This window comes from Artibeus jamaicensis, unplaced genomic scaffold (assembly GCF_021234435.1).
Source record: "Artibeus jamaicensis isolate MK-2021 breed Jamaican fruit bat unplaced genomic scaffold, CSHL_Jam_final contig_519, whole genome shotgun sequence".
NCBI lineage: Eukaryota > Metazoa > Chordata > Mammalia > Chiroptera > Phyllostomidae > Artibeus > Artibeus jamaicensis.
This window is the reverse complement of record NW_026521871.1, coordinates 43,000,250-43,122,145: the sequence shown is the minus strand read 5'-3', so window position 1 is coordinate 43,122,145 and position 121,896 is coordinate 43,000,250. Positions and strand designations below refer to the sequence as shown.

Genomic DNA, 121,896 nt, shown 5'->3' with positions numbered 1-121,896 from the left:
TGACACTGCCGGCTGGAGAGGCCATGTGTAGAGGTTCTAAGTAACAGTCCCAACTGAGCTCCCAACCACCACCAACATTAACTGCCAGAGTGAGGCGTCTTGCATGTCCAGCCCAGCTGAACATGAGGTGATTCTAAACCCAGTAAGCATTTAATTTCAACAGCAAAAGAGATCATAGTGAGAACTGTCCAGCCCAAGCTCTTCTTAAATTCCTGACCTACAAAATTTGAGCTGGGTGCATTGGTTGCTTTAAGCCACAAAATTTTATAGTAATTTGTGATAATAACTAGAATACCCACAGTCATGAAGTAAAGGGACTTGGTGATAGGACTTAGACTGGAACCTAACTGCCCATTCTCACCCAAGTATTCCTGTGTTCCAAGGGAATGAGGCAGGCATTGGAACAAGACATATATACATATTCACACTCATAGTTTATATCTGAGTTTGGCACTGGTGTGAAATTCCATGATATTGTTTTAGAGACATGAATTGCTCCCTACCTTGTGTCAGGGACTGTTAAACACAGGATGGCATCAAAGGAGGATTTAGTGGATGGGAAAAGAGTTTTTAACTTTGACTCAATCTCATATTCATGGAGGAAAAAATGGAATTGTTGGAGAAACAATTGGTGTGCAAAAATATGTGAAGTCATTGATCCTTCACATGATCCTTACATGATGTTTACATGATTTGTGCATGATGTTTTCATGACTATATAGTATAAACATCACATTTTTGTTGTCATGGAAATATGAACTGAAACCAACTAAAATCTGTGAATCTGTCACGGTCATTTTGGGGAATGCCTCAAATGGACGAGGGAGAGAGTCTTGGGCTCATGGTCTTTTTATCTTGGAAGAATTCCTATCAGAAGAATTGGCTAAAGCTCTGTTAGTGGGTTGGATGATGGTCCTTAAAAAGATCTTTCCAAGTCCTAATCTCCAGAACTTGTGTTGTGACCTTGTTTGGAGAAAAGATCTTCGTGGATGTAATTGAGTTAAGGATCTCAACACGAGATCTTTGGGATTATCCAGGTGAGACCTAGACCCAATGACCTGTGTTTTTATAAGAGACAGAGAGAAAAAGAGAAGAAGGCAGTGTGGACATGGGGGCAGACAGTGGAGTGGTGTGGCTACAAGCCAAGAAACGCCAATGAACACCTGGATCCAAAACAGCTGGATGTGTTGAGCCCTGGACAACCCCATCCTGATTATTCTCTAGACATGTCAGACAGAACAGGGCCTTGCCTTGACAGTGAAAACCTTGATTTTGGACTTCCAGATGCCTGAACTGCGAGGGAATAAATTTTCGTTGGTATAACCACCAACGTTGCGGCCATTGGTCACAGCAGCCCTAGGAAATGAATATGAATGCCTTGAGGGAAATTTGTAAGAGACCTGGAGGAGCAGGGCCACCCTGTTGGGTCGGCTGAGAGGACCGAGCACCACGTCCATACGGGCAGATGGGGGACAGCTGTCGGGCTGTTGCTAGGAATTTCTCTGCAAAACCCACACATTTCTGGCTTCAGGCTGTTTTACTCTAACAGGGGTCACTGACTAGGACATCCTGACCACAAACTGTTTGCTTATATGTATCTGTCTCCTCTGCTAGATTTTGGACTTCCGAAGGCCAAGAGGCTTCATTTCTCCTTTCCATAAAAATTTCTTCAACACCTGTTGTTCTCTGTGCTGTGCTAGACTCTAGGACAAGGTGCTGAGTCACACATGGTCCTTGCCTTCAAGATGCAAGCAGACCTTGGTGGCTTTGCATTCAGCTAGTGTATGTTGGATGAAGGAAATAAATATGGATAAAATGAGTGGGGAGGAGTGAACAGTTTTGTACTGAGGGAGACCTGGGTTCAAACTGCATAAACTTGCATAAGACTTAATCTTGATTTCATACCTGCAAAATGGAGAAAATAATACCTGGCTACAGAGTTGTTAGAATGATTATCGTGCATATAAATAATGACACTAATCACTGAGGGTCTAGCGTTCCAGCCAAGTTTCAGTGTACACATCCACAAAAAAAGCTAAGAAATTATATCTTGCATTAATAGTAATTAGTACTTTTTCTATGTGGTTTTACAAATGAGATATTTGATTTTTCTCCAGCTTTCTAATGTAGGCAGGACAAAGTAGAGTCTCGGATGGGTTAAAAGAGCAAGAGGCCAGCATCACAGAAGAACAGGGGGGTGGACAGACAAGCCACAGGCTAACACCCCCCCGGGTCCCCGCACTTCCCACCCCAGCCCGGCCACCACCAGCAGGTGAAACAGCCCCCAGGGGCGAGGCATGGTCTGCTCACAGCCACAGGTGAACATGGCTCCTCTTCCTCCAGTATCCACTTCCCCCAAGATTTTGGGAACAATGTTAAACTATTATAAGAGCCTCATTTCAGAGTAGAGTATAAAAACTTGGTAATAATAACTAATGTTTATGTGCACAATTCTCTCTTCTTTTAACCACTTTTAAAACAGGACACTCTATTCTTTCCTTCCTTTATTCCTTCCTCCTTCCTTCTATCACCTTCCCTCTAATAATGATTAATAGTTTGCCATTCTATTCCCTTCTACTTTTTTTAGCAAGACTCTATTTAAAAAAATTAATTATAATCAACCTATAGTATTATATTACTTTCAGGCATACAACATAGTCACTAGACATTTCTATAACTTACAAAATGAACCCCCAGAAGCCTAGTACCCATCTGACCCCATGTATCGTTGTTACAATACTATTGACTATATTCCCTGTGTTGTACTTCACATCCTTGTGACTGTGATTGTAACTGGCAATTTGTTCTTCTTAATCCCCTTCCACTTTTTTTACCCAGATCTCCACCCCACCTCTCCTCTGGCAACCGTCAGTCTGTTCTCTGTATCTATGAGACTATTTCTGTTTTGTGTCTTTGCTTTCTTGGATTCCATGTAGAAATGAAATCATACGTATTTCTCTTTCCCTGGTACCTCTTTCTTAATGGCGATTCTTATTCCTTTCCTTGGTTGGTCCCCATTCTACACCTTGAAAAACCAAAACAAAGTCCTATCACTCGTCAGTGGCAGAGGTTGGGTGTGAACCAAAGTGCCTGGCTTTAGAGGTCCCAGGTTTAACCATGTTGATATGACTATTCAGACAAACATGAATTTCAAAGGCAATTTTTCTGACGACCCTAGGGCACCAGGGCTGTGCTTATTCTGTTGCCCACCACCTCGGGCTTGGACGGAGAGAGGACTTTGAGGACAGTCGCAGAAGCACTGTGCTGCGTGGGCTGCATGCACAAGTGATTTTTAAGGATCAAATGTGTGCGTGTGTGCGTGTGTGTGCAGAAAGAGAGCATTTCACAGTGTAGGTGATTTTGGCTTAATTAGACTAGGACGACTATTAACAAGTTACTCTTAAATGCCCCCGAGATCAGGAGGTGTATCAGAGTTGAATTACAGCGTCTGAGGCTGATTGGCAGGCCATGTAATGTGCGAAAGCAAGTTCATGATCTTGCCTTTATGGGCACAGTTTGCAAAGTAGGCCTGAAAGCCGTGTCCCCAGACCCATGGTCTGGAGCTATAATTATTGAAGTAAAAAAAACCCCACCCCAAACTGAAAGCTTAATTGGAAATGTGATAAGCAACAATTAGGCAGCCTGTTTCAGGAAGAAAATGAACTAAATGAGCAGATGCCAACTCTAGTGACTTGTGAAAAAGGATGGACACTCGTTGAAAAGAAAAGTTTTCTGTCAGTCACCTAGGAAAGGGATTTCCCTCGGGACTGCGCTGCTGGGACATCATTTGCAGAGAGAACTTAAAACAAAACCCACCACTGAGTGGAGACTCCTGGGCACAAAGAGCCCGCATTCAAACCTTGCCGACCGGTGCAGGGGACCACATCCCTGTAGAGGGCACTTGGAGACTGACTGCCCACTGGGAATGCCTCTGACCTTGAAGTAGCAAGAACTGAAATAACCCTGGCAAAACGGAGCCGGCAGAAGTTAGACGACCTTGGCTCCTGTTTTGGCCGAGGCTGTTGGGCTGGAGCCCAGAGTCTGTGCGCCTTTGAGGAATGACTTTCCTGGGCTCCCTGAGGGCCAGGCCCTCCCGTCCAGGGCAAACTGCATCTTCCTCCTGTTTCAGAGGCTAAGGAATTGGACCCTGGGACCCTGGAGCCTTCCGGAGGCTTCCTCTTGCCCTCTAACTACAGCTTCATCTCCTCTGCAGGAGGGAGTGTGGGCTCTGGTGCCTGCCTGACTGCCTCAGTTTGAGTCCCGGCCCAAACTGCAGGACTGTTAGCAAGGCCTCGCCAGCTGCCTCAGTTTCCTCATCTCTAATATGGAGGTAGGAGTACCTCCTAAGTCTGTGGTGAAGATTAAAGCCAATAAAGAAAATAAAAACAGTTTGGCACTTATGGAGTGCTCAATATATGTTAGCAATGAACATGGATTTGCTCCCTTGTGCGGGGCTAACTTCAATCACTGATATTCACATCCCCTGTAGTTGCCAAAAATAAGCACCATTATGTACTTACTGCAGTTAAAAAATCAATGTGAGTTTTGTAACTCGGCGATAGATCAGGTAATGATATTTGTGGAGGCCTAGGCTTAATGTGTTTATTTTTTTTAATCCATTAAAATAAAAAAAACAGACCCATCAAACTAATGTTTTTAAAGGTTGGCATACTCTGAAATCAACTGAAATACCAGTGCACATTTCACACGCTAGGCAAAGGCAGTGCCATTCACCTTCCAGTGGTTCTCTCAGCAAGAATCTACACGACACTGATCAGGTGGGTGAAGAGCAAGTTGGGCAACAGAAATGAGAAGGTATCTTCCCTGCCCTCCCTGAGCAAAGAGATGAGTCCTGGAGCATTTCGACATGGCGAGGAGGACGGGGCGGTTGCTCTCATCCCACTGGGCAGGCCAGTTCCCCCAGGAGACAGCATTGAGTAGAGAGAAGAACCAAGCATTACTCCAAATTACTACTCCAAGTGATTCCAGAGTCTCATCTCGAGACAACTTGGCTTTCTCATGCTGATTCTACCTCTGTGAGACCACAGGCTTCTTGCTTGAGTTCTCCAAGCACGATTTCTCCCCTGGAAAATGGGCATTCTGCCTGGCTCACGGAGCGGGTGGAGGCTTAACCCTGCTGCCTCCACACCTACTCGGTGAAGGTGAGTCTGCCTCCGGTTCTTGATCCTCACTTGGGACAGAAACCTTCCTGTTCTCCAGGCTTGTAGTGCATCCCTTGTCCTTCTGCAGGTGGTTAATGCTCTCTAGGATTTATCTCAAAATCTGCTTCTTTGGGAAAGCAGGTCTTGGCATACTAAACCAACCTATACTATAATAGTGGCCAATAGGTATGAAGGCTTTCCAAGGTTGGGACACAACTCCAAGAGCCTTGCATTTATTTCTTGTCACAACAGTATCTTGTGTAGGTGGAGGCCTGTTAAAATCCCATTTGAAACTGAGGCACGAAGAAGTTATATAATTTGCCCAGGTCACAGAGCTGGTACCTAGAGGAGCAGGTAACTCCTAAAGTTAGGACCCAGTAACATTGCCAAGCCATTAGCTAAGATAGGTGTATCACTAATACCCACCATAGTACAGGACCACATCATCTAGCTCAGTGATTTCCAATGTGACATTGGCAATTCCAATTTGGTGAAATTTTTGGTTGTCACGGCTGTGGGTGTGGGTGCTACTGGTATCTACTGGGGAGGTCAGGGATGCTGTTATACAACCTACTATGCAGGGGACAGGCCCCTCCCCAAACAATTGTCTAACACAAAAATGTCAGTGGTGCTGAGGTTTCGAAGCTCAGAGATAGGCACTATTATCTTAACTATTCATCACTGTAACTATTAAGAACCCAGCTGAGAATTCAGAAGCCACAATATCTTCGATTCCAAATCAGACAGCTAAAAGTTGGAGCAAAAACCCCACACATACCTTGTCACCAGAAAGTCTGTAAGCAATGACCTGGAGCCAGCTGTCCCAGGCACGTCTGCCTGGTGATGCAGATAGGCTAATTACAAGGCTCAGGTGGGATACCTGCCTCTCTAGAGAGGAAGAGGGAGGAAGCAGGACACCTGGCAGAAGTCAAAAGATAGTCAGGAGCCAGCTGGCAGCCCAAGGAAAGGAGAAAATAGGAGAAAGAGGCATGTGCTCTTAGTAGTGTCCCTGGCTGTGTCAAGGCCTGGGAGAAGCAGTCATATGGATGCAGACAGCTTCCTGAATGGAGGGGAGAAGGGAACAGACTTGGATGGCTGCTGAGAGATGCGGAGTGACCCGCCAGGGCCTCAGGATAAAGGGCATGCCACCAGTAGCATCTGCAGCATTTCATTATTGAGCTTCCATGAATGCTTTTTTTTTTTTTAAAGGGATCTAAGACTGTCAGTTGAAGAAGATGATGACAATAGAAAAGTTAAAGAGGATTTGTTTTGTGATATATTTCTACATAAACTGCAAAATAACTGAGTGGGGGCTAAGGGGTTGTTACTATAAACAGGAACAGGGGCTAAAGGGCTTAGCTGTTAAGAGGAGACACAGGAGGCAAGAAGCTGACCTGAGTATTTTTGCTTTATTCAATCTATTAAACATTTTATTTATATAAAAGACAAATGATGCACAGTATGAAAATAAGTGCTTGAGACATTTGATATAAAAAGAGTATATAGCATTCACATTCCTATTTTAATACATGAGTACGGTTGAAGTGTTCCATAAAAGAATAAAACTTTCCCTTTATGTATAGTAGTAAAAAAAGTCAGTATTTTTAGGAACTACAGGTTATTCCTTGGTCTTTTTCTTGAATAAGAAAACAAACAAACAAAACAAGCCACAGTATCATCTGATACTACATTCCAGTTTATGCTGACCATCACCCAGAAGTGATAAAGCTCGTATGAATCATCAGTGGACCAGTATTCTAGAAATTCACCACTAGAGGTCAATGAGCAACAGCTGTTGGGATGGTGGCAACAGCCTCAAAGTGCATGAAATTTCTGGGCACTTCATGGTATTGCCGCCAACGGGTCCTTCATGGTCTCAGCCCACCCCACAGGGCAGGGTGCCTAGAAGTCCCACCTGATCCCAAACTTCAGCACGTCTGATAAAACCCCCATGAGATGAGATCTTCCAAAATCCAAATAGAACTGATTTGACACTGCTAGTCCCTCTCTAATATTCCTATTTGGCTGAAAAATAAGTAGCTTCAAAAACTTTTTTTTTAAAGAGATTATTTGCAGCATTAACACTTGTTTGTGGATAAACAAGCTTCCTGTGCTGTATTAAAGCTCATTCTTTGTTCTTGTCCCACACGTAAGGAACCGTATTGCAAAAGCGAGTGCAAAGTGGCCGTGGCAGGCTCTGACACACGGAGCCGTTCTCCTAATGCAAAGCGCCTCCTCGCGTAGTCAGAGAACCATCCGTCCGTGTGTGATTGTCAAGTGCTAATGTTGTCATGGATCCTTTCTTCTGCACACAGCTCTGGAACTCTCCAATCAAACCAATTTCCTGGGAATATCTGATCTTTTTCTTTGTCTCTTTCCAGAGTATGGCTATATATAGATATAGATATATATATATAACATAGCTATTCCATATTTATATACAGGCATTAATAAAGTGCAAATGTTATTAGCTATTGTAAAGATCAATCTCATTTCCTGAGGAACTGCTAACACAGCTTATCCTATGACAACGTCAAAGGCATAGAATGCTTCATGTCACCCACTCCCTGTCACTGTTGTTGCTGCTCAGTCCCACAGCCTACAGGGAGGGGAGTGGGTCCTGCTATTCCAGGAAGCATCCATTGGTTTAGGGGCAGCTTCCTGCTGCCTCCGTTCTTTGGCAACAGGGGTGACCTCTTTGGACTTGGGCCAGCCTGCCCTGGAAGAGCTATTTGGTAGTGCCCAGCGAGCCATCTTCGGGAATCTTCTCCTCGGAGCAGCTCCTCCCCGAGAGTCTGTCCAGGTGCTCCAGTTCGCTGAAGCGCTCTGCCACACACTGGGCCGTGAGACGGGCCTCTGGGTCATGATCCCAGCACTCGGTCAGAGTCTCACACACCATCTGGATGCCCTGCAGAGGAAGAGAAGTCCACAGGCAACATGAGTTGGTGGGTTGGTGGGCTCCGCGGAGGGCAAGGTGGTCTGCTGACCTTGTTTGCACAGTACAAGCCAGGTGCTCTGAGCACATGCCGACAGAGCGCCCACAGCATGAGGCCGGCCAGTGGCATGTTGGCTGAGGACACTGTGCAGGTGGCTGTGCACTGTCCTGGGTACAGCCTGCCGTGCCTAGTTGCTCTGGTACCTTTAGGTCACAATAAGTTGTGAAATGGAGAGATAGCGCAAGGGCCCGCCAGTAGGCCTCTGGGAGACAGCAGCATCTCCAGTGCCTGAAAAGTTCCATTTCATGCCTTTCCCCATTTTAGCTGCAGTTTCAGCCTTTCTTGCTTAGAGCAGTTTTGGTTCACAGCAAAACCGAGTGCGAAGTACAGAGTTCCCACATCCCCCTTGCCACCGCCCAGTCTCCTTCACATCAACAACTTGCATCTCTGTGGTACATTTGTTAAAACCAATGAACCAACGTTGACGCATCAACTGAAGTCCATAGTTTACATTAGAATACACACTGCATGTTTGACACATATATAATGACATGTATCTACCACTATAGTATCCCATAGAGTAAGTGCACTACCCTGCAAATCCCCTCTGCTCCACCTGGTCGCCCTCCTTCCTCCCCTTCCCCCAAGTCCCTGGCAACCACTGATTTTTGTACTGTCTCTGTGGTGTTGCCTTTTCCACAGTGTCTTGTGGTCAGAACCATGTACACATTTATGTTTTAACAGAACCAAATACCCCAGGCAGTGGGACGTCGAGGCATGAGTCTGGTTTTGTTTTGTAAAGTCCACAGGTTTTTGCAGGGTGATCTGGAAGCAACTGCCAAGGACGCCCTCTGTTCTGCCCCACACCACTCCGACATCAGGCCGGACCCTGGGATGCAGCTGTCTGTACATCAGACCTGCCTTTTCCCAGGGTCACAAAGCCTGTTTAGGAAATGCTGCCCAGTACTGCTGCCTGGGTCTTCTTTTAGGGCCCTCGGGTTCATGTAGTGTTGCAAATGTTTTTACTATCGCCCGAGTCCTTTTGGGAAATAGAGCAGGCGGGGCTTAAATAGATAGCCTGTAGGCAGAAACAGAGTGTGCCTCTGACCTGCCAGGCAGGTGGGCCTGGGGGTGTGGGTGCGTCCGAACTCTGCCCTGAGGACCTGCCCTCTCCTTGTGCTTGTAACTTTCCTAACACACCTGGGAGCCTCTCTCCCTCCCTTCCTGCCCTGTGAGTGATCACGTTCATGATGTTGAATTAATTGTATAATTCACCTAATTGACAGTATTGATTGATGGCCCTGTTAAGAGTGGAGTGTTATTGTTGGTACACAAGTAACATTTATTTTATTCTGACACTGTAATTACAGGCAGTAAATTAAATTAAATATTAAGCATTAACTTGAAATCAATAGGGCAACAAATCTCATTAAGAGAAAAAATGTATTATGCAAATTCTTTCCAGAATTTTATCATCATGAATAATGGCTTCATTATAAGAACTGTACAGCTTAGGAGGCAACTGCGTTTGAAAGAAACTACACTGGTGGCTTTTGATTTCAGAGTTAACACAAAGCACTCTTGCATTGTCAGAGTCCAAGAGGCCTTGCTCAAAAGCCTGGGAAGCCCTGGGCTGCTGCCACATCATTAGGTTTTGTCCTTGGAAATGGCTCCAGGCCAGGCTTCCTGCTCTATCGGTCTTCCCGGTCATGCCTGACTTCTTATTTCTGTTTCTTATCTGGATTTGCCTCACCCTCAGGAAAACCTACGATTTAGCCCCAGCCTTCACTGGATAAGGGAATTCATCCAAAGCAGGCAACCGAAAGTTTTCTGTAGTGGAAAGTTCAGTTCTGTCACTGACACAGGGATCACTGTCCCTCTCGTGCTCTTTCCTGGCTGTGTCACAGGCCCCTTGTTTTCACATCCTGTCACTTTGTTCTTTTTCCCCTGCCCACTGCCCTCATCCAGGTGCCCCCAGAGAATCTGGATAGGTCTCCTTGTAAGTCTGAACTACTGCCCAGCAATGGACGGCTTTACCTACTATTTCTGGAAAAGAAGTAAAAAAGGAGCCGTAAAGATGTTCCCAACACATAGAGTTTCTGTTTGTTCATTTGCATCTTGCTCCTCTTTGGCCCTCTTCATTCCTGACTGAGGAGCTGGGCTCCTCTTTCTCGGCTCGGTGCACCCAGCCTACACAACACGCCCGCCCAGCCTGCACAACACGCCCGTGCACGGCCCCAAGCACATGGCAGTCGCCTCTCAGTCCAGCCGGCTGACACCCTCTGCTCATTTCTCTCTGCTAAGTATTTCCTCCTACAGCTGAAAATTTCCAGAAGAAAACATGTGGAACCAGAAAGGAACCCAACATAAGGTCCCTGTGGAAAGATCTGGCACTGAGTAGCAGAGGCCACAAACAAAATATTTTAGCTGGAACCAGGGGGCTTGGACAACATGACAAATGCCCTTCAAACAATTATTTGTGGGCTCTCTTTGAACATAGTTTCTACCTGCCAGTTGGAACTTAAAATAACAGGGTCAGCCCCACTTTGTTGAAATTTGTTTAGAAACAAAACCTAATTGGATCACAGAACACAGTGGAACCCACCCTCAGACTGAAGCCCGGTAGCCCAAGATTCTCTCCTACCTAAGAGGTCACCTCAGATGCTTCCCTCACCAAAGTCACCCCTTACCTGGTGGTTGAGCCAGGAGCTGGGGATTTCTGGTCGTCCCCGATCTCTTAACACATTGTCCTTCATGCTTTCAACACAGGGGTGCTCCCGCACCTTGGAACCAAAGGGAGGCTCATACTCTTTCACTTCTGTCAAGAAAGCAGACAAACAAAGGGCCATCAAGGAGGGTGTGTATAGCTGGTGGACAGGAGCATGTTGGGAGGTCTGGTTGGAAGGCATGAGGCACTGCGGGTCAAAGTGTATCCATGATCACTCTGAGCACAGTTGTTAATAATCGTGGATTAAAGCAGGAAGGAAGGGTGGTTGTGGAGGGAGCTTGAGAAGTATTCCACAGATGACCACTGAGTGTCTGCTATGTGCCAGGTGTTGGGCTGACCAATGGGGACAGAGAGGAGAGCAAAAGCAACAAGGTCACCAAGCTTACATTTTAACACAGACATTCTCAATGGGGCGATGTTGCCCCCATGGAGCAAAACTGGTTCCTGGGAAGTAAAGACAGGCTCACATATTATAATGCTTTGTAGCCCTACAAGGGTCCGTAGTACATCAACAGATTGCATATGTGGTGTTAGAGTTCATGGCGATATTCAGCCCAGAAAGGAATGAAATTCTGATACATGCTACAACACGGATGGGCCTTGGAAATGTTATGCTAAGTGAAATAAGCCAGTCAGGAAAAACTAAATATTGTATGATTCCACTTATATGAGGTACTTAGAATAAATTAATTTATAGAGACAGGACACAGAACAATGGTTGCCAGGGTGAAGAGATTGAGTGTGAGTATTTAGTGGGCTATACAGTTTCAGCTGGAGAAGGTAAAAAAGTTCTGGAAATAAATAATGGCAATGGTTGCATAACATTGTGAATATACTTAATGCTAGCAAGTGGTACATTTAAAAATGGCTAAAATTATTTATATTGTGTATACTTTCATGGGAATTAGTGATTAAGAAAAAAATGTCTACAAAGGCTCCTTAGGATAGCAATGATGGGGGGGGGAGTTTGCAAAATGCTGTTAAGATGACAGAGGGGAGAGATTTTCATAGCATTAACAGACAAAATTTTAAAAAGTACTTTTCCTTCAATGAGACACACTCTAAAGAAAATAATAGAAAATGATGCCCTTTGCTAGGGCTTCGGGTTGCAGCCAAGGTCAATTTCTTTATAGAAACTTCCTTGAATAGCCCCCCTGCTATTCCTGATCAGATGTCCCGGGCAGAGCTCTGGTGTAGCATCTGTTATATTTAAATATAATCACCTGCTTATTTGTGTCACCCAACTAGACTGTGAGCACTTGAGGACAGATTCAGAGTTCCTCGCTCATTCTTACACTCTTGGCACCTGTGAGAGGGCCCCCCATACAATAGGCTCTCAATATATATTTTCTGAGTGAATGAAGGAATCAGTAAGAGAATGAATGAACTGCAGATCTTCTCCAAAGTAGCAGTGCATGAACTCTGGTTGGATATTAATGCACTAGTTCAAGTGGGTGGACTAATATACCTGTCAGGGAGGCACAGGACAATTTCAAAGAAAATACTCCATTACAAAAACATGTTTGAGCTAAAAGGGGAGAGTGGGCTAGATTGAACATTTTTTCTCTCAAGGTACTAGGACCTTTGACTTACAGCTTTAAAGTAATCCTACTTAATGAGTAAAACTTTTCACTCATTTGCCCTCCCAGGCTAAGAATCGAAGAAGCTTTCAAAGCAAAATGACCTGTTGAAAAGTGATAGCTTGTTCATGTTTGTTTGTTTGGGTTTTCCCCCTTTTCCCAGAACCCTACTTGCGTACTTATATTCTTCAGCCTCAGCCAAGAAGGGCAGGATGTTTTCTTTTTACATCATTTGAAATACAGAGCAATTTGGAATAAAGGCCATCCATTAGAATGAGATGAGCACAAACCACCCTTCTGTGTGTCCACGGCATTTAACCCACACTGCTCCTGGGCTGAGATCTGAATTTTGATTTGCATGCTATTCTTATTTCTTTCTTCCATTCTCTTTCCTTCTCCCAAACCGTAAAGTCCCAAGGGAGAGGCTGTTTTGTGTTTTGCGATTGCCCACACAGTGCCTAAAGTTGTGCCTTATACATAGTAGGCTTTCAACAAATATGGGTTGGGTTGAATTTAAGCAAAAGCAAAAGACTGAGAATCAGAGCTGGTTTCCAGGAAGGGTTTATTCTGAACTAATTCTCATCGTTTATAAGATGAAGGGACTGAATCGAACCATGTCCATGTCCCCTCCAGAGTTACTTTGTAACCCAATCTATTCAAAGAACATGGTACCCTCAAAGTGCCATGCTTTGAGTTAGGTGTACTATATTATACTATACTATACTATAGTATACTATACTATACTATACTATACTAAACTATACTAAACTATACTCTGATAGGATTTGTATATCATCTCAATCCTTCTTAGATAATGTATCAGTCCACCGATTCCTCATTTCCAACTCTTTTAGCTGTTGTAGTTGGTGTGGTTGGTGCCCTGCTCAGACCCCTTTACCCAGCTGAGAGCACCAGACTCCAGCTGCCTGCTGCAGGCCTTCAGTCCTAAGGGCTCACATCTTTACCATCTCTCGATGATTGCCCTCAGCTGATGTGAGCTGCCTACCTTAGAGATTTCCAGAACATAACAGCTTTACCCCCAGGGGCAGCCTATAGCGAAAGGCAAGTTAATCTGTAAGTTTTAAGAGTCTAACCCTCATGCCAAGAGCTCCTCACAAGATCAGCTGAGGCTGGACCTCTCTCGAAACTACAGGTTTGTGAGCTCCTTCCTCTTCCTGCTTCTCTCACCCACACTCTAGTGAGAACTTATTCTCACTGGGTCATTGCACAAATATCTTTGTTAGACTCTACTTCTGGTAAAGATGGCCTGAGACAGCTGTCAAGGAAGTACTTTCTCCTTTCTCCCAAAGTCAGTCTCTGACCATCTGAAGATTTGCAAAGTCACCCGAGGAAGCCTTGCTGTGGCCTCTTCTGGAGAAAAGGAAAGTAACTAGCCCATCCACAGTTCCCAGAGCACAAGGCTCAGAATAGGGAGGGGAAAGACCATAATCAGGGGAGAAAAATGCTGGGATCAGAATCAATCCCAGGTTTTGATGTCATGGCTGAGATTCCTTGAGAACAAAGAAAAAGTCTCCATCATTGAGATTATAACCAAGGGAGAGTTTATTTCATTTGAAGCCCCAATCTTCAAAGTCACAAAAACCACAGCAGCTACTTTGATGGCAAATTCTATGGGGTCCGTGGTGTATGGGTGAGCGTTGGGAGAAGATGGGACTGGGCAGCAGGTATGGAAATGTTTTTTTCTTAACAAAAAGAAGTCATGAATGCCTCTGTGGGAAAGGAGATAAAGGCAGTAATCCTTTCCCAGAGCAAAGAGAATTTTAACCGCATTACTTCCTACTTTTCCTTAAACCTTGGCAAGTTGTGAGATCCCCTAGCATTCTTGAGGGGTACAAGGCTTGCTCCATCATTGATTGTGGGAGATTGTCTAGGGAAGGAAGGTCAAGGGTAGCCAGAAAGGGGCTGGCAAAGAGACTGACTCCCTGAGCCACACTGGGAGAGTATGAATAGCTGAATCTCCTGCCTCCTACTAAGGTTAGAATAGGCAAGTCTGGGGCAATCATCATTTGACCCAAATGGGCAAATTCCCTTGCCAATACATACTGAAGTAGTCTTTCAGATTATAAATGGGGATGAAGATTTAAAGTATGTTTCTTCAACTTTGAGAAAAGGTCTTATTTATATAATATATATTTTCTCACACATTTAAGTTTGCTCTTTGTCTTATTAGGAATTCTGCAGTTCCTTTCTTTGCTCTTCTCCCTCATTTTGAACATCCTGCTCCCACCAATTTTCTTACCATGCCCTCTCGTGGGTATAAAGATGACCTAATGCTTGTGTGTGTCCATTCGCCTCTCAGTCACTAGCTTATAACACTCAGTGGTGGGGGTCATGAAAACACCCCCAGGTAGTGCCACCTTGCCTTTTTTTCCTTCTGTGGCTACAAAGGCAGTGCTGTCCTTGGGCCTCCATCAGGATGTGGAGGGTGACCATTGACAGACACAGGCCATCTCCTGACGGCTCCTCAGTTCTTCTCCGAGTCCCTCAGAAAACTGCAGACACGTACTTCAACTCAGCGGGAAAAGGTGGCCACAGACACCTGGGTGGAAGCCTGAATCCTCATAGAGGTGGCAGAGAGCCTCTGCCAGCCAGGCGGGCACCAAGGTCCTTCCTAGGACAGAACCTCATCCACTGAAACCCAGACAGTCCTGGGGAATCGAGCGGAGCTGGCGACTGGCAAAAGGTTGGTTTTCAACTGCAACGTTCTCCCCTTGGCTCCAGTCATCCAGAGGCCGAGATGTTAATCCACTTCGGCAAAATTACTGGGGCCAAATTATGTATCTTTTATCCCTATTTTTCATATTGCTTCTCAAAGTATGTATATTTCAGAAATTGTAGGCCATGAAAAACTACAAACTCACTAAACAGACAGATAGAGACAAAAGCAAATCTCTCTCAACTTCTAACCCCTGGTTCACAAAACTGGCTTAGTTTGAATGGTGGGGTTAAAAGCAATTTAAATTTTTTTCCTTATTTACAGATCAGCACTTCCCCATCTATTCTTTTTTAATTAAAAAAAAAAGAAAAGAAAAAGCGGGCGTTTTGCCCCCAGTTCACTGGAGACTGAGGCTTTGGTGAAACAGGTTAGAAATGAATTACAAGAAGAATGAATCCCACTTGGGTGTCAAGGCAACAGCAAATTGTATTGTTACCAAACACCTACTCTCGGTTTCTGTCCTTATCATATTGCAAACCTGAGGCAACCAGTTTGAGGACTATGAACCTTCCACAGCATTGCTCTGCATGTTTTGCAAGGAATAGGAGTTGCAACTTGACGGAGGAAATGAAGACAAATTAGTAAAGATGTTTTACGGGTTTCAAATGAGTCAGACAGAGAATAGCGAAGAAGTGTCTTCAGAGATGCGATCCAACACCTCGTGTTACAGTTGAGAAAACTGAGGCCAAAGAGCGCGCTGGATTCCGGGAAGAACACTCAGAACTGCCGACTGTATTACTGTTATTCTGATGAAATGGCTTTGCCTTTTTAGGAAGCTTGCAGGCTTTCCCCTCTCAACCAAGCATTTCAGTGAGTCCTTTCTTCCCCAACTGGAACAAGCATAGCTGGGAATATGCCTGTCACAAATGTGACAAATGTGTCCCTCGTTGCTTTGGCTAGTGCCTTCCCACCCTGTGACCCTGAGAAGGGAAACTTCTGGGACCTGTTGGATGTTATGGTTTATAATTTCTAAACAAGCTATGCAAAAAGCCACTGATGACAAAGGGCACCCCTCTTCTTACTGTTCTTATTTACTGACCTTAAACCATTTTGGGGTCAGGGAAGTCCATGAATGGGCGGTGGTGGAGGTGGGGGAAAAGGGGACTGTGGCACTTCACGCCATAGGCACCAGATCAGGGCATGACTGGCAACAGAGTTAGTGCAGTACTTTCTAGAGTTCCTCTTTGTGCCTCTGATCAAACAATGCCTAGGCCGAGGCCTCCCTTCTGGGATGCCCCGCAGAGGAAGCAAGTTAAGGGGTGAGTGGGATTAGTTCAGAGAGTGCTAGACTTGGCTAACCTATTATGAGAACCACCCTTTAAAAAAATTGGAAATGCCTCTAAGAAAAGAAGCAAAGAGCTTAGAGAAGAAGACTGAACTTAGCATGTTAAAAAAAAAAAGAGGGCTGACAATGTGCATCACAAGTAGGGGGGTGGGTTATCAGATCTCTTTGCCTGGCTCCGTCATCAAGTAGACGTGAGGACTTGGAAAAGGGATGTTTACACTTTCTGCTTCAGTTTCCACATCCCCAAAAATCTACAAAATAAGAAATCACAGTGTCCTTTAGGTCTTCCATCATTACTTAGTATGGTGGTCCCCCTTACTGGCAGGAGAGATGTTCCAAGATCTCAGCAGATGCCGGAAACCTTGGATAGTGTCACCCGCTCCTAACATGTGTGTGTGTGTGTGTGTATAAAATTCATTTTTATTAAGAACTTTTGGCTTTTCATTTAAAAAAGGCAATTTTGGGCTTCTCTTTGGCATATCCGAATTGCCAGCATCATGACTCTGGTGCTTTGGAGCTGTTATCAACCAAAACAAGGTAAACTTGAACACAAGCACTGAGACACCAGGAGAGCCAATGTGATCATTGAGAAGGCCCCAAAAGGACCAGCAGTAGAGGGAACGTGAACAGCACGGATATACTAGAAGGAGGGATGATTCATATCCCGAGTAGGACAATGCAAGATTTCATGTTATCCAGAACACTGTGCAATTTAACGCCTGCAAATTATTTCTGGAATTTTCCATTTAATATTCTTGAATGACTGTAGATAACTGAAACTGCAGAAAGTGAACTGAGCGCGGGTGAGGGGGGACTACAGGATGCTGCCGGAGGACCGCCGGCCACACAAACTGCTGCACTGATCCTCTTCATGCAGGATGGGCAAGCTGGGAGTTCACTGCCCCAACTTGCCCCAGGCTCAGCCCTTAACCAAAGATAAACACCCGGCTTCCTCCTGGGTTGGGGGACTTGGGGTGTGATGCTGAGGATCGTGTTCAACACTGCACCCAGAGTTCCCAGCAGGGTTAAGCTCCAGCTGTCCACCGTGGAGACCTGCTTGACAACACGCCACTCGTTGGCTTCCTTCCCCTTCGTGACTCACTTCCCCGTTCCCTTACTGGCATTTCCTGAGAGCTATTCCCAAATAAACGACATACGCTCAAATTCTTGTTCTAGGGTCTAGGACACCCACCCTGAGGCGGACGCCCATATAGTAGAATGATTTACTCAGAACAAGCCCAGGTTCCCATCTCACCCCCAGACTGTTTTGCACACCAGGTGAGTGAGGCTCAACACCTCAGGGTCTCCCGGAGAGCCTCAAACAACATCTGTCCTAAGGATCTTCTTTATTTCACTGCTGGAGAACAACTTGTTCCTCTTTCCACCTTCTTTCCCTTCCCCTGCCTTTCCTGGCAGTCTTGTCACAGACAGAAGCTCCCTCCCCAACCCCCCTCAAGTTCCAGGCCCTTGCAGCTTTTACTTTAACTTCTCTCAGAAGGCTCTTAAGAGAAACCCTGCTTATGTCTCTTCCCAGTTCCGCAGCACTCGGAGGGCACGTCTCTGGGACAGCAAAGATATTCTTCTGAAAGTCAGCATCTGGGTCCCAGCTGTTGCTTTGATTGTAGTTCCAACTTCACAGTGAGCAAAGTTGTTGACAGTTTTCCCCGGAGCAGGGCCCCAGAGTTTTTATATCTGCCTTCCAAATTAGACTCCCCCAAAATCCAGGAAAATGAAGTGCTTCCATCCTGGTCCTTGAAGTCTTCAGACCATCTCTCCCACCCTCTTTTTTACCCCCCTTTTCTTTCTTTTTGATGCATTTGTACTTTTGGTCTGTCTCACAAGACTGCAGGGAGCTGACAATACACACAGGAGCCATTCTCCAGGTTGTGTTTTTCCTCTTTGTTAAATCCTCGCTCAGCTGGTTGCTGTGTGTCAGCTTCTATTCAGGGCCTATTCAGGGCCATAAAGGCCTAAATGGCTAGGGGTTTAGGGGTTGGCCAGGCTTGTGGGCTGGTTTTGGCTGGGCCATCAATATTGGGCCTGTCGGGCCAATGGGGGCCCTGAGAGGCACCTTGCCTTCACCCACCTCCCACACATCTTGCAAACACTTGCATGAACACCAAACAAACTGAAAGCCACGGACGGACAGAGATTTCTCTGAAAAAGAGAACCTATCATCGCTGAATGGAGATTTTAACACTTTTTTCTTTATCAAACAGTAACACACTAATCACCCCTTTCTCTCTTGTCCCCTTTTCAAACAACAACAAAGCCCTGTGTTCTTGGTGTTTCTCTTGTATTCTTTCAGATGATCAAAGTAGCTAAAATGACCCCCTTTATCAGTATCCACTCCCTAACTGCTTTACTTTTCTTTCTAAAATCATCATACCCACCCTCGATGTTGGACAGAGACTGGTTTCATTCACTGTGGCATCCTTAGTATTTTGAAAAATGCCTGCCACATAATAGGTACTCTATATCTGTTGAGTGGATGAACAAATGAATGAATGTATCTTCAAAGAAATTTAAGAATAAGGAAGGCTATCTCAGACTTTAAGACACCGAGTCCACAACATGCCGCCAAATTTGGTGGCTTCGGTATTCTGTTAACAGAGATTTGCCTGGAGGAGACAGGAAAGTCAGTCATTGGAATCTTTCAGAAGCGAGGCTGTCCTTGGGTGTCCTCAACATGTGATTGTCTTGCCAGGTATTTCCAGAAAGGCTCGGTGTCAACACCAGGATGTACAAAATAGTACTGACTACCCCGTGCATAATAAAAATAATGTGATTGTACCTGCCACTTACTAAACACGTACTTAGCGTTTCAGGCCAGCGTGGACTAGGGCTTGTGGCCTACAGTCAGACAACAGGGCTTTGGTTCCTGGCTCCACAATTTTCCCCACTTCCAGAAACCTCTGTTTTCTCCTCTGTAAAGTGGCGCTAATAACAGTGCATGCTTCAAAGAATGCGTGCTAGGTTAAATGAGCTGACCCTTGAAGCATGTGCTTATGTCACGGTAGCTATCGCCCCTTTGTGTTTTATTACGTGAGCAAACCTACCTCCACCAGAAAGCCTTTCCCTTTTGACCATCATCTGCAATAATGACAACATATCTCTTGAGCTCCTGGATAGAAATCTATGCTAATGAAGTTGTACAAATTGGGTTCAGAATGGTGCTATTATCACCTGTGTGCATCTTCTCACCTGGTAAGAGTGAGGATTCCCCAGGATAGCGCTCTATCAGAGCTGCTCCGCACAGAGGAGAGGCTGGCTGAAAAAGAGGCAACTCCAAGGACATCCCTGGGTCTTATCGTTCCTTCCAGAGCTGACCTGGTTCTCCTTGCCTGATCCCACTGCCACACTCCCTTTAGCCGGCCTGGGCGTTCAGTCTCCTGTGTCCCCTGCAGCCCTAACCACTCTGAAATGTACTTGCCTGCTGTTTACAAGTTGATTTCAGGGTTCCAGTCCCAGTCAACATGAGACAAAGGCTGGAAGTGAGACCTAAAAAACCGCCCATAAAGATGACTGCAGAAGGAAAAGAGTGCTCTGTGCAGGGAAGCCAGAGAGGCAAGCAAGGGCCGGCTCACATCCATGCGAAGAGTTTGGGCTCAACCCTAAGAACAGAATGGACTTGTTCAGAGGCAAAAAAACTGGGCGTTCACATTCTCCTGCAAGACTGTCCCTCACTGCTTTGTATCCTTCTTCATTCAGTTAGCTCTTCTCCCGCTCAGAGCAAACTAAATAGAATGTTACTTGCCTCATGGTGTGAAATAAAATATTGACCTATAATCCCTCATACTGATGTAAGCATATTCTACATTTCCTTTCCAGAAATGAGACTGGCAATAAAAAATTGCAATTGCATATGCTGTATTTCAAGGGACAGAACAGAAGTGTAAGCTTAAGGAAAGCCCATGCCCATCCTGCCCTCTTAGACGTGATAAATTAAAGCCCTACATCAACTGGAGGGCACTATTATTGATTTTCTTTGTAAGGTAAGAACTGTGTCTGCATGTGTAAATTTTTAAGAAGTAAAGGAGAAAAAAAAGTCTGATTAATCAGTAAATTACATGCTTCTTGAGAGCAAGACCTGCCTTTACATGTGTGTTTCTACAAGAGCCGGGAGGGAACACATTTGTCTTCAGGCTTTTCTATACCTTCCAGGAGATTCTTGAAATGTAAAAGGAAAGTCTGAAATTAAGATGGGGCTAAAAACATCTGTCTTTAAGGTTTTTAAGACATACCAAAAAATGCTCTTAAAAGAATTTTTAAAGAGTAAAACTTAATACCCGATTCAAAAATAAAAAGGACTGAATATAGGAGTTCACACATTTAATCAAGTGAAGAGCTTTCTGTTAGACCAAAATGACGATAGAGAAATAACTTTGGTTTTTCACAGACTGAGCAGAGATGAAAGAAACAGGGCTGTGGGCTGGAGATCAAACAGCATGAGAACTGGGATGGCCTCTTTCCGGTTCCCCCAAAGCCATCTGTCAGTTCTTACCTTGAAGGTTATGAAAGGCTTTCTGAGAAAAGCTGAACAAATGCGATCCTGTTCCTTCCTTGGGAAAACTTGTTTACCCTGCATCTGTTTTTAGAGCTCATCAAAGTCGGTGAACTCTGTGCTTCCCCATTAGCCCGAGTTCTTCCACACTCAGCAAATATTAACAGGAAAGGGCTCCATCATTGATAACAACGAAGGCAGGGAGCTCCCACTCGGCCCTAACAAGCTGGCTGTCCTAACAGCAAAAGACAGAGAGACACCATCTCCAGCTCATGTTTATGGAATAACGGGTTTGAAAGGATAGGAAAGATGCTGAAATTTAGGTAAATTTATTCTGACAGTGACAACAGCATCATCTCTTCCATAGCTCATACGGGTCTAAGGATTCATTCTGGAACTGTCAAAGCTTTCAAACAGAAAATTATTCTCAGCAGCTGAAACTTGGTTAAACAAATTTCACTGTGCAAGGGAAAAACAAGTTACTTCTGAAAGTGCTGTGGGGGAAGAAATCTCAGGCGGCAAACCAGAAAACGACGGCGTCAGGTGGCTAGGAAGTACCATCTCCATGCAGGCACCGATGGAAATGGGATGGTGCAGTGAGGTGCTCAGGGGGAGGGATGACTGGGACCCATCCTGGAAAACTGGCTAAGCATGTTCTAAACGAGACGAAAAATCAGATCCAGAAAGTGTGTCAATCAAGTCCACGCTGGGCAGAATGTTGGGCAGATGGACCCAGTGACCAAAGCTGTGGCAATTGAAGCAACAAAATAAATAATGATAATGTTGGATTTCCACAGATTAAAATGAATATCCACAACCCCATACTGATATCAATACATAATTAAATAGGTAAATGACAAGGGGTGGTGAAAAGAAGTATAGGTATTCCTTGTAATGGAATATCTATAAACATAGATAATTTATGTTTATCATTCCTCCTATAATAAACATAGGAGGAATAAGAAGAATAGAAAGTCACTATTAGAAAAACATTATGGTAATAATTGTTGTGGGCAAGAACTACTCATGGATCCTAAAACTAGTAGGTAAAATTATGATAAGAAACAGGTCTAGAATCCCAACTATGCATGTGTTTAGTGTCTTTAGAAACAGATCACAGTACCTTCCCATAAGATATGCATTATTTACAAATGGAAAACAACAATTACAGGGAAGGAAACCTGGTAGACACCACCTACACCAAGTGGTCAAGTTGAACAGGCCCTGATAGGAGGCACTGAGAAAGGCACGGTGTCACTTCTGTGGTCTTCTTGCCCAAAATATACTATCTCAATCTGATCATGAGAAAACGTCAGAGAAACCCAAAGGGAGAGACCATCTATAAAATAACTGGTCTAAATTCTTCACAAGTGCCAAGGTCATGAAAGACAAAGAAAGGCTGATACCTGCCACAAGTCTAAGGAGACTAAGGAGGCATGAGCGTAAGATGTTAACGGGGGATCCTGGATTAGATTCTGTTCCAGAAAAACCATGGCCGGGGACTTGGAACTTTGAATAAGTTCTGTAGCTTAATTAAGAGTATTGTACCGCTGTTAACTTCCTGTCCTTGCTATTTCTGCAATTGTTTTTCAAGTCTAAAATTATTACAAAACAAAGAGTTAAAAATAAAATTGGAGTCAGTGTGACTTAATAGTCAGCCAGGTCCACGTTGAGATGCATAAACTGATGAAAACTGCTGAGAAGAGACTCAGGGAAGCAGAAAGTAAAGGGGGCCTCAGCCATTCTCATGTCCAGAAAAATTAGGTGACAATATTCTCTAAAACAATGACATCCCCTTGCACCCCTGATAAGTGCTGCATTCTTTAAGAACCTCGTTATTGAAGTTTTTCAAAACTTAAAAAAAAAACTTAAATCACTCTGCTTGTTTTGTCCAACAAAGGAAAGTCACATCCATAAAAGTAAATTTTTAGTCAAATCCATCTCCCAGATCTTATAATTCTGAAAAAAGCTTAAAACACACACACACACACACACACACACACACACACAATCAAATATTTTTCTAAATATTATCCATTTGATAAGTAAAAATAATTCTTACATTGCTAGTGTCCATCACCTGCCAGATATTTAAAAAAGCTGTGGAGAGGTATGTTAAGAACAAGAAGTAATTATACTCTAAGAAAGGAGATAGAAAGGTTTATACTCCAAATATAGCTTTCCAGTTAAAGACCTAGGTTTTAGGCTTTTTAGCACAATTTCAAATTGTACAGTGATGGCTATACACTACCAGATACCAACTAGCTCTCACTGTGGGGCTAGCTCTTTGGTACCCCTAGAGTCATGTGTGAAGCAAATAACATGACTCTAGGCATCATTTTGAAGGCACATCCACCACAGCACCAGCATGGGGGTCCATACATACCTCCCACTGCATTGCAGCGAGACGTCATTTCCCAGAGCACCAGAGCCATGGAGTAGACGTCTGTCTGCTTGAAGGACTCGACATTCTCCAAGTTCATCCTGGACTCTAGGACTTCTGGGGCCATATATCTCGCAGTTCCCACCTAAGGCAAAAACAACCATGGAGGCCCATTATTTAATTCCAACTGCATTTTTATTTTCAAAATATAGCCGATGTTTGTCCCTTGTATGGGCAGATCATCTTTAAAAAAGCACAAGGCTTTTAAAAATAATGAGACCTGCACAGACAGGGAGAGCTTATGTAATTATTTTTTAAAAATAGGTGTTCTCTTCCTGAACACCCTTTAAATAATATAAACAAAGCATGCCAAAATAAGGAAATGCCAAACCCCAGAGCGGCCTTGTTGAGATCCGTGATATATGTCACCGTCTTATACAATAACATCCTTGCAGATAACCTGGGACAACATCTGTGATACTTTACATGTTTATTTTTGCTTCTGCAAATTAAATATTTTTTCATTCCTGAAATTCCAAGATTTAGGGTGGAAATAATTATACTTGCCCATCATTCTGGTCACTTAAAGCCTGTCCTACTCCTTTTTGTTTGCTCCATAGCACATTCTAGTGTGCCGAGAATGTGGTATAATTTCATAAATTTTTCCTAAATTGTATGAAAATATTTCCACAGTAAAAGGCCAAATCTGGATCTTTATGGAGTTTTATTTAGACTATGACTGATAATATGAAAACACTGAGACTCAAAGGGGGGAAAAAAGGCGTTTCTAGGGAAGGAATCACTTAAATGTTGGCTAATGCAGCATATAGAGCTTTACTGAATAACATTAAAGTTCTACTTTCCCAAGAATCTAAGGAAGGTCAAGCACACTGATGTTATCATCCCAAAGAATGTTGGGTTTTTTTGCATGCAGTAGAAGAAATTCTTCTTTTTAATAGGTCATTGCATGAGTCATTCTCTTGGCACGTAATCTGTTCGTATTTCGATATGTTTACGTCAAGACAGCCTGGGCAGCCCTGGACCCAGCGGGCTGACTGAGCAGTAACTAAAGGCTTCAGCAGCACGTTCCTGCACCTGGTTAGAGAAAACGGTGGTGCTCTGGAGACTCCGTTCTAATCCACAGTTAAGCTTCCAGTATGTGAAAACATGGGGCCCCGTCATTCAAAAAGGATGTCTTGGTAATTTCTAGTCACTTTCCTGAGCTAAACAGGTTTCGGTTTTACCCTGTGGGATGCTTCAAAAGTGGAATGGTTCATTCACTCACTCCATCACTCACACAACCAGTACGCGCTGGTCACGTTCACCGTTCAAGGCATTGTGCTGGTTGTGACCACATGGATGCGGATTTGGACTTCAAGGAGAGTGCCTTCTAGAACAGCGTAAAACAAAATGCAGCAGAACAATATAACCACTAACAGTACTAACAGCAGTAAGACTAGAAAGGGCTGAGTATGACCACAGGAGAGGAAAAGAGTGAGATGAACTGCTGACAGCATTTGAAGCACACACACACAAAAAGCAGTTTTCAAATGGAAGAGAAATGAAGGTCAATGCAAGGAGAAAACTGTCTGTCCTGAATTGGGGAGGATTTAAAGAAACAGGAGGAGATGTGCTTTTCATACACAAAGGCCCCCTGTCAGGAGAGGGTGGGGTATGGATAAGTGTCAAGAGTGTAGGGCTATTTAGGGGTTCAGAAGTGGGGGTGGGTGATCCAGGTTTAACTTACCTGCCCACTGTTGGCCAAGTCATCCACAGACAGAGTGGGGTCCAGACGCAGGGAGAGCCCAAAGTCACACAGGCAGCAGGTCAGGTCGTTCTTCACCAGGATATTGGAACTCTTGAGGTCCCTGTGCACGATGGGCATCTTGGGCCTCCCACACAGGGTGTGGTCACTGTGCAGGTGAGCTATGCCCCTGGCGAGGGAGCTGCCCAGCTTGCACAGGTCCTCCCAGCTGATGACATGTCTCGTGAGGTACTCCTGTAGGTTGCCCTTGGCATGGAAAGCAGTGATCAGCCAGTACTGCTTCCCCAACTCTGTCTTCCGCTCCTCGGCCGTCAGGAACTGGAGGATGTTCTCATGCTTTAGGTTGATGTCTGAGAAAATGTCCTTCTCCATCTTCCAAGAAGCATACTCCTCGTAAGGAAAGATCTTGACCGCCACGGTCTCGAACTGCTCTGAGGTGTTCTGCTTCAGCTTGGCCTTGTAGACCTCGGCAAAGCGACCTTTCCCCACCAGGGTGTCCAGCTCAATGGGCAGCAGCTCCGTGTTGTGGTTGATGTTGTTGGCACACGTGGAGCTGATGTCGGAGCGGTCGTCTTCCAGAATGATGGCGAGGTGCTCGCTGAGGTCCATGAGCTTCCGTGGCTTGCTGGTGTCCCAGGATGGCGTCAGCTTCTGCTTTCGGTGAACACGGTAGCAGTAAAAGGCAATGATGACAGCGATGGCAATGCCCAGCGGTGGCAGGAGGCTGACGCCTGTCACTTGGAATATGACTAACCACAAGTCAGGGTTGTTGGTGGAATATTCTGATGTGGAAACAAAACAGGAGAGAGGAGTTGGGTTGAGCAGGTGTGCTCTGGGAAAAAGCGAGCGTACACTTCAAGTGTCTGGACACTTCAACATCAGTAGAGTTTTCATAAATAATATGCTGTGAATTTTTATTCCAGGATAAATGCTAGTGTGCACCTGTCTGGTCTTCCCTGCCTCTGGCCATTCATTCAGTGCCTCCTATTTTCCCCTCAAATTTTAGCTTAAATGCCACTGCCTAGAAGAAATCTAGAAAAACTTGGAAAATATTTTATATAATCCTATACATTTTAATTTATATGAACTCATACGTTTTTCCTATGTAACAATTTAGAACAACTTAAATAACTCTGACTCTACCTAGTGGTCTTATATCTGTCTTTCCCTCCTTTCCCCACTCGTCCCAGACTGAGTACTCCACGCTGGCAGGGAACCTCTCTTTCTTCTTCATGACTATAAACAACATCTAGCACACATCAGGTCCTCAGTAAGCGTTGAATAAATGGAACATGCTTTTACGGAGTGTTAGCTATACTCAGGGCATGGCAGGAGGCTTTGGGAATGGAGGAAGAATGACAACTCTTTGGTAAAAACAAAGAGATTGCCATAATGCTCCCGGAGTCTTTGCTCTTTTCTAAACGTTACCTTGTCCTGTTCTGATCAACACCCAGGCTACCCAGAGCTGAAGCATCAGCTGTCTCTGAAGGAGAGCAACCCTCCCACACTGACTGCTCTGCACAAGGGAGCAGAAAGGACGATGATGAGTAGGTGGTTTGGAACCAGGCGTTGTATCGGAGAAGGGATCTGTAGTTATTCAATTAACAGTCTTCACCTACTGCAGGTGTTCGAGGTTGTGGGGGAGCAGTGACGGGAATACAGTCCGGGTGAAATGGAGGTAACTATAGCTCCTGAAGGGGACCCATTACCTAATTGCACTTGATACCATCACTTAATAAACCATAGTGAGAAATGAAGGTAGTACCACATCCATTTCAAGTTTTTAGGCTAAATAGGATTCACAAACTATTCGGTAAATTCTAAGTGGAAATACCAACTTCCACTACCCATACACTCCAGATGAAAACCTGAGGTCTTAAGTCTATCTGATGCCACTAAAAACTGGAAAAGTAACCCCCAAACATCCTATTTTCAACAACCAAGAGAAAGAAATCAGTATTTTGAGGAATGATATACTAACACATTACAAGAAATAGGAGAAGAGATACAATTTGACTCTTAAAAACCTGAATTCTTACTCACACTAGGAAGCTTAAACAGGACAAAGGGCAGGTGGGACTTGGGGTAGGCGTGGCAGTGGGACAAAGCGATACCAGAAAGGACTAGAACTGTGGGAACATGTGGACTGTCCCCAGTGTCAGGCAAAGCATGAGCCGGGAGAGCACACTTTAGGGGACAGGTGATGTACTAACCAGGTGCAACAGCTGGAAACAACACTCCCTGCCTGTGAGTCCATCTCTCTTATCTGAAGTATCCAGTCAATGTCTTTGTTTCGAGTAAGCCACTTGTTTGTAACTACAGAGGCATCCTACCATCATAAATCGGTCTGATTCTCCGATTGCTTGTCTCTCCCATAAGAAAGTATGCTCTCCTTGGGTGAAGCCGGGTCTGTTTTGATCATCATAATGCACCCAGAGCCAGCCTCAGGATGGGGCACTTTATGCTACTCAGAGAATGTTTGTTGTAGAAGATGAATGAGTGATTATTTATTCAGAAGGGACAAAATCCCTCACATTTTTTATGTTCTACAGCAGGAGACAACGAACTACAGCCCCAGAACCCATGGCTGTTTTCGTACAGCCCTCTGAGCAAAGAATGTCTTTTCCCCCACATTTAAAGAGTCATTTTAAAAAATTCACTGCTATGGAAATGCAAATCAAAACCACAATCAGATATCATTTCACATCTGTCAGAATGACTATTAAAGAAGACAAGAAATAACCAGTGCTAGAGCCGATATGGAGAAAAGGGAGCCATCGTGCACTATTGGCAGGAATATAAACTGGAAAGAATACAGCTGCCAGATGCCATATGACCCAGCAATTTCTCTTCTGGGTATTTATCTGAAGATATGAAAATGCTAAATTGAAAAGATATATATATCTGTGTGTGTGTGTTCATTGCAGCGTTATTGACAATAGCCAAGACATGGAAACAACCTAAGTGTTCATCAGTGGATGGTTCGATAAAGAAATGTGGTACATACATACAATGGAATACTCCTCAGCCCCAAAAAAGATGAATTATGGCTGTTTGTGACAACACAGAAGGACCCCAAGGGTATAATGATAAGTGAAATAAATCAGATGGAAAAGGACAAAAACTGTATGATTTCACTCATATGTAGAATATAAAGCAAAGAAGATACAAAGAAACTCTCAGATACAGACAACAGAATAGTAGTTCCCAGAAGGGAGAGCAAAATGGGTCATGGGGGTCAAATGTATGAGGACAGATGGAAAGAAGACTTTTGGTGGTGAACATATGGTATAATACATAGATATCAAATTATAATGTTGTACACCTAAAATTTATACAATGTTACTAACCAGTGTTACCTCAAGTAAAAAAATACATTTAAAAAAAAGAAGAAACTAAGAAGTTCATGCAACAGGGATCATATCTGGTTCAGAGAGCCTAAAATATTCACTAGCTGCCCCTTTGCAAAGCAACTTTGCCTACTACTCTCCTATCAGTATCACTTTAATAACCTGTAATATACTGGCAAGGTTTGAAAAGACTTCATTTCAATCCATTGTGAATATTCTCTTTCACGTATAAGAAACCAACACAATTAGAAAATTTTAAATATTAATTGCGTAATTACTTAGTTGTGTCTCCAATTCATTAAGCAGCGTAAAACATCCAAATGAAATGTTCATCTATCACTCCTAATTAAATTTTCTAACTCCTGGCCATATAGTCTTTTTCAAGCTAAGAAAAACACAAAAACAGAAATCCCTGGCATGTACATGGTCACTGACTGAAGAAGTCTCTAGAAACGCCCCCACCTTCAATGCCAGAAACTGAAGTTTTATTTTCCCCTCCAATTTCCTGTGTTTTCTTTTTGAAAATCTACAGGTAAGTGTCTTTGTAGGGAGGGAATGATTGAATAACATTTGTCAATTTTGAAGCTTCAAAGAGGTGGTGAAAAACCCGCACCGTAGCAAAAGGGCTGAGAGGAAGCTTTGGGATGTGGCTTTATCTAAACAGGAGCTGCCCACGCCCCGCCACAGTATTAACCCTTACACCACGACTAGAAAAACCCACAGCTGAAGGTGTAGGTACAAGCCAGCATCATCTTTACTCAGAGACCAGCAGGAAGCATTTCTTTTCACCAGCCCCCAATCACGCAGAAACTAATAAACCGAATTCTTAGTATGAGCCTGGCTGTGTCCTAAGAATTTTGTATAATATTTATATTTAATCAGAAAAACCCTATGAGGTGATGCTGCTGTTATTATAAACCCTATTTTACACCCGGGGAACCTAAAAGGGTCAAATGGTTTAAACAATTTCCCAAAGTCATAAACATAGGCAGTGGCAAAGCTGACATTTGAAAAGAGCTCCTTCGGATTGGTGAGACCCCCGCTCTTAACCCTGTGCCATGAGCTAAAACTTCACATTGGAGAGAAACAACTCACAGTGACTTCATACAGCCTCTCAGTTTAATGAAGTGTCTTTCTTTATTGGGGGCTGGACTAAGCAAGTTTATAGCCATCTGTCAAGTGATATCAGCAATTCTTGGATAATGCGTCTTAAGAAGCATATTCTGGGTGTATAGACTATTTCCCTTGTTCTTAACTAGCAACCACAGTTGAGTGGCGTCCCTCAAATAGACCCAAATATTGGGTCTTTTCTCTGAGTGTGAAGAAAGTCTTACGTGAGGAAGAACTCTAAAATCTTTTTCTTTCTTTCTCAGAACCTGTCCCAGGGCCTAGATAGAACATAGGTGGGAGAATCAGGAATGGTTTTTAAACTATTCGAACCTTCCATGAATTGTTTCCTGGATGCACAGGTAACTTAATGCTCAAGACCTGACATTCACTTTACACTTCCTTGTTCTGTAACATTGAGCTGGATATAGTTCTGGAGGGCATAACAAATAAGGGAAAGTTCCCAAGGTTATAAACGATGAGTCTCTTTATTATAATAGTAGAAGCTTTGAGGCTAGGCTTCATGGATAGAATTCAGTACCTCTGTGAATTTAAACGAGCAAAATTTGCATCTTTTAATTTTCTCTAACCTTTAGCTAAAATGTAACATTTCCTAGTATTAGCTATACTTATGACTTTGTTGCTGATAGAAACCAAAGATATTTTCATGCCATATTACATTTATTGCAGATATCTTGGCATATCATTTATACTCATCGCTTAGACATTTCGAGTTTGATGGTTAGATTTTGTTATTTAAAGCATTACCACAGAAGCAGATATTATTACAACAAAAATGTATATTTAAGATATTTGATCATTGCAATTTAATCTCATAGATTTCCTTTGGAATCCTGTGTTTTATATTTTATGCATTTAAGAAACATCACTCTGAGGAGGGGTCCACAGCTTTCTCTAGACTTCGAAGAAGTACATGGAACACACATGCAGAAAGCCCTTGGCAGAGAGAAGGCACTTGACTCTCATCTCTTGGCCAGGATTTCCTAGAGCAGAGTTTGAGATACTTCTGTTTCTTGGGGAAGTTGGTAAGGGGGGAAACTGGTGCCCAGGATGAAGCCTCCTGGCCTGATACTGTGTCTCCCATGGCAACCGTGGATTCTGTCCCAGCTATAGTCACATGTCCAGGAAGCTCTGCAGTGGAACATGATGGGACCCCCTCCCTTGAACTCTCTTAATAATAAAGAACTACCATAATGTACTTTATTGAGCTAGGCACTGAGCCATTTGCATCATCTCATTTTAGAGAGAGAAGAAGAAAAAAAAGAAAGAGAAGAGAGAGGTAGAAGAAAAGGGGATGTTGAGGTTTCTGGTGATTCACACATGGGCAAGCAGGCAAGCCCATTCCCCCAGGTCCGAGTGGCTCCTTCATTACGTGCCACCAGACTGTTTCCCTAGCAGCGAATCCAGAGGTCCGTTCAATAACTGGAAATTTCCAACAAAATGTGTCCCACATAGAGAGCGTGGATTTAGTTGCAAATAAGGAGCCATCTGCAAATGTCAGTCTTGATTGATAAATATTTTTAAAAGACAAATGTCAGATAAATGTTAGTATGCCATAAAAAACACAAACTGGCAGAAAACCTCAAGAGGAAATTCCATGGTATACATTCCTCTGGTGTGATGTAAAAGTAAACAAGTTGCTGAATCACACACACACACACACACACACAGAGGACAATGAGAACAGGTGGTTTCCAGCCTCTTTCACGTCCTTTGTTCTGCTCAAATCCAACACTGGTGGCTAAAAGGAACTCAAAGCTGAACCTCTATTAGTCACAATTTTTTAAAAACCGCACAGTAAAAAAGACACTAAATTAAGAACAACACAGCAAAAAAGCCTACGTGGATCAGTTGTATGTGTTGATGAAAACCAAATCAAAATAGATGAATTGGGGAAATGGGCTCCACCACTCAAAGAAGGAGTTAGGAGCAAAAATTTACCAAGATACTATTTTATTTGAGCAACAAGAGATGGGTATGGATGGTCGTCTTCCGCATACCTTGCTGCGTGGGTACACTCATGAACATCCCATGACAGCTACAGAGATTCTTTTGAAGTTGGCAGTGACCGTCTAACCACAAAGATGTTCACAAGCCAACATGTTCACCTAAAGCAACAGGATATATATGCAACTGGCAGAGGTCCAAAGAAGGAAACTGTGCTGAAGAGAGATAGGCTGGGGGGAAGGGAGTGTTTCCTGCCTCGAGCCATTATGTTCATTATAACATTAAAAAGTCCAGTAGTCACTTACTGAGCACCTACTAACTACTTTACCTGGCTTATTTTGACTCCTCTGAGCCGCACTGCTAGATATGTATTATTATTCCCATTTCATAGAAATGGATGCAGGGGAAAGAGACATAAAGGAAGCTGGGGTAGATGCAGAGATGCCTTGCAGTGTAGTTCATGGCGCATCTGGAGGGGTTGGGTTTCACTGATGAGGGATGGTTATGGCAGTTCTCAGGATAAGTGAGCCAACCCAGGGGTCACCGTGAAAATTGCAAAAAAAATTCCTTTGATTACGGAAACAAAGGAGAAAGGAAGAGACGGTACAGATGGTTGCAGTTGGTGAAAACAAAGACATAAGAGGAAGAATAAACAGACCCCAAGTTGGCACATCAGAGAGAGCTCGGTGGGGCTGATAATGGAGCAGAAGCACCCAGGGGACAGAGAGTGACAGGCCCAGCAAAGACTCAAAGGATGAGGCAAATCCACAAACAGCATTTTGTTAATAAATGGGACACCATAGAGCAGAATTGACCTTCCCAGATAAAGAACGTTTTTAGAAATCCACAGCCTCACCTAGCCTGCTCCTGTCTTACCCAGTCTCAAACACCATGGTGGTAGCTCATCTACTATACAAACAGATTCACCAACATCCAGCTTTTCTTTCTGACAGAACCATTTATAATGATGGAATGATCTAGGTGTCAGGAAGAATAAAAGATTTCACAATATTCAAAGTACTCTTATTTTCAGTCAAAAGAAAAACAAAAACCAAACCTGTTTATTTCCAAACAGACTAACACAAAGTACATTCTGTTAAAACAGTGTATTTGAGGGTTTTTTTTTAAATCCCAGGTCTCCCATATATTCTGGAATTAGCTTTCTCTGCCATGCTGGTTGGCTGCCTGACATTTAAGCTCATTTGATTTCCCTTTAACAGTTCAGCAGAATATCCTGCACCAGCGACTGTATTTAAAATCCTGAAGTCCCTGCTACTCTTGGAAGAGAATTCTCTTCATTGTTCTACGATCTAAGGGTTGTGGTCGCATCTTTCCTGTTACTCCACTTGCAAAGCACGATGTTTCTGGGACCCCACTAAGTTGAGATCCGATGCCATGATTTTCTCAATGCACACCAAGAAGTTGCCTTGTTTGACAATTTGAAGGGCAACGAAGTACTTCTAGACTGAAACTAGTAATATTTCATCAGGCAATAGTAAGCTCCAAGAGTAATCAAAGTAGATCTTGAGATTTAAAATTTATGATACCAATCTGTATATTTAGAGATAATGTAACTTGGTTTTTAAGAACTTGGGACTCTGATTTTAGACCTGGATTTGCTGTTTCCCAATTATGTGACCCAGGGTCTCAGTTTTGTCTGCACAATGAAGACAACCCAGAACCAAGCCCCTTGGGTTGGAGTCTGACAAGAAATAATGTTCGTTAAGCTCTTAGGCATGACACATTTAAGATAGAAAGCATTCCATGAATATATTTTATTATTTTATGATAGACCTTAATAAGCTGGTTTTAATTACTAACATATTTCACAAATTTCTAACCAGAAAAAAAAAGTCTGAGTCTGGCAAAGAAGCATTAAGATATCACAAGGCATGTAACCTGACTAGTTAGCTTTGCCTCTTCTTACAACACGTCAAGTAATAAATGCTCTTTATAGAGGAATCATTTGCCCCATGAGTATCTGAGCTTCAGAATTCTTTCTTGAAAAAGCGAAGCAAGATAACCTTGTCAGAAATAAGTTTAGGAACGCCATCGCTGAAGAGTCTGGCACGAAAAACCAAAAATAAGGCAGAAGACTATGGAGGTATTCAGTCTGGCTGTGCTAAAGGGGACGCGTGCTTTTCGGTTTGAATGCTGTTGCCTTCCCAGAGACATAGCCCCACTGAACCATAAGGCTGGTAAAGTTGCACCCAGTTATAATACAGAAAATGATGAACGTGAGCAAATGGCACTGACCTCTCCTAAATGTTTAGTGGATATGTTCCGAGTGTGTTCACCAATCAGGCAAAGGAAGCACTGCTGAGTCTTGGCACTGAGCAAGTGGATGTGCGGTGCTGGGAGCCCCACGGAGAAAAATAAGGAGCAAAACAAGCTGCTTCTTTATTTTGTTACATTCCATATCCTTATCATCTGGTCTTGCTCCATCACTTAGGCACACACATGCACACACACCAGGCCATTAGACTATATAAATATCGAACTTGGGGATTCCAAGTACAAGCGCATTTTAAAAAATGTTGGTGGTATGGTACAGAAAGAATCTTTTGGCATCTTCCTGTTCAAAGTGTGTTTTTCCAGGCCAGCAGCAGGCATTACCTGGGAACTTACTGCATCAGAAATGCAGAATCTCAGCTCTGTCCTAAACTGCCAAAACAGAAGCTGCATTTTACAAAGTTCTCTAGGCGATTCAATGACACAAAGTTTGAGAAACACAGCTTTAGCAAACATGGAAGAAGCCCCTTGGTACTCTGCCATGGAGATGTTTCCCTCTTACAAAGAACATGTGTAGCGGACTTGTCTGCAGAGCCTTCATACAGTTGCATTCAGTGCTGGCCGATGAGAAAAATCCATGAGAATTTTCTAGTCAAATGAACCTTGGTGGAATGTGATACAATTCCCCATCCATCATTTCAATAAAAGGCAAACAGTTAAATTCAGGCAAACAATGTTAAAAAATCGCTGAAGTTAAACAACAGAAGGACAGTGAGCTCACTGGGCACGCAGGACTTAATTTAACTTCCAGCATACTGACAGGACTGTTTGTCTTTCTGGACAGACTTTGAGAATATTTTCTTTTCCCCCAAATGATGGAAGATGCCTTCTCTCCAGTCCCTGTGGTTGTTTTATGCCAATTATACGTATTTTAAAACTAAGCTATTCCCCAACTCTCGCAGCCCGCCCCACAGACTCCCTGACGTTATTTCCTTCCTACCTCTCTCCCCAACAAAAGGATCTTATATGAAGTCTAATCTGGTATGGCAACCTCTTCTGGAATATTCCTGAGAGATAGAGATAAAATCTCTCATTGAAAGATTTCAATAGAGTGACCCCACTCCTCTGTAAATCATCCCAGTATCTAATCCCAACAGATCTAGCTGCAGATCTATTAGACAGAATAAACTAACTCTAAACACTGGGGCATATAAAAAATTCATTCTTTATGATGTCATATACAGCCTTCCTGTTATGTCCACTTAGTGGTTTTCATGCTGCTCTCTAAAGCGAGAGACGATAAAATGATTCTTTCTTCTATGGGATGAGAGCTCCTAAACTCCTGGTGGGCTTTTAACTCATTTCTCTAAATCATCCCCCGTGTCCTTCGATCACTAATCAAAAGACATGTGTATCAGACTCTAAAGTCTCGTGTATTTGTCAGACCCTAAAATCTGCCTGCCCAGTGTACGGCTGGTGCCCAGTCAATGCCAGGTCCTGTTCTAAGTATAAAGTGATCTGTTCTCTGAAATCATTCTTGCTACTCAACAGTCTCCATGACATGTTTCGCTAGGCCCAGCGACAATGCTTGGAATGTCATCTCTGCAGCAAAGATGACAGCGGGACTCTCACTGCCCCTTTCTCTGAGTGCAGTTTAAGATGCCTACTGGTTTGTTTGTTCTGTTGTTTCATTTTGATTCTCTTGGCCAGATCACCCTGATTTCACAGTGGCCTTGACGTACCTGTAAGCCCCTGGGTCCCTATCATGGACAGATGCCCACCCAGCTTTCTGACCAGCCGTCCCTCTGCAATTGATCGTTTGAACCTGTGCGCCTCACTTTGCATTTCTCTGTTGTTTCCTATTACTGGTCATTCCAGGCAATTAAAACCCTGATTATGTCCCTGCTGTGTTAGACATTCCTTCCACATACCAACCTTCATGGGCCTCCTTGGAATATGGATTCTGGTGATTTCTGTGGCTTTAGTTTAGAAGGAGGGCAACTCACATTACCAGAGAACCTACCACGAGCCAGGTTTTGCTACGCCTTATGAACGTCTATTCCATCATGGATAGTACCTCAGCCTGATGTATGTTCTTTGAGTCTGGATTTATTTATTTTTTCATTTTCTCCTCCACGATATGGTCCGCTGACCCTTACAAGTAGGTTTTGTCAGGACCCCCCACCTGCCCTGACTCCTCAATTCCTTTTCTGGATTATATCTTCTACTCTGCCTAGAGGTCCTTCCTGTTTTCTGGAAACCAGAAAGCAGAGATAGCGTTCTTAACTGACCTCAGTATCTTCTCCAGTAGGGAAACCAGACCACTCTAGAACAGCCCGCTGATGACTCACAGTATCAATACGTGTCAGGGCACCAGAACACAGCCTTGCTTCTCTGCTGGCTTTCCACGTGAGCCATGGCTTTGCCATGATTCCCTCCCACCAGAGAGTCTCACCCCCTGCAGCTATGCACACTGCCCCCCCACCTCACCTCTGCCAAGACGGGAGCAGCCAACCCTTGCCATCCAACCTTTCAGTCATGACGTCAGGTTGAAAATGTGCCCACCCTTCGTGTATCATTTCATCACTTCTAAAACCTCAGATACCTGTGCTCGGGGGCCCCTTGGCCTCATCCTGAAGTAAGTGTTTGTCAGTTGTGAAAAGCAGAGTCACATCCTACAGTAAAGAATCTTATTATTCCTTGGGGGTGAGGCAATACAGGTATTTTATTTGCTCGTTTTCCTCTAACGCAGAAGGCGAGATTTCAGCTGTTGATACTTCTGGTGGTGGTTGCCGTTCTCTAATTGCTACCATCCTTTTCCAGGTTATATGGGGAACATGGTGAAAAATATAAAAAGATTTGGCAGAACAAACTGTCTTGAGTTCAGTGTCTCTCAACACTGGCTGCATGTTAAAATATCTTGGGGAGTATTTGTGTTTGTTTGTTTTTTAATTCTGATTCAAGGCCCCAGACCAATTAAGGGTAAAACTGCAGGGCTAAGACCCATTAATGAGTGGTTTTTAAAGTAGATAAGGTGTTTCCAATGTGCTGCCGAGGTTGGGAATGACTACTCCAACCCGACAGGAGAAATGTTAAATAAGACGGGACCTGGACGGTGGAATGGAGAGAATTTTAACAACCAAATGTAGGATCAATTGTTCCCGACACTGGAACTAGCTCTATCCTCATGAGGTAACACAAGGTGTATATATATTTTTTCAAAAGTAGAAAAGCAAATATTAATGGTTTCTTTAGAAGTTAATATTATATATTTAAAGCATAATTATTGCTGATAAAATTGATATTTTACCTAATGAGCAACATGCAGGAGTGATATGAGCATCAGAAAAGATTTTCCAAAAGCAAGTCAGCCAGATGTCCAACTGGCAGTAAACACAGGCTCTGAAGTTTAGCATGGGCGGAAATGAAAGTCAATTTCATGGTGGTTAGCTTGCTCCCTGATGTTTTTCCACTGGTGGGTCATGGCGATACTTGTAAAATAGCAAAAAGAGTCCCTCTGGACCCTTTTCACCATCACCCATTGTGTGTTGTTTACAGAACCCAAGGAGGGGTGGTGGGAAAGATGAGAAGCTGCCAACGTATCACCACAGCTTCATGGCAATGCCAGACACATCAGTCCAACCATTATACTGGTCACTCACAACTAGTGGTACTGGTCACTCCTGTCCAGTGGATGAGACTTGAGACAGACTATTATGTCCTTAGTGGATTCCACTCTGCGGTGATTCATGTCAGAATGAGGTTCCAGAGTGGAAATAATCATAACCAGCTACCACGTCTGGCCTCAGAGCATCTCGTTTACTTTGCCGCTTGGGAAATCGACAAAAGTCACTTATTTGACTAAAGTCACTCCAAATACATTCTCTAAGCTTCACTTGACTGCGTCACAATAGCCTCTGGCATGCACAATCTTCATTACTTTCTTGGCCAGACACTGGGCCAAATGCAGATTCAGAGGATGCTTTCTAACCTAACTCATTCACAACCAGAGGACTCTTTGCTGTGAGTCATCTCCTCAAATAACTTACTTCTCTTCCCAGGAATGAAACTAGCAACTTTAATCCATAATTTTCTTCCTCTGCTAACAACTTCTTGCAACCATATTTCCATGCCTATTTTTTCTCTTCTGCATTTAGACCAGAAAGTAAACCTGGTCTGTTTCTCTCGAAACAAAAATGCACAGCTGGCGAGACAGCTATTTTGAGTAGCAAGTGCACGGCTCAAAGGCAGCACACCCAGAAGCCCCGGACCTGCCAAAGCACCATTCATGCTTCTCATTTCTTACAGGCAAGAACCAGGAGTCACTCGAGAAGCCAGCTCCCTGCTCCTGGAATGGAACAAACACAAAATGAGATTTGGGAGAAAGGAGGCAGCACCTTCAACTCTTCCCTGACTCCAAAACCAATGTGAGCCAATCAAGTGCACCGGGCAGGGGATCAATACACAGAGTGGGCCCGCTGGATGGCAGGAGGCAATGTTATTGAGGTCACAGAAGGTCCAGGGGGAACCAGCTGGCTGAGATGTTCTGCTAGCAAGTTAAACACAGACAGGAAACCGCGTGTCTGATACTGTAAAAGAAAAAAAATCATTTGTCTTCCTGCCAGAGTTAGGCTTGCAAACCAAAGAGGCTGTTTTCATTTTAAAAGAAATTCTTCAACAATGGGAGAGGAAGGAATGAAACTCAGTGGCTACTAGAAGTCCTCATCTGCCCCAATTGGAGAGCAGGCTGACTGCAGACAGCTGAAGGTCAGCCATGAACACCCACCAGTAACGGCCGACATCTGATGGTCTGCTTCTCTACCGAACCACACTGGTTGAACTTTGAGTCAGTGTGGTTTCCAGAGTCCTGGTTTCTAAGTTAAACAGATATCATTGATGTATTTACTGATAGCTCCATCCTGTAAAAGAGAAAACGCTCCTACAACCTATAGGTAGACATAATAGTAAAGGAAGACAGAAGGAGCTGGAATCAAGACAAAGGAAAGATAAATACAAGAAAACAGGCAAGCAGGGGTGATAACAATATACGAAATGTGTGCACACAAACTGGACAGCAGCATGACTTAGATTGGATTCTATGCTTTTCTGGTAGTTGGTATCGAAGAGGGAAATTTTTAAAAAATGAAAAAAATATGACCATATGACCATCTGCATGAGGGGCTGGCCTGAAGCCTAGTTTTGTAAAAGAAGATTTATTGGAATACAGCTGTGTCCAATCGTTTACATACGGTCTATGGCTGCTTCAGCAGCAGGGTGGAGTAGCTGCAACAGAGACTCTCTGGCCTGCAAAGCCAAAAATGCTCATCAACTGGTCCTTTATCAAAGAAATGTGCTGTCCCCTGCTCCTTATGCTTCAAAGCGTCCTTATGTTCAGAACAAATAGATCCTCCTGCAGGAATAATCTTTCTGGGGTGGAGAGCTCAGAGAAAAACCTCCCGGCTTCCTCAGGAAGATAACCATACAACACACTAAAGAGTTTCCTCAACAGCATTCTTTACAGGGAGTATATCACGCAGATTCACAGGAATGTTGCTTATGATGTATGGCACCGAGACACAACTCAGCTGAAGGAATTTTCAGGAAGGAAGAGCAAAAGCAACATGATGTTGGTATACAGCTTCTTCCCCCCTCATCTGGCAAAATCCATAGATAAGACATTTGAATCTAGGGGAACAGGAACAGCCAAAATGCATCGAATACTTTCTGGCTTCTAGGTACTATTTTAAGTTCCCTACACGAATAAACTCATTTATCCTTACAAAAACCCTATTGAAAATGAGCACTGTTTCTGTCCCCATTTCTCAGAGGGGAAAACTAAGGTGAATTAGTTCACCCAAGGACAGACAGCTTGTAAATAGGTCAGCTGGGATCTGAACCCAGAAAATGTCACTGCGGAGACCATGATCTCAAAAGGTGAGCACATCCTGCTGGCCTGCATTTTTAAACATCCTTCCTCACAAACATGTGAGCAGTGTAAGTCTGCGATGCCCAGCTTGCCAAGGATTCACTGAATGGTGAGTTTCGAGATCTGTGTGTGCCCGGGGAACAGGCAGCCTCTTACGTAAAGTGTGTGGACCTCCGTGGATATAAAACTCAGAAAGAGCACTCCCTGCACCTGACCTGAATGTCAGAGGGTGAGGATATTCCCTAGAAAAGAGACAAGATTCTCCAACTCTCCTAGGGACAAACGTGGAGAACCAACTATGAGATCTGGAGGAAATTCATGGCCCATTTCTTGGTCATTGAAATGAAGAGTTTGGATGAGCAAATTTCATGGGTTTCATTTTAGCATAAAAAGGTTGTAACTCCAAAAAGACAAGGGAAAAGACAAGTGTCGGCAACGATGTAGGAAAAAGAGAACCTTTTCCATTGTTGGTAGGATTGTACATTGGTTCAGCTATACAGGAAAACAGCATGGAGGTCCCTCAAAAAATTAAACTTGGAACTATCATATGATGCAGCAATTGCACTTCTGGGTCGATCTCCAGGGGAAATGAAAACGGGAGCTTGAGGTGGTGTCTGCCCTCCCACCTTCACTGCAGCATCATTCCCAACGGCCAAGGTATGGAAAGAACCCAATGCTCATCAATGGCTGAATGGATAAAGAAAATTATCCTGTAATTTCCAACAACATGGATAGCTTTGAGGGCTTTACACTAAGTAAAATAAGCCAGACAGAGGAAGACAAATACTTCCTGTGATCACTGAAATGTAAAATCTAAAAATAAGTCAAACGCACAAAGAGTAGAATGGTGGTTGCCATGGGCCGGGGCTGGGGGCCATAGGGAGGCTGGTAAAAAGAGTACAAACTTTCAGCATAAGCTGGATAAGTGCTGAGAATCTAATGTAAAACATGGTGAACACAGTTGATAACAGTGGATTCTTCAATTACAATTTGCTAAGAGAGTAGAACTTCAATATTCTCACACACACACAAAATAGAAGACAAACAGGCCACCTGTTTAGACAACAGACCCGCTTCCATAATGTGTACATATATTACATTGAGGTGATGTACCCTTTAAATGTCTTCCAATTTAATTTGTGAATTATACCTCCGTCAAGCTGAGAAAGGGCGGAAATATACTGCCACCCCCAAAACGTTATGGCTCCAGAAAACAAGATGACGTGCCTGCCATTGGTGAACCAGCCCACGGTGAGGCTCTCACCCCGGGGTGGGGATCCCTGCTCCTGTTGTTCATGAGCCCCCACAGCCGGGCCTGGGGCGTGGTGCTGGCTTGCACTGCACTTCAGTTACGAAAGTGGGTGGGCCTCTGGCCTTGAAACCAAACTTCTCTAAGTCCAGCACTTGAGTTTAGCACTAATTCCCTTCCCTGCATGGCCACGGTGCCACTCAATTTCCAGAACAAGCAGTGCAGCTCTAAGTCAGGGGGAAAGACAGGAGGGCCAGGGTGCCAGTCCTCTGGGAACTAGATGTGTTCCAGAAGCAGGCCTCCCACAAGTCATCTTCTCGCTTTCCATGTACCCAAGTCCAGCAGATGGCTGAGGAACAAACTGATGCAGGCAATTTTTTGAAGTTCCACTTTATAACTTGTGTGGTAGCTCCGCAGAGCTCCCGAGCTTCCAAACAATTCTCTTATAGCTCCAATTTGTAAAAACGTGTTTTAAAATGCAAGTTGAAAGCATTCCTAAATGTCTTCTTGCTCTGGGAAATATTGGGGGATAATCCCACAGATAAACTAACACAAACGTTATCATGGAAACCAAAGGAATGTCACTGAAAAAGTGATTAATTTTCTCTATATCCAGACCCATGATAGTACGAAGTTTGCAGTGTATATAAAAAAAATGAACTTCACCATCACTGTTGCCAACCACCTACATTTCACTAGGGAGTTCTGTTCCATGAATGGACTGAGTGAAGTCCATTCACTCAGTGAATGGACTGTTTCCGAATGACCATGTGTAATACCAAAGTCACGCCTCTTGAGCTGATTAGCTCAGCAAGTTACCAGCATGAAGTTACCAAGACCCATATCTCATTACATCTCTAGCTGCTGGAGGTCATACCAGTGCTTTCCACACTTCAGTGGGCAAATAGGTCACCGAGGGCGCTGTTACAACAGCGCGGATACAATAGGTGCTGATACAGTAGGTTAGGAGGGCCCCATGGTTCTGTTCTTCCAACAAGCTCCCAGGTGCTACTGTGCTGCTCTGCTGAAACTTTGAGTGGCGAGGGCTTTCACCATTCAGGAGAGGTGAGCTCCTTGCCAGAGAGTGGCCTCCTCTGGGTACAGAGGAGCAATGAGTAAGAAAGGAGGTGCTGGTAGGCACCCGCTACTGGGCGAGACACTCCCGACATCATCCCCTTTAATTCCTACAGTGGCTCCAGCCAATAGCACCATTATCAGCCTAGTGGGTCAACGGTGGCACAGGCGGTCCATGAGAAGTACACGTGGCTCCAAAACACAAACTTTCTGCTAAAAAACAAGAAGAGGGAGTGAATCCCTTGAGCAAGCACAGAACTGAGATTACCCGAATCACTGATCTGAAAGGCCCTTGTGAGTTGTTCCTGTTTTATTTAGCTGCCTCCAGCTATGGTTGTGAGACAAATGAGGGACAAGGTGCCTAATTTGTAGCATTATCCAAGGGTGTCAAGCTACGTGGTTAGCTTTGATTCGAAATCCTAGGCTCCGCATGCTCCCCTTCCTCTGTGAAGTCATGTGGAGAAAAAGAGAACCTGGATGGGGCATGGATTAAAGGGAACAGGCTTCTCCCAAACTCCAGTGGTGTGATATCTAGACATCACTGCTCTGCGGCACCACACGGCCCAAACTCAGCTACAAAACCGCAATGCTGGAACGTACCTGAGGGCTGAACCCTGCTGGCTTTGCGTCTGAAGATAAGCAGGCATCCCAATCCCTGTAGAAAATGCCCAAATAATACTAACAGCTAAGGGCTCCTGAGTGACTCCTTCTGCTGCACCGGGCACTGTGGTCAAGACCTTGTGTGAATCTAGTCCATTCTCACATCACAACAACTCCCCCCGCCACCTGTCATTTCCATTTAACAGGTGAGGGGACTAAAACATGGACATGTCAGGCAGGTGGCCCAAGGTGGGAGTGCTGGTGAGTGGTAGAGTAGGCCGTAGACCCAGGAAACCCACCCCTGCCTGCCACTCTGAACCATTACGCTAGTCTGTTTCTCTCTTACCTAAAAGAGCAGACATCGTTTCCTCGCCTAGTGTTATGACGGCACTTCAAAACCATTTATGAAATGAATAACAATGAAAGGTTGGGGGTGACTCTTAAAGGCTCAGTGAGAAATCAATAACCATGTAATGCCTTTGCAAGGTGGCTATGACACTGGCCAGCAAACAGGGCAACTATTAGCTCTAGCTTCTCTCCTCCTATGTCCTACATTCGCTTCAGTCCTGGAGGCTGATCAGCCGTATGGGATTCCCAGCTCTCACCAGACCATCCATAAAACCAACACAAACACCCTCTCTTCCAGCTGGAATCTTAGGTGTACATTCCGATTGCCTCAGAAATCTACACATCTTCTGACAAGGTGACCTTCAGAGGCAGGACAAGGACATGTGACTTTTGGAGTGCACTTATGAGGAGCAGACCTTAGGTGAAGGCCCACCCTTCCCTCACACTATTTGCTATGTTGCTAAATGATACAGAGGTGCCTTTTTCTTTTCTTTCTTTCTTTCTTTTTTTTTGAGACTAAGCTTCTTGCCTGAGGCTGGGGGCATTCCACATGCCCATTCTTCAGAGGACTGAGGTCATGGCATTATTAACTAATAGGAAAATCACAAAGGAAAAAGGCAACCAAATTTTTTAAGTGTGAATAAAAATCCCAATATGACTGCAAAGCGGCATGAGAGAACTTATTGAGAGTGACGAAAGTGTTCTGTCTCTTGATTGTGGTAGCGGTTACACAGCTGTCCACATGTGTCACAATTCAGCCAACTGGACGGTTTAAAAAGGTGGATTTTATTTTATTAGATTACACCTCAGTAAAGCTCGGCTCTTTAAGAAACTGCAGGGTTTCCATGCAGACAGAATATCTTGTCTTGCAGAAAAAGTCCTTCTGGACGAATGGACAATCAACCATTCACAATGGCCAGGGAGATTAGGGAACAAAATGAAAGGAAGACTTTCCTCCCACCGTACCCTTTCTGAAGCATTTGGTTTTTAAAAATATATGTATATATTATCTGTTCAGACAAATAGCATGAGAGAGAGAGTAAGGAAAAGAGGGAAATGAAAAGAGAAGAAAGGGAGGGAGGGGAAAATGGAGGGAAGGAGGGAGGGTAGAGGAAGAAAGGAAGGAGGGAGAGAAGGGAAGGAGGGAAGGAAGGAGGGAGAGAAGGAAAGCCTCACAGATTTTTTAGTTCATACACAGCCCATTATTTAAGTCCTACCTATGGCACCTACTTGTCATGTGATTCTAGACAAAGTGTTAAACTTCTCTGAGCTTGGTTTCCTGATCTGTAGGGTGAGGATGCCTGTGTCATGGGGCGGCTCTGAGATTCACTGAGACCGTGCTATGAAAAGGTCTGAGCGCTGTACATCCTCTCTGAGTGCAGACTCAACTCATACCAGCACTGAAAATACAGAACTACATTTGAAAAGAAAATTTGTGGCTCAACATTTTCCCCCTAATATATTTAAGAAACCAGGATGATGTAAATAATTATCATCCATTGTGTTTGCAGATCATAAAACTGGCAACAAGAGCAGAATTTTATAGTAATTAAAAAAAATACACTGGGAGACACTCCAGAGATTTTGTGTGTTCACCATCTTGTTTGACTTGGACTGGAGAAGAGCCATCAAGCTTTTCATGCTTTAGTACAGGGGAGAAATGGACCCTGAAATGCTGCTGCTTTGGGGAGGGGGAGGAAATATCTCACTGCAGAGAAGAGAGATGCCTAACAAGCAAACACCCCCTAGAATATTAATTTTAGAAGACTAAATGCAAACCACCTTGGAATGTGTTAAAAGACTCCAAAGTCACCAAGACATCTGAGCCATCAGCTGTGCTGGATTTCTGGAGGTGTACAATGAGGAGTTGCCTTCAGGGCAGCTACGTCACGTCATAAGAAATTGTCTGATAATGAGTAAGAGGGAAAATATATGAAGGTGGGCTTGTGATTATTAGCTAAGTTGATATACACTAAAAACTGAAGTCATTAATATCTCAAAAGCTTATGGTAATAAATATATCCAACTCGCAGGTCATTTATCAAATTTTATCTTTTGGGGATGAAATAAACTCTTCCATTGTGGGCAAGCCAGTATTAAAAAGGAGAAAAAAAACTGTCGCAAATGATGGTAACCATGTCTGGATATTCTACTCTTACAGATTAATTTCTTTAGCTTAGCCTGGACCTTCTTTTAAAAAGTGAACTCCTTGGAGAAGGTTGATATGTTAAGCCAGGATATCAAGTGTTATCATGCTTCAGTGTGATTTAATCTACTTATATCTTCCCTCCCACTTCAAATGACATTAGGAAAATGAGAAAAAGGGTGTGTTTCTAGAATGAGAAAAATAGGACAGAGGAGTGATTTTGGAGATTGTGTTGCACCAACAAGCTGTCCACAGCTGCCTTCATGGACTGAGCAGTTGGCGTAAGTGGAAAGCCGGACCAGGAGAGAGAGGGGAATTGGCAGTAGGTCAAGGGCACAGAGAGGAGAAGGCGAGTCTGCAGTGCTGGTGAGCACTGGGCACAACACAGGATACTGTCATTTCCCATCACTGAGACACACTTGGGGAGTGTGCAGACACAGCACTTGTGTTCCAAAAGGAATTTTTATTGAATCAGAACTATTTTGGCTTAAAGTAACCTTTTCCCATTCTGAACTGACATTCCTAAAACCAAGAGAATATAATTCTCACTATCAGACTGGCAAAATTAAAAGGCTTGTAATCTCCAGTGTTGGAGAAGGTACACGGAAATCCATGTGCTCAGGTATCTTTTTTGAAGAACAATTTAGTCATGGTTACCATATTTAAAACGTTCATAACTTTGATCCAGAAACTTTACTTCTAGAAAGAAATCTATCTTGCACAAATATCCATAGAATACATATACAAGATATTTGCACAAAGATGTTCAATGTAGCATTAAGTGAAAAACTGGAGATACCTAAATAGTCCACCCAATGGAAATGGTTCAATCAGTCATAGATGATAATCCATGTTATGGAATTCTAGACAACTAAGAGGTGTGAAGTGTATCTGTATGTTTTATCATCTTTAGAAAGAGAAGTAAAAAGTAGCTGGCTAAAAAATAGTTGCCCAGTAATATTGATAATCTCTTTGCACTGGAAGATGGATGAGTAGATGGGGTGGATAGATGGATGGACAGAGGAGAGATACATGGATAGTTGGACAGGTGGGAAGATGCTTGGGTGGAGGGGGCAGGGAAGGAAGGAGGGAGTAAGGAAAGACAGGAAGGAAGCAGGGTTATAGGAATGAATGACAGAGACGTGTGTATCCCACAAACTCAAATGATCATCTGTTGGGTTGAGTTGGCAGTGAGGGGATAAGGTTAATGCACTTCCATTTGTAAAATTTTACATATTGTTGGATTGTTTAAACTTTTGATAAGGAACATATACTGCTCTTATAATTTAAATTATTGAATAGTGTTTTTTTTAATTGATGGAGTAGAGCATGCCCTTCTTTCAAGCTGAGTGAATGCTGAACTTCAAAGATAAAGCCTATTATCTTTGAAGGAAAGTATTTGGCAAAGACAATAATAGGGTGGGTCCTGTGAGCCAGATTTAATACTGTAACTGTACAAGCACCTCCTTTGGCTCCCAGCATCAGCCACAGGAGGATGACGTGCACTCTGAGACTGCAGACCAGGGACGCAGGCAATCAACACAGAGCAACTCAAGCTCCAGACCATGAAGAGAAGACAACTCACCTTCAGAGAAGATGATGTGGTCATTGCACTCCTCAGAGCTACAGGCACACATAAAGAAAGTCTCGCCATTCACTTTTTTTTCCTTCATAATACACTTTGAAGAAGCAGCATCTTCGAGAATAAATCCGTGGTAGGGGACCTTGGGGTCATGGCAAACCGTCTCCAATGTTATGTTCTCATCATTCTTCCTCCTTCAGTGTAGTTCACAGGTGGAGAGGGAGCCGGGGAGAGAGAAAGAGAGAATGGATGAATATATGCTCTATGGCCAGAAAAGCAATCTGCAACGCATTTCCTTCATGTCGTTGTTTCCAACAATGGCAGCTGGTTCCTGTTTTCCAACATTAACAGGTTGTCCTCTGGTCTCTTGTGCTTTTTCTACTTGTTTTAGTTTTTCCTTTGCTTATTCTCAGAGCCCACTTATGATAAAAACATGAGGGCTTCCCTCAGGGGCTACACCGGCAGAGAATTTCACACATTGTCTTAACTCAGTCCTCAGAGGGCCGAGCACTGCAACAGAAGGGTGCTGGGCCCTGGGGTGGTTCAAACCTTCCACCCTGAATGTGCGGCAAGGCTCATGCCACACCCTAGTTTACCTGGCAGAATCAGGGTCAAGTCCAGCTAACTTGTTCTCTAACAGCAGCCTGGGAACACAGTTGTGCTTCCTCCTTTTTTTTTTTTTTTTGTTTGCTGGGCCCCCAGGGCACTGTAAGTGATGGCAGGGTCCCTGTCAGCAGCTGGCTGTGCTGAGAAAATGGAAGATACTTCCTAGATAAAGAAGTGCAGTTTCCAGAATGACAGAGGAACAGAAAAGGAAAAGAAATGAAAACTCATGGGAAAGACCTGCAAGGTGTTGTTCATTTACAGTTCAGTGAAATCTTTCAGGCTGTCGTAAACTCATTCCATCTAGATTTTGTATTTCGTCATATCGCACATTTGGAAAGTAACTCAGCTCCGGACTCAGTGAGTCTCTTACGTTTTACTTGGGCTCTATGAAATGCTCAGCTGGCTCTATGTGCACATTACATCTAAAAAGTGACATGGTTAACACCCGCTGTTAGAGTTGCAGAAGCCCAAATAAAACTCTGGCATCCTTGGAAAATGCATTATTTCTTTGCCTGCTACCCTCTGCTCCCCTCATAAACCTGCCATTTTTGATGACTGTGTCCAGCGCCAAGGTTGGTCTGACATCCTTCCTCCCATCTGTGCCCTTTTTAGATGCAACATACTGTTTCCTTGGATGGTAGCTTCCACGCTGGAGGGGAAATCGGGTCTTAAACTACAGGATAGGTTCAGTCAGTTTTGCACGTGTAATGTGCAGTCTTTCCTGGGAAGGACTCTGAGGGCATGCATGTGAGTGTAGTGTGTCAACACACACTAGTGCACACTAGTGCAACATACACCAATCAACTCCTCTCACCCCCAAAACATAACAAGCTCCCTTCTCACAGCAAGAAAAACAGGAGCAGCTAGGACACAGCTTCCACTTGGAAAAGAGGTGGGCCCACACCCACAGGGAGAGAGCAACTTGTCCAATGCCCTCACTTAGCACTTAACTGAAGGACACTAAAGGACAGTGTGTCACCGAGGGGATAAGAAGAGGAAGAATAGGGTGAGGCTGGAACACCCAGCCGGGAAGGAAGTTATCTTTGCGACATCCATCCTGCCCAGAGGCGTCTCCAGTAGAAGATGCCGCTTCATGAAACACACCAACTATTCTCAAACTAATGCTATGAGAGGCAAGGCCTTGCTCCACACGCCTCTGCTGTTAGAGGAGGAGCAGCAACTGGAATCCTTACTCCAGGGGACTAGCAGGTAATGCGATGAAACTTGACCTGGCACATGATCACACAACGAATGATGCATATTTAAAAATGTACTCATCCTTCACCCCAAAGCTACTAGGAGGTTCTAGCAGAAATGGTGGCCTTGAAACAAGAGCGCCTCCCTGCCCCCAAAGCAGTGTGTGTGTCTGTGTGTGTGTTGTGCATGCACATGTACATATGCATTAGATACATAGGAAGGCACATTGAGACCTCACTGCTCCCAGGGAAAAGCAGAGTGTCGTCTCTCTGCTGTGAAGCTTCTAAAGGTCAAGGAATGGGACGAGGAAGGCACAGTGAGTACCGCTGCTCTGTAAGGACGGGGCGTCTCTTCCAGAGCCTCTTGCTTTCCGCCTCCTCGCTGCCTAGAGAACTGACCTTGCAGAGAGGAAATTGAGCTACCGTACTTGAGCCTGGGTCAAGTCCTTCACTGCTTTCTCCACTCAGTCCTGCAGCAGTGCTCTCCCTGCCAGCAGAACTCACTTTGCAAAATATCTTTAGATACTGCTGAGTGTAGGAAGGCAAAACACAATGATAAAAATACAGACTTCTTTGTCCTTCCATGTTTGCTCTGAGGAATTGAGGAGTTTGTCAGTAGGCACTGGGGGACAAAAAAAGACGGTCATAAAATTAATTTGGGTTCCAATATAGTTCTATTCTTGGGAAGAACTTGAACATTTTACATGAAATGGGTGCACAGCTTGACATTAGTGAAATGAACAAACAAACCAATGAATGAGGGAAACGAACACTGAAACTGATAAAGAGCTTGGAGGGCAAGCACCATGGTGGTAGAGGCTTTCAGTTTCTGTGTGTGGCTATTTCTATAACAGCCTCCTTCCTGGTTTGGGTTCTCTGGAAACAGACACTGAGGCTAGTAGGTTTCTGTGCAGGAGGCTTTTGGAGAGGCTCCTGTAAGTGACTGAAGGGAGCAACAACATCGCACTTTGGAAGATTTGAACTGCAACACAGGTTGCAATTACAGGACTCGGCTGATCCCTCAGGACTCATAAAGCTGGGATGGTCCATCAGAGCTGTCCCAAATTGAGGCAAAGTGGCCAGGCATTTGGACCTTTGCATCCTTCAGTTATAGGATGGGAGCTGCTCGAAAAGAGGGGCCAAACTTGAGAAAAGGCCAAACTGGAATGAAGCAGTTCTGCTGGGGCAGAGGGTTCCCAGGAGGGACTGGGGGGTGATCCTTCAGCAGCCAGTGCTTCAGAGGCTGAGGAGGTGAGACCCTTGATGCTGAAGGGGGTCAGGGAGTGCAGCACCGTGTCCCCTGCCCGTACCTTTCTCCTCATCACACCTCCACTCCACGGGACTATCTGTCTTCACCAAGACATGTGGAAATTAACGCTCACTGTATTTCCTCTTTGTATCCGGTCCCGGAAGAGACAGGGAGGCTTCCCCTCCCCCACACGCTCACATTTTCCGAGACAAGCAAAGCTTCTATTCCAGCAACCTGATTCACAATCAATCCTTTGGACTTATACTGCGAGTCAAGGAATAACATCTTAATTAAAAGAACTTTTTTTTTTCATTAGCAGAAATATCCGCTCCCATCACAGTGGATGTTTAAGCACAGATGGTCAGCAGAGAAGAGAAGTGAAGCCTTGAGGTCATCCCGTCGGGTGTCTCAATCTTTCCCTGCGCTAGACTTGCCAGCCACCCAGCCTCTGCTGAACTTTGTTTGACTCTTCCCAAGAAGGAAGTCTCTTCTGCTGTTAGGAAACCACGATAATGAAAATGTTTAAACATGTACCGAGCACATGTCTGTTTCCTTGTAAACTTTATGGATCCTCCTTCTGTCCTTCAGAGTTATGAAGAAAATGGTTATTATATTTTCCACTTGAGAGATCTCAGGAGATCATGTCCTGCGACATCTCTCAAGAGAACCCATGTCCTGTCTGTCCTGGATCCGTCTAATTGCCTTGGCCATTCCTCTGATCATGCTGTCCCTTCTTCTCGACCCAATCTTTGTCAAAATTCCTCTCCCAAAAGCATTTCTCAGAAATGGACATGAATGAAGCTGGCAGGTGCAGCAAGCTGTCATGACTCATCTTTGCTACTAATATTCCTTTAGTTCTTGAGGAACGAGTTCGTACCTCAGTAGGCACAGAATTTGCAAGGTTTTTAAATCTATCATCAAGACTAACTACATGTGGTCTGGAGAAAGTCCAAAAGACTCATTCCCCCAAAAGAGGGAAGGATATTTGGGTTTATATTCTCATCGGCCACTGGCCAGGAGACCCATAAGTTACTTAAAAACATCCCATGAGTTCAAAACAGCAGAATACATCTGCAAAATGTTGTATTTCATTAATGAATTTACATGTTCTTATAAAAGGGAACTTTTTGGATGATCCCTATTTTTCTTTTATCTCTCGCTCATGCTCCCAATTTATAACTATGCATTAGTCAGATGATTTACTAGCACCAACTCTGTGTGTGTGTGTGGTGAGGTTTGGGGGATGAGAGCAGGGGAGAGAGAGAGGATGGAGGGAATCTGACTCAAGAGAAAGAGGTCGTGTGTAGCACGGGGTGGTGTGAGGACACGGCCAGGCCCCCTGACTAAGGAATGGGCTGTTTCCTGGTTCAGGAACAGCTTCCCCTTTTTTGAAAAGTGCATTGCTCTTCCAAAAGCCCACCTATCCTCTGTTCTTCCACAAACCAAGACTGCGATCACCTTAGAAGAACAAATCTCCTGGCATCACTATGGGGCATCGAGGGGGTGCCATTCAGTGACCACTGAGTGCCATATTCTTCTACTTTTCCACATAAGGAAGGATCTCCAGAGTTATTATAAATATTAAAGGTCATCTCATATAGACACACGTGTGTGCGCATTTGAAAATGTACAGAATATCTCTGAAACTTCATTTAACAATTAAAAGATGGTTTGAGAGAAAGGGACCCTGGATGCTGTCTGCACTTGGGGCTTGAAGACACTGGAACTCTGTGCTCCATGAGCCTGCGTTACTTACTACAAAAGTGGCCAGGGGAGGACTGTTTAAAAGGCGGCCTTACCAGACAGCCACACAGACTTCGTGTGGCTTCTCGCAGATGGATGTGATGCTGCAGTTGCTCATGCAGGATTTGCGGCTGTCACAGGTGGAAGACCTCACATCACAAAACTTGCACAGTTGTGAAAACTTGACTGCGCCATTGTTGTCAGTGATCATCATGTCATTATTAACTGTGGAGGGAAAAGAAAGATACACTGAGTGGTTATCTAACCGCTAGACAGCCTGCCAGTGAATTCCTGATGATGTTTATGCAATTTCAGATGAGCCTGATGTCAGAAGAAGAAATACGAAGGAAGGCCTGAGAATTGCCTGCACCTATGCAATCCGTAACAAAAGCCACTGCAGGGTGGGCAGGGGGAGTCGAATAACTTCTTTTGTCCATGATTTTATAAGGCACTCTTCCTATACAAACCTTATCACTCAATCAAGAGACAGAGACTGGATTGGCCCATTGCATTGTTCTAGATGCTGGGAGTGCCGTGGAAAGTACTCATGGGGAAGTTAGCATTTAGCTGGGTGGATAGTGGAGGAAATGGATGAAGGTAGGATAACCCCAAACAGAGGGTAAGACAGGGGATGTGGAAGCCAGACGGGGCACCACCCACATGGGCAGAGAGGCCACCAGGGAGCAGAAATGTGACGTGCACAAGAGAGTTGGTAACTGAGAGGAGACCCTGTAGGTGAGGCAGGACTTGGCCACCCTGTCCCTGACCGACACCTGAAAGAGCTATGGGGTCTTCCTGCAAGGGGCTGGCTCTGACTTCTCTCTGTTGCCTTGAGGAAAATCAGTTGATAAACCAGCATGGACTGAGTCACTCCTAGGAATAATCCCAGTCCCTGTTGAGGTGCTGGAGTCTTGCAGGCGAGTAAAAGCGGGGTTCCACCTCAAGGGTCTGCCACATGCTGCCTCTCTTAGACTACGACCACCACTACCAACACCAGCCCTCCTATCCCTTACCTATTAGCTTTTGGACACATGGGCTGTATCTAGAAGAGGCCAAGTTCCTTCCTTCCTCAGGCCTTTGCCTTGCTACTCCCTTTGTCTGGCTTTTTGTCACCTTTCTGATCTCTGGTTAAATGTCAGCTCTTCACCTTAAAGCAGCCCACAGGTAACTATGACCAGATTCTGCTTTATCTTCTGCACAATCCACCAAAGTGCAACCTCTGTGAGATTTTTATCTGCGGTGTTTGTATACTGTGGCAAGGAGAGGGCCTGTTACATAGAAGCAGCTATCCAAAAATACTTATTGAGTGAATGAATGAGTGAAGAGCTAAATACATAAATAAATGAATATAAGAAGTTTGCTTTTGGTCCTTTATACCAAGTGGGAAAAAATATAGGACATTTCCCCCCACATCAGCGGGGAGTGTGATTATAAATACAATATTCATTCTTCTTTGCAACTCACATATTGCATGCTGAGAGGCAGTAAAAAAGTACAGCACCTCCCTCCCCATCATTTTCTTCAAAGAGATCAATTTCCATTGGCAATGAAGATAATTAAAGGTGTGCCTTTGGAGAGTCAAGTGAGAAAGGCTATAAGGGATTTTGGTCCACAAACATGAACTTCAGGATACTAAGGAAGATGAAGCACCAAACCACTTTGGCACTAGTGCCTGGGGAACTTAGGAAGTTGGGAGGTGTATTTCTCCCAGGAATCACGCTTGCAAAGCCTCCTCCACTCCTCCCCGTGTTCAGCATGCCCCTGCCCAAAGCCAGAGGAGCAGTTTCAATGCCATGGACGTTCCCTGTTTGCAAATGTTAGATTTCTGGCATCGACACTTTGCCACTCAGCCCTCTTTGCCGCTTGGACAGAGCACCTGTTTCCTGGGCCTCTAAAAATATAAACATATATAAATTCGAGATTTGCTTTCTTGTGGTGACATTAAATATAGAAGAAAAATAAACCCATTCATCCCTCCCAGGCCTCAAGTTCATTTCAGGAAGTATATTTTTAGGTAGCAAACTATTTTGAAATTCTCAGTGTCTCCCAGCACTAGAGCTCTATGCTTAGCTAAAAATATAGGTCTAAGTGCTCTCTGAAACTTGTGTTCAATTTGGGACTAAAGCAACAACGAATATATATTTTTTCTGCAATGGTTAGATTTAGATCCATTGGTGAAACAACTAATTTAACCCTTGAGGTTTTTCCACGAGGCGTGGGTGAAGCAAAAAAAAGTTAGGCCGTGTTTTGCTTTGTTTTTTATTTTTAATAGACTATGTGGAAGACAAACTTTTTTTTGGTGGTGATGAAGCTTTGTTTTTAAATATAAAATCCAGCTTCCACGCCTTGAAATTCAGCCTCTCAGCATGTTAGGATTTTAGCCTACATTAGTGGCTATCAATTTGGCGCCTGTTGGAATCCATCACCTAGGGCACTTTAGAAAATAATGAACTGGTCCCATCCCAGATACGCTGTTGTAATTATTCTGGAGGGTCACCTGGGCATCGGGGATTGTAGAAGCTGCCCAGATGATTCTAATGTGTAACCAAGGCTGAGATCCCTGACCTAGAGTGAGCTGAAAGATAACATGACCAGCACAAAACAGAAAACAAATCCTGCCCCCCGACCCTACAAATACATATATAACTTCTGTAACTGATGTGGGAGCCCCTCAATAAAGCTGGAAATTTCCTGGAGAAAAAAAAATCACCCAAAGCTCTGAGATTAGCACTTCAACGCTTCAGGGAGAAATGCATCTTTTTTTTTTTTTTTTTTTGCGAGCTGGCCAGTCCTTTACCCACAAAAGCTAGAAGTGTGAGAAAAGGAGTCAGGAGTGATAAATGAGAGCAGATGAGGCTGTGCTGGAAGCAGCAGTGGCAGACGCAGATGTGGTGACAAGTGTAAGGGGTTGGGTCTGATGTTTGCAAAACACCATCAGCAGTGAAGAGACCAAGAACAGAAAAAAGGCCACCAAAAAAAAAAAAAAAGAAGAAAAGAGAAAGAAGAATAAAGAAAGGTCACCAGCTGCACAGCTCGGGGGTGGGGGGCACTCAGGTTGCAGTCTGTGTGGTCGGGGCCCTGCAGCTGTGCAATTCACAGGCTTGAAGGTGAGGCCAGGAAAGAGAAGACCTGTCCATGTAATTCCAGGAAAGAGGGGAATAGCCAAGTTTACTCACAACTTGGAGGCATAGGCATATGAAGACAGGGGAAGGTGTCCCCTGTCGGCAACTTCTAAGTTACATTGGCAACTTCTCTTAAGACTTACTGTGTGGTAGTTAAGGTGCATAAGTTATCACGTGATATCACCTTATACGTAGCCAGCAAGGAGGCCTCATGTTTTTCTTTAGTACAGTAAATCCTACCCCTGCTAAGGTGAGCAGACCTTTTATCTTGATCAGCTTCGTTTTGATTTGAAAGCCTTCATGCAGGGCACATTCACGGCAATTTCCAGCTCCTCCCCAGCCAGCCACTCCCTATTAGCTGATTTCTGCAGGTTCTTACAATTCCAGCCAGTCAATGAATGTCCAACCTTTGCTCTAAGCTGGTATTCTCCTTTGTGAATCACTATGTTGCTGAAACAGAGTTAAGCGTAGAGGGCAAAGCTACTCTTAACCTTTGTTGGGGTCACCTCATTTTGATAAAAGCTTTATGAACTCACTTTGGTAGGGGGTGGAGAGACATACACATAGTCTTTTGCTCATTATTTCAGAGGGTTGGTCCACAGATTCCCTGAAGGTCCATAAGCTCCATTTGAAGAATCCTGGAGTCAGTAAAGGGGAGTCACTGATATCACACTAAGCGGTATGCACTACGCTGCCAGTCAGAGTGGGGTGGAGGGCGAGTGGGCACAATTTCTTCTGTGCATTCCGACCCACAGGGAAGGAAGTTCCTGCCATGACCTCACCTGTCAAATAACATCTTTAGGTTTAATACATAATGTTTGTGAGTCCAAAAGAATGCACAAATGCATAAAGTAAATGCAGAGAGTTGGCCTTGTACATGCACCGGGTCTGCATCTACAGATTCAACCAACCTCAGGTGGAAAATAACTTGGGAAAAAATATTTTTAGGTCAAGTTGGTGCTGACATGTAGTTAGGCCTATGATGTCTGCATCTGTACTGAACACAGACATTTTTTCTTGTACTTATGTCCAAAATATATAGTATAATAGCTATTTGTGCTGTGTTAGATATCGTTAATAATCTACAGATGATTTTAAAAGTATACAGGAGGATGTGTGCAGGAGACCCGGACTGGAGTATCCATGCATTGTGGTACCTATGTGGGGTCCTGGAACCGGTGCCCCAGCCCCAGCACACCAAGGGACAAATGTATGTGTAAATAGTCAGGGACAGAGCTGTCACTCTAAACAGCACAGCAAGAGTCACCTAATTAATTCTATAGCAAACCCTACCCAACGTCAAAATGACTTTCAATTCGGGTTGTTAATGTACTCTCCTAAGTCTCTTTAGTTAAAATGTTCTCATATCAAGGCAGTGCATTTTTTAATAGTTCATTTTTACTGTATTTTTTTTCCATTGCCAGTGATTCCCCCTACACCCTCCTCCACCTCTACCCGCCTCCCCCCCGTCTGCCCCCTGCATTCACCACACTGTTGTGTCTGTAGATCCTCCGTGAACAGCTGACCATCTTTAGAGAAGGTTCTACCCGTAACAGGCAAATTAGCTATTCATAATGTTCCCCTCGAAAAGGTTCCCATGTCTGTCCCCTAGAAAACCATTCGGTAGAGGAAGTAAACATGGGCAGCTGCTCTCGGCATATGACGGCGTCACATGGCCCATCACAGTTCACTGCTCTTCAAACAAACCCGTGAGTAATATACCCAGACCTCCAGTCTAGGTCATACTGCCTTCCTCATTTTAGGGCCCATTTTCCCCAAACTCACTGCCAAGAGGCAGAGTTTCCAGGTCTTGAGAATATGAATTAAGCAAATGCTCAGCTGTGTCTATTTCTGGAACTACCTTGTTATCTCTGAAGGTCAGAGATGAACTGCCTAATAAGGTTTAGACTTACTCCAGATAAATATTAAGAATTTTGGATAGGAATTGGAGTCCCGGACTCCCATTCTGGAATGGTGTCTACTATTAGCTGAACAAAATCTCAAGATTCTAAAAATAATCTAAACATTTTACCAGAAATGTATTCACATATCCTTCAATTCATGCATCTACCTACTGTTGTTCTGTAGCATGCGTTGGGGAGCCCTGAAGAAGTCATTTATTTTTACAAATACCTCTGGATATCTTACTTCATAACGTATATTTCATAGCACAATCACTAAAATTGACTCAATTAAGTGCAGCATCTCATAGAATAATCCATGGCAACTGGTGACTAGAACTCATTATGCCTGAGAGCTGTGCTTCTCACTCGTTAATAAGTGAGTGAATCTGTGGGGAATATGTTTAACCCACAGGTGCGGGGTAGCACACTTGCCCATGAAATTGTGGACCTGGCAAGTCTGAAATTTATGTGGCAGGTTGGTGGGTTGGCAGCTCAGGCAGCAGTCGATGCTGCTGTTTTGAGGCAGAATTTCTTTCCCCCAAACCACTCAGTTTTTGCTCATAGGCTTTCCCGCTAATTGAAAAAGGCCCATTGACATTATCTAAGGTAAATGTTTCTTAAGGTCAACTGATTATAGTTGTTAATCACATTACAAAGTACCCTCGCAGCAACAGCTAGATTAGTGTTTGATTAAAGGACTCATGACACTGACCAGCCCAGGTGGGACCTGAGACTCTGTTCCCAGGTGATGTCCATGCTGCTGGTTCACACTGAGCATAAAGGTTGTGAAGAATCCAATTGTTGACTGGTGGTTATTTCCCTTTCTCCACTCCCTTTGGATCTAGCAAAATCAAATACACCATGGCCTCACGTGAAGTCACCGATTGTTCTCAGAATTTAAGGGACATGATGGATAATGAAACCACTGGACCATAAGCTAGTGGATATAAACTAGAGTTAAGTCCCTATGGCATCCCATCAACGTTATAATGAAATGACTCTGAATGAAACACCATTATTCCAGGACCTGCTGCATTACCCTTCACCTTCCTTAAAGGCCTGTCTCATCTTACAGTTCTTTCCATCTGCTTTCCTCTGAAGCCTGGCCTCTCAAACAGTGAAAGGCCCCGAGGCTCTGATCACCACATGGGCCCAGAATAGAAAGACTTGTTCTCTGAAAGAAAGGTTTTAATTGCAGTTGGCATTTCAGAAGCAGACACTGAGGCAGCCATCTGGCAGACCGCTGCCGTGGGCTGTGATGATGGCAACACACACCCCACGCGTGACCCTTGAGACCAGGTGGGACAAGTCTACCAGCCTGTCATACATGGCCTCCCGCCTAGAACAAAGAAGCAAGTCACGCAACCTTGGGGGTGTCCCTTCGTGGCTTCTCAGAAAAAAAAGACATCCCCAAGCTAATCGAACACTTTGGCCAATTACTATAAACAAACAAAAGAACATCTTGTAATGAAGTCAGAGATGGTTTAGGAATAGCTCTCTTCTCTGAACATGTATTGCATAATTGGAATTTCTAATACAATGCAAGACCTTTTTAGTTTCAAATTGTATTTGAACCCTCAGTCCCTAAGTACGTGTAAGTATTCCGAGAGCAGGAGAAGTGGAGCTTCTGGGCACTAAGGCCAGTGCAGGAGAAACCATCACTTCGATAACTGGGAGACCACAGTGTGGGCAGGAAGGAATCACAGACAAGTGGACTAAAGACATCAATTCTTTTTTTCATGTAAATGTTTTCATTATAATAACACCTGCTAAAAACCATCAAAGGATGACCTAATCAATATTCTAAAATCTCTTTCAAGTGGCAGGGAAATCATTCTTACTAGTCAAAAACCTAGTAAGAAAAGATAGATAGTTTTCCACATTGACATTGCCTACCACTTGGTCAACAATGAAGGATTTATCAAGTGTCTCCAATGTTCACACCCCATAAGAGATTTAAAACAAACACAGGGTTGGTCCCTGCCCTCCTGAGGCTGACATTCTAGATTGAGAGGCAAGATGGTCAAATGCAATGGTTTGGCCTTTAATTGCCAACAGGAGGTCAGAAAAGGTGAAAGAGCCCTACGGGAATCCCCGCTTTCACGGAGGGGTCTGTCCTTCAAGGATGGGGGTTTCGAGAGGAGAGCAGAGATGTAAGGGCACTCTGGGTTGCAAACACAGCCCAGACCAGGAGGGTTAGTCGAATGGAAGATCCAGACCATCTAGATGTCAGGTCTCTGAAAACACAGAACTATTCAACAAACAGGCATGTTTCATTTCACAGACGGAAAGACTGAGAGGCGCACTGACGTTCTAGGTGTGTATACGAGTCACAGGGTTGGCTTGGCCCAAACTGTATGTACAACAGCCAAGGAGAGTAGAGAAGGCATAAAGTCCCAGACGTTGTCCACCTAATCTCATAGTAGAACAGTATTCAATGCTAAAATGAACTGAATGGATGCAATGCCTCTTTTAAAAACGGAAAAGTCGAGAACTAGCAAATAAATCAGTGAATCTGGAGAGTTGTAGAAGTTTTTAATAAAACTCCGGCCTACACCGACGATTATGTGGGTAATGATAAAGGAACGGAAGAGGAGGGTGTAGGCGCGTGCACACACGTGTATGAGTAATTTCCCTCCTTGAAGTAAATTCTCCACGGACAGGATTTAGCTTTGAGGGTTTGGGCTTGAGGAGCCTTTTTGTCTCATGAGTTTAATGGCTCACTCTGGGTTGCTTTAAGAAAACTGCATAAACATGAACTCGTTTTCACCAAACAAGTAAAACAAGGAATTACGAAGTGCACCAGAGGGATTATCTAACAGAGTACTTCAAATTAAACACTTGACTATGCCTTTAGGATTTTAAAATTTTGGTTTACGAGGGCATTTTAAAGAAGCATAGAACAAATGCACCGTGGCTAAATGGAAAAGCGACTGGCATTCTCTAGTGACAAAAAGTAACTAAACTGGAGCTTCGGTTGTGTCATTCCCTGCTCTGGCCCGCAGAGCAGTCAACTGGAGCTCGACCACCTACCTAGAACAAATGGGTTGGGGGGACAAGAGGCGCGAAGAATGGCCGCAAGACAAAAGATTCTGATCAAGCTGCAAACTTTATTTTTCCAAACTGGGTATATATATATATACCCAGTTTGGAAAAATAAAGTTTGCAGCTTGATATATATATAAAGGGGAGGATGGAGCGATTAGGTTACTTGCTATTGGCTAGCTTGAGACAAAGAAGGGCCCACTTATTGGTTACTTGGGTGCAACTTGTACTCGTGGACACCTCATGTGCCTGCAGCCGATTGGCTTGTGGAGCGCACAGGTTCCTGTAATCAACGCAGTGTTTTTAGCTAGAAGCCAGGTGTAAGGTTCCCAACAATTCCCTATTTAATGCGCTCCAGACCCACTGCCCGGTAACTCCTGGACATGCTCACTGTGTTTCTACTTCTCCCTGGGTTTCTTGGATCACTGAGGAATGAAGTACAGTTCAAGTTCTAACACTTGTAGATTTTGCCCTTTAAAAAAAATAGGTCCCAGAATCAGGTCACCTATTAGGAGACAAAACCCAAACAACTTAACATGACTCTTGCAGATGGAAAAAATCCACACAGTTGCCAGTGGCAGTATTTCACAACACCAGAACTTTGCCGTATTCAAAAAGTGGAAACGATTTAGGCCTCTCCATCACCTGCCTTCATGGTTAATAAGGATTGGATTGGGTGGATGAAACAAACTCCTCAGAGCTGGGCAGGGGCGAGCCGTTGGCAGCTGATACCGCCATTCACATTGGGTGATTTGAGTTTGTCACTGATAAAGCTGATTTTCACAGTGTGCTGATCTGGCCAGTCCTAACTGGAGGGACTTGAGCCCCAAACCTGGAGTATGCAGGGGCTGGGGCTGAGGACAGAAGGAATCCAGTTGGTAAAATTAACTTTATGTGTTTGGAAGTGCTTAACTTGTGTTTGGAAGTGCTTTCCAGTTACCACTTTACATAAAGTAATAGTAACTGAGAAAACAATTCTCCCTCAGTTGATAGAACTTGGATGAAGCGCTGTAGCAACAAAAAAAATCACCCAGAGATGATTGAAAATAAAAGATGATTAATTCTCCTGGTGACAGTCAAAACAACTGGTAAATACCACAACTGTGCTATTTTAGAGGCAAGCTGATGGGCACACGATTTATGGGATTTTATAACGTTATATAATTCAGCTAAAACAATTTGTCACTTAGCAGAGCAATTAACCAACCTACACAAATTTGCACTATTTACCTGCTCTGGGAGTGCCCTCATCTCACACCCGTGAGCAGGTGTTGGACAGTGTAAGTAAGGCCTGGTCCTTTCCTAAAGGTGCTTGCATTCTTGCAGGGAACGAGAAAACATGCACGGCTGTGATTTTTATCAAAACAACTGAAAATGAAAAAGGTCTCCACGAAGATGTGCTTTTTAAGAATGAGGTATTCATCTAGGACTGAAAGCACACAGGATCCCAAGCACTAAAGTAAGTTAATGCAAAAATGGGTAACAACATGTGGTGAGCAGGAACTGTTTTAAAGACAGCAGCTATTAGGGAATCAGAGAAACAAGCCTTTGAGATGAGCCATGTGCTTCAACTAAGCGAGGAATTTGATCTGAATATCCATTCCCCGTGAGACCGGGCTTCTCCTTGATAAACTTTGCGTAAGTTTTTACCACACCCCCTCCCACCCCCCACATGCTGCAGTCCTGGCGCAGAACCAGAGCCTGAAAGGTTTTTCAATGACAGTTTTACTAAATATGTGCAAATATCAGTGAAATCAGGTGAGCGCCATATTCAAGCTCTGCAAAAGGACTGGAAATATTATACCCCTGGGGGGAGGGGCTGTAAAGGGCGAGGCCCAAGACGCTTGGTTTCTGACAACCAAGTAACTCCAAGTGTAGACCAGGGTGGGAGATGCTAAAACAGGGGTGGTGGGAGGGGGAGGGGAAAGAGGAGCCACGTACAGTTCACGGATGTGTTCTGTTTGGCCTAAACATCTTTTCTTTTTAAAATACGAACCAAGATTTAACATTAGGATATTTCCCATGGATTTCCAACTCCACTTAAGAAAGTAAAAAGATGTGGCTACAGTGGGCCTGGGACAACCCAGGAGCTAGGAAGTTTCCGAGGAGCTAGAGGCGTGGTGGCCCCTAAGGCAGTGTAAACAAGTGGCTTCAAGTTCGCCTCATTCCTGCCATTCCCTGGTATCTGCTGGCCCCTGGGGCCATCTGAGCTTTTACCATTAATGATTATTTAGCACGTCTATGCAATATCTCTTGCAATACTAGAGGTTTAACTGAGATGTAAAAAGTCATGATTTAACTCTAATATGAATATTTTCTAATATATATTTGATTCTTTAATGTGGATACTTACATTTTGGTTCCAGGAAAAGGAAAACTTTCTATCTTAAACATCAGATGCGTGTGGGGTAAGAATCATAGTTATTATTTCTATCATCACCACATACTGAACGCAGACCAAATGCCCCGTCCAGCACTCAGTGTTGTGATGATTATTGAATTTGCTCATCACAACAACCGTGTAATTCTGTCATCACTATTTTAGTGGGGAAATTGAGGGTCAGAGAGGTGAAGTAAGGTATTCAAGATCAATGACAGGTAACTGAAAGACAAAGCCACAGGTCACATGGAACCCCCGCATCCTTCCTGAGGCTAACAATAAAATAGATGTTTCCATTGTAAAGGCTTAGAACAGAGTTTTACTCAAACTCCATGGAAGACAAAGACACTGAGTGTGGCCTGCAGAAGGTGTAAGAGCAGGGGGAGCAGGAAATTTCTTAGGGAAGAGCTTTGATTCTTTGTAAGTCCTTCACTTATTTTAGGAGACAAATCTCATAAGAGCAGCTTGGTGAAGTCCACAAGTTTTAAGGTCAAAGACTTGTGAGTGAAATCAGGTTTTGCCAATCTTAACAGTGGGACCAAGGACAAGCCACTTGACTTCCTGGAACCTCTGTTTCTTGATCTATGAAATGGTGCTTTCTAGGGTCAAGTACATGTGAAAATTGTCTAGACGATCAAAAGTGCCACACAAGCATTCTCTGTTCAGAAATGCTTGCAGTGCTCTCTCCCAGGAAAGACATTTCCAGGCAAGGCAGGACAAAATAATGAATCAAGACTTTGGTCAGTCTATTCCCACTATAGAATGCAGCAATTTGATAACTTTTTTAAAGTCTGTCAGGAAATTTGTGTGAGGAGACAAATTGAAATAGAGGTTTTTGTTGCCTCTATGCTGCAAAGCTTTCACAGAGATATAATGGAATCAATCACAGATTTACAAACAACATTCCCGAAAGTATATAAACAATCCTTCCAGAACCAAATAACCCAGTTTCAAAATATTGCTCATAACCAGTTTAGGAGCAGGTTCAATGTTCAGATTTTCTGCTGACTCTGCACAATATTTAACAGGCAAAAGCAGATCTGCTTTGGCTTGGAGACACTTTCGTATGTTATTTGGCAACACAGCTAATAAAATTAGCGTTTGACTTGCAGAATGGGGAAGCAAGGAGGTGCCTGAAGATTATGGATTTCTTAAGTGTTGGGATAAAGTTAGGTTTGGCTTTCTTAAGGAAATAAAACCGAGACATTTTGATTCACAGCTGATAAGACAGTCAGAGGGCTGTGAGCACCAGTTTGACTAGATTTGTACGTATCTAGTGAAGAAGTTTTCTGCGCCATTCAGACACGTGAAAAATAGTATTTCTTAATCTCTTCTCCTTGATGCCACATACTTATGTAAAGTTAATTATGTGATATTGCTGTACAAATTCTACTGCAAGGGAATTCTCCATGCTGGGGATGGAAGCAGGTTGCCGTGGAGGAGGCTGCGGACCAACCGTGAGCTGGTGTCATGTTCCTCGGCAGTAACTCAACTATTCTCTGCCTGTCCTCTGACCAATCAGATAGGCAGATTGCAATCATGACCTTTAAGGTCCCTTTCATTTTGGAAAATATTCACAATTCAACCCCCAAAAGTGAAAAATTCAAATATGGCCCAGCTTAGACTTGGCAGCCCTGGTTAAATAGAATGAGATGCTGTTTCAGCTTAGAAAAAATAATGGCTTCAGGACTGTCAAGCAGGGCATTTACATTTGGGTTTGTCTTCTCTGCTGATTGAGAAACCCACCCTTGGGACTTCCTGGTATGCTGTTTAAGTACATGTCTCCCCCTTAACACACATACACGAACTTGAACCTGAACCCTGCCCCCGATCAGTCCCCCAAGAACAGAACTAAGCGTGCATCACGAGGTTGGAAGGAAGGAAATTTATGGAAGGGTCACTTTCCACTCAGCCCCGCAGGCATTTCCTCTAATTTTATGGGGGGTGTGGAGGAAACTTTGATTTAGAGCAGAGACATTTACTGTCAAACCTAAAACAACAACCTTGAGCACATTTTCTAATGTTTCTAGTCTGTGTTTACTCTGAACCCATTCTCTGGGCTCAGCTTGAATGATAAGGAATAATAACAAAAGGCTCTGTTGCGTAAAAACATCCTATTGCTTCATCGAAGCCTTGACTATGTCTGACACATGGTTGTAGAAGATTAGCAGAGGGAAGCGTTTAGGGAGCTGGCGAGGTCCGCAGCACGGGCTGTAAGCTTCTGAGAGCAGGGATGTCACCTGTCTTGCTCCATGATGACAGCCTCAGTCTAGGGTCTGCCACATAGTAAGGTTCTGACAAATGTTCGTTGACTTAAAAGGCAAAATTCAAAAATCAAGCTCCTTCTACTTTGTCATCTATTCAAGGCTGATCCCCCCCCAAAATGCAAATGAAGGAAAAGAAATAGAGTCACCTTGAAGGGAATAAATGCAGAAACCACTTCTGGCGTACTTTTACAGATACATTAAAACAGTGATCCACTTCTAAAAGCACTTGGTTTCTAAGATAACACCAAACGTTCTGAAACCTACCCCCCTCCTGCCACCACTGACACACACACATACACACATACACACACACACTCACTCTTCATGTTTTTCAAGGAGAGGAAGTGAAATTAAAAAGAAACAAGTTTGAAGCATTGTTAAGGCTTCAAGAAAAGACAACAAAGGGCAGGAAATTTGAAACAAAATCTGAGAATCTGCCCTTAAACTGGGCAACTTCTTTTGTGTTCTCACAGTGCAGTTGGATGAGGAAATGCGAGGCCGGTCTTTGCCTTTCCTGGGCATTACTCAATGCTGGCGTGACCTGAAAGTGACTTGCAGTAAACAGCATAAAGCCGTTGGCATGAAGCAACCCTCCAATGAGTGGAGAACCAACTTCTCTCCAAGCCCTACCTGCGCCGCTCAAACTAGGCAGAAGAGAGAATAATGTTTACACGACGACATTATTTGTCAACAGGCTGCAGCAGAGTCAAGATAGATTCCAGCAGGCCACTTTAATGCAATAAATGAGAACTAGACTCCAAGTCCTGGAAGGACCTTATTCTCATGTACTGTTGGAATGTGGTGGGTTCCTTGCGTTCACGAGGCATGGCCACATTTGCATACTGAAATAACATGTCCTACTAGGGGAAGGGTGGAGTAAGTAACTTCAACTTGGAAATGATTTGAATTACCTTTGACTGGGAAGTCGAATTGGAATACTTTCTAGTTCTTAAGAAGACTTTTTATACGAGTTCTGGTATATAGCGAATGTACCTTCAAATTGCCCCCACAAGATCTTTTTTTTAATTGCAGTTATTGGGGTGACCTGAAACACTCATTTGAAAGCATATATGCACCCCTATGTCCATGGCAGCGCTATTTACAATAGCTGAGATTTGGAAGCAACCCAAGGGCCCATCAGTAGATGAGTGGATAAAGAAGCTGTGGCACACTTACACAATGGAATACTACTCCCACACAACTCTATTTGTTTAACCTGCACCGTGAGAACCAAGTTATATAAAATGCTGCAGGGCCACAGGGGTGACTGAGAATGTACATTTTCTCTGCTTTACCCATCTGAGTGTAATTTCTTTACCAGCACCAATGGATTGCGATTCCCAATGGAGTCTAATATAAAAGGAAAGAAGCAAAGATGAGAGACCATAGAGAAGAGGAGATCAGAGGAAAAGATGACCAGCCCACTCTGGTTTTAGGGCAGTTGAACTTATTTTTTGTTCCTTCCAACTAGAATGTTCTTATCTGAAATATCTGCCTACTTCAGATAAGGGACGTGACAGCCCCTTCTGAAATGATGGATGCTCACCATCACTCTCTGCCTCTGACCCTGCGTTCATCACCCCTGACATAGGAGCAGAATCCTGTTCGCTAACTTGTCTATACAGATTTGTTTAGTTCACGGTGGTAATCTAGCATCTTGAACATTGCCTTGAACATGGGAGTTGGTACCAATAGACACTTGTTCCCAACTTTCCACTTCCCCAAGTCCTCTAAAGCCAAGTTCCACAGCCTGTTCTTAAGTACCAGGAGAGACCTTCTACTCTTCTGATAAATTCTCCTCATTTGTTTTAAAAAAGATTATTTGTAGTTGCTGCACAGAGAATAAAGCTATGCTCACAGAAGGATAAGGCAATATGGAAATAAAATATTAAACCCAGGCATGGAAGGTATGTAGATTCAATGAAAAAATTAAAAGCTCAAGGTTCATTAGTCAAAATTTACAGTATAAAGAAGTCAGAGAGTTTCTGTCCCTGGAAGAGCTGGTTGAGAAAGGCACAGGCCCACAGAATAGCCAAGCAAAGGTGCTTCTCTCAAGGCACATTGTCCTTAATAAGTCAATGGGATGACCCAGAGCCGCACTGGGTAACAGGGTAGCCAGAGGCTTTCAAATTTAACTGTAGTTAAATAAAATAACATATTACTTTCAAGTCACACTAGCCATTATCAAGTGCTTAGTAGCCACATGTGACCAGGATAGATAGACACAGAAAATTTTATCAACACACAAAGTTCTATTGGACCACATGGATACAAGGAAATACAAAAACCTGGGTTTCTCAGTCCCAGGGAGACCTGAAATCAAAAGCCACGGGACTGGAAGGAGACACAGGGCAGAGCTAGAAAAGAAGTCCCACTGGCGAAGGACTGGCTTACTGGCTTGCATGCCACTTGTCCTTAAAATCCATCCTGATTTCTTAAGGCATGTGTTTTGTATTAAATGATTGGCTGTCTGTACTACTCCTGCTGAGGTAGGGGCAGAAGACAGTTAAGGACAAGGGCTAGGTTCCATGGTAAACCTACAAGCCATGAATAGCAGAAGTTTCCAGAAGTGAGAAAAATGGACCGAACTAGGTTTGCAACAAGCTGGAACCTGTGACGGCTCAAGTCAGCTGGCGCAACCTCTCAACATGCAAATCCCTGAGCCTAAGATAAAAGACTGTGTGAAAAAAGCAAGGTGAGTCCGACTCGGAGGTTTTTAGTAATTCCTATTAAACCCCGTTTCAATGGCTGCAACGTAAGGCAGAGCTGAAGCACTCGGATTAAGTTTCCAGTCGAAGCCCACAAAAGCCTACAGTAAGGAAATTAACATTTTATAAAACATACTAGCCTTTTTTTGTCAAGGTTTTTTCTTTTTTTTTTTTTTTTTGAGGGTGTAAGTCACAGCTTGCCAAATAAGGGTGAGTTTCTAGAACATAGCAGAGAGGTGACCAAAGGGGGAAGAATTTATTCATGAGGGAAAATCCCAATGGCCTCAGGGCACCGCTTCGCCTGGACTCTGGTGCTGGAAGCTGAACCTAATTAGACGCATTCCTCCGGGGCAACTTTGGAGACTTTCACCTGCCTCTTAAACTTCTCTTTACTTGGTGTGTCCAGGAGTTTGAATGGTTTATAATCCTGAGCACAATGTGTGCAGAGACTTGGAGCATATTTTTTCTCTTGCAGGACAGCACTCTTTTTACAGCCTTTTAAAGATTAAAACTAAAAACACAGGTGATAAAAGAGACCTGGCTGGATCCTCCGACAACAAAGTATTATAATTAGGGTGTATCACTAAAGAGTATTTCCGTCAACATTGGTATATTATGTGTCCAGGATAGAAGTGGCCTATATAATTCCCAAGTACAAGAATAAAAAAGTACAAGTAGTTTAATCTGTCTCACTATGATTATAGGTGCAAAGAAAGGGCCTGAATGTGTTTCGGGAGAGAATTTGAGGAAAATGGGAATTTTAAGGAGACTCTACAACTGTCCTGTCCATTATGGTAGCCAATAGACACACGCAGCTATTGACATATAAGTTAATTGAAATAAAATAATATCTAAAATTAAATTCCTTACTGTACCTGCCACATTGCAAGCCATGGGTGGCTAATGGTTACCACCTTGGACAGCACATATACAAACTATTGTCCCCACTGCAGAAAGTTCTCCTTAAGAGTGCTGCTGTCTAAAATAGCTATATAATTTGCCCCAATATCATCATGGAGATTATGAAGTAAAAAGGGCCCCAGATACTAAGTTTCTGGGCTGTTGGCAACCTTCTCAACCCTGAGGAATTCCTTGCGGTGGTTTATATACGTTGTCTAATTAACCTAACCTCCCAGTTTTAAGCCCATTAAAATGCCTTTAGATATAAGAAAAATATTCTACAGAGGTCCTCCCCAAATGAAACTCTTAAGTTCTTCAGAATTCCAAAAGTATCTGAATTATGTGTTTTAGATCATTGAGGTGCAAGCATATCAGGAAAATGGCTATGAGTGAGGCTAAGGCAAAAGAAGGTACTCTCTGGAAATCATGAATCTGTGTCTTTCTTTGCTTTTTTTCCTATTTTATTCCAGAGGATTCAGCAGGCTACTTTGCTTGGAGTGGGGTCTAGAGAGCCCCTAAAGAAAGTTCTGGGACTCCTAAGAACTTTCCCATATACCTTTCCAAGTGCAAAGAAGGTATGATTGTTTTGTTTTGTTTTCAAATCAGCCCTTGCCCCTTTTTATTGTTGTAATAGGTTTTTTGAAATTAATTTTAGAGAGAGAGAGAAAGGGAGAGAGAGAGGAGCATCATGCATTCATTGGTTAAATTTTTTTTTAAAGATTTTATTTATTTATCTTTAGAGGGGCAGGGAGGGAGAGAGGGAGAGAACTATCAATGTATGGTTGCCTCTTGTGAGTCCCCTGCTGGGAACTGGCCTGCAACCCAGGCATGTGCCCTGACTGGGAATCAAACCACAATCGTGTGGTTCGGCAGGCCCGCGCTCAATCCACTGAGCTACACCAGCCAGGGCTAATTTTTTTTTTTAATGTGCTCTGACTGGGGATTGAATACAAAACCTTGGTGTATAGAGATAACACTTTAACCTACTGAGCTACCTGACCAGGGTGAGGAAAGATTGTTTTTAAAAAATCATGAAGTGCTGATGATGGAATTGAGCCCCAATGTGCTCACTTGGTGCATAGGGAGGTTGTAACCTTTGGCCTTTTGCTAACCGCAAGGCATTATGGGAAAAGAAGAAAGAGATGTGCTATGTTCACATCATGACAAACTCCTGGCCTTGCAATGATTTGTCATTCTTTGATATACAATTTGACAGTGACTCAGAAACGTAAGCCTAAACTACATGGGCTGGCATTTAAGACCTCCATAATCCAATTACCTTTCTGCTGAGCCCCCATCAATAACGCTTTGATCAGTTAACTGCCTTTCCTTACTGCCAGCATTTCCACCTCCCCACAAGATCAACCAATGCACAATCGCCAAGGGATGATGGCCAAGGTGGCCTGCCCAGGCCCCAGTGACAGTTCGGCACCTCTACTAGCAACTATGAGGTTTAGTGTTAGACTAGAAGGGACTTAGAGAATGGCTTCTCCAAGGCCACCTGGTGCCTGACCGTATCCTTGAGAAGAGGCCCAAGGCTGTTAGCATGCTGACTGCCCGTGTTGGATCAGGCTGGGGAGAGCTGGAGCACTGCCTCAGTGTGGTCAGTGGACACAATGCCAGCAGGCAGCTTCCCAGCTTCCCTCTGTTTCCTTGAAGCAGGTGGAGAAGTATAACTTGGAGGCTAACAAGTAGACAATAGCGCCATTGAGTCACGGCCATCCTTCCAGACCCAGGTCATCCTTACCACTTACACCCACCCCACCCCACAGGTCTCTGCCTATTCTGGCCTTAATTTTTAATTCTCCTCATTGTGAGGCAGCCTTTTAGATGGGATTCTATCTACAAAGTAAAGGGATTTTCTCATTCTCCCATTACTCTACTCCAAAACCTGCCTCATATTTGTTTTGCTGGACTTAGGACAATAGTCAGAGAAGATGGAAGGTTTTGAACCCAGTAAATGGTACTTCTTTGCTGAGGAATATCAAGTAAGTACCTTGACCTCTCTAATCAAAGGCCCCATTCCTACACTGTCTGGGATAGGCTATGTCAGTGTTTCTCAACCTGGGATGCACATCAGAAAGACACGGGGATCCCTTTAAAACTGTACTGACGTCAAGGCTCTACCAGCAGGGAGTAAATGAGAACTTCCAGGGGTTTGGCTCAGGCTGTTTTACAAGCTCTCTAGATGATTCTAACGTGTAGCTAGTGTTGAAAAAAAAGTTCAGGAAAAGATTTATTTTATATGGAGTGAAGAACTCAACAGGAACAGACTTAGGGGTTAGGTACGGACCATGAGAACACTGGATAGAGGTGACCGGGCCCATGAGCAGTGGATCTCAATTTGCCCAGCTGCTAAGGAAAATCACAAACAGCATTATCACAGAATCTTATTAGACATGTGTACAGGTCGAGTCAAGCCCAACCCAAATAACTTTGTTATGTGACTCAGACTCTAATAATGTTTTAGGATGAAGCAGAGATCAGAAATGTAATCAGCCCGAAGGCATTGGTTGCTATTGGACAAATTCTTCCTGGGAGATCATCTTTAGATTAATTTTTAAGTATGGGTTTTACACGTTCTTATGTTTTGAAAGGATAAAAATCCTTTCCTAATCACCAAGGAGAAATAAGCTTAAAGGACGATCTTTTTAAAAGATCTGAGGAGCAAGTTTCCTGAGAAAGTTGAATACTAAAGTGCTTTGACCCCGAGAGGCAAAATGAATAGTGAGTTTAAGACCAACTTGAGAAAATGTATCTCCCTCTACATAGTCTAGCAAAAAAAGTTAAAAAGGTAAATAAACAGTTGTGGATAAACTTATCTTTCAGAAAAATGTCAACACTAAAAAGATACAACACACACAAGCTGACATCTAAGTCAATATATTGTTATAATTTAGTTTGTGTTCCTAATCTGTGATGTTTTTCTCTTTTATCCCACTTTACAAATATATATTAAGCACAACTATATGCTGGATTTGAGGAACTATTCTTGAAATGTGTGAAATCTGAGTATTTTTCTTGGTATAATAACATTTGCCTTAACAGGACTCAGTATGTAAAAATTATAATTTTTAAAGGATTATATATAAAAGGTATTATTTCAGAAGATTTTCTATGGAATCCTGTTTTTTTTTTAAGTGCATAAGAAGGTAACATTAAAACCTATTATAGTTTTAAGAAAATCTCTCCAATTACAAATTCATGAACCTGGTCATTATTTAATGAAGCTCATTTCTTCTAAGAAAATTTTCACTGAGAAAGAAGAATCAGGTGATGGGCAGTTCCAAGTCCATTGGAAAAATTATCCTGATGGATACTGATGGGAAAAAAAGAGGAAGAAATTCATATCCTAGTGTGGGAGGTGATTTGATGCGCTTCCTTAACCAAAACTAAGTAAAACAACGTCATGACTCAACTTATCATTTTATGCTGTGGGGGCAGTAACTTTCATGTGAACAAACTTCAGGAAAACAAGAATACAAATTAGCTTTGCATGCTAACAAACTGAATACAGTTTCTGCTCATCAAGATCACCCTTTGCCCTATCTTTTGAAAACGTCATTGTCATCGTCAACAAGCAGGCTTTGCAGGTCCTCAAGGTATAAGTTCTTTTGTATAAAAGCAACTTGACTAAATATTTGAGGTCTATGTTCTTCATGTTGCATTAGTCAAAGCAGTTGTGTTCTTCTCAATATCTTTATCCAGATGTTCATCTTTGAGAAGGTCTATGAAAGGAAGCCCAACATAGTACTGGTTGACCTCTACGCCAGTCTGATGAAGAAGTGCCTTCCCTATGTACAGACACCCATACCACAGATTATGTTAAGCACTTTGAAGCTCTGGGGAAGAGCCAAACTACAGGACTGTAGCACCTTCTATAGCCTTTTATAAATGGCAATATTTCTACTGACCATGGTGACTTCACCCTCAAGAAGACAGACCACATTGCATTTAAAAGAGAAGATGCCCCCACAAGAAAAAAGAGGAGAAAATGACTCATAACAGAGCTTGAACTTCAGTAAGACTGGTGGACAAAACCCTCAAATGAGTGGATTTTAAAAGCAGAGATTCTCTAGTCCTCAATGTGGCTTCTAATTTTCAAGGCAAAGAGGAAGGCTTCTGACATCAACCCTTCCAACCCCTTCTTCTACAATTCAGTGATGGACGTACAAAAACACAACAGGACCATAGTTTTTATCTTAGGTTTACTCAAAAATGAAACAGAGAGGGGAATGCAATGAATAAAAATGGTAAAATGATCAAGAGACAAATCTGTGATCTTTTATGAATGCCTTAGATGGTTATTATCTTTCTGGGTTTCCATTTCCATATTATCTGTAAAGCAGGATGATTATACCCATCTCAGAAGACTGTTGACGAAATTAGATATGGCATGGGAGGGAAACTGTTTTATAAATAAAGCATTCTATCAACATAAGGGATTATTAAACAATTATTATCACCAGTCATGGTCAATGGTGCTAGAGTAGACTTCCAGCACACTGGTGCGCTTTGCCCCATATACTTCAATGCTAGTCAAGTTATTGAAACTACTTCTATTTTCTGTTTTCCTGGCACTAGTTTTCATCGGCCTGGACAAGTAGGCAAATAACTATTTTTACAATGTTTGCTGTGCTTTTAATATTTATTGGACAGCTATTTTAACAAGAGAAGACATTTTATATGTTCCCAAGAGATAGGCACCCAAGAGGGCTGTGGGCAGAAATGCTCCCTCAAATTCAGACCCTCTTCCTACTGAGCCCGGGTCACAGCTGACACAGGGCACAGAAGTGGCTGCTGGCAACCAGCAGCGTCATCAACTATCCACTCTGTCCCCTTGTTTTCTGAAAAAATCAAGGCACTTCTATTTAGACGATAGGAGCCACGTCTGCCTCCGTGATCATCTTGGGTAACATGGGAAGGTGATTTAAGAGAAGCAACACTGAATCCCTCAGGCTTCCTCAAGATTTTCAACACTCTCAGAAGAGTCCCTGGAACACCAACTTTATTAACGTACTGATCATCATCAAAACAGTACATTGTATCAGAGGTCAAGTATAGTGTGGGCTTCCTTTCCTGTAACTTACAGATGAATGCTTGAATAAAGATTATAGAGAAGAACAAAACTGTTTTGATCAGCAAAACACAAGCAACACAGACATCTAACATTTCATCAATTGCTTGTACGGAAAAAGAAAAGTTAAACCTTGAAGGAGTAGCAAAGCCAGTAGGCTTGGAGGAGGAGGAATTGGATCTCCAGCAGCTATTCAAGAGCTAAACACTGAACTGTTAAGGCACTAGATTCCCTCCTGGGCTCTGAAGACAACATAAGCATCTCATCAATCCACTGGTAACAGGAAAACACTCTGAGTGTGACAAAATGCTTGGCATAGCACTGAGTAAATATAAGTGATTATATCATTGCCACAAACATCCCCGCCAACATCATCGTCATCAAAACCTTAAGATACTTGTTTTCAGCAGTCTGAAAGCTTACCAGTGGTACATCAAATTAAAAGTGCTCTATCTCAACCATTTCCAGTAAGTGCCCCAGAAGATGAAGACATAAAATTCTCATTTCATTTCCTTTCTCCCCTAGCTAGAACTGGTAAGGCACTGCTAGTCCACCGTTAGTAACGTTACAAAGTCAGTGGTATTTCCAGAATTCCCATAGAGGGAGGGCCTCACGGGTGATGGTCCAGCTGGAAGGGAGGCTGGTCTGGAGGCTGGTCTGTGGGCACAGGAAGCGCACTGCTGCTAGTCTGTAGGCTCATTTCAGGTTTATCCAGGGGGGCTACCTGGGGACCTGACAGAGACGACGGTAGAGGAGGAAGCTGAAGACCTTTAAGACTATTCTTGGCCCTTCAAGACCCATTCCTAGGAAGCACCCATCACAGAAAGCCTTCATATTTCGGTCTCCTTAGCATGTGCCCTGAACAGGGCTTTCGCAAAAGTACAAGCAGGAGTCACCCTGGCACTGTGGGATGTTTGTTCTCAGGCAGGTAGAAGGGTGTTGGCATCTCCAGACGCTCTCCACGCACCAAGCAAGACCCTTTCATTCAACTGCCCCCTCGGCAACCTTCCAAATGACAAAAGATAACCTGTGATTCATGTAAGGGAAAGGCAGGAGAGGTAAACATTGTCCTGAGTCAGACGCTATGGTTTACTTTATGACTTCTTCTGGCCTCTCCAGTCATCGCACATTGAGCCTTCTATAAGAAATCCACACACAAGAAGATAATGAATCAAAGGCAGCCTGTCAAGGATGGAAAAACAACAACCCTTAACACCCACGGACTGCAGCTCCCCCATATTCACAGAAACCAAAGGCTGAAGACAGAGGAAACCTCTACTGTAAAAAGCAACTTATTCACATCAGATCATCCGAAGTTTCCCACAAGCCCAGGTTCTCTCAGACAATACTATAGGCGCCTATAAATAACATAGCCATTGATGACACATCTGGTGGTGAAAAAGCAGTCTGGGGAAAAAAATGTGTGTGTGTCTCTGTGTGTGTGTGTGTGTTCTGTCACCCTGCCTTGGATTGATAAGCAGCTTTTCCCTGGTTTTTAGAGGTTATGAGTTACAAACAGCAACAATCTGTTAGTGAAAGTGTATGTTGGGTGCTAGAGAAGAATCAGAAGGTTCTCCTTCAAAGAGTGTTCGCTCTGATGAGAGTTAAACACACACACATTTAGCCACAGGCAGATCGATGACTAAGGCCACTTGAGTGAGAGGCAAGGCCTGTTAGAGGGACTTTGAGGAGGAAAAGGGGAATTCAGATTGGAGTAATGACAGAAAATGCAATAGAAAAAGTAACGTTTAGCCAGGCATTATTTCAGAAGGAGGAGGTGTTGTGGGGTACAGGTAGAGAACAGGGAAACTGGAGGAGCAGAATAGTCACAAGTTAGAAAATTTGAAATGAAAAGGATGTGTGAGAAAGCCTGGCTGGGGTGCACCCCGGGCCCAAGGCATGAGCAAGGGTAGAATGGGAGAGCGGGTGGGTCTCATCCATGCATGTGGTCCTCAGGCAGTCCTGTGTCCCAGCTGTGTGAATTAGGAGCCAGGGACAGTGATGTAGCCTCTGACCTCAAAGAGGAGGTCAGGGCCATGTAATCACCTGAAACCATGGAGGGAATCCACGGACAGAATCCACCACAGGTTTTCTAGCAGGGGCCACCTATTCAAAATGATTCGTGTGGAGGTGGGGGGAGATCTAACTGATGACAATGTTCTGTGTGTTGAAGAGATAAGGGACAAGGGCTCTCCATGGACAGAAGCCAACGAGGAGAGTCTTAGAGATGACAAAAAAGAAGAGTTCAGACTTGCATTGTGGTATCGTAATGTAGGAGCAAAAATGAAACCAAATGGTTATACAGTTCATGTAACTAAAATCCTCTTGTAAATAAATGTCTGATAAGGAGATTCTGGGTATTAATATTTAAGAAATATTCTCATAAACAAGTTGAGATTTGATGCAACAGGAAACAACATGAGACATAGGTTACAACGGAAGGTCTTTTACTGTTCTTTTTTCATCTTCTGAGTATGGTTAAGATGTCAAAAGCAAAAAAAAGTGGTCAGAAATAAAAATTATTTGGAAAAATCAGAAAGTGGTTGTGAGAATTGGTTGTTGTGACTGACTGGGAGCCATAACACTTGAAGACAAAAGTAATGGAAGGGCAAAAAATGGCCTTACTGTGAGTAAAACACAGAAGCCAATCAAGGAAATAGCCGATAGTGGTACTCTCAGAACCGTCAAAAATAAATGTTGAGAAATTCAGGGCAAATTTAGTGAGTCTTCTCTGAGCAAGAGCCAAATAAATTTTTCAAGACAAAAGAAGAAAACATATTTTAAAAAATATTGCCATGGCTGGTGTGGCTCAGTGGATTGAGTGCCAGCCTGTGAACCAGAAGGTTGCTGGTACCATTCCCAGTCAGGGCACAAGCCTGGGTTGTGGGTCAGGTTGCCAGGAGGAGGCGCTGGAGAGGCAACCACACATTGACGCTTCTCTCTCTTTCCCCCTCCCTTCTCCTCTCTCTAAAAATACATAAAATCTGAAAAAATATATTGAAGAATAGAACTACTTCCTGAAAACTTCACATTCATTCATTAATATATTGGGTACATCCTCTGTACACAGCAGAGTGCTAAATACTTTAAGAAATGTTAAGTTATAATCGCTCTTAAGTAAGGCCTACAGTTGCCAAGGCCGACTGTGACTAGATGCCTAACGAGTAAACATGATGAATGCTGAGTTCAGCAGAGAAATGGTTCTCTGGGACTCACAGTTGGTGAAGGTCAAGGGACATTCAGTGGAGGAAAAAGACATGAGGACGCTTTGGGGAGACAGACTGGTTTAAACGAACTCATTCATTGACGTTCTCTCAACCCATTCTCTCTTCTGCTAGCCTTAATGCATTAATTACAACCAGTAAAATGGGGCCTTGGAGCTTAGGAGGGGTCAAATACCCCCATACAACTAGTACTCTTCCTGAATCCTTCCCTTGCTCAGTGCCAGAAACAAGCCGGATCTGATCGACTGAAAACAGTGCGGATCATTTGACTGCTCCGTGGAAAAATGCTTTCATGCTATTAGGGCAGTACTTCTCAAATTTCAGAGTGTGCATGAAATGTCAATGCCTCTGTGAGTCACCTGGGGATCTGGTTAAAATGCAGATTCCCTCACAGTAGGTCTGGAGAGGGGCCCTGGGTTCTGCATTTCCAATAAACCCTCTGTGATGTTGATGCCACTGGTCCCTGCAGCATCAGTAGCAAAGTATTAGCAAAGTGTTTGGTTGCTGTCATCATGGGATGATACCAAAGCATGCTTGGGGCATCAGAATGCTTGAGCTCAAGATCCGGCATGTTATAACTCATGAAAGGTAATGTTAAAAGAGGAGTGAGGGCCCTGAAAGTGAGAAAGAACAAGGAGAGCTGCAAGGTTAGGGAGGTGAAGGAAGAGTGGCAAGCCCGTTGTTCATTAGAATAAATAAGTAGGTGATAAGAGAGGCAATAAAATGATATGATTAGTTATAACAGAAATGATAGAAGTAAGAGTGTCATGGGGGAGGCAGTTAGCTTGTTAGAAATGATTTTATAACAATGTAACTTAGGGGAATCCAGACTAGTGAATACAAAATGTTACTTAGGGTTTTTCTTTTTTTCCTTTTCACAGATTTAAGGAAATGTGTTTCACTTGTTTTGCCCAATGTGACGAATTTTAGAGAATAAAACATAAACGCGATGTGTAGCAATGAGATAATCATTCAAAGCAATGGTTAGACGATTCTGCGAACACTTTATACAGAAATGCAATCATGGGACTCACAGCTACTCTCCAGCCTGAAAAAGCAGTCTGAAAACTGCCGATCTGTAGCCAATTCTGTCTTTTCTGAGAATATTTTAAGAAAAGTAGTGGGGAAATCTTTGAAAGGCAACAGTCAACTAATTATATTCAGACAAGTTTCCTTTTATTTCCCCCCTCTCTAAAACATAAAAACTCCTTTAGGGCTTTCTTTTCCTAGATATAGCAAAGCATTTCATACTTCTCTGCCTTCAGAAAGATCTTCATAGACATGTCAACCAACTCAGAGGAAGGAGAGAGTGAAAACACCATAATTAACCAAGGAGAAACGGCACTACCAGCAAAACCAAGTGAGCCTTTTCTTCCCCAAGGAGGAGTGAGTGCCAGCTCTTGGAAACACGCTCTTGGTTAGTGATGTAAAGTCGGGCACCTGTACTAGGAAACTGTCAAAGCAACAATGGTTTTTTTTCTTTTTCTAACAGTGGTCATGGCCAACAAACTCCAAGTGAATGTTTGTGGTATTTGTCAGTTCTGACCTGCTAATGACTTTGGATACCTATTTTGATCCGTTAAGGCTTATGTTTTTTAAGTCAACTTCAATGGTTTCCTGTCCTAACTGACCTACAGAATGAAACATTTCAATAGGGAAAAAAAAAAACAAAAGGCAGAGAATATCATCTAGTCCAATTCTTACCACTGCACAGAGAAGAAAAATGAGACCCATAGCACCCAAGGAGTGAACCAGGCCACCGGACCCTGAGGCTGCCAGTCGAACATGCCTCAGTCTTCGCCAGCTGACTCCTGGGGGGGGGTCTTCGTCTCAAACTAAGAGTTAGATCTGGGTTACCTTTCATTCAAGATCAAGGTTTTGTGATAATTACATATTTGAAACTTCTTTTCAACTTGGCATGGGGCCTCAAAACTAGGGGAATGATTAAGGGGTTTAGCTACATCTGCGGGGGGGGAGTTTTTTACTTTGGTGATGTAACTGGGCAGACTTCAGTCTCTGTGTGCACCACTGTGGGGGGAGAAGGAAGCATTTGTTATTTATTTTCTAAGTCAATAAGCAAATCCTACCACTAGGCATAAAGGAGGTCTTGTAGAAGTTGAGGCTTCTAAATTTTAAGGACGGTCTTTTAGAAAAAGAATATAAAAATTAAGAAGTGAATTTTGGGTATGAAAAGGAAAATTTAGAATGGCATTTTACAAAATTTGGGGAGGGGAAGCTGTAAATAATGCAAATATAAAATTCAAACATTTGTGTTAGTTGATTGCCTGACACACCTCTGAAATATTTTCGCTGCCTTTTTCTGGTTGTATAGTCTTTGATCACCACTTGCAGGAATATTTTGTAATACTGTCTACAGAGAGAATAGAAAAATAATTCAATCAATCCTCTAGAGCTGTTCAGGATTTGTAATTTCTAGGTTTTGTTACAGAATTTGTAAATTCTGTAATTTATAAAAGAGTGATCAGAATTTGTAATTTATTGTTGAGTTACTCGCAGAAGTTTCTTTCAGCTTGACAACTCAGTATAAGTAAGGTCATATAAAGGTTTGGAATGCTTTTCAATCTGGGACAGCCTCTATCAAGTTTCCTTTATATGTGATATTCAGGGCACTGTAAGACTTCTTAAATGTTCTTTAACTTGATGACATGCATTAACTACTTTAGCAGGGCCCCACCCAGAGCCAGGAGATGGGCCTGAATGAGGGACAAGCCTTGAGTTAAATTCCATTCACTTCACAGTAAATTCACCTTGGCACACCATCTGCATCCTTGAATTCTCCAAATCCTTCCAAATTCAGTGGTCATTTTGCTCAGAATATCTAAACTCCTTGATGGCATAACTGTTCCATGATTCAGGGTCACCTGGAGGATATATGTCATTTCCCCACTGAGGTTACAAGACAGAGATAATATTTGACTACTTTGAGTACAAATTAAACATTATTTTATTCAGCAAAAGAAATTAGGTGGAATAATATTTGAAAATGCTAAAGCATCAGAAAAATATTGGACATTTTCATGATCTCTCTTAAGCCCAGGAGTCACCCCACACCCATGCCACAACAGAGAAGTGGCTTAAGTCAACTGAGGTGGCCAAGGCTCAGGATAGCCAACAATTAGGGTCTAGGTCCCCAAACTAGAGTGTCTTGGTTCTAGGGCCAGCATCATCATTTGCTAATCAGGTGGCCTTCATTAAGTTCCCTAGTCTCCAGAGGACTTACAATGAGCATTATATAGTCTACCTTGGGGAGTTGCTTTGAAGGTTAAATAATACAGATAAAGTGTTCAACATGATACAGGCAGTAGCAAAATGTCAGTGCTAGTTCCATACATAATTGGGAAACCTGTCTGTGAAGGCTCCTGAGTAAAGCTTCCTTATGACAGGAGTACCTCTCACAGGGAGCAGTGGCCAATTCCATGTGTGGAAAAGCTTTGCAGAGTTTCAATGACCAGTAGCCATCCACCAAGCAGCAGAGTGTGTCTCCTCCAGAGTCAGTGACCCCTCTCTAATGGTTTACAACTTATATAGATAAAGAGCCGCTGTGGCAGAAGCTCAAAATACACATCTGCCCACATATTTTTCTTCGAAGACATTCATGTTTGTTCTGCCAAACCCCCAGTTCTCTAAAATGCGTAGTTTTGACAGTCCTATACCTATTTTAGCATCAGAAGGGCTTTTCACTTCACACTATTCCCACAAACTTATTTTCTTTAAAGAGGATTGAGAAGGGCATGCACTAGTCAAATATTTACAACAGCAGAAGAAAACATCCAGATAACCTTCACCTTGCCCTACTGTTCTCAATACGCAAAGGAAATGCAACCAAGACACTGGGAAGTCTTTTTATTTTTTAATTTTTTTTTAAATTTTCATGTGCGAGTGAAATAGCAAAGGGAAAGAGTCAAATGAATAGAGCTGAAGTTTCCTTCAGGAAAATACACGCAATGAAAAACCAAATTTCCCAAAGGAAATACAACAGCATGATTATAAACAAACTCTTAGCTTTTTCATTAATGAGCAATCGCTCTACTGCAGGGCAAACAGGATACAATCAAGAAGAAGTGAGTCTGTCCCCACCACCTCGGCACAGGAGTGTCTTGGTGCGGATCTACCACTGACATTGGAAGGCCCACCTGCCAACGCTCAAAATAGTGAAAGCTAAAAAAAAAGAAGGCAAGCAAACTGTTCAACAAAACAGATTTTATCCTTCTTCCTTCACTGACAAATATATCTTCATAATATCCTGGAAGAGCAAGCACAACTTTTAAATTCTCCAACTCTTCCAGGTCCCTCCCTGAAACACGCCCTGGGTATTTGGGGAAAACACTGTCCCAGGCCTGGCCAACAGTCAGCCTGCCTCCCTCCACTGCCTGTCCCCTCCCACACAGAGGGGGACCTTGTGAGGTGTGCATGGACACCCACGTTTTAACACACACACACAGCTGGCCCTTAACCCACAGACCAGTGGCTAAAAGGCCCTCAGGAAGATGGAACCAAGGGACCGTGTGGTTGTAGACAGTGGTCTGGGGCCATCTAAATAGTGAATTTGGGGTTCCCAGGTAGCTGAAAAATGATCTAAAAAGGGGGCAGAGTTTGGACCCAGAGATCTGGAATCTGCTCACCCCGTGGACAGGGGCTTGACCAGAGAAGAATAAAAGAAGTATCTGCTAAGGCCCAGGAAAGTGGCTCTTTTGCCCTTATATTGCCCATGAGCTGAAAAATGTTGGAGCGGAAAGATATAGCTCATCAGCAAAAGAAATAAGAAGATGAAGGAGAAAGAACCACATTAATGGGAAGCAGGCAGCTTTTCCCACACACAGTCTTACCAGTCATAGGCCCTTACCCTGCAGCTAACCCCACTCTAATGACCTATAGCTTCAGCCCGGTAAACAAACCACACATGCGAGGGAACCTTTAAGAGCCTAAGCAAGAGATCCCAAGTTGACTACATCCAAGGGGGCAGCTGTTCCACGTTGAGTGCCAGCACCTAAAATGCTGGTCATGATGGCAAGTAAAAGGCCAGATCCTTTTGTGACGAGAAAAATCTTGACCACTTACAAATTCTCAAATTAGACCTCAGAAGTCAAACCGTCCCCCTTTGTTATGGTGGGTAAATTCTGCCCTTAGAATGGCCCTTCCCAGCAATTGTTTGAGGCCAGCACAGAGACGCGGTCCTCTAGGCCTGGAATCTGGGGTTGGGTCACACATCTTTGAAAATGGTGTGCATTCAACTGTTGTAAACAGACATACCATGGGTCACTGGCAGTCAGTGTTGCAGGCAGTGGGTCCCACCACCAAGATGCGGTTATCACACTAGGGACAGTCGAGTTTCCTGGTGCAAAGAGACGCTACCCTATCTTGATTTTCTGCACTACAAAGATAACCAGGAAGGAGCCAGACCACAGGAGCAAAGCAACTCATGAAACCAGGAGCACTGAACTGCCAACGCGGGAGAGGAAGGTTCTCCTTTCTCAAATGTGCTGCCCCTGCACCATCTCCCTGACTTCCATCCCAACACATGCATGCACACGGATTGGCCATGAAAAAGGAGCCTGCACAGTGCACACACACACAAGCAAACCCCAAGTGACCCATGAGCAGACTCTATCTTCTGAATTTATAAAATAATACAGTAAAACTTATCTTCCAGGTTTCCTCTGAAGATGAAATTAGGTAAGGAATGTCAAGTGGCCAGCTCAGAGCAGATTCTCAACTATTCTTTCTCCCTTCTCCCACTTTTCCCTGAGATGAGCCAATCTGCTCAGCCCTTCTGACACGCCAAGAAAGGCAGTCACTGCTTTCCTGCCTCAGTCAGAAGCAACAGGTAATCCAGAAGCAAAATATTCCAAGTAAAAGAGGTAGAGCCAAAGGATTGGTGAGCATTCTGGCTGCTGATGGATACCGGCTAAGTCATCTTTACTGAAAATCATGAGTTAAATCTGCTGGATTAACCCCTGGCAGGTTGAAGCCAACAAGGTGATACAGCTATGCTTTTACGTGGAAATGGACTACATAACGCCAACCTGCAGCCAGGAGGTTTCCTCGGCATCCTGTTTGAAACCACTTCGGCGCTTTGCCTCACACCTCACTGATGTCCACACTGCTCTAGGGAGGAACGTGGCTGCTGCGGGACCACACTTCCCTTCTTCCACCGGCTCTGCTTTGCTGCTTGCCAGCCCCAACAGAAAACCCTGACGAGAAAAGAAACTTAAAAACTAAATTAAGACTTCAGCACTCTTTTTCTCCCAGAGCTCATCAGAATAAAAGAACCAATTACATAGTATAAAAACAGCCAAATTGCCTATTTAGTGAGAGCCAAAATTTTTCTCACTAAAAGTAAAATTTTACCCTGTAGACCTAACTCCCAATAAAGAGTGACTGCTTGGTTATGAAAATGCTCGACTTGGCTGCCCTTCATCCAGGGGGCGAGGGTGGGGGGTGGGGGGGATGAAGAAGAGGCTGAGTTCAGCATTTCTTGGATTTTAAATGATGCCCCAGGTACTGTGGGAGACCTGGAGATAAGAGAAATGAATAAGACACACCCCTTGCCTTTGAGAGAACTGAAACCCTAAGGGCAAGGGAGGTACATAAAGATGACACTTTGGCTTACTATTGTTAACGATTGTTACTGGCTAAAAGAGAGGCCTACCCTCAGGAGGACATTAGCTCAACCCAAGGCTTTCAAAGCAGGTTTCTTTAAAAAAGATCACACTTGAGTGAGGTGTTCAAGACAAGTGTGCGGTGTTCAAGACAAGTGTGCCGTGTCCAGGTAGAAGGCATTCCACACGGCCCCCTAAGCAAGGGTGCAAGTGCCTCCACTGCTCACGGCAGTGTACTCAGGGCGACGGTAAGAGTGGGCTGGCAATGTGTGAATCTTGGCAGGATGTGGTGCTGCAGAATCAAGTAGGAACCAGGTCACTGGGGACCATGTTAGGCTGGATTCAGACGTTAAGAAAAAGCATAATAGAAGCTGATATTTATTGAGCATTTACTACATTGCAGGATGTTAAGCACTCTAATGTTACTATTGCAGGATGTTAAGCACTCTATTACTCTAACGTTAAGCAGTTTAGAGTAATTCATTGAATCGTCACCAGAACACCATAAACCCCATTTAACAAATGAGAGCACTGAAGGTAGAAAAGTCACATCATTGCAACAGGCTACAGAGCCAGTGAAATGGGAGGTGGGTTTGGAAGCCCAAGATGGTCTGCTTCCAAAGCTTGAAGCCTACACTTTTCTATCTCCAAGGCTGCCCTGGAGAGAAAGGCTGGATGGGCATAGATGGGTCACTCATGCAGGGCACAGAATGGACAGCTGAGGTGGCCCAGTTGAGGGCCTGCAACCAAGGCGGTTGTAGAAAAGAACAGATTGATGAAAAAATACTCAGAAAGACTGAGAAGCATTCTCAGAGAGACGCATTCAACATGCACTCTCTCCCTTGGAGCATTCAACCACAAAGTGGACTTTGGACAAAGGGGTCCAGGAAATAAACTACCACTGCTCCGTCAGTAATGCTTCCACGGGCAGAGCGTCAGAATGTGAATGTTCTCTTTGCCTTGAACACGCTCCCGTGTGTTAAACACAATGAGGGCAAAGACCATGTCTGTCTTACTGTCTCGGGATGGTGTCTCCAGGTCTGAGCCTCCTGCCAGGCACAAGGAGGTTCTATAAAATACTGACGAGAAGGGGAAGTGAGTAATGGCCACTTTTTACAATGGCACCCAGGGAGTGTCATTCTTCATTGGGAAAATAGGGTGAAAAATGAACTTTAAAAAAGTTAGCTCCATAACTGAGGATTGGTAAACTGGAATGAAAAATGTGTAGTGGTTATGCGGAGCATACAGACACTAATGAGGACTCATCACCAAGGGCTGCTGTCTCAGAAAAGATATGACGGCTGTTTTGTATAAATCATAACTGGTTCAAAAATAAGATGTTATTACAGGAAGTGGCCTCCAGGTGAAAACGTGCTTTCTGGGAACAAAAGCGAACAGACCAAAGTTCATATCCAGGCCTACTGATTTCTGAGCCTGACAAAATAAGCACATCATCAAGCGATTTTAGGAAAGAAGTTTACCTGGGTGACACTTTCACCAATATTCAGTCAACAAGCTTCCCTTGTTAGGTATTGGAAAAATAAAGTCACATTTTTCAGACCTGAAGAATTTTCAGACATGTAGTTTTCCCCAAAAGGAGTACTTTTTCTTGCGCATTTAGGGAAAAAAATGAATCTACTAATTCAAAAACAAAACTTTTCTAAAGTTAAGTATATTTCTTAGTGAAGTTTATTAATATACTGAAAGCCTTTGCCCACTTGTCAACTAATAAACAGAACATGAATCTTATTTCCTAACTTATCATGAATGAAGATACTTTGAAAAATGTTTTGACAGTTTACTAATTATGTTAGAAAAATCCTGAAACCATTTACTTGCATGGGAAATCAAAATGCAATCATGGAATTAGGTTTCTCATCTTCACTATGGCTAATTTCCACTCTCAACTACCATTGAAAATTTCATTTCAAATAAATACAAATTCAAAATTTGAATTTGTTTTTGTTCAACGATTTTGAAACTTTAACTCCATAAAGATACAAAATCTGTGGCTTTTGTAAAACTGCTTAAAAGCCCAAATAAAAAAGCCACTAGGCTTTTAATGGTTTAAAAGGGTGTATATAGATGAAATGAAATTGACTCATGAACTATTGAGTCTGGAATTTGTAATCATAAATCTTATCCTTGTAAACAAAACCTAACTAAATCAGAGCCCACAAATTTCCTTCTTTCGTAATCTGAAACAAAAATTTTAATGATTTTTCACATACACAGAGAATTACGGGTGCATTTAAAATATTTATTAGCTAAATATAACTCAGTTTTTAAGAGTCTGGGGTATAATCAGAGACAGTGGAACATTTTGAACATTCTGGTACTGCAGTGTAGGACAACATCCGAAAACAAAACCCTGACTGGGATTTCATGTACCCATAGAACTCAAATTTGTGTTAGGAATTTTTGTTTACGGCAATGCTGTTAACAACAATCCTGGTTCTGTTAATAACTCCCATCTTCACATGATCTTCAAATATGAACTTTTCAATCCACTTCAAATACACTGGAACATACCATTTAGAACCTGGTGCATATTTCTTTCTTTTTTAAAAAAATTATTCTCTTTTTTTCTATTTTTTTAATTGTTCAATCACAGTTGTCCCCATTTCCCCCCCATTGCTCTCCCCTGCCAGGCCCACCTCCCCCTCCCCCACATCCAATCCTCCCCCACTCCTTGTCCGTGTCCACGGTCCTTTATACAGGTTCCTCGACTTGATCCTTCCCCCTCCTTTCCCCTTCTCCCCCTCCCTCCTCCCCTCTGGTCACTGTCAGATTACAAACCTATGGGTATATCTGCCTGGGGCCCTTAGTAAAGCAAACCAGTGCCTCAGTGTGATAGTGTGGACTGTCAAATCCTCTACACGTCATCCCAGATTCACACAGGACATCTCCAAGTGACCAAAGGGGGAGGGGAGAGACACAGATGTAAAAGATGAGGGAATGGAAAATTATCCAAATCTAACCATGGCATTTTACAGATGAGGAAAACTAAGGCCCAGAAAGGCCCAAATACTCAGTTACCTAGACCACAGCTGCAGACACTCAGTTATATGGCTCATAGCTGCAAAAATTCTAATTTTTAAGGTCTCTGGGGTTCAGTACTTTCCATAACACATCGTTAAGTACTTCATTCATTCGTTCATCCCCTGCACCCTATCCCCCCCACCCCCCCAAAAAAACCCTCTAGAGATAGAGATCATTTGAGCAGCAGAATTAGGATCTTAACCTTTCCTTTTCCACCAAGATAACTGCAGAGAATCACCAACTCTCGGAAGATAGGGCTGTCTGGCTCCAGGCAACATCTCCAGCGCCCAGCACCTAGCAGGCCCTCGGTAAATAACTCTCCGCCTCCACCTGACAATCCCCACTCCCTAACGCACCCAGGCCAAGCCTTCGGTGGAGTCAGATAACTTTCCTTTGCAAATCGCCTCTCTTCTGCAAAGTTTAACTATCCAAGTAACTCCCGGCCAAGGAGCCGGCCTGGGGGAGTGCGTGGCCCTTCCCCAGAGCTAAGGATTGAGTAACTGGTCATTTACGGTGGTGGCTCGGCCAGTCCTGGGTGGGCACGAAGCATCGCCACGAGCCGCGGTGGCCCCAGGTGTGCCAGCTGCTTCGGCGGCCTTGGCGGCCGCCGCTCCAGGCCGCTGTTACCCTGCCTCCTCCAGATAACCAACTTCTCAAACTTCCCTTTCCGGGGGTTGGGGCGCGCCTTGAACGCAGCCAACACACAACGCCTTTCCTGCCCGCACAAAGGGGGCCAAACGCGCCCCGCGCCCCCTGCAACTTCAACTTTCCTCTTCTTTTGAAAGTAAAACTCACACATCCCCGTGGCTAAGGGAGTCGGGCTGCGTGATGATGCCCTAAGGCAAACGTCCCGGTTTCCGCCAAGCGCGGCGTTCCCGGGACCGCCTGTCAAGCGCAGAGAAGAGGCGGGGAGTCCCGGAGACCCCAGGAGCCCCGCCAAGCCGGGCCGGGGGTCACTCACCCGCCTTCTGAACGTGCGGAGGGATCGTGCTGGCGATGCGCGTCCACAGGACGATGTGTAGCGGCCACAGGCCCCTGAGCAGCCCCCGACCCATGGCAGACCCCGCCGATCGTCATAGACCAAGCCCCGAGCGCAAGCTGCCGGCGCCTTCCCGGACCCCTGGCTGCACCTCCGCGCCGCGTCCTCTCGGGACCCCGTGCCCGGCCGGCCGGGCAGATGTGCCGGCCAGATGTGGCGTTGGCGCGGCTCGAGGAGGGGGCCTGGAGACCGGCGAGGCGCGGGGAGGCCCCCGGCGGCCGAGGGGAGCTGCGCAGGAGGCCCGCTCCTGTCCCAGGCGTGTGCGCGCGCGGGGGTGTCGTCGGTCCCGGCGCGCGAGTGACTCACTCAACTTCTTCACCCGGCGCTGCGGGGGGAAACAGGAAACTCCTCGCCAACAGCTGGGCAGGACCTCTCACCGCCCGAGAGCCTTCTCCCTCTCTTCACTTCCAGCCCTCGCGCTCTCTCGTAGCTGCCAATCATGTCCCCAAGACCAGCCCCTCCTAGGGCTTTGGCAAACTTTCAGCTGCCCCTCACCGCCCTCAAGAGTACTGGTTCCAAGTATTTACGCTGGGGTGACTAAGTGCACACGTTTCACAAAGTAACCGAGCACAGAAAGTGAATATACTTTTCAAAGCACCTTCTCCCTCCTTCCAACCTTCCTCCGAAGGTTCTAGGTGCTTTAGAGCTGTGTTTTCAAAGTACAAGTCACAACCCAGGAGTGGATGCTGAAATCCAATGAACTGTGAGCACCTTGTTTTCTATGAAAATAGAGTAAGTGTTGTCTTGTTAAACGTTTGCTTAGGTTATGTACGCATACACTGTTACATTGCAGAATGTTTTCTCAGTATAGGTGGACGTCTAGAAGCTTTTTCTCGAATACCATGCGTAGTGATCACCTGAGGATCTTCTTAAAATGCCAATTCTGATTCAGCACATCTAGGACTGGGCATTTCTGATGAGCTCCTAGGTGGTGGCTCCCATTTTGAAATTGTTGCTGGGGGTGATTCCCGAGGCATTGTACATGATGGTCCAGCACAGAATGACAATGGTGGCCTCCTTCAGAATGTATCAGGCATGGCAGAAAATGTTAAAATAAAAGTGTCCTGGAAGTCAGCTGAACGCCAGGGTTCGCATTCCAGTGGAGCCAGTGAAGAGACAATATTTAGCCTCTCCTCTGCAAAAGGTGAAATTGTAGGAGCAGGGCAGTATGAACTTTTAACGTTTCCTTCTTGCTCTGGAGACCAGGTTTGCCCCCAAACAATCCTGGTGTACATCTCTTTTGAAGTTAATCATGATCCAACCAAAACACATTCCCTTTCCCCTATGCCTCTCTTGGAATTATACTCCTGTGCTCACTCTACTCACAGCTCTTGAGACTTCGATTCTGGATAGCTCTCTGGTCAGGAGTCCTCCAGCGAGTTGAACAACTGACTCCTTTATCCGAGAGATTGTTTGCAGAGAGGCAAGGTGGCCAAGCTTACTGGAAATGCATTAAGGCAAATAGTCCTCCCAGCTCCTGAAATATTCCCTGTCAAAGGAAACCCAGCTCCTGAGATCTTCCCTGTCAAGCTGTGGGTTCATTGGCTCGAGCCTGGCACCTTAAGTCCTGTCACTGTAGTTCCAAACCAGCATTGAAGCTGCCTCTGAACATGTCTTTTAGAAAAATACCACCTCTCAGCAGAAAGGGCAGGGACATTGGGAGGTCCGGGCATCCACTTGCCCATCAATAAGGTTGCAAAACTGGAGGCACTTTGAGACGGGGAAAAGTTGGGTTCAAAATCTGCTTCTCCCCATTTCCTCTTCTGCGGCCACCTTGCCGACACTATTGCCATCCCTTCAGCAAGAGTTCACCAGCCACTCACCCTCAGCCGGGGCCTTTCTGAGCCCTTTTACTCAGCTTCTCACCCAGAGCTGAAGTCATTGTTTCAAAATGCAAGCCTGGTTAAACCAACCCTCTGATTAAAATCATTAAATGGCTTCTCATTGCCCCTGAGATTGAGGATAGGAAACAGGCCCTTCAGCTTGCCTCCCCTTTTCTCTGGCAGCTTTCCTTCGGACTTCTCTCCCTCTCCTGCTGAGAACCTTCTCTAAATGCCTAGAAAATGCCCCTCTATTCTTCCCACACAGAGCCTTTCCCAGGATGCACTTCTCTTCCTCTGAACTTCCTTTCTTCTTCACCCAGCCAACTCCTAATCTTCCTTGGGTGAATCAGAACTTCCTGGATGAGCAAGCTTTTCCTGTCCTCCCTGAGTAGATCTTTTGTGATAGGTTCTCTTGGCACCGTGTGGCTCTCTTCCTTAGCGCTTAACTACAGCTATAGTTTGATCACTCTTGAATTCCTATTCCTCTCCCTCACTTAAGTCCCAAATCTCTGAGGACAGGGATCACTTTCCCTCTGCTCATTATTGTATCCCCAGCACCTAGCACGGAATAGGTGTTTAATAAATTTTTGTTGGATGAAAGAGCAAATGAGGTAATAAAGATTCAGAAGGAAATTGTATGTAATCCTCGTGGTTACTTCATTACTCTGAAGAAGGCATTGTATTACCTAATAAATTGAGATAAACAAGCTAGATTTTAGTGGAGGGTGATGTCACTGCTACTTCCTTTTCCTAAAAATAGAGAAGTGTGTAAGTTTCCTTTTTTTTTCTAAATTTGCCCAAGTTCCTCTAGACAGCATACATAGGTTTTCTTTCTCCCCAAAACACACTGAGACAAATAAATGTCCTATTGGTTCTAAAGATGTTCTTTTCCACATTTATCGCAAAGACAGATGTTTACATTGTTTGAGGCTAGGTTTGAAGTATTTCATTCCATGATGTGATATTTAATTGGTGGTCTTTGTCATTATGTACCACTAATGCTGGTTTTAATTGTGTTTGTCTTTAACATTTCTGATTGAATCCTTGACCTCCTGTAAAAATGAAAGTCTGAATTCAGCATTGCCAAGTGCAAACTCGCCTTTCAGCAACCATCCTGATGAAATCACAGGCATGTAAACTCACACATATTGCAACCTGACAATTTTAAAAAATTGTCTAGATCACCTAGTTGTCATTGAAAGAGAAGCTTGATGCCTTCGATCAAGACATTGCTTCATGCATAGTTGTATACTTGACTTAATATAACTGTCTGTGTATTCACATAGGCAGCTAACATGCAAATGCAAAAACTGGGCCATTTGCAGATGGAAACGAAAAATGAAAGCTCCACACAGGGCTTAAAAAACAAGGAAGGTAACATGTAAGCCCTTACCAAGTTGAACAATAGTAAACACCAACTTGAGCCGAAGATACAAAGCTCGAATGTGTTCAGTTTTCCAGTTTTACAAACTGCATACGTACATGCATACATAAAACAATGGGACTGAGTCAAAATGTGGCTAATGTGAGCCCTGCCTGCCCCAGTCATGATGAAGCAAGATTTTTGTACTCCCTTGAACGTGCTGACATGCAGCTGTTGAGGTTACTGGTGACGACAGCCACTGACAGGGAGACCCCTCTCCATGGAAGTCAATCATCCTGCATTCTGAGCTTTTACCTCTTGCCCAATTGTCCTTCTACTGTGAAGCAGACCAATAAGCACTGAGACAACAGTGAATGTGTGAGCGTCACTGTTGTCCCACCCACGCTTTCAGGGTCATCCCTGATGCAAGGTCATCCCTGATATGAGGTCCTCCCTGATTCGAGGTCCTCCAGGAAACCTCCTGGGATCCTTCCAGCCTCATATGATGTCTCCTCTGCCACAGAGAACCCAAGGAGCATGAAGTTTATTTTTTATCTTATTTTTTAAAAACATCTGCTCCATATTGATAGGCAGTGCATTATAGTATGCATTTCTTTTTTGGAATTCTACCCCACCAATTGTACAGTCCTTGAAAGCACAGATATGCTTTTGTCAACTTTGAACTTCACTCTGTGCCTTACAGTACTCAATGTGTGTTTCTTGTCTCTAATCGAGGGAAAAATAAAAACACCTATTTCCCTAATCCATGAATGGCCTTGTTTACAGTTCTTCATGATACCAATTGAACCTGCATTATGTCCCATGTTTACAGAAAGCATGAATAGCTTCTTTTGGAAAAAAAAAGCTTATATAAAATTACATAACTTAAAAAAATTACACACACACACACACACACACACACACACACTCATATATTACTTTTAGGTAGGAAGAAAGTCTGAAATACGGACAAGCCAAAGGCAGAAAATGTAAAGAATCCCTCACCTTATCACTAAAAGATAATCACTGTTAACATTTTGGAACAAGTTCTTGCAGTACTATCGTAATCTTCACTTTACACGTAAAGAATCTGAGGATGAGAGAGACTAAGTGTTGGGTATGTGGCAAAGGCCACGTAGCTAGAAAGGGACAGAAGCCAGGTTTGAACTGAGGCCTGTGGAGAGCGATAACTGTTCCTGTGGCCCCATCAAACTAATATGCCCCAGTTCCTGCCTGCTTGCTTGGTCGGCTGCTTCTTCTCCATATCTTTACGGGTTTGTTTTTCCCCACTTGTGGTTCAAATGCATGTGCTAACCAATTGTGTCCTCTGCCCGGCCCCTCTCACTCCTGCTGGGGAATGCATCTATTTCTCTGGCTTCACTGGTACACAATGATTTCCAAATCCAATGATTAGTTCCTAATTTCTCACCAAAGGCTACAGTTATTCCAACTATTCTTTTTGTAGATATTCTGCTGGCATCCACATTTATTACTCTAAAAGGGAACTCCAAAATGCATGTCTCCTTGGCACATTGCCTATATCAAGTAAAGGTGCTCTCTCCAATGGGGGACCCAAACCAGACACATAAAAATCAGCCAAGAGTTTGCCTCTGCTTCACCCTTCAGAAGGTAGTAGGCATTGGAGTCTATTTACTCCCCAGACATCTCTCTAATCAATTCTGCTCTCATCCCCATCGCTGATATTGTTTCAGTCCTTATTTCACATGGGACTGTTTCAATTTCCTCATCTTTTTGCATCTCTAGTCTCACCCCATTCTACGCTACTGTTACCAAAGGGCTCCCCTCCAAAACACAAGAAGAACAGTCCCATTTAAAGTTATCCAATGTCTTTCCATTGTCTTCAGGATCTAATTCCACCCTACCATTCATCTATTTATTTATTCAGCCAGCATTTCATTCACTCCATGGCCCAAGTGCTGTGTTAAGCAATGAAGACACAAGGACTTGGAAATGTAATCCTAGCCTTAACTGAAGGGCACTGGGCTGTCCTTACGATCTAATGTGAAACATTGATAAATAAACAACTCATATGAATAAATAGGATAATATGACTGTCACAATGGTGAGAAGCTCAGGGTACCACAGGAGCTTCTCCTGGGCCACTGTAATATCCAGGAGAAAGCCTAAGGGAAGCAATGGCTTTTGAGTTGAATCCTGGAGAAAGGTCAGTGAAGCCGTGAGAAAGATGGTACAGATGCATAGACCAGCAGTAAAAACAAGGAGACGTGTGAGCTTGCAGCAGGTAAGGAAGAGCAAAATACTTCAGAAAGCCTAAACTATAGATCTGAAGGGATTTTAGATTTCATTCTTGGCCCCAGTTCTGCACCCCTCCCTGAATTCATGCCCTTTTCCTCATGACTGTGGCTCCTCCCACTAGAGGCAATTCTTGCAGTCAAAAACCATCTTGGGGTTTGTTATGGGTAATGGGAGTGAGGAGGGCAGCAAGACTCTAATTTAAATTTTTGGAGTCATCTACAGATTTAGTTACATTTGCACTTACAGAAGATGGCCAACATCATTGCTTGTTTACACAAAAACCTATTCTCCCTTTCCACTTTGCTGTCAGAGTTCAGTTTTATCTTAGGATGTAGACTTAACTACATCTTAGGGAAAGGGTCCAGCCTTATTTAAAGGTAGACAGATGATCCAATTCTGGGTGAGGAAGTATAAGAAGAGATCTGATGAAGGCTTGTGGGAAAAACGCTTTTCTAGCTAATTACAAAGAAGTGCCCAAGGAGAGCCACTCTGCTCCTCGCCAGTCCTGTTTCCCACCTTTGAACACACTGGAGGGAGGATAAAACTGTAAGAGGTAATACAATCACCTTTCAACAATGAGAAGAGAGCAGACGCATCACAGAGTAGAACAGCTGAACCAATACCAGCGGCTCCCTAAGTGCAGACATTTTTTGAGTGTGGTAGCTAGTCTTCAGAGATGGCTGTGGCCCTTCCTTTCCTATGCTGTACTCACATGTTACCCTTTGCTTTAAGAACTGGGATGGAGTCTCTCCTATTTTCTCTCTCCTTGAATCTGGGTGAGCTTTCACCAGTAGAATGTAGTGGAAATGGCAAAGTACCTGTTCTAACACTGGCCTCAAAGACAGACTTCCTCTTTTAGAGACTAGTTATTGATTGGTTAAGAAATCTGAACACCTTGAGACCATCATGTTGTGAGAAAGCCCAAACTAGCCCCATGAGAGGCCACCTGGGGAAAAAGATACCTGGCCATCCACCAGCTGTCCAGCCCTCCTAGCAAAGGTACCGAACATGTGGACTGATGGAGCCATCTTGGACTTTCCGGACCTAGCAAATGCCTAGCAATCCCAGTCCAGACGGCAGAATCACAAGACATAATAAACACTGATATTGTATCAATTGTTAGCTCCAGTCAAAATCATGTCTAACTAGTGCAGAGCAGTCCGCTGAAGAAATGGAAAGAAAGAGATGTTCCAGTCACCATATGGCTGTCAATCTGTGGACCAAACACAGAAACACGACAACTGTGAGTCAGGATCTGTATGGCTCCTCTAAGTATCTTGTGGATCACTGGATTATACCTTTATGGATTTTGTTCATAGATGAATGCATATTTATATATATTTATATTTTATATGTTTAATTATATGTTGTGGACATGTAAATACACCAATATTCTGTGATTTTTAGTATTCTGTTTTTATACAATTAATAAGGAATCTCAGAACCCAAGAGTAGCCCAAGATAACTTCAGCTCTGAGAGGCCCTATTTTTCATGCCAGACAGAAGAGTTTGTATTTCATACTCAAGATAACTAAAGACATTGAAGGAGGTTTTTACCCGAGGAGGAAGATGATCAGAGATTTCATATGATATTTTCCAGTGAGTGATCTGAGGGCCTGAAAGGTGCATCGGAATACATGACTGTGTCAGAAACTCAGGTGTGAAACAGCAAGTCTGAAGCAGACTGGTGATCACGGGAGTGGGGAGAAATCGGCAGGTAAGAAAATGAATAAAAAACTCAGCTCAGTAGGAACTGGAGTCTGCACTGATTTGGGACGAAGAAAGGGATGCTTTTGCCGAAGGCAACTTCCAAAGCACCATCCCCTGAATAACTGTGAGTGACTGTGTAGCCAACCTGTGTTGTCCAGTGTATTTATCATGGGCCGCACACAACCCTGGGTTCTTTACGTGAATAAATGCCTTTAGTCTTCCCACCAACCCTGTGAGGCAGGCTATATCATACCCACTCTACAGGTGAGAATACTGACCCCCAGAGAGGGTAGGTAATGACAGAGCCAGGATTCTAGCCCAGCATGGCTGATGACAGAACCCAGGCTCTGAGCCCCTTTGTCATCCACTGCCATTACACTGGCCACGTTTCTGTCTCCACAACTGAAATATGACATTGTTAAGGTGGGGACTGTGTTTTTACACTGTTAGCTTACTAGGCCTGATCCACATTTGTTGCTCAATAAATACCATGAATGAGAGGGTTTTTCCATGAATAATGGCCATAATGTGCAACGTTCAAGAACCGAGACTCTGCTGATCGTGAATCTGAGGGGTGGGCTCTGTAATGCTCTTGATGCCTGACCACCGAATGAGGCTCAGCCTGTTTGCTGTGGAATTTAAACCCCAACACAAACTTCTTCTTAAACTGCTGAAAATTGCTTCCTAAATGTGAAAATGGTACAAATAAAAGAGGATAGGTTTCACCTCCTGAGAGAACATTTACCGGGGGGACCCAGAAAACCCCAGAATTTATTTATAAAAATTCTGTATTTATTCTTACACGTTTAAACTTCACTCACCTTCAAAGAACTCTCCATTTGATGCGATACACCTGTAGAGACATTGTTCCACTGCTCAAAACAGTCTTTGAACTCACTGATATTGATGCCTTTTAGTGCTTCTACCTTTTTTTCTGTTTTGCCTCTTCCACGTTGGCAAAACTTTTCCCTTTGAGGACTTTTTTCATTAGAGGAGGAAAAAATGTCAATCAGTGTAAGATCAAGTGATTAGGAAGGGTGGGGCATGGAAGTCATGCTGTTTTTGGTCAAAAACTGCTGAATACTCAGCACGGTGTGGGCAGGTGAGCTTGTAAATCATGCATCATGAAATGGGCAAACACATTGAGAGACTCTTTAAAAAATAATTCACTGAAGCTGAATGCAGCCTCTCACAACACCACCAGCTGGCACACTGATACAGATGGGTTCCTAGAACACTCACCCAGTGGAGGGAGCCTCCTCAGGAAGACAATTCTGCTGTTTTTTGGGGTTTTTTTTATCCCCCCATATGTCCTTGACAGTTAGTGACATTAATCAGTAAAAAGCTGGTAAAAATATTCATCTCCAATTCTTTAGTTTTTAAAAAAGAAAATTACAACAAAATAGCTTTACATTTTTTCTTATCTAATTCGATGCATGCTTGCTTAGAAATTCTGAATGACTTCCCTTTCATTTTGACATTATTTTCCCCAACCTCCAAAATCATTCAGTTTAATAAGTAGTTATTAACCAAATTGCATCACAAGACTCAAAAGTTAGAAACTTAATCAAACATAAGTTATTACTTCAATTAGAACAAACTATTTTAATTTTCATTTCACGAAAGAATAAAAATCGCCTAACAGTACAGGTTTATTGACTTAAAAACATGTCTTTAGGTGGATTTAGTTAGTGTCAGAAAACTGATGATAGTAACCAGTTGAAGAGCGATACTTGATTTTGTACTTCACATCCGAGTTAATACATATCTTAGAGCAAATAATATGAATGTGTGCTAATTAGATTCAATGAATTTCAAAGGTTTCTAGTAAAAATTTGTACCCTACTCAAAGATAAATTTTCTAGGCTAATGGTAGCATTCAGAAAGCTCTTATCAAAAATCTTCTGCCTTAGGCAGCTTCTGCCTTCTTTATCTTAGATGGATTCCCAAAGTTTTGTTAATTGACATCATAAAGGTCAGAAATAAAATTTATATTAGTGAAATGATTGGTGCTCAATATGTCGATTAGTTCCTAGGAATGGAGTCCTAACCCTAACCCAGTGTCCTGTGTTGAACCACTTCTGGAAGATTTTGACCCTTGATCTCGGACTAACTGAATTGTACTGCAAGAAAGTGTCACATTTTTCTGGACTGAACATTTCCAGCAAAAAACTTTCAGAGTAACATTAAAAGGCCTAGAGCAGAATCTTCATCTTCCTACAGAGCAGGCCAACGCTGGTGTGCTAATAACTATTTGTATGTGTAGCAGAATTCAGTCTGAGACTTACTTTCATTGTTAAACGTTACCTGGTAGCAAGGAAGTGGGAAGGCCTTGAGTTGTCCGCCATTTTTAATTTCTCCCTTCTGCCAAAGGTAACCGAGTATTTGTCAATGACAAAATAACTTTGGTCAGTTCATAGCAGATTTATAAATGCAGACAGTTTAGATTAGCTACTAAGAACAATTGCAAAGACTATTTGGCAATAAAATACTGACGCTTTAGTGTTATCTGGAAGGAAGAAACCAGTGTGATGTGTACTCTTGCATAATCACTTGCACAAGTCTCAGGAGGTTATTAATTATTAACCCACTGAGTCACTGGAAAAGCATGTGCCACTTGCGCCTTCAGGCATTTCAAAGGTTTGCCTCCTTCCTGAACTTGAACCTGGTTCTTGTTTAAAGCTGCCAGGGTAAATGCTTATCTCCAAGTCAAAATATCATTAAACCATCTGCTCATTCTTCTCCTAAAGGCTAGCAGAATGCTACTGATTCTTTAGAACTGTGGAGGAAGTAGTTCAGAGAGGCTGCCTTTGAAATTTACCGTTCTCACTACAAAGCAAACTTCTCAAAGACATTAGGCAATTTTCATGACACAATGCTTTCTCTGACTGATTTTATAGATACCTTTTATTATGCTCTCCTTTCTTTGCATCTCAGCCATCTGCTCTGGGGAAATGTATTTGCTTCTTTTATGGAAAACATCCATGATCCCTAGGATATTTTTCCCTGAGTAGAGAAAACTAGATTATGGTTTTACCATAGAACTTTGATAGTTTTGGTTTTCCAATTAGGTCTCTTAAGTGAATATCTTTTACAGAAAAATAACAATTGTGTACATCAGGGGTTCCCAGCCACAGACTGGTATTGGTCTGGGCCTGTTAGGAACTGGGGTTGCAGAGCACAAGGTGAGCTTGCATGTAATGCACTTGAATCATCCTTCATGAAGCCATCCCTGTCCCTGATCAGTGGGAAAATTGTCTTCCACAATAATTTTGGTGCCAAAAAGGCTGGGGACCGCTGCTGTACATAATATTCTACTTGTAGGTGAAGTGTACAGTCTCTAGGCAGACCTAAAAATAATATTGGGGTAGCATTTTTCAATTCACGAAGAGTCTCCACTTATATGATCTTGTTTGTTTCTCAAGAAATTCCCACGCTGTAAGCAGGGAGAGCATGAACTCCGTCTTACAGATGACGAAATAGAGATTCCAGGATGTTAGTGACTTGCCTGAGGCTGCACAGCTAGCGACGGCCAGAACACAAATCAGTCACTGCCTGTTCTTTCTTCTATTCCCTTTGGTCTTCCTAACCCCTCTGTTTTGCTTGCTCACACCTCTCTAAATTGGGCTTTCCCCCATGAACCTGCTCTAGGGTATAATGCCATGCTTAAGTCAACCTCTTAAGTCCATGTACTTCACCTGTTTAGGAGCCAGAGCATCCTGGGAGAATTGTCACAGTCAGGCAGCCAAGGGACTGACAGTTGGCAGACAGTATCTTAACATACAGAGGAGCCCAGTGGAGCTGCCTGTCCAGGAGAGTCCCAGCTGATAGAGACAGGGGGTTGGGGGCAATGATAGAGTCTGCATGAGAAGAGAGATATCTTCTAGTTTAACCACTGCTCTTGACACTCCCATGATACCCTCATAGTTGTTCTCCCCTCATTGCACAGCCTAAGAGACTCTTGGTAGCCAGTGCCTGATCATGAAGGAGTTTTATTTTGAGTTTATCATGATAGCACTAGGGTACCCCAAAGAACTTAAGCAAGAAAGAGTCCCTGAGTGGTCAGGTTTGATTCTTGCCCTAGTGGAGGTTGGTGCAGCGCTGAAGGCAAGTCTTCCTTCTCCCTAACTCTCTCTAATCCTCCTGTGGCCTGGTTTACTTTCCCTTGGCTGTTCCTTCTCCACCACCGATACTGGACGCTCTACCCTCTCTCCTCAACCAAGGGTCTCCGAAATTTTGTGGTTGCATACGTTTATGTTTAAAATAACAAAATAAGCCCTGAGACGGACCTTTCAGGGTTACTGTGGCAGCTTCTCAGTGTCATAAGCTCCTATCTACTTCCATGTTCATATCCTGTGGCTTCTATCCTGAAGGTGACAAGAAGGCTGCTGGGGCTCTAGCCATCACATCTGGGCCCATGAAAGAGTAAAAGGAAGGACACAATCAAAATGGTTGTATTTTAGCATTCCGTCTTCTCTTTTAAGGAGATTTCCCAGAAATTCATCCAAAAACTTCATCTGATTGTCCAGAGTTTAGTCACTTGACCACACATAGTTGTAAAGGAGGTTGGAGAATCCAGTGCTTTAGCTGGGCACACTACCACACCCAACAAATAGTATAGGAGCAAAGAATGCTATTACGGCCAGTATGCTTTGCTTTTCTTCCCCCAGTCAAAAGAGCCACAGTTCTTCTCTAAAAGCTTTTAAAGAGCAAATCATCTCTTGTACACCTTTTAAAATAGTTCCCCAAACATGTGTTCCTTTGGTATCCATGTATTACAAAAGCATTTAGCGAATAGCCTAAGCTGAGAAAGGTAAAAATATCGGCGTTTTATTCAGGTACATAGCCCACGTGTGTCATTGGCTATAATGTTCGTCTCTCCCATTTCTGTCAGTGTTTTCCATGCGTGTCTGTACATTTGCCAGCAAAGGCCTTTCACTTTGTTGCCAAATTGCACCTTAATGCTCTTTCAGTCATTTTTACTACGGAAGTAAAAAACATGTAGCAGCTGAGTGGCATTTGGTAAAATGCTGGATTAAACATATTGTGGCACAAACTTGACTATGTTTAGCTTTTAGTTGTCTTGTTAGTCATGTCTTTATACTAATATTAACCATAAACTGAAGCTGCTTCTGTGAAGACATTTTTGGCAAGTTGCTGCTCCGTGACTGGAATTTATGGCACAGCCCTAAGCCTTACACTGTTCCGATAAATGCTATCTAACACCCAGTTGGTGTAAGCTACACTTGTATGTTTAAATTTCCAGCAGCCACGTTAAAAAATTAAAAAAAAACAGGTAAGATCAATTTTAATAATATATATTATTTAAACCAATATGCCCGAAGGGTTATTGGTTCAACACATAATTAATGGAAAAAAGTATTGAGATACTTTATATTATTTTTTATATTAAGTCTTTGGTTTTCATTATATGTGCCATGCTGAACTAGCCACAGTTTAACTGCTCACTTCCCACTGAAGGGGAAAAAAAACCCACAGTAGGGCACCAGCATCCAGGAACACCAGCCACCGTGGGAGAAAAGCCTGAGGAGCGCATTCCTGTTCAATGTAAGTAACTCAGTGGCTTCTGGGAGTGTGGTCAGTCAGGGACTTTTTTGTCTTATGACGCCAAAAAGGAGGAGTCAGCCCAAGAATATTTTCACAGAATTTATTGTCCCACAGTAGAACGGGGAGCCATTATGACTTTATTTTTCTAACAAGTTAGTAAAAGAAACACAGATTTAAAAGGAAGATGAAAAGAGGCTGTAATATACATGCAAGTTTTGTGGTTGATGAGCTGAAATTTTCAGTGATGATCACGTCTCTCTAACAAAGAGGACCACATCTTACATATCGGAGTGCACTGATTCCTGTTCATGTTACAGAGTGAGGCAGACTGCATCATGAATCAGATTCCCTGGGTTTTGTGCCCAGCTTGTACGAACTAGCTGTACAATCCTTGGCAACTGATTTAACTTTTCTGAATTTCACTTTCTTTATTTCCAAAATAAGGGAAATATTTCTCTTGCTCAATAGGGATACTGTGACATCATTAATTAATGTGGGTATAAGTGCCTTGTGAAGAATATGCTCACATAGTTTATAATTTATTTATTACAGTATTATTACAACAGAAAATTAATTGGAGCATTCTGATCTATAATATTTCTGGAGCTCCAATAATAGTCTAGGTATTGGGGCCTGATGCTTTTAAATACAGCATGTTTTCAGTATAGTATTTGTGTGCATTCCCCTTGAATCTTAGAGGGCTGAAGCATGTACTTCCCCACAGAGCGCAGCGAAGATGATGCTATGCGATTCCCAAGGCTAGGTCATAAAAGGCCCTGCAGCTTCCACCTTGTTTTCTGGACCACTTACCCTTGGACTTCTGACCTGCCCTGTAAGAAACCTGACTGCCTTAATGTTGCCACGGTGGTGAAGCCTTAAAAAGAAATCACATGGAGAGACCCCTGAGATGACAATGAAAGAGATGCCATTGAGCCCCAAGGACCTGACTGAGATAAGCAGGCTCAGGTACCAGACATTAAGTGGATAATTTCAGGCCCCGTCTATTCAAGTGAAGCCCAGCCATTGCGTCTTCCCAGCTAATGTTCTAGACGGTGTAGCACAGACAAGCCGTATTGATCATACACCTTGTTCATATTCCTGGCCTACAAAACTCATAAGCAAAATACCATAGGCACTGATATAACCACTAGATTCTGGTGTGGCATGTTATGCAGTAATAAGCAATCAGAGAAAGTTTCTCAATGTAATTTCCACAAAACTTCCCATAATCTTAAAGGAAACTGAGCCTGTGAGTGAACTTAACTAATTGAGTCCTACCGGGGAGAATGATAGATGTGGCATTTGAACTAAGGTCTGCCTTGAGGCAGAGTCTTTGCCCTTCTGACCACAATCAGACTGACCTTTGGGGAGGGCACGCGTGTGGCCAGCCCGCTGAGTCCGAAGGACGAACGGGAGGACGAAGAAACCTGCAGTCTTGCTTCGGCTTGTTTGTTTTCTCTCGGGATGATCATTCAAGGAGCCAAATCCCTCACATTTGTTATTATCTGCCTCAGACATCTTAATTAAATGCTTTGGAGGCCTGCACCGTACAATCAAAACTCTAAGCACTTTTCTCTCTCTGGAAAAAAGAAATGTAAACTAAAATTCCCATTTAGTGTTCAGATTCCAGCTATTGATTTTTGCTCTTGTTTTTAACCTTCTTTCTCTCTGAGATTGCAAGTCCCCCAACAAGATAAGAAGAAATAAAAGCAAGTTAGTGCCACCTGGGTTAAAGAGGGGAGGGAGATTAGAACACTGATAAGGGCTGGTGTTGATGGTTCAGTAGGAGAAGGTTAAGAGACCTCACCTTAAAACTTGTTTGAACTTGAAAAATCCTTTCTCAAAACCCCAGTAGAAGGTCTTTTCACTTTCACAGTGAACTTTGCTCCACATATACTTTGGCAATAAGAGTTAAAAGAGAGAGAGAGATGATAAGAAAGCAAACGGACATTGTTTTATTAGATAGAGACCAAGGCTCAGAGATCCTAGTGGTGTTTCTGAGATGGCAGAAAACCAATGAAAGCAATGCCTTGTAGAAGAGTCCTCGATTCTGCACTCTTGCTCCCTAAGAGTTGTCCATATTTATTTTAATATGGTTCCTATTTTTTTATTCAAGCAATTGTCATGACTGATGGTTGTTTTGCATAAAATGGAGCCACTTTGGTTCTGTGAAGTTTCATTTAGAATAAGAGTGGTCAAGAGATTTTTAGAGAGACTGAGAAGTGGAGAAAGAAGAACTACGATTGGAAAGGTAGAACATCAAGACATAGCAGCTTAACAGCTATGATGGAGCCCCCAAATAATGGATGGAAGGCTCCCATTAGGAGATTTGTATACATTATTCTGTTTAATTTTCACAGTTCCCTATGGTCAGTTTTCTTACGACTGTATTTACATGAAGCATTAACTTTTAAAGAGGTTAAGTCACCTTGGAAATGATAGAGCTTTGGCTTACCCGTTCATCTCCTCCCGAAACCTATGTTCATCCTACTGTGACAGTGTTTCCCATGGCACGTACAGGGTATATTCCTATGTATGTACTTAGAGAGTTCTGGGATGGACACGATGTACTTCATACTTACGTGTTTATTTTAGTGCACATTAGAAAAATTAGGCAACAGGCACCTGAAACCCAAATATTTCTTTTCTTTCTTTCCTTTCTTTCCTTTCTTCCTTCCTTCCTTCCTTCCTTCCTTCCTTCCTTCCTTCCTTCCTTCCTTCCTTCCTTCCTTCCTTCCTTCCTTCCTTCCTTCCAATCCTCATCCAAGGATATGTTTTATTGATTTCTAGAGAGAGGAAGGGGAAAAGAGAGAAAGAGCAAGAGAAATTTCAATATGAGAAACATCAGTTGGATGCCTTCCAAATGCACCTCGACCATGGATCAAACCTGCAACCTAGGGATGTGCCCTGACCAGGAATTGAACCCCTGACCTTTTTGGTGTACAGGATGATACTTCAACCCACCGAGCCACTCAACCAGGGCTATGGATATTATTTCTTACAACAGGGTTAAGATATGTATTTAAGTTTTTAAAGAGTGGGTAGAGTTAAAGAAAAATAAATTCTAAATAATCACATAAATAAATTATCCTATAAAATAGTTTAGGCAAATACATGAAGTAGTAAGTAAGCAATGAAGCTGAAGGTTGGGAAAGCACAGTGCTAGGTTCCCATGATATCACTGATTGACCACTGGCTATTTTAAAGATTTCCAAAGAATCTGTTCAGGTCCTCTGATACTTAACATAAGTGAATTGTGCTTTTATTTTTTGTTTTGTATTTTGTTTGTTTTTTTACTGTGAAAAACTTTGTTGTTTCCATTTGGCCCCCCAGTGGCAGAGGGCTCTAGGGTAGTCAAAGGCTGCCTGCCTGGAGGTTGCAGGGAGAGGCCCAAGCAGAAGCCAGACACCAGGGGAGGCAGAGGGGCCCCTCAAAGGCCACTGGGCTCCAAAGGCTCTTAGTGGTACTTGAGGGTGAGCCTTTCCAAGAGATACTCGCCCAGCCCAGCCTGGGGCCAGCCAGCCTGTAGAGATTGGTCAGCTGGTCCACGTTCTTGATGAGTTTCACCTCCTCCTCCAGGAAGTGGTTCTCCAGGAAGTCACAGAGATGAGCGTCTGTGTGGGTAGAACCCAGGGCCTACAGTCCCAGAAGGGCCTTCTCCAAGGCCGTGGTGGCTTCCACCGTGTCCTGAGTTTTATCCTACTTATCTTGAGATGGCTTCTGCACATCCTGGAAGAGGGCACAGCTGCCAACATGCTGGTTTTGATTCTTCAAGAGATGCTGGGCACCCTCATGCTTCTTCTTGGCCAACTTGTGGCAGAAGTGACCCACGCCCTTCAGGCCACACCCTCGTCATGGAACCAGAAGCCTAGAGAGAGGTACGTGTAGGAGGCCTGCAGATGAGGGTTGACCAGGCAGTTCCACTTCACGTCAGTGGAATAATTCTAATCAATGTGAGATCTCATGGTTGCTTGGCAGTAAGGCTTTTAGCTCGAAAAACTGTGATGGCTGGTTTGAGAGGCTGAGGATGGCTGAAATAATTCTGAATATAGTGACTGGAAAACAGACTGGAGGGTGGTCATAGGCTGGGGAGGAGGGGCATCCCTGCGTCTTTTCCATATAATATTGAAGCAAGAGGCAGATCCAGGGGACCAATGAAGACTTTGCCAGTGAGATGTGGTTTTAAAGTGATATCAGTGACATTAGGGTTAGTGCATGTTCTTTAAAAAAACTACTCTTTTCAAAGGTACTTAATTTAGTAAGAATGTAAATCTGGTGTATTTACAAAGGGTTGTTCTGAGATGAGAGCACAATCCATTCATTCATTCATCCATTTGATGTAGTTTATTAGGTACCTGAAAAGTGGTAGAAATTGTGTAATTGATGCACATTCCTTATGTTAAAGGAGCGCATGTCTACTGGGGGAGATGGTCATGTAAGCATTCATCCATGACACACTTATCGGTGGGCAAAATGCTACAGAATCAACTGAAGAGTGAATTACTCTCAAAGTCTCTAGGACTGGGATCTTTGGGAAAATTTCACAGTGCAGAGAAGTCTACCGCAGATAACAACCTGACACTAAATTCAGTTCAAAAACAGGTCAGGTGAAAATCTGCTGCTTCCATCTGCTCAACGGTGGGAGTCCCATTTGGGGTAAAAGAGGAACATGGTCCCGCACAGCATGAAAGATCTCACATGATTGTCACCCAGTGCTCATCCCATTGTAACACCACCCTTCTTTATTCCATAGGACCATTTTCAGTAATAATTCTGAAGTAAAGGATTCATTACGTTAATGGTCAAAAAAGAAACAGACTAATGGGCTAATACATTGTAGTTACATTAATGTACTTTTCGCACAAAGAGGAAAGTGAATACCATTCACTCATAGTAATAAATAATAACATGATGGTTTGTTCTTGAGGCTTAATTTCTTCCAATTTGTTGATGACTTCATCAAATCATCTTCAGAATTCCTGAAAAAAAGGAGGATAGCTAGATTGTTCAACCTGTTTCACCCATAACTGATCAAAGAGCCTGCTTTATTAATTTTAATTTCAAAATAGTTCTTTTGTGTGAAGGAACATATATGGAAATAGTTGTGAAAAATCTTAAACATAAGCCTGAATTTGGCAGGGATGATAAAGATTCCATTTTACAACCCCTGCAAAATGCAATTACCTGTATATTTGTTTCTTTAAGACAGTAGGTTTATGATAACTTTGTAAAGTCTATACTAATCATTATGTTGCACCCTTGGAAGTAATATAATGTTGTATGTCAATGGTTATTGGAAAATAAATTTAAAAATAAATGAACAAAAAGGGAAGGTGATGGATTCCAGGGGCTTAAACTAAATAAATGTCTCTGCAGCTGAAGAATTGTAAACTCGAATGAAAACACCAAACAATGACAGAATTCGTCATTCCAGTTCTGTTTCTTGTCTTCGCAGTCACTGTGTCATCATTGTTTATTTCTGGGCTAATGTTTAAGCTGGAATGTGTAGTAACAGCAGGGGTTAGAGACAAGGACTCCGCTGGCAGCCAGCTCAGAGGATGTCAAACCCTTACTACAAACTTTCTCTCAAAATGAGTGCGCAGAGCTGGGGCCAGGTGTTCTGGGCTAAGCTAAGTGAGGATTCTCTGGGTTTCATGTGGAAATAATAAAACCTACTAATTTTCTACTTACATATTATATATGTTAAACATTCCATCATAATCCCAGCAATTGCTTAGAACTTAAACAACATTTTTTACAGAGAAATATCTCTGTATCACTGTCATTATTCAGATTTGCAAGTGCATGGTATTAATAAGAAGTAGGCTGCCTTTCAGTCAGCTTTATAATTGTTTTAGCATCGTCCACAGGCACTGTGTCTAGGAAGCAGGGCTGGCCAGCCTCTCCCAGACCCACACCTAGGACACCACTGCTCTTGGGCAATCTTTGTTAGATAGTGGGGCTAAATCCTGCCTGATCAGACCCAGGAAGTGGGCCTGGCCCGTCCAGTAAGGTTAATAATGTCGTTAGTAACTGAACCAGTAAGCTGCTACTCTGGTATGAGACTCTAAGTGAGTTAGGAGGAAACACAGAGTAACTAGGTCAGGAACTCAGCCCACCCTCCCCGCCCTCTGGGAGTCTCACTCCCTTGGGTCTGGAGTGAGGCCACATCACCTGAGCCCAGGGAAGCTTAACTCCCTGGGTTCTGCTCCTCTCTGCCTCACTGAAGGACGAGTCGAGTTCGACTGTTGACTTGTAACTTTAGTCAAGGCCTTCAATTCTTTTCTTTTTTCAGTTTCTTTTTAAAAAGGGTTAGTTAAAGTGGTGAAAATAGGTTTTGTTCAGTGACTGCAGGTAGTGAAGAAAGAGCAGAAGTCCATTCCCATTTGTGCAGAGGTGACTAGAGGTTTTATTTTACTCGTATTTTCTATGAAAATATAGTTGGCATACAGTAGTATATTCATTTCAGGTGTCCACCGTGGGGGAATTAAGAAAATCAAAATAAAGGAACAAACAGAACAAACACACTGATGGTTGCCAGATGGGTGGGAGGAGTAGAGGGATCGGTGACAAAGGTGAAGGGAAACACAGTGATGATGGCATCATCTTGCACAGTGACAGATGGTTTCTAGGCGTAGTGTGGTGAGCATATTGTAAGACATGTAAAGGCCTTCAATTCTTACAACCTTGTCTCCTGATCTGGGAACGTGCAGATGTTGGCCAACCTCAGGGGACACACTGCAGGGACCAGGCAGGCGAGGGCTCAATGGAGAGGGTGGGGCGTGGCTGGAGGGAGGAGGGGATGCTGTGAAGACCTGAAGGCCACGTTCTGTCCTAAAGGGGTAGCATCTGCTTTATTCTTGCCAATCACTGTCGCACGCAGGCTCAGTGTAGCCACATTGTCATTTTTCCAAAAGGATATCAGTTATCTTGCTTTTCTATGTTAAATCTCATGTTTCTAAATGTTGGTAGCAAATGAAAAATGTTTAACACCTGTATGAGCTAAACAACACAAACTGCCGGCCAGTGTCTGCCCAGTCTGTACACTCTGTGAGCTTTCTGTCCCTCAGGTTGCCTTTGTGAGTCTACCTTGCTGTAAAAGAAGAGGCTTGGCCCTCTCTTCTGGGTAGGACATCAAAAAAAAATTATTTCTGGTCTGATGCTGAGCATACAGTTTGATAAATCAATGACTGTATTGTTGGGTTGGTCCAACTCTGTTTAATCCATCCAGATCCCATCCACCAGGCTGAGAGAAAAGGAGAGATTACCTTTGATCATTGGTCACCATTCTACACAACGGCTTTGAGGTCCAGTTGGAATTGAGTTGACTTTTTCTGTTAAGAAATAGGTACAAGTAGAAATGGAAATGAACACATGGAAACTCCCAAACTAGCCAGACAAAATGAAGGCATAGTAGCTTTTCGTGCTAATATGCCTCTTCACTTCTATGGTGAAAGGCAAGGTCATAACCTTTTGGAAAGAGTAAATTAAATAAGACCTATGTTACTTGCTTTTTATATACGTGTGTGTGTGTGCATGCGCAGTTATTTTGTTTGAGCAGTAAATTATTAGGGACGCTTGTTCTTTAACTTGCAGTTGAGTGCCTATTTCAGTTCTTCTATTGCCTCTGTACTTTTCTAAAGAAACTCTACAAAGGAATTTTAAGGATTAACAAGAGATGAGAAGTTATTAAAATTAAAAAGAGGGAAAGGGAAGTAGGAGGCCAGAAGAAGGCAAAAGCAGGGGAAATAAACCCCGGACAGAATTATAATTCACTTTAGTCATTAATCAAAATTATTGCTCTTTATTATCCTGTTGGGTCCTGGTAGGCTTGCCTCTGGGACAGAAACCTGTGCTCTAGTGCTTTTTTTCCATGTTTCCACTGTAATAAGAGAGGGCACTTATTCAAATATAATACTGTTTCTGGAGAAATCATAAGGACACATTGAAAGTCAGTGTGTGAGAATTCTCTCACCCCCCATTTTCCATGCCATAAAGGACATTTTCATTTGCATTGTTTGTTGTGAACAATTAAAGTAGAGGAGAGAGCACATGCAATTATAAATTCAACCTTTTCAGAAGAAGAGCAAAAACAATCTTATAAACAGGCTTTTTGGTGTGAGTGCATAAGCTTTAACTCTGAACTGAAAATCAATACCACATAGAAACTGAAGCAGGGGCATTTAATTAATCTACAGTTTACCCTCTAGTGTTGTGATAAACAATAAAAAACTGTAATTTTCTTAGAACCTTTCTGCTTAAATTTTAGGAACAATTGCATTAAGTAAGAGGATAATTATTAGTGCAAAGGAATGCCTGTGGATACTTTGCAATCACAGGAACAATATTGAAAGTCTCCACGCTTGAAATTTAATCTGTCTCATACTGCTGTGCTCTAATAAAAGAGTACCTGAATTTCAACCACTCACAGAGTAGCACTTCTTGTATTTGTCTGTGCTTGCCTGTTTTTATTTAACTCATGGGAGTGGGGGTGGGGAAGCATGCTTCAGTTATTTAAAACAATTATTCTAAAATGCTGCCTTATTGATGAAAGGAACAAGGCATTCCTGGCAGGGCCAGTAAGTGATTTACACATAACACTTTTCAATGAGCATTTCACTTTTCACTTTGCATACGTAGACACAAGCCAAGAGAAACCAGTAATGTAATTTCAGAATCTGTATGAGAATTTCAAGGCCGAATGTCAAAAACGAGAACTGAGGAGAGAAGGGGGGAAAATCAGTATTAAAAGTACTCATCCTTATAACTTAACTTTTGCTCCCATCCCTAATATTGAAGTTGGTGTCTTTTTAGAACACCATTGGCTATAGAGACTCTTGGTAGGCTTCCAACTTTACATCTTGCTTAAAATACAGGAACTTGGGACCTACCCCAAGTTGGTGAATCAGAATATCAAATTTATAGGTCTGGAAAAGGTTCTAGGGCACCGAATTTTAGACAAGTGCACCTAGGGAATTCTGACGCAGATCACATTTTAGGAAACCCTACACTACAGCTGCAACAAATTACCCGTGTTTATCAGGCATTTTGCTAGCAGTTAAGTGCCTTTCAAACTCAGTAAAGAAAGGGAACAAACTCAGAGCCACTCAGTCAGAGTTAGGTGATCTTTCCAGGACCTGTGGCCTTGACCTTTCTGGCTTTCAACTTAAGACGACGCCTAGGAAGGATCCCTGTGGACTGCTGGCAAGCAGTATACCTCTCTCCTCAGCTCTGTTCAACAGAAGCTCTTCTATCTCTTCCTGGGAAGAAATACAAAGTTAACATAAACATTCTTGGGAGAGTTTTGTTCATGGTTTGGGTTTCTTGTATTTAATTACGACTAATATATAAGTGGAACCCGCCCCTCCCCCACTAGATTCTAACCAGCTCTTCAAGGCCATCCTCTGTCCTGATTGGTTATTGCTTAGGTCGTCTCCATTATTAAATATTTTATATATCCATTGTTTTTAAAATAATTCTTGTGGCAGAAAGCAGTATTTGGCCTTTTAACAACTGTTCCCAGCCCCCGATTTTGCTCTTCTGCCTTCTGCTGTGAAGGACGAACAAGTCGCTGTGGCCTTTCCCAGCTTCCCTTGCCACCGAGCATGGGATGTCACATCGTTTTGAACAAGGAGATGTAAGAGGCTGTCTTCTGGGGTCCTTCTAAAGAGAATTTTCCTCCATGCTGAAAGCAGAACTGTGTCTGAAAAGAGCTGTCTTGCCTTTAGAAGCAGTCACATGAGGAAGAGACATAGAAAGTGGTGACCACCACCTAACCACCCCGAGGCAGAGTCTAGGAGAGTGCCAGACACCAGTGCTCCCACTGTCATGGCAGCGCTGGTGAACTAAGCCTGGGAGGAGCAACCTCCAACTTCTGGTTGTATAAAAATTCACAGCCTTGCCCTGGCTGGTGTAGCTCAGTGGATTGAGCGCGGGCCTGCGAACCAGACAATCGCGGTTCGATTCCCAGTCAGGGCACATACCTAGGTTGCAGGCCGGTTCCCTGCAGGCCAGTTCACAGCAGGGGATGCACGAAGGGCAACCATATATTGATGTTTCTCTCCCTCTCTCCTTCCCTTCCCCTCTAAAGATAAATAAATAAAATCTTTAAAAAAAAATTTACAGCCTTGAATTTTACATCTTCTTCTAGTTTGGTATTTTTGTTTCTTTTACCTGAGAGCATTCTAACTGATGTTTGCTTCAAGTCTCTCTCTTCTCCTCTGGGCCATCTTCTCTTAGTGATCAATCTTCTCCAGAACTTTCTTCAGGTGAATATTCTGGAATTTCTAACTGGATGACCTACAGTATAATCTGCACACACCTCCACACACCAGCATCAAAATCAAGTTGCCCAAAATAAAATTCTGTAACTTTCGCAAAGTGCTCAAGACTGTCTTCTGAATTATCATTTTATTAATTGATTGATAAACTACCTTGGCTCACTCTAAAATGGGTTTAGAAAAACTTACAAGTCCTCACACATTCCAGACACATTAACTAAAAAAGAATTAGGACAGCCTCTGAAAGGGATCGAGGGTTAGGACATAAAGCAGAACCTGGAGAGAGGAAGGTAGGAAAATGTATTACGTGATATGCTCGAAACCAGGGCCATCTATATAGTTGTTGTTAAACCAAGTAGTAGTTATTCATAGCCAGCCCATTGTTCAGAACAATTGTAACTATTCCTGATCCTACTGACAGGAAGGATGACTTTTCCCCCTGAGGATCCTTATAAGCTGAGTATTTATGCAGTGTCACCAGGCATCTCTCAACACTTGACCGTGGCATCACACCAGAGTGTGCGGTCCTTCGCAGAGCTCATCAGCACAGTGCAGAAGGAAGTGGAGTGTAGTCTGCCTAAACAGACCATGCACCGGGATGTAGGAAGCATAGGAGGGTAACCCGTGCTTAGTGTGACCGCATGGCATCTAATTTCTTACTAAGTGTGATTAGTGTGTTAAGAGCACAGGCTCTGACATCCAGGTTGCCTGGCTCCAAACCCCAGCCTCACTGCTGATTAGCTGAATGACCGTGGGCAATATACATAATCCTTTTGTGCCTCAGTTTCCTCCTAGGGATGATAAAGGTAATGCTTAGTTTTTAGTGTTCTGTGAGATGTACATGTGTTACAATTTCAGGCACATAGTAAATGCTATGTACATGTGTGCTATCATCCTATTTAGGACTTTAAATGAAACCATGTGAAATGTTCTACACCCATGGCAATGTGGGTGGGTGTGGGTGTTCCCCCCCAAAAAAAAATCAAGTCATTTTTGGGCTCCAGCTGGGTATCCTATAGTTCAACTCAATTTTGACACTATCTACTTCAAAATGGCATCAAATGCCACAGATTAAGGGCTCAGTCCTGTAAGACTGCTCTCCACGTCGGATGCCAACTGCAAGTCCAGGTTGTCACCTGTGCTTCTGACAGACCAACTGATTGGCAGTTTCTGTCACCCCCTCCTGCTTTGGAAAGCAGCTCACAGAACTAAGAGAAACATTCTGCTTACCAGACCGCCAGTTTCTTTCTTTTTTTTTTTAAAAAGATTTTATTTATTTATCTTTAGAGGGGAAGGGAAGGAGAGAGGAAGAGAAACATCAATGTATGGTTGCCCTTCGTGCATCCCCTGCTGGGAATTGGCCTGCAGGGAACCAGCCTGCAACCCAGGCATGTGCCCTGACTGGGAATCGAACCTCAATTGTCTGGTTTCCAGGCCCGCGCTCAATCCACTGAGCTATACCAGCCAGGGCTCACCAGTTTCTTACAAAAGAACTCGGGAACAGCCAAAAGTAAGAGATGCATGGGGCAAGATGGGGGGAAGGAACTCAGAGCTTCCCTGCCCCATCCTTCCAGAACTCCACATGTTTACCAACCTGGAAAGTCTCTGGACCCTGTCTTTGCATGTTTTGTGTGGGCTTCAGTGCCTAGGTACAGCTGAGTAAACCACTGGCCGTTGGTAATTGATTCAACCTGCAGTCCTCTATCTTTTCCCCAGAAATTAGGGGGTGGGACTGAAAGTTCCAACACTCTATTTATGGTTGGTTTCCCTGGCAACCAGCTTCCCCCCCCCATCCTTAGGTGCTTTCCAAAAGTCACCTTATTAATGCAAACCCAGTTTTGTTGGGAAGGGGCTTGTTAATTTGTTATATATCACAGAACAGCCATTTCCCCTTTATGGTTTTGAAGGTTTTCAGGAACTGAAGACAAGAGATCAAATATTATAACAAAAGATGCTCTCATTGCTCTTATCACTTGGGAAATTTCAAGGGTTGGGGGAACTCTGAGCCAGAAACCATGGATGAAGACAAATACATAAAAATAGATTTCAGTTATTAGAATGATGGTATATATCTTTCAGGGTTCTGATTGTTTCTCATAAAAGATTAGCCCCAAAGTTGGTCACTTTAAAAAGAAGCACATAGTCTATCTCATAGTTACATAGGCCGGAAGTTTGGGTTCATATGGGCAACTTTTCTGCTGCTTGAGTCAGTAACTGGGTTCACTCAGTGGTATTCAGCAGGTGGAAGGCTGGACTGAGCTGGAGGGCCCAAGATAGAGAAGCTTTACTCCCATGCTTGGCACCTTGGGAGGAACGGTGGGAAGTGTGATGCCTACATCTATCCAGCCTCACAGCCTGTAATCAAAGTCCTCACGTGGTGACTTAAGTTTCCCAAAGAGGTATTCCGAGGGACCCAGGTGGGAGGGGCAAAGCATCTTAAGACTTAGCCCTAGAAGTTCCAGAATATAACTTCCACTGCATTTTATTATTCAAGCAAACATAGAGATCAATACAGATTCAAGGGGAAAGAGATTGCCTGCCACAATCCAATGGGAAGAGAATAAAAAATGAGTTTAATCTGTTACATCAAGTACACATCGTTGTGGTCCAGCCTGAGACAGGTACCATGCCACCATTACATGTGAACACATCCCTTCATTCTCACACCTGTTGTTGAATGAAACAGTGCAAACACTTTCAGGTAGTATTTATATTTGGGGAGGGTTTGAGCACAGAAACCATGGATCTAATAATAATTTAATATTTTCTTAGTATCAATAAATCCTACTTTTATATTATAAAACATATAAAGAATTTATTGATTTTAAGATTTGACCATCTCTACTTTCTCTTCTGTAAATTGGGCCAGAAGGAAATTCAGGCCCTGAGATTAAGTATCTGTTACCTATGTGGAGCTACTTGATGTTTGCAGCAGTCATAGCTCAGTATCCAAAATGCACAGCTAATCCAAGTGCCAGTTTTCAGGCTTTGTTGATCAGCTGAAAGGTGAGTCACCTGTGTTAGAGATGGATTAAATGTAAAGGCCGAACACATTGCATAAATGTCTATGAATGGGAGAAACCATGAGAAAGGCAAAAGGAACTGGATTTCAGCTACGCAATGAAGGATGAGTGGGGAGTTTTGATAGAATGCAACTGGTCTCCTGTCTTTTACCTGGCTGAAATCTCATAGTGGAGGGTCCTTCCCTGAATTTGCCCTTCACACTACCCAGTGAGCACACCATTGTGTTTGTTCCTGTTATCTTTGCTTTGGTACATTTTATTGATTAGTTGCATATGTTTGGGTAGGGAATTTATGTTTCTCTTTGGCACAGTCCTCACCACCCCTTATTGTCACACACTGATCTGCTTCACTTATGTTTGTTACTTGTTTGGTGCCTGAAACTTGAGAAGGCCCTATTAGCTCTGTGGCTTTATTGGGTCTTTGCTATTTTTTGGTTCAGAAGCTACCCTCTAACATGAAGGAAAATGAGCACATAAGAATGTATCACCCACCCTTAGCTATCGAGGGCAGGTTCTAGAACTGGTGCCAAGTGGAGCTCAGGAAAGAATGGAATGATGTCTGTACCACTCAGTCTTCAGGGAGCTGGTACATAAAGTGGTATCAGCCCTGATTACTTTGGCTGAGTGTCTTACAGTTTGGCCATTTATATTTGAATCCAGGATTGAATAGATTGACTCTTAGTTTCAAACTTCTTACTTTGGTGATATTACTTTTAAAATCATCCATCTTAACCACCATCATGCCAACAACTACTTCAGAAAATATGGAAAAGAACCCTGGCTAGTGTAGCTTACTGGATTGAGTGCCAGACTGTGAACCAAAAGGTCTCTGGTTCGATTCTCAGTCAGGGCACATGCCTGGGTTGTGGGCCAGTTTCCCAGTAGGGGGCACACAACAGGCAACCACACACTGATGTCTCTCTCCCTTTCTCTCTCCCTCCCTCCCCTCTAAACATAAATAAATAAAATCTTTAAAATATTATGGAAAAAACACCATTTTAAAAGGATGTGCTCAGGAGGGTAAATTGCTTTTCCTATAACTATTTCATTACTTGGGGGCCATTTCCCCAGGGTCTGAGCAGCTCGTTGCTAAATCTATGAGCAAGGATTGTACTGGACTCCCCAATCACTAACAGTTGTAAGGAGGACAAATCTTGTATAAATCACTGGAACATCATGAAACTGACATTATTAATCACCAAAAACACATCAGATCAGTCTTGCCCATGTTTTGACTGAGCAAATTCAAGCAAAGCACTTTAAAAAATGGTCCTATCTAATGATATAGATTTGTACTTCCTGGAAGATATTTTTCCTATCTTGAATATTCATATTCTCCACATACTTCTTTAAATTTATTTCTTCTCATGATTGACACTTTGAGAACTTTCACGTTAGACAACAAGAAAAATGTTTCTTAGGTTCCACAGTAAGAAAATTGTTGGATTTCATTCAGAAAATTTCTAGAATTGAACTGCAAAATAATGGTAAGCCTTCTTGTTTAAGAAGTCACCTTTATTCCCAGCTCCCTGTCAAATATGATGCAATTTGAGACCCTCTGGGTTTTTCCTTTCTCTCTACTTGTTGCCTTTTGGTCCTGTGTCAAAGAATTACTCTCATTAGAACAATAGCAACAAAAACCCTTTGTTCTTTCATTGGTCTCTTGGGTGGTTTTAGTGGTATTGAACTAAGACATATATTTGCCGTTTCTTGAAACCATGAATTCCACATCTCAATGGGGTCATTACAGCCCTGCAGTATAAGATAAATCAAGTTGTATGGCATTTGTTTGAGAGATTTCTAAAGAACAAAAGGAGTGTATGTGTTCGGAGGAAGGATGGGGGTGGATGGAATCTATTCACACCTCCAAGATCATGGAAAACCCCCTCTCCTTAAAATAGCTGCCCTTTTGTGGCAGGTGCTGCTTGTTGCCTACCCCAAAATCCATTTTTTCTTTTTTCTTCCTAGCAGGATCCCTGATTTTGTTCAGGGCTTCAATGCGTATAGTTAAAAAAAAGAACCCAGCTCCTAAAGTTCCTTTGTGCTATGGAACTGCTCTGTATCTTGATTGTGACCATGGATGTATGAATCTATATAGGTGATAAAATGTTGCAGACATATAGAAAATGAAAACTGAATTTATGAGGAAAAAAACAGTGACATAATAATAAGGCCAGTAGTCTGGTCTAGTTAATTATAATCTGTTGTCATAAATTTCTGAATTTTGATAATGTTTCATAGCTATTGCAGGAATTAGCATTGGAGGAAGCAGTGTAATGGCTACCTGGGAATTCTTGGTATGATTTTTGGAACTTCTTGTGACTCTATAATTAGTTCCAGCTAAAAACTTTAAAGTAAAGATAATGACTGAGACTACTTTGCAAGTGACCAGTGACCCTGTGAACTAATTTTGACCAATGAAATGTAAGCAGAATTGGGTATGCTATTTAATCATACTTAAAAGAGGTAGACGACTGAATATATTTTTACTTTTTCTTTTATCTTTCTTCCTCCATGGAACCAGATGTGTAGATGATTTCCTGCAAGTATAAAGGAAAAAGTTAAGTAGGTGAAGTTGAAAATTAGAAGAAACTTGGGTTCTTGACTATACAAGCCCAGGAATGCCTACTCTGGGGTTTTGTATCATGTGAGAAAAATAAACCCCTCTTATGTTTAAGACAGTGTGGTAGGGTTTATGTTCTTTAATATTGTATGTAACCCTAAATAATACTTTCTTCTTTGTTCAAAATGTAGCTATGATTACCAAAGGGCTAGATGCCAATGGACTTTTATTTTATCATCCTTAGAAGAACCATGAAAAGTGAGGATATTTTAGGAGTTCTGAGTTCTCGTAATACTTTATCCACAGGATATAGGTATGCATTTGGACAAGAAGTTCCATTTCCTCTAAGATGGCAGGGTTGGACTTAAGAATACTGAAGGCTCTTAAACCAGGGAGTAGGTAATAATGGACGCTAGGGACATGCTAAATCAGTCATTGTGAGAGAGAGATATTGAAAGGAAGGAGGCAGTTACTAGTTTTCACTATCATTGCTACATGTTCCCTTATATTTTGCTGCACTTCCTGAGCAAAGAGTAAACGCCCTGTTTCACTGACTTTGGGCTTAGCCATATGATGTGCTTTGGCCGATGGAACATGAGACAATGTGATGTATCCCTTGCTCACATAGAGACCTCCAGAGGCATCACAAATTTCCACCCGAGCTCTTGTTCTTCTCCTGTAACCCTAAACACAGGTGTGGCACACATAGGAACTGCTCTTCCCTTCCAGGTCTCTGAACGAGTGAACACACGCAGCAGACCTACCACCTGGCTGCAGTCAATCCACAGCTGAATCATTACACGAGCAAAGAATAAGCCTTTGTTGTTGTGAGCCACTAAGATTTTAGAGGTTTTACAGAAAAATGGACTAGTACTGAAGGGAACCTACAAGCTTCTGAGAAAAAGTAGTCCATGAGGGTAGTTGCAAAAGAGCAAAAGCCACGATCTAAGGAGGAAATTGTGAGTAGAAGCTGGGAAATAGAGTCAGCACTAAAGAATGGGAACTTGGGCTTGGTATGGCAAATTCTTTAAATTCTAAATGTTTTCTATTACATGATGTACTGGTTACAAGTAGTGGTTCTGAGGCCAGATACGTGCATTCTCATCCCGGCTCCTCCATCTGCAAATTGTATGTCCTTGGTCAAGTTACTAACATCTTCTCTAAAATAGGGTAATAAATGGGATTAAATCATAGGTTAATATACAAGGATTAAATATGTTAATATATAACACTTCAAATTATCTAAATTGTGCATTCAATAGTTAATTAGTATTAATGTGAGAGTGTCTCTCCCTTCCCTCCCACTGCTGACCATTTTGCCACACTATTCTTATTTTGGCTATTGCAATAAAAAATGCTACCTGAGCTGTGAATGCTAGCAATAATGAATGGATGATGATTGAGGCAAATTAGGGCAAGTCAAATGAAAGTCCAAAAAATGAATACAGTGAGAAATGCTGTATCTATCTGTATATCTATCTATCCATCATCTATCTACTCATCCATCCATCCATCCATCCACCCTTCTTTTCTATTTCCCTATGGATGGCCTCTGAAGAAAAATATACTTACCAAAGGCTAAGGCAGCCTTTAAAATAGCTTTGGTCTTTTAGCTAAATCGCTATTTTTTAATTGGTAACTTCTGAGCATCCACAAAACTGGAGAGAAATGTTCAAAAGCTCCTGTATTCATGACTTAAATATAATAATCATCAACTCATGACCGTTTTTGTCTCATCTCTGCCCTCAATTGACCTGTTCCACTAGATTATTATGAAGAAAATCCCAACAGTCATAGCATTTGGTTGAATAATTTTGAAAAGTCACTTGGCAATTAATCTTTTTCTAATAAAGGACAGCATGTTTGGACTCCTAGAGTAGTCTCATCCTGAGTCACATAGCATCAGAAAATGGGAGTATAACAATTAGCAGGTGGGTGGTAGATCAGCTTGTTAAAATGTAGAGTGTGGGTTGTTGTCATGGTCTAGAGCCAAGAGGCTGCCTCCCAAGGCTTCCTACATGGCTTCAGGGCACTCCTGTTTGGAGTGCTGTGGTACGAGAGTGATTTGTAAGAGTGGCACTTTATAAAACCCCAAGAATAAATCAATGCAAAATATCAGTTCATTTTATTTCAATATATATATTTAAAGACCACCAAGAATACAATATGCTTTGGTATTTAGGAAAATAAGTGAGCTTAATGTGAGCCCTGCCTTTAGAGTTTAGTGAAAATTACAGACATGTGTAGCTAGCTAATTATAACCTGAGGCAGGTTGAAGACCTAGTATAGAATTCCAAACCAAAGTCTATATCATCACAGAAGGAATGTAATTTTGTATTTGGTGGGGGTGGGGGCTAGGGGGTGAGTGGTGAGGCAAAGAGAGAGTTTCAAAGAGGAAGCAATTTTTAAATTTAGCTTTTAAAGAATGAGTAGCATTTGACAAGTGGACTAGGAGGTGGGTGGTTGAAAGTCCCCCTCTAAAAAAAAGTAAAGAAATTCTAAGAAGTGTGAAAGCATATATACGTCTTAACCCAGAAACCAATCCAACTTTTGGAACCTTCTTTCTAGTATTATGTAAGTCCAAGGAATGTTCTAAAACTTGTTTTCTAATAGATGCCATTTCTTGGCATAAAACATTTTCTGCATACTGATGAAATTTAATGGGCAAATCAAATAATATAATATTTATATTCATTAAAATATTCCCATAGAACTACAGTTGGCCAACTATAGCCCTTGAGCCATATCTGGCCCACTGCCTATTTTTATAAATAAAGTTTAATTGGAACACAGATATGCCTGTTCATTTAGTATTATCCATGCTGTTATGGTGCCACAATGACAAAGTTGGGTCATTACAAGAGAACATCTGGCCTGCAAATCCTAACAGATTTACTCATAGGCAGGACTACGGTGGTTAAACTGCCTAGGGTGCAACATTTCAGTAGGCACCTGCATGACCCCGAGAGTGTGAGCTTTCTTAAATTTTGTGCTTTAGATGACTCACATATCTTACCCTATTTCTGACCCTGTGTTTCTTTATATCTGGCTCCCTGTAGAAAAGTTTTTCCAACTCCTATTGTAAAACAAAAGGCTTGGTAGCAAATTATATTCTTAAATTATTTAGCAGTTTTCTTGGGATGAAATGAAGTGCATTAATTATCCAATGAACAAGAAGAGTGGGAAGTGATGAATTTAACATTCATTAATTTATGGTAATATGTCACTTAAGGGTATCAGACTATGCCGCCCCAAAATACGCCACTTTGGCTTACGGAGTATTTTAATCTAAAGTTAATCGAGAGCCAGCAGGTACAGCAAACACTCTTTGCCTCACCCTAACTGCCTAAAAATACAATTTTAGTGTCCCCTTTTATAAAGAAAATTTATATTTCTAAAGGAAACTTTCATTTATAGAGATGTTTCTATAACAGAAGGAACACAGCTCTTCATCTGAGTCTCTAATCTGCATAACAAAATCACCTTTATTTTTCCTACCTTTCTTCCTTTCATTTTGCCAACACTTGCCTCCCCTGGCCAAAGCCACAAAGCCCTTTTCCTTTGGTTCGCCTCTGATGGTACATAAGCATTCATCACCTGCCTGCCTCCTGCAGCCACATTTTACTTTGTGATGTCTAGGGCATACATATAAAATTAAAACTGCTTTTCTCCCTCTTGTTAATGTCTTTAATCAGTTTGATTTGTGGTCCCCAGCTATTGAACCAAGGAAAGTAGAGAAAAAGATTTTTCTTCCCCGACATCACTAAAGGGGAACTCTAGTCCACCATTTCTGCCAAGTATCCTGGGACCAGGACTGCTGAGCATAGCATGGATGGAGCAGTCAAACAGGATTCATTGGTTGGTCTTTTCCTTTATATCTCATGCGGTATAATTTTCTTTTCTGGGTATTTCCCAACTTGCTTTCATCATTATCAATTTCAGGTTGTATGGGCAGACTGCTTTGTGTTTTATATGTTTAGAATCAGTACATGCATTGAATTTAATAAAATTGCTCTTATAAAATGAAAATAATATTAAATAAATAAATAAATAAATAAATAAATAAATATATATATATATATATATACATATATATATTTTTTTTACTGATTTACAGAACCAGACAATAGGAGCTTGGCCAGAACAAGTGAAAGCTCTAATGCAATGGCCAGTCGCTCTTGTGCCTTCAGCCTGTGCTGATTTATCATCCACTCCCACAGGCTACCCTGAACAGCACTCTGAATATGCCCCAGTTTCTAGTGCTTCTAATGGAGCATTTCCCCGTAGGAACCCTACTGTCACTTCAGTGAGGGCATTCTTTTCAGAGAAAATTGCTCTGGAATAATGTTTCCTGTGAGTTTTTATCCATCTTCTTGTAGCTCTTACCACAGAAAAGATTTCCAGTTGCATAGTTTGAGGGCATCTCATCGTTAATGCTACAACCAATGGACAGGACCAGGGACTCAGATAAAATAAGAAGATGTTGTGAGACTTTTAAACTTTTTATAAGAATATTCAGCCACTCAGTAAAGAAATTTAAATTATTGGAGTCTTTCGAAACCTCAGGACTAAATATACAATACGTAATAAAAAATTCATTGAGTAGATATTTGGTTCCAACAAAATAATGCAAGTTGTAGGAAATATAAGGATGCATTTGGGGTTTCAAAGCATTCCAGAATGAAAATAGTTTTTTTAAACAACTGTATACAAAAGTAAATATCAAGTTAGAGGTAAATAGAATAATTGTCTCGATGCTCCAGGTAAAGTTAGAGATCATAAATTTTTAAGGCATCTAATCAATATGGAATACTAGAAGTTATTAGTATTCCACATGCAAGAGTGAAAAATCGAATACATTACGTTTACTCAAGGTCAAAATAAAAAGCAAAGAAAAGGTGGTGGTAGGATGATTTTGGAAAGCAAAGAAAACAAAGCACAGAGAAACCAGAGGTGGCTGAAAATGATAAAACACAAGCGGTGTGTGTGTTGTCACCATTCACAGCACAGTTTTTGCAGCTCAGAAATCCTGCTAACTGACGTCCCTAGAAACCCCAATTCAGGGGGGAATGACTGGATATTGTTTACACATCCCACATGCTTCAGGAAGAAGACCACCCTTCCCATGCTCTCCAAAGTGCCCCCACTCCACACCAGATCAAGTGGTACACAATAGGGCACTTATGTGGTGTTCAGCCCTTCCTCAAAAGAACCTGGCATAAGTCTCAGTAGGAGACAGGATATCAGAATAAATAGGTCATTGTTCCCCTCCATGAGGGCAATTCTGGTGTTCCTGTTGCTTGACAAAGACACAAGTGCCGGGAAGTGAGGTCGATTGTTTCACACAGCTCCCATTTTCAAGTTCTCAGTGGCTTCTTTTTCGTGCTGCAGACCCAGCTGGGAAAAAGGCCTGGACAACAATGCCACAGGGAGATAGCTTTTTCTTTTATCTTACTTCTCATGTTCACCATGTGTTATTAATCACTTAGTTGTTCTATTTGCTGGACGTTTTAAGAGTAGAAAAACGAGCAAGCATCTCAGATCTGGCTTAGGGGAGAGCTTGTGTTTACAAGTGGAGTGAGAAAATCTTGTGATCAGTACCCACAAACCTGTAGGAGTCAGGTCATGGTTTGGTGACATTTCTTTTTTTCATAGTAATGAGACACATATTAAATACTCTTCTGTGGGTGAGTTGATGTAGGAACCAGCTGGATTTAGAAATTTTGGAAAGGTGCTTGTCTTCATCCACTAGGGCTGCTATAACAAAGAATCACAGACTGGGTGACTTAAACAGCAGAAATGGGTTTGCTCACTGTGCTGAAGGCTAGAAGTCCAAGATCAAGGTGTGGGTAGGTTTGGTTTCTTCTAAAGCCTTTCTCCTTGGCCTACAGATGGCTGTCTTCTTTTGGGGTTTTCACTCCACATGTGTTTATGTCCTAATCTTCCTTTACTTACAAGGACTCACTCTCAAGACCTCATTTAAACTTCATTATCTTTTTTAAAGGCTCTATCTCCAAATAGAGTACTATTCTGAGATACTCAAACGTATGAATTTAGGAAGACATTATTGAGCCCATAACAGTGCCCTTTTCACTTCTTACCAGCAGAAAATCCCTTTATGATTCATAATTAGACAAACATTTTTCTGATTTATAAATTTCACCTGTGCTGTTAAGGGTCCACCTCATACAAAAAGAAAGTCTTTTGACCGCCCAGGTTAACTTTTTGACCACCCAGGTTAACTCTTCTCCTGGGCTCTGGGCTCTAAAATGGAGTTTTTTTCAAGTTTCCTCAGTTGAGGCTGAAGTCAAGTGCTGATGAGAATAGACAATTTTAATTTTAAAAATTGAAAAAGTTGGCACATAATTTGCAGTATTATGTATATTTGATCTTTTGGACTTAATTATTTTCTACTTCCCTCTGCCTATGTAACTTTTCACTGTTTTCATCTTTCTTTTGATGGCAATTAAAATATTTTTAATTGCAATTTTATCTTTCATCTCAC

At 42.9% G+C, this 121,896-nt stretch overlaps 1 protein-coding gene across 2 annotated transcripts; it reads right to left on the bottom strand.

The window, feature by feature from the left end:
- Positions 1-7,307: 7,307 nt before the first annotated feature.
- TGFBR2 (transforming growth factor beta receptor 2) lies at positions 7,308-87,225 on the bottom strand. 2 transcript variants are annotated; one of them, XM_037132647.2, is made up of 7 exons: positions 87,091-87,225; positions 51,513-51,681; positions 46,666-46,856; positions 25,063-25,862; positions 23,319-23,460; positions 10,789-10,916; positions 7,308-8,070 (listed from the first exon to the last, which is right to left on the bottom strand). In XM_037132647.2, exons 2-7 carry the CDS (start codon positions 51,668-51,670, stop codon positions 7,891-7,893), a joined length of 1,599 nt encoding a protein of 532 aa, XP_036988542.1. In that variant the 5' UTR covers positions 51,671-51,681; positions 87,091-87,225; the 3' UTR covers positions 7,308-7,890. The 2 variants fall into 2 exon arrangements, with proteins under 2 accessions (XP_036988542.1, XP_036988458.1); XM_037132563.2 differs by lacking the exon at positions 87,091-87,225 and adding an exon at positions 86,707-87,084.
- Between the last annotated feature and the right edge of the window lie 34,671 nt (positions 87,226-121,896).

What these genes read in the sequence shown, in the direction of transcription:
- TGFBR2 (XM_037132563.2), bottom strand. Translation starts at nt 86,800, where the DNA reads ATGGGTCGGGGGCTGCTCAGGGGCCTGTGGCCGCTACACATCGTCCTG. An exon ending in CCACATCATCTTCTCTGAAG is followed by an intron (nt 25,863 to 46,665) that starts GTGAGTTGTCTT and finishes TTTCCACATCAG; the next exon opens with AATATTCCACCAACAACCCT. An exon ending in TCGCTGCAATGCAGTGGGAG is followed by an intron (nt 10,917 to 23,318) that starts GTATGTATGGAC and finishes CTTTCTTGACAG; the next exon opens with AAGTGAAAGAGTATGAGCCT.